The sequence below is a fragment of the Ambystoma mexicanum genome, chromosome 3q, assembly GCF_040938575.1.
Source record: "Ambystoma mexicanum isolate Mex_15411 chromosome 3q, UKY_AmexF1_1, whole genome shotgun sequence".
Taxonomy (NCBI): Eukaryota; Metazoa; Chordata; class Amphibia; order Caudata; family Ambystomatidae; genus Ambystoma; species Ambystoma mexicanum.
This window is the reverse complement of record NC_090926.1, coordinates 262,510,736-262,654,914: the sequence shown is the minus strand read 5'-3', so window position 1 is coordinate 262,654,914 and position 144,179 is coordinate 262,510,736. Positions and strand designations below refer to the sequence as shown.

The following is a 144,179-nucleotide window of genomic DNA, read 5'->3' as shown; positions in this document are numbered from 1 at the left end:
CCAGTATATAGAGAGTAGCTAACAAATGGTCCTGTGTCTAGAAGTATCCTATATAAAACTGATGCGAAGTGCATAGAGAGTAGCTAATAAATGGTCCTGTGTCTAGAATTATCCTGTAAAACACTGGTGCGCAGAGTATAGAGAGTATCTTATAAATGGTTCTGTGTCTAGAGGAATACTGTATAACATTGGTGCGCAGTGTATAGAGAGTAGCTAATAAATAGTCCCCCGTCTAGATGTACACTGCATAACACTGGTGCGCAGTATATAGAGTGTAGCTAATAAATGGTTCCTCTTTCTAGATGTATCCTGCATAACACTGGCATCCAGTATATAGAGAGTAGCCAATAAATGGTCCTGTGTGTAGATGGATCCTGTATAACACTTGTGCGCAGTGTATAGAGAATAGCTAATAAACGGTCCCCCGTCTAGCTGTATCCTGCATAACACTGGTGCGCAGTGTATAGAGAGTAGCTAATAAATGGTCCCACATCTAGATGTATCCCATTAACGATGTATCCCATAAGCCACTGGTGTTCAGTAGATAGAGAGTAGCTAATAAATGGTCCCGTGTCTAGATGTATCCTGTATAACACTGGTGCACAGTGTATAGCGAGTTGCTAATAAATAGTCCCCGTCTAGATGTATACTGCATAACACTGGCGTCCAGTATATAGAGAGTAGCTCATAAATGGTCCTGTGTCTAAATGGATCCTGTATAACACTGGTGTGCAGTGTATAGAGAGTAGAAAATAAATGGTCCCCCGTCTAGATGTATGATGCATAACACTGGCGTGCAGTATATAGAGAATATCTAATAAATGGTCCTGTGTCTAGAAGTATCCTGTATAACACTGGTGCACAGTGTATAGAGAGTAGCTGTCATGATGCCTACCCCGGAGCACCAGGCCAGGCCCAGCACCGCCGGGAGCAGGCATCACGCCCCCAGGTAAAAGCCCAGCGGCCCTTTATAGGGGCTCTTTGGACTCTGTCCTGGCGCCGTTGGCGCCAGGCTCATGTTGGGCATCAGTCCTGGCGCCAGAGGTGCCAGGCTCATAAGGGGAAGTGTTTGGTGCACTTACCTGAAGCAGACCATGCTGCACACTCACCTGATGCAGACCATGCTGCATGAAGAACCAAGCCAAATGAGGATTAGGAGGGACTATTTTTCTGAAGGAACTATTTTGTTACTTGGGTGGGGCTGTGGAAGAATACTCACCTGGAACTTCTTCCAAAGCTATTTAAGCCACGCCCAGACAGCCACACGTGCTTCGCGTTGTTCTGCATCCCAGCAGCTGAACGCTCACCGTGTCTGCTCCTGCACCTGGACTCCAGCCACGCCATTACCTGGAACACCTGTAAGGGAATAAGAGAAGAGAAAGGTGAAAACCAAGAACTTATTCAACCTTCTTACCTGCATCCGGAATCTTCACGCCAGCATTCCTGAAGGAAGACTTCCATTTAAAAGCACCGCATTGCTCGCTGCAGCGCCGCGCTTCACTCAGCTGTTCCCGAGACGCCGCCTGGCTCCATCGCGGCTCTCAGCACCGGTCGCCACATCTCTGCACCTAGGGGAGAGAAGAAGAGACAAAAGGTGAGCAAGGGAACACAAGAGGAAAGCCGAATTTTCAGCCATATTACTTACCGGCTTTTCTTGGTGAACCATTCCACATCTCGGGTCGGCGCTGCATCTTTGGCAGGTACCGCACCCCGGCCCCTATGGGGAAAGGACAAAAGACATTACTGGGGAATTATAAAGACATTTAGAGGGGTCGCCCTCATCACTAACTCACCTGATTTTACCACCAGCAATTTAACCCCTCAACGCATCGCCTTTGTTCTGCACCTGAAATAAAGGACAGAAAAAACAACATAAAAGGAGGCTCACACTTGAACTTTTGCATCTTCATACTTACGGCGTATCGCTCACAAAAGTCAAGTGGATGCGCCAGCGCCATTCTGAAAACCAGTGAAGTAACTGGACGAACGCGCCCCCCTGCACCAGAAGCAGGATGGAGAGTTCATCCTTCCAAACCATAAGGTGAGCTTAAACCGGGGGTTTTGGAGGAATCAGAGAAGAACGAAGGGCGAAAGGGGGGAGCAAGCACACTATTCAGCAGACAGTTAATCCCCTTTCTCATCTGCAGAAGGATATTCCTACGGGCCAGACAAGCAAGTTTTGGGGGTCCTTTTCAATCGGTGGTCCAAATTCTGCGCATCACGCTTGAAGAGGCCACAGCAACCCAGACCAGACCAGCGCCTCCGTGGGAGCCAGGTGAACGCTACAGAACGCGAAGCCTTCCTACAAATTCCCACCCAGGCGCTATGGAAACTTCCGAGACTGACCAGTTGACCCAACTACTGGGGGAATTACGGGCCGAAGTACACGCCGCTCGTCAAGAGACTAATGCTCTCAGGAGGGAAGTGATTGTAACAAAGGAAAGAGCTGATGATCTGGCTAGACAGCTTTTGCAAGGTCAAGCTGGACAAACTCCTTTACCCGGTTCCGGAGGGAACCCCGCTCCTGTGCTTTCCAGTAACCCGGTGCAGATTAATCTACCTGGAAACATGCCGCTGGCCCCACCCAAACGCTTTGCTGGGGACCCCAAACGATTCGCCGTATTCATGAATCAGTGTCGTTTGCATTTCCTGTGCAGACCTGGGGCCTTCCCTAATGACCAGACCAAGGTAGCCTTTGTATTGTCATATCTCAGCGGCAGTGCTGCCGATTGGTCAGTTCCACTGGTAACTCAAGATGACCCGATTCTTCGTGATTTTCAAGGATTTCAAGCAAGCATGGAAAGGTTATTTGCTTGTCACTCCCAGGGGCAGGCTCTAGATGATGAACTTCTATCTCTGCGACAGGGCAATCAAGACCTCCTTTCCTACATTGCAACCTTTAATAGACTAATTGTGGAAACTGGGTGGCCACAGGATAAAAGAATCACGTTATTTTATCGAGGTCTACGCGGAGAACTTAAAGATGTCCTGGCCCAAGTTGTAAATCCGCCCCAAGAATGCTCAGAATATATAGACTTAGTGGTCCAATTGGATCACAGACTGCAAAACAGAAAAGCAGATCGGTCCAGGTTTGAGACCCGGGTGTTAGTCAAGACCCACGCTAACCTCAAGGGGGCTGAAGCCTCTGAGCCAATGCAAATCAGAGGAGCTAAAGGACCTTTAACACAAAAGGAACGAGAAAGAAGACGGCAGATGCACTTATGTCTTTATTGTGGATCCTCTGGACATTTTCTACGCGATTGCCCGGCAAGGCCGCCCAGGAAGGTGGTAGGAGCTGCTGATAAAATCCATGAAACCTCTGTATCGGGAAACGACCCCGCCCGACAAGCGTAGGGGTCCGCTTGCCGAGCTTGAAAACGAACTCTCAGACCTCGCATTTCACTGTGCCAATGGTCCTCGTAGATCCGGAACAGCCTAAGCGGTTGCATGCAATAAAGGCATACATCGATAGTGGGGCTATAGGAAACTACGTGGACTGTGAATTGGTCTCCAGGATTAACCTTCCCCGGCGTCCTAAAACCAGCACAGATGTCATCAGCACAGTTGATGGAACCGAAATTGCCTCGGGACCGGTAACACATTCCACAGCTGAGGTGACACTTATAGGTCCGGACGGCCATCAGGGGGCAGTTGTGTTTGATGTAATCAAGGCTCCACAGTTTCAGGTTATTCTCGGAATCCCTTGGTTAGAGACACATAATCCTCGAATTGATTGGCGAGCGAAGAGAATAACCTTTCCGGAGTGTGCACGAACCTGCTACCCAGAAAATCTGAAGATCAGTCTAGCATCAGTAACCTCTGTCTCCATGCAACTACCTCCGGAATACCAAGACTTTCAGGACGTCTTCCAAAAGGAACAGGCAAACATGTTACCTCCTCACAGATCGTACGATTGCCAAATCGATCTGGTGCCCGGTGCACAACCCCCTTGTAGCAGGATTTATGCCCTTACTGAGCCGGAGAATCTGCATTTGAGACAATATTTAGATCAATACCTTGCCAATGGTTTCATTCGCCCGTCAAAGTCTCCGGCATCCTCGGCTTTATTCTTCGTGCCAAAAAAAGAAGGCGACCTTAGAACTTGTATCGATTACCGCGCATTGAACCAGATAACTTTTAAAAACCGTTTCCCTCTGCCTTTGATCCCTGAACTCCTTGACCAGGTGAAGGACGCTTGCATATACACCAAGTTAGATCTCCGGGGGGCTTATCATCTGGTACGAGTAAAAGAAGGCGACGAATGGAAAACGGCCTTCCGTACAAAATATGGACTATTCGAATACCAGGTGATGCCTTTCGGGTTGTGCAACGCGCCTGCTGCCTTCCAATTCTTCATGAACGATGTCCTTCGGGAACTCATCGATGTCTGTGTTGTCGTGTATATCGATGACATTCTGGTGTACTCCTCTTCGGAATCTGATCACAGAAAACATGTCAGGGCCGTCCTTGAGAAATTGCGCCAGCACAAACTGTTTGCAAAGCTGGAAAAATGCGTTTTGCATACCACCGAGGTTGAGTTTCTTGGATTCATCCTGACAACTAAAGGGGTCCGAATGGACTCACCGAAAGTGGATGCCATCCTCAAATGGCCATCACCTAGTTCGGTGAAAGGTGTCCAAAGCATGCTTGGTTTTGCCACTTTTTATCGCAGGTTTATCCCGGAATTTTCACGGGTGGTGCAACCCATCACTGCACTCTTGCAGAAGAATAAACATTTTGAATGGACCGAGGAAGCTGAACAGGCCTTTCAGGAATTAAAAGCTAAATTTACGTCCGCACCTATTTTGAAACCCCCGCGTTCTGATCTCCCATATATAGTCGAAACCGACGCATCCAGCTTAGCCATGGGAGCTGTCCTGTCTTAGAGAGACCCCGAAACCAACCAACTGCACCCCGTAGCATTTTGGTCCAGAAAGTTCTCGCCGCCGGAGATAAATTATGCAATCACCGATAAGGAATTATTAGCCATTAAGTCCGCCTTTAAGGCTTGGCGGCATTATCTTCTTGGCGCCAGGCATACCATCACCGTGATCACTGATCACCGAAATTTACAATATTTAAAAACTGCCAAGGCTCAGTCTTCACGACAGCTCCGATGGGCTTTATTCTTTGCTGAGTTCGATTTTGTAATCACCTACCGTCCCGGCTGTAAGAATGGCAAAGCAGACGCGCTATCTCGAATTGGAATGGGAGAAATGGACACAAACTCAGAACCTGTGCCGATAATTCCCGAACAAAGAATCTTGGGGATAACCACTTTACAAACCCTTGAAGACATTCAAGCACGGGTAAAACTATTCCTGGACTCTTCAGCCTTGCAGGATTGGATCAAAAGGGGGTCTGCCTTTCCAATAACAATGGCTTACCTTACTTCCAAGGACGTTTATTTTTGCCAGAAAAGGAATTGCAAGAACTGGTTATTTCCCGTCATCACGATACTCTGATGGAAGTATCCTGGCATTGCCAAAACAGAGGAAAAAATTAAACAACAATTCTGGTGGCCGTCCTGGTGAAAGGATATTATATCTTTCGTGATGTCCTGTGGAGTTTGCGCCCAAAACAAAGGTAAAAAAACAAAACCCGCCGGTCTTCTTCAACCCTTAGACATTCCATCAGCACCTTGGCACACCTTGTCACTAGATTTTATCACGGACCTGCCCTCTTGTAATGGATACAATACTATTCTGGTTGTGGTGGATTTATTTTCCAAGATGGCCCATTTTATTCCGTTGAAAGGATTACCTTCAGCTTTTGTTCTTGCCAAGGAATTCCTCGAAAATATCATCCGTCTGCATGGATTCCCGTCCATACTAATCTCCGATCGGGGAAGCCAGTTTATTTCTCATTTTTGGAAAAAGTGTTGTCAACTGGCACAAATCGACGTAAGACTCTCAACCAGCCACCACCCACAGACCGATGGTCAGACGGAGAGAATGAATCAGACCCTTGAACAATATCTACGATGTATGTTGCACCAATCGGAGGGTAATTGGAAGGATATTTTATGGGTGGCTGAAAATGCATACAATAACTCGATACACTCTGGAACTGGTCAGAGCCCCTTTTATACCCTATATGGACATCACCTGCGTACTTCAGACTTGGACTCACCTTTGAGCCTCGAAATGCCCGCATTGGACCATTTGCATTCTACGATTACTCAAGCCTTCCAGGATGCTACTGCACACTTACAATATGCGAAAGGGAAATACAAAAAGAATGCGGATCTACATCGAAAGGAGGTGCCTCCATACCAAATAGGGGATCAAGTATGGTTGGCTACCAAACACTTATCGCTCAAGGGACCTCGGACTTTTAATCCAAGGTATTTAGGCCCTTACTCGATCAAAGCTATAATTAACCCAGTGGCAGTCAAGCTAGATCTACCAGCTAACATGCGGATTCACCCCGTTTTTCATGTGTCGCTTTTGAAACCAGTGCAACCAGGAACCAGATTAATAGAGCCACCAGAACCAATCCAGATAGATGGGGAGCCTGAATTCGAGGTGAAGAACATTTTGGATTCTAAGATCTCAAAATCAAAACTTTTCTATCTAATTGATTGGAAAGGGTACGGGCCTCAGGAAAGATCTTGGGAACCCAGCGACCACGTACATGCACCTCGGCTAGTAAAAAGTTTCCATTGGAATTTCCCGAACAAATCGAAACCTCCTGGGGAAACGACCTTCGGAGGGGCCTTGGGGGGGAGTGCTGTCATGATGCCTACCCCCAGAGCACCAGGCCAGGCCCAGCACCCACGGGAGCAGGCATCACGCCCCCGGGTAAAAGCCCAGCGGCCTTTTATAGGGGCTCTTTGGACTCTGTCCTGGCGCCGTTGGCGCCAGGCTCATGTTGGGCATCAGTCCTGGCGCCATAGGTGCCAGGCTCATAAGGGGAAGTGTTTGGTGCACTTACCTGAAGCAGACCATGCTGCACACTCACCTGATGCAGACCATGCTGCATGAAGAACCAAGCCAAATGAGGCTTAGGAGGGACTATTTTTCTGAAGGAACTATTTTGTTACTTGGGTGGGGCTGTGGAAGAATACTCACCTGGAACTTCTTCCAAAGCTATTTAAGCCATGCCCGGACAGCCACACGTGCTTCGCGTTGTTCTGCATCCCAGCAGCTGAACGCTCACCGTGTCTGCTCCTGCGCCTGGACTCCAGCCACGCCCGCCTCGAACCTGGAACACCTGTAAGGGAATAAGAGAAGAGAAAGGTGAAAACCAAGAACTTATTCAACCTTCTTACCTGCATCCGGAATCTTCACGCCAGCATTCCTGAAGGAAGACTTCCATTTAAAAGCACCGCGTTGCTCGCTGCAGCGCCGCGCTTCACTCAGCTGTTCCCGAGACGCCGCCCGGCTCCATCGCGGCTCTCAGCACCGGTCGCCACATCTCTGCACCTAGGGGAGAGAAGAAGAGACAAAAGGTGAGCAAGGGAACACAAGAGGAAAGCCGAATTTTCAGCCATATTACTTACCGGCTTTTCTTGGTGAACCATTCCACATCTCGGGTCGGTGTCGCATCTTTGGCAGGTACCGCACCCCGGCCCCTATGGGGAAAGGACAAAAGACATTACTGGGGAATTATAAAGACATTTAGAGGGGTCGCCCTCATCACTAACTCACCTGATTTTACCACCGGCAATTTAACCCCTCAACGCATCGCCTTTGTTCTGCACCTGAAATAAAGGACAGAAAAAACAACATAAAAGGAGGGTCACACTTGAACTATTGCATCTTCATACTTACGGCGTATCGCTCAGAAAAGTCAAGTGGATGTGCCAGCGCCATTCTGAAAACCAGTGAAGTAACTGGACGAACGCGCGCCCCTGCACCAGAAGCAGGATGGAGAGTTCATCCTTCCAAACCATAAGGTGAGCTTAAACCGGGGGCTTTGGAGGAATCAGAGAAGAACGAAGGAGGAAAGGGGGGAGCAAGCACACTATTCAGCAGACAGTTAATCCCCTTTCTCATCTGCAGAAGGATATTCCTACGGGCCAGACAAGCAAGATTTGGGGGTCCTGTTCAATCGGTTGTCCGAATTCTGCGCATCAGGCTTGAAGAGGCCACAGCAACCCAGACCAGACCAGTGCCTCCGTGGGAGCCAGGTGAGTGTTACAGTAGCTAATAAATGGTCCCACAGTAAGATGTGTCCTGTGTACTGCTGGCGTCCAGTACATAGAGAGTAGCTCATAAATGGTCCTGCGTCTAGATGGATCCTGTATAACACTGGTGTGCAGTGCATAGAGAGTAGCTAATAAATGGTCCCCCGTCTAGATGTATCCTGCATAACACTGGTGTCCAGTATATAGAGAGTAGCTATTAAATGGTCCTTTGTCTAGAAGTATCCTGTATAACACTGGTGCACAGGTGTAGAGAGTAGCTAATAAATGATCCCACATCTAGATGTGTCCCGTGTACCACTGGCATCCAGTATATAGAGAGTAGCTCATAAATGACCCTGTGTCTAGATGGATCCTGTATAACAATAATGTGCAGTGTATAAAGAGTAGCTAATAAATGGTTCCCCGTCTAGATGTATCCTGTATTAAACTGGTGCTCAGTGTATAGAGAGTAGATAATAAATTGTCCTGTGTCTAGAAGTATCCTGTATTAAACTGGTGCTCAGTGTATAGAGAGTAGCTAATAAATGGTCCTGTGTCTAGATGTATCCTGTATAACACTGGTGTGCCGTGTATAGAGAGTAGCTAATGAATGGTCCCCTGTCTAGATGTATCCTGCATAAGACTGGTGTCCATTATATAAAGAGTAGCTACTAAATGGTCCTGTGTCTAGATGTATCCTGCATAACACTGGCATCCAGTATATAGAGAGTAGCTATTAAATGGTCCTTGTCTAGAAGTATCCTGTATAACACTGGTGTACAGGTGTAGAGAGTAGCTAATAAATGGTCCCACATCTAGATGTGTCCCGTGTACCACTGGCGTCCAGTATATAAAGAGTAGCTCATAAATGACTCTGTGTCTAGATGGATCCTGTATAACATTGATGTGCAGTGTATAGAGAGTAACTAATAAATGGTCCCCCATCTAGATGTATCCTGCGTAACACTGGCGTCCAGTATATAGAGAGTAGCTAATAAATGGTCCTGTGTCTAGAATTACCCTGTAAAACACTGGTGCACGGAGTATAGAGAGTAGCTAATAAATGGTCCTGTGTCTAGATGTATCCTGTATAACACTGGTGTGCCGTGTATAGAGAGTAGCTAATAAACCGTCCCCTGTCTAGATGTATACTGCATAACACTGGGGAGCAGTATGTAGAATGTAGCTAATAAATGGTCCCGTCTAGAGGTATCCTGCATAACACTGGCATCCAGTATATAGAGAGTAGCTAATACATGGTCCGGTGTCTAGAAGTATCCTGTATAACACTGGTGTGCATTGTATAGAGAGTAGCTAATAAATGGTCCCCTGTCTAGATGTATATCTACATAACACTGGTGTGCAGTATATAGAGTGTAGCTAATAAATGGACCCTGCCTAGATGTATCCTGCATAACACTGGTGTGCAGTATATAGAGAGTAGCTAAGAAATGGTCATGTGTCTAGAAGTATCCTGTATAACACTGGGGCACAGTGTATAGTGAGTAGCTAATAAATAGTCCCACATCTAGATGTGTCCCGCATAACACTGGCGTGCAGCATATAGAGAGTAGCTAATAAATGGTCATGTGTCTAGAAGTATCCTGTATACCACTGGTGCGCACTGTATAGAGAGTAGCTAATAAATGGTCTCACATCTACACGTATCCCATTAACGATGTATACCATATACCACTGTTGTTCAGTAGATAGAGAGTAGCTAATAAATGGTCCTGTGTCTAGATGTATCCTGTATAACACTGGCGTCCAGTATATAGAGCGTAGCTAATAAATGGACCTGTGTCTAGAAGTATCCTGTATTAAACTGGTGCACAGTGTATAGAGAGTAGCCAATAAATGGTCCTGTGTCTAGAATAACCCTGTAAAACACTGGTGCGCAGAGTATAGAGAGTAGCTAATACATGGTCCGGTGTCTAGAAGTATCCTGTATAACACTGGTGTGCATTGTATAGAGAGTAGCTAATAAATGGTCCCCTGTCTAGATGTATCCTGCATAACACTGGCATCCATTATATAAAAGTAGCTAATAAATGGTTCTGTGTATAGATGGATCCTGTATAACACTGGTGTGCTTTGTACAGAGAGCAGCTAACAAATGGTCCCCTGTCTAGATATATCCTGCATAAGACTGGTGTTCATTATATAAAGAGTAGCTAATAAATGGTCCTGTGTCTAGATGGATCCTGTATAACACTGGTGCGCAGTGTATAGAGAGTAGCTAATAAATGATCCCACATCTAGATGTGTCCTGTGTACTGCTGGCGTCCAGTATATAGAGAGCAGCTCATAAATGGTCCTGTGTCTAGATGGATCCTGTATAACACTGGTGTGCAGTGCATAGAGAGTAGCTAATAAATGGTCCCCCGTCTAGATGTATCCTGCATAACACTGGCATCCAGTATTTAGAGAGTAGCTATTAAATGGTCTTTTGTCTAGAAGTATCCTGTATAACACTGGTGCACAGGTGTAGAGAGTAGCTAATAAATGGTCCCACATCTAGATGTGTCCTGTGTACCACTGGCATCCAGTATATAGAGAGTAGCTCATAAATGACTCTGTGTCTAGATGGATCCTGTATAACATTGATGTGCAGTGTATAGAGAGTAGCTAATAAATGGTCCCCCGTCTAGATGTATCCTGCGTAACACTGGCATCCAGTATATATAGAGTAGCTAATAAATGGTCCTGTGTCTAGAAGTATCCTGTATTAAACTGGCGTCCAGTATATAGAGAGTAGCTCATAAATGGTCCTGTGTCTAGATGTATCCTGTTTAACACTGGTGCGCAGTGCATAGAGAGTAGCTACTAAACGGTCCCCTGTCTAGATGTATATCTACATAACACTGGTGTGCAGCATATAGAGAGTAGCTAATAAATGGTCATGTGTCTAGAAGTATCCTGTATACCACTGGTGCGCAGTGTATAGAGAGTAGCTAATAACTGGTCCCCCATCTACACGTATCCCATTAACGATGTATACAATATACCACTGTTGTTCAGTAGCTAGAGAGTAGCTAATAAATGTTCCTGTGTCTAGATGTATCCTGTATAACAGTGGTGCGCAGTGTATAGAGTGTAGCTAATAAATGGTCCCTGTCTAGATTTATCCTGCATAACACTGGCATCCAGTATATAGAGAGTAGCTAATAAATGGTCATGTGTCTAGAAGTATCCTGTATACCACTGGTGTGCAGTGTATAGAGAGTAGCTAATAACTGGTCCCCCATCTACACGTATCCCATTAACGATGTATACAATATACCACTGTTGTTCAGTAGCTAGAGAGTAGCTAATAAATGTTCCTGTGTCTAGAAGTATCCTGTATAACACTGGGGCACAGTGTATAGAGAGTAGCTAATAAATGGTCCCACATCTAGATGTGTCCCGCATAACACTGGCGTGCAGCACATAGAGAGTAGCTAATAAATGGCCATGTGTCTAGAAGTATCCTGTATACCACTGGTGCGCAGTGTATAGAGAGTAGCTAATAAATGGTCCCACATCTACACGTATCCCATTAACGATGTATGCCATATACCACTGTTGTTCAGTATATAGAGAGTAGCTAATAAATGGTCCTGTGTCTAGAAGTATCCTGTATAACACTGATGCACAGTGCATAGAGAGTAGCTAATAAATGGTCAAACATCTAGATGTGTCTCGTGTACCAATGGCATCCAGTATATAGAGAGTAGCCAATAAATGGTTCTGTGTCTAGAAGTATCCTGTATAACACTGGTGCACAGTGTATAGAGAGTAGCTAATATATGGTCCTGTTTCTAGAGGTATCCCGTGTACCATTGGTGTCCAGTTTATAGAGATAAGCTAATAAATGGTCCTGGTCTAGATGTATTGCATGTACCACTGGCCTCCAGTATATAGAGAGAAGCTAATAAATGGTCCTGTGTCTAAAAGTATCCTGTATAACACTGGTGTGCAGTATGTGGAGAGTAGCTAATAAATGGTCCTCTGTCTAGATGTATCCCGTTCACCACTGCCGTTCAGTATATAGAGAGTAGCTAATAAATGGTCCTCTGTCTAGATGTATCCCGTTCACCACTGCCGTTCAGTATATAGAGAGTAGCTAATAAATGGTCCTCTGTCTAGATGTATCTCGTGTACCACTGGCGTCCAGTATATAGAGAGTAGCTAATAAATGGTCCGGTGTCTAGAAGTATCCTGTATAACACTGGTGTGCAGTATGTGGACAGTAGCTAATAAATGATCCTGCATCTAGATGTGACCCATATAACACCAGTGTGCAGTATGTAGAGAGTAGCTAATAAATGGTCCGACATCTAGATGTGTCCCGTGTACCACTGGTGTCCATTATGTAGAGAGTAGCTAATAAATGATCCTGTGTCTAGATGTATCACGTGTACCACTGGCGTCCAGTATATAGAGAGTAGCTAATAAATGGTCCGGTGTCTAGAAGTATCCTGTATAACACTGGTGTGCAGTATGTGGACAGTAGCTAATAAATGATCCTGAATCTAGATGTGATCCATATAACACCAGTGTGCAGTATATAGAGAGTAGCTAATAAATGGTCCGACATCTAGATTTGTCCCATGTACCACTGACATCCACTATATAGAGAGTAGCTAATAAATGGTCCTGTGTCTAGATGTATCCCGTTCACCACTGCCGTCCAGGATATAGAGAGTAGCTAATAGATGGTCCTCTGTCTAGATGTATCACGTGTACCACTGGCGTCCAGTATATAGAGAGTAGCTAATAAATGGTCCGGTGTCTAGAAGTATCCTGTATAACACTGGTGTACAGTATGTGGAGAGTAGCTAATAAATGATCCTGTGTCTAGGTGTGACCCATATAACACCAGTGTGCAGTATATCGAGAGTAGCTAATAAATGGTCCTGTGTCTAGAAGTATCCTGTATAACTCTGGTGCGCAGTGTATAGAGAGTAGCTAATAAATGGTCCCACATATAAATGTGTCCCGTGTACCACTAGCGTCCAGTATATCAAGAGTAGCTAATAAATTGTCCTGTGTCTAGAAGTATCCTGTATAACACTGGTGCACATTGTATAGAGAGTAGCTAATAAATGGTCCCACATCTAGATGTATCACATTTACGATGTATCCCATATACCACTTTATTTTATTTTATTTTATTTTATTACATTTGTTATACGCCCAGACCCAGGGGTATCACGGCGTAGTTACAGACAATGGGAGAATGCAATCTTAGAAAGTACACAGAGGTACACAGGAATAGCAGTCAATAATATACAATAATATGCAAGGCAGTCAATAATATACAATAATATGCAAAGCAGTCAGATATGTACGGTTAATTGGAGCGGATTAGTGCTCTAGTTCAGTTAGAACTTATTGAAGAGCCAAGTCTTCAGAAAGCTTTTGAATTTAGGGAAGGAGGTTTCGTTCATAATGTGGGTAGGTAGCGCATTCCAGTGTCTAGGTGCCAGTGTTTTGAAGCTACTACCCCCTGCTTTCTCTCTTTTGTATCTGGGGGTTTCAAGGTATGCGTTTTTGTTGGACCTGAGAAATCTAGTCTGGGGCTTTACCGTGACTGTATTGTTGAGGTATTTGGGAGCTTTGTTAGCCCTCCATTTGTGGGTGATGCTCAGGGTTTTAAATAGAATTCTGGCTTGGATGGAGAGCCAGTGGTGGTCTCTTCTGGTGTTAGAGATATGTTCAGATTTTTTAATGCCTAAGGCTGCTCTGAGGGCTTTGTTCTGCATGAGTTGGAGTTTGGCTAAGTTGGCTTTGGAAGTGCCCAGGAAGAGGATATTACAATAGTCTAGCTAAGACAGTATGAGTGCTCTGGCTAGAGTAACACAATATTTGGCTGAGAGGAATTTACGGCTGAGGGAGAGGAGTTTGGAGGTGTAGGAAGTGGACGAGGCTAATGTGTTTACTTGTTTAGACATGGATAGTGTAGCTTCTAAGTAGACGCCAAGGGTCTTGACTTGTTTAAGAACAGGGATTGTGGTTCCATTGATGGTGAATGATTTAAAGGCGGGCTCAAGGGTGTTGATTTTGCTGGAGGAGCCTAGTATGAGGAGCTCCGTTTTATCGTAGTTGAGACAAAGGCTGTTATTAGCCATCCAGTTTTGGATGAGTGAGTAGATTTGGTAAACCAGGAGGGAGTCTTGTTCATGATTGCCTGAGAGAGGAATGAGTATTTGGGTGTCATCGGCGAAGTTAGTATAGATGACACCCATGGCATCCAATGCTGCAAATAATAGCTTAGTAGAGGCATTATACAGAGTGGGGGATAGGCAAGAGCCTTGCGGCACACCTGCTGGGACAGGCACTGGGTCTGCTGATCCTTTGCTGATGGACACTCTGGAAGTCCTATCAGCCAAGAATGACTTGATCCAGTTGGTAGCGCTCTGAGCTAGGTTGAAGTTGTTTGCTAGAGTGTTGCAGAGTTTGTCGTTGTCAACCAGATCGAAGGCCGCTGAGAGGTCCAGGAGCATCAGCAGACAGAGTTTACCTGCTTCTTTAGTGGCATCCATTTGGATCTTCAGATCAAGGAGGGCTGTCTCTGTACTATGGTTGGGACGGAATCCTGACTGGCGGTCTCCTAATAGTTGATGTTGTTCCGTTGTAATAGGTCGGTAATAAGTGGGTATTGAAGGGTCCAGGGATGGTTTTTTTAGGAGTGGTGTCACCCAAGCTTTTTTGATACTGTTGGGGACTGTGTTTGTGAGGAAGGAGGCATTGATGAATTCGGTAATTATGGGTGTGAGGGTGGGGGCACAGAGTTTCACTAGATGGGAGGGGAATTGGTCTTCTTTACAGTTGGAGGCTTTGAGTTTCATTATGGTGTCAAATACTTCTTTGTTAGACACTGGTGTAAATTGAAATGGGGGGCCAATAGTGGCATTTGATGTAGTCGTTGATATGGTGGGTGGAGTTTTGTCAGCTAGGAGCTTTTTTTTATTATCGATTTTATTTTGCAGTAGGAGAATTTTAGATGAGAGTGCATTTTGTATAGTGGTGCACCAGTCTTTGCTAGCGTTAGAAGGTGCTGAAGTTTGACAGGGGTTTTCGAGCTCTCTAAGGATGGTAAACAGTTTTTTGCTGTCGGAGGACGCATTAGTAATGCGGAGGTTGAAGGCATTGGCTTTTTGAGTGATTATTGCTGATTTATATGTTTTGTTGGCTTCAGCAAAGGCTAGTGCCGATTCTGGGGTATTGTTTTTCTTATGGAGGTGTTCAAGTGATCTTTTTGTGTGTTTTAAGGCTACAAGTTCCTCATTAAACCAAAAACAGGAACGTTTGTCAGGTCTACGGGTTTTGGTGGTGATGGGAGCAAGTAAGTCAATAGTTTGGGTAAGGCATTGTTGGTATTGTTCTGCTAGATATGAGGGGTTGTTGGTGCCTAGAACCGTAAGGGCAAGGGCAGCACTCAGGACTGGAGTGAGTTTGTCGGAGGAGAGTTTTTTGATATTTCTAGTTTCGAATGTTTCTGGTTTTTTAGGGGTGATGTGCTCTGTACTGGCATTATCTGTAGTGAAGTTAATTACATAGTGGTCTGACCAATTGACTGGGAGGATGGAGTCAATGGTGATTAGAGAGTTGAGCGTGAGAAGCCATTCTAGGGTTCTTCCTTTTGAGTGGGTGGGTTTATCTATCAGTTGTACGAAGTGCATTTCTGACATGGCTGTATAGAATGTAGATGCTTCTGAGTCCAGGGGGTCATTGTATCCTAGGTTAAAGTCACCGAGGACTATGCATTTAGTTTTAGGCTTGATGAGGGGCGTTAGGAGTAGCGGTATGTCCAAGTCAGGGTGTGTATTTTTGTTGGGTGATCTGTATACCACTAGTAAGTTGGTAGTGGTTTTGGGGTTGGAGGTGTACTTCACTAGAAGGAGTCCATAACCTTGTATCTGTTCTATTGGGCTAGCTCTAATTTGCAGAGTGGTTTTGGCTATTATGGCAACTCCACCTCCTTGGGTATTTGTCCTGTCTGTTCTAATGATACTGAATCCTGGGGGAATGGCAAGGGCTAGAGATGGTGCTGCGGCTGGATGAAGCCAGGTTTCAGTGACACCAGCATGTCAAGATGTTGGTCCTCAATAAGGTCGTGGATATCTATAGCATGGGCACCTAATGAGCGGGCATTGATGAGTGCACTTTTGAGGGTGGAGGTGGGGGCAGGGGATGGTATGTTATCTGAAATGGTGGAAGAATCTGTGGTTTTGTTATTGGTTAGGTGTTTGAGTGGTGCGTTGTGGAGGCTTTTGTGTTGGAGATTAATGGGCGTGGTGTTTAGTTTGGTCGGTGTATTGGGTGTGGTGGTGAGTAGGGTGGCTAGTAGGGACATTTTAGTTCTAGACATGAGTCTATTGAGTCTTTCAATACCCAGGATGGGTGTGGTCGTATCATGAATGCTGATAGGTATGGTGTGATTGTATATGGACGGGTTGGGACTGAGACACGGGAAGTCTGAGGTTGCTCCATTTTTGATGGTGGTGGGTGTAATGTGGGACTGAGGAGATGGTATGGGGAAAGGGGGTGGGGGGAGGAAATAGGTGGGGCAGGGATTGGGGAAGTGGCGTGGACAGCCTGGTCTAACTAGTCCTTCGCCAACCTTGATGAAATGACCTCTTGTGCATGGTGTAGCATTAGGGACTAAACAATAAGGGAACATGATAGTGGTAAGGAGCGCCAGCATTATATTGGTAGGGGCTGAGTAGTCAGAGATATAGTTCGATGAACTATTTAGGCACATGGGCTGGATACAATAGTCCAGTGCAGGCAGACAACGCCTGTGTCGCTAGCAGGGTGCACAGGCAATGGGTCATCTAAATTCGATTTCAGCAATCAAGGCACAAGAGCGCAGGTCGCTATCAAGGTGCATAGGCAGTGGGACACCTAAATTCGATTTTAGCAATCAGGCACAAAAAGCATAGGTCACTAGCAGGGTGCATAGGCAGTGGGACACCTAAATTCGATTTTAGCAATCAGGCACAAAAAGCATAGGTCACTAGCAGGGTGCATAGGCAGTGGGACACCTAAATTCGATTTTAGCAGCCAGGCACAAAAAGCATAGGTCACTAGCAGGGTGCATAGGCAGTGGGACACCTAAATTCGATTTTAGCAATCAGGCACAAAAAGCATAGGTCACTAGCAGGGTGCATAGGCAGTGGGACACCCAAATTCGATTTTAGCAATCAGGCACAAAAAGCATAGGTCACTAGCAGGGTGCATAGGCAGTGGGACACCTAAATTCGATTTTAGCAATCAGGGCTACAGGTGATAGGTAAGCAGTAGAGAGGCAGTGGACATGCTACTTAGGCGGTTTAGATCCAGTAGCTGAGAGGCAGCCTAATGTTGATTTATCTTGTAATAACAGCATTAATTAGTCTGTTTAAAAGGCAAGCTTAATATTTTAAGAGCATTTGTGAGTCTGCTATGTATGGCAAAGTCATGGCTACAGGTACTTGGGTTACCTTGTATGTGGCAGGTAGGGGGTTTGGCTGACGGCAGACACAGGCACAAACAGGAACCAAACAGGTGCTGGCCTTGTAACAGTGGGCCTTGGTGCATGTGGGCCGGCTTCGCCTGCCGGTGATCAGGGATTGGTTAAGGCGCTAGGCCAGCCAATCCGGTTGCAGGCAGGTCCTTGGTAGGGAGTCAGGCCGAAGCCAGGGCGGCCATCTTGGAATAATCGGCTCCTCGTGGGCTGTAATGGTGGGGAGGGAGCTGGAAGGCACAGATGGTGCACTGATGCTGCATTCAGTGCATCACACAAATAAAGCAACTTCTTCAAAATTATGAAGAGAGCTCGCGTTGAAGGCGCAGATTTTCGAAAATGCGGGGGGGGTGCGCAGGGAGCCCAGCAAAGATGCCTGGGCTTACCTGGGGCACTCCAAAGCTTGCTGTGATGAGGAACTGCTCCAGCACTGGTGTGTTGTATGCAGAGAGTGGCTAATAAATGGTCCTGTGTCTAGATGTATCCTGTATAACACTGGTGCACAGTGTATAGCGAGTTGCTAATAAATAGTCCCCGTCTAGATGTATACTGCATAACACTGGCGTCCAGTATATAGAGAGTAGCTCATAAATGGTCCTGTGTCTAAATGGATCCTGTATAACACTGGTGTGCAGTGTATAGAGAGTAGAAAATAAATGGTCCCCCGTCTAGATGTATGATGCATAACACTGGCGTGCAGTATATAGAGAATATCTAATAAATGGTCCTGTGTCTAGAAGTATCCTGTATAACACTGGTGCACAGTGTATAGAGAGTAGCTGTCATGATGCCTACCCCGGAGCACCAGGCCAGGCCCAGCACCGCCGGGAGCAGGCATCACGCCCCCAGGTAAAAGCCCAGCGGCCCTTTATAGGGGCTCTTTGGACTCTGTCCTGGCGCCGTTGGCGCCAGGCTCATGTTGGGCATCAGTCCTGGCGCCAGAGGTGCCAGGCTCATAAGGGGAAGTGTTTGGTGCACTTACCTGAAGCAGACCATGCTGCACACTCACCTGATGCAGACCATGCTGCATGAAGAACCAAGCCAAATGAGGCTTAGGAGGGACTATTTTTCAGAAGGAACTATTTTGTTACTTGGGTGGGGCTGTGGAAGAATACTCACCTGGAACTTCTTCCAAAGCTATTTAAGCCACGCCCAGACAGCCACACGTGCTTCGCGTTGTTCTGCATCCCAGCAGCTGAACGCTCACCGTGTCTGCTCCTGCACCTGGACTCCAGCCACGCCATTACCTGGAACACCTGTAAGGGAATAAGAGAAGAGAAAGGTGAAAACCAAGAACTTATTCAACCTTCTTACCTGCATCCGGAATCTTCACGCCAGCATTCCTGAAGGAAGACTTCCATTTAAAAGCACCGCATTGCTCGCTGCAGCGCCGCGCTTCACTCAGCTGTTCCCGAGACGCCGCCCGGCTCCATCGCGGCTCTCAGCACCGGTCGCCACATCTCTGCACCTAGGGGAGAGAAGAAGAGACAAAAGGTGAGCAAGGGAACACAAGAGGAAAGCCGAATTTTCAGCCATATTACTTACCGGCTTTTCTTGGTGAACCATTCCACATCTCGGGTCGGCGTCGCATCTTTGGCAGGTACGGCACCCCGGCCCCTATGGGGAAAGGACAAAAGACATTACTGGGGAATTATAAAGACATTTAGAGGGGTCGCCCTCATCACTAACTCACCTGATTTTACCACCGGCAATTTAACCCCTCAACGCATCGCCTTTGTTCTGCACCTGAAATAAAGGACAGAAAAAACAACATAAAAGGAGGGTCACACTTGAACTATTGCATCTTCATACTTACGGCGTATCGCTCAGAAAAGTCAAGTGGATGCGCCAGCGCCATTCTGAAAACCAGTGAAGTAACTGGACGAACGCGCGCCCCTGCACCAGAAGCAGGATGGAGAGTTCATCCTTCCAAACCATAAGGTGAGCTTAAACCGGGGGCTTTGGAGGAATCAGAGAAGAACGAAGGAGGAAAGGGGGGAGCAAGCACACTATTCAGCAGACAGTTAATCCCCTTTCTCATCTGCAGAAGGATATTCCTACGGGCCAGACAAGCAAGATTTGGGGGTCCTGTTCAATCGGTTGTCCGAATTCTGCGCATCAGGCTTGAAGAGGCCACAGCAACCCAGACCAGACCAGTGCCTCCGTGGGAGCCAGGTGAGCGTTACAGTAGCTAATAAATGGTCCCACATTAAGATGTGTCCTGTGTACTGCTGGCGTCCAGTACATAGAGAGTAGCTCATAAATGGTCCTGCGTCTAGATGGATCCTGTATAACACTGGTGTGCAGTGCATAGAGAGTAGCTAATAAATGGTCCCCCGTCTAGATGTATCCTGCATAACACTGGTGCACAGGTGTAGAGAGTAGCTAATAAATGATCCCACATCTAGATGTGTCCCGTGTACCACTGGCATCCAGTATATAGAGAGTAGCTCATAAATGACCCTGTGTCTAGATGGATCCTGTATAACAATAATGTGCAGTGTATAAAGAGTAGCTAATAAATGGTTCCCCGTCTAGATGTATCCTGTATTAAACTGGTGCTCAGTGTATAGAGAGTAGATAATAAATTGTCCTGTGTCTAGAAGTATCCTGTATTAAACTGGTGCTCAGTGTATAGAGAGTAGCTAATAAATGGTCCTGTGTCTAGAATTACCCTGTAAAACACTGGTGCGCAGAGTATAGAGAGTAGCTAATAAATGGTCCTGTGTCTAGATGTATCCTGTATAACACTGGTGTGCCGTGTATAGAGAGTAGCTAATGAATGGTCCCCTGTCTAGATGTATCCTGCATAAGACTGGTGTCCATTATATAAAGAGTAGCTACTAAATGGTCCTGTGTCTAGATGTATCCTGCATAACACTGGCATCCAGTATATAGAGAGTAGCTATTAAATGGTCCTTGTCTAGAAGTATCCTGTATAACACTGGTGTACAGGTGTAGAGAGTAGCTAATAAATGGTCCCACATCTAGATGTGTCCCGTGTACCACTGGCGTCCAGTATATAAAGAGTAGCTCATAAATGACTCTGTGTCTAGATGGATCCTGTATAACATTGATGTGCAGTGTATAGAGAGTAACTAATAAATGGTCCCCCATCTAGATGTATCCTGCGTAACACTGGCGTCCAGTATATAGAGAGTAGCTAATAAATGGTCCTGTGTCTAGAATTACCCTGTAAAACACTGGTGCACGGAGTATAGAGAGTAGCTAATAAATGGTCCTGTGTCTAGATGTATCCTGTATAACACTGGTGTGCCGTGTATAGAGAGTAGCTAATAAACTGTCCCCTGTCTAGATGTATACTGCATAACACTGGGGAGCAGTATATAGAATGTAGCTAATAAATTGTCCCGTCTAGAGGTATCCTGCATAACACTGGCATCCAGTATATAGAGAGTAGCTAATACATGGTCCGGTGTCTAGAAGTATCCTGTATAACACTGGTGTGCATTGTATAGAGAGTAGCTAATAAATGGTCCCCTGTCTAGATGTATATCTACATAACACTGGTGTGCAGTATATAGAGTGTAGCTAATAAATGGACCCTGCCTAGATGTATCCTGCATAACACTGGTGTGCAGTATATAGAGAGTAGCTAAGAAATGGTCATGTGTCTAGAAGTAAACTGTATAACACTGGGGCACAGTGTATAGTGAGTAGCTAATAAATAGTCCCACATCTAGATGTGTCCCGCATAACACTGGCGTGCAGCATATAGAGAGTAGCTAATAAATGGTCATGTGTCTAGAAGTATCCTGTATACCACTGGTGCGCACTGTATAGAGAGTAACTAATAAATGGTCTCACATCTACACGTATCCCATTAACGATGTATACCATATACCACTGTTGTTCAGTAGATAGAGAGTAGCTAATAAATGGTCCTGTGTCTAGATGTATCCTGTATAACACTGGCGTCCAGTATATAGAGCGTAGCTAATAAATGGACCTGTGTCTAGAAGTATCCTGTATTAAACTGGTGCACAGTGTATAGAGAGTAGCCAATAAATGGTCCTGTGTCTAGAATAACCCTGTAAAACACTGGTGCGCAGAGTATAGAGAGTAGCTAATACATGGTCCGGTGTCTAGAAGTATCCTGTATAACACTGGTGTGCATTGTATAGAGAGTAGCTAATAAATGGTCCCCTGTCTAGATGTATCCTGCATAACACTGGCATCCATTATATAAAAGTAGCTAATAAATGGTTCTGTGTATAGATGGATCCTGTATAACACTGGTGTGCTTTGTACAGAGAGCAGCTAACAAATGGTCCCCTGTCTAGATATATCCTGCATAAGACTGGTGTTCATTATATAAAGAGTAGCTAATAAATGGTCCTGTGTCTAGATGGATCCTGTATAACACTGGTGCGCAGTGTATAGAGAGTAGCTAATAAATGATCCCACATCTAGATGTGTCCTGTGTACTGCTGGCGTCCAGTATATAGAGAGCAGCTCATAAATGGTCCTGTGTCTAGATGGATCCTGTATAACACTGGTGTGCAGTGCATAGAGAGTAGCTAATAAATGGTCCCCCGTCTAGATGTATCCTGCATAACACTGGCATCCAGTATTTAGAGAGTAGCTATTAAATGGTCTTTTGTCTAGAAGTATCCTGTATAACACTGGTGCACAGGTGTAGAGAGTAGCTAATAAATGGTCCCACATCTAGATGTGTCCTGTGTACCACTGGCATCCAGTATATAGAGAGTAGCTCATAAATGACTCTGTGTCTAGATGGATCCTGTATAACATTGATGTGCAGTGTATAGAGAGTAGCTAATAAATGGTCCCCCGTCTAGATGTATCCTGCGTAACACTGGCATCCAGTATATAGAGAGTAGCTAATAAATGGTCCTGTGTCTAGAAGTATCCTGTATTAAACTGGCGTCCAGTATATAGAGAGTAGCTCATAAATGGTCCTGTGTCTAGATGTATCCTGTTTAACACTGGTGCGCAGTGCATAGAGAGTAGCTACTAAACGGTCCCCTGTCTAGATGTATATCTACATAACACTGGTGTGCAGCATATAGAGAGTAGCTAATAAATGGTCATGTGTCTAGAAGTATCCTGTATACCACTGGTGCGCAGTGTATAGAGAGTAGCTAATAACTGGTCCCCCATCTACACGTATCCCATTAACGATGTATACAATATACCACTGTTGTTCAGTAGCTAGAGAGTAGCTAATAAATGTTCCTGTGTCTAGATGTATCCTGTATAACAGTGGTGCACAGTGTATAGAGTGTAGCTAATAAATGGTCCCTGTCTAGATTTGTCCTGCATAACACTGGCATCCAGTATATAGAGAGTAGCTAATAAATGGTCATGTGTCTAGAAGTATCCTGTATAACACTGGGGCACAGTGTATAGAGAGTAGCTAATAAATGGTCCCACATCTAGATGTGTCCCGCATAACACTGGCGTGCAGCATATAGAGAGTAGCTAATAAATGGTCATGTGTCTAGAAGTATCCTGTATACCACTGGTGTGCAGTGTATAGAGAGTAGCTAATAACTGGTCCCCCATCTACACGTATCCCATTAACGATGTATACAATATACCACTGTTGTTCAGTAGCTAGAGAGTAGCTAATAAATGTTCCTGTGTCTAGAAGTATCCTGTATAACACTGGGGCACAGTGTATAGAGAGTAGCTAATAAATGGTCCCACATCTAGATGTGTCCCGCATAACACTGGCGTGCAGCATATAGAGAGTAGCTAATAAATGGCCATGTGTCTAGAAGTATCCTGTATACCACTGGTACGCAGTGTATAGAGAGTAGCTAATAAATGGTCCCACATCTACACGTATCCCATTAACGATGTATGCCATATACCACTGTTGTTCAGTATATAGAGAGTAGCTAATAAATGGTCCTGTGTCTAGAAGTATCCTGTATAACACTGGTGCACAGTGCATAGAGAGTAGCTAATAAATGGTCAAACATCTAGATGTGTCTCGTGTACCAATGGCATCCAGTATATAGAGAGTAGCCAATAAATGGTTCTGTGTCTAGAAGTATCCTGTATAACACTGGTGCACAGTGTATAGAGAGTAGCTAATATATGGTCCTGTTTCTAGAGGTATCCCGTGTACCATTGGTGTCCAGTTTATAGAGATAAGCTAATAAATGGTCCTGGTCTAGATGTATTGCATGTACCACTGGCCTCCAGTATATAGAGAGAAGCTAATAAATGGTCCTGTGTCTAAAAGTATCCTGTATAACACTGGTGTGCAGTATGTGGAGAGTAGCTAATAAATGGTCCTCTGTCTAGATGTATCCCGTTCACCACTGCCGTTCAGTATATAGAGAGTAGCTAATAAATGGTCCTCTGTTTAGATGTATCCCGTTCACCACTGCCGTTCAGTATATAGAGAGTAGCTAATAAATGGTCCTCTGTCTAGATGTATCGCGTGTACCACTGGCGTCCAGTATATAGAGAGTAGCTAATAAATGGTCCGGTGTCTAGAAGTATCCTGTATAACACTGGTGTGCAGTATGTGGACAGTAGCTAATAAATGATCCTGCATCTAGATGTGACCCATATAACACCAGTGTGCAGTATATAGAGAGTAGCTAATAAATGGTCCGACATCTAGATGTGTCCCGTGTACCACTGGTGTCCATTATGTAGAGAGTAGCTAATAAATGATCCTGTGTCTAGATGTATCACGTGTACCACTGGCGTCCAGTATATAGAGAGTAGCTAATAAATGGTCCGGTGTCTAGAAGTATCCTGTATAACACTGGTGTGCAGTATGTGGACAGTAGCTAATAAATGATCCTGAATCTAGATGTGATCCATATAACACCAGTGTGCAGTATATAGAGAGTAGCTAATAAATGGTCCGACATCTAGATTTGTCCCATGTACCACTGACATCCACTATATAGAGAGTAGCTAATAAATGGTCCTGTGTCTAGATGTATCCCGTTCACCACTGCCGTCCAGGATATAGAGAGTAGCTAATAGATGGTCCTCTGTCTAGATGTATCACGTGTACCACTGGCGTCCAGTATATAGAGAGTAGCTAATAAATGGTCCGGTGTCTAGAAGTATCCTGTATAACACTGGTGTACAGTATGTGGAGAGTAGCTAATAAATGATCCTGTGTCTAGGTGTGACCCATATAACACCAGTGTGCAGTATATCGAGAGTAGCTAATAAATGGTCCTGTGTCTAGAAGTATCCTGTATAACTCTGGTGCGCAGTGTATAGAGAGTAGCTAATAAATGGTCCCACATATAAATGTGTCCCGTGTACCACTAGCGTCCAGTATATCAAGAGTAGCTAATAAATTGTCCTGTGTCTAGAAGTATCCTGTATAACACTGGTGCACATTGTATAGAGAGTAGCTAATAAATGGTCCCACATCTAGATGTATCACATTTACGATGTATCCCATATACCACTTTATTTTATTTTATTTTATTTTATTACATTTGTTATACGCCCAGACCCAGGGGTATCACGGCGTAGTTACAGACAATGGGAGAATGCAATCTTAGAAAGTACACAGAGGTACACAGGAATAGCAGTCAATAATATACAATAATATGCAAGGCAGTCAATAATATACAATAATATGCAAAGCAGTCAGATATGTACAGTTAATTGGAGCGGATTAGTGCTCTAGTTCAGTTAGAACTTATTGAAGAGCCAAGTCTTCAGAAAGCTTTTGAATTTAGGGAAGGAGGTTTCGTTCATAATGTGGGTAGGTAGCGCATTCCAGTGTCTAGGTGCCAGTGTTTTGAAGCTACTACCCCGTGCTTTCTCTCTTTTGTATCTGGGGGTTTCAAGGTATGCGTTTTTGTTGGACCTGAGAAATCTAGTCTGGGGCTTTACCGTGACTGTATTGTTGAGGTATTTGGGAGCTTTGTTAGCCCTCCATTTGTGGGTGATGCTCATGGTTTTAAATAGAATTCTGGCTTGGATGGAGAGCCAGTGGTGGTCTCTTCTGGTGTTAGAGATATGTTCAGATTTTTTGATGCCTAAGGCTGCTCTGAGGGCTTTGTTCTGCATGAGTTGGAGTTTGGCTAAGTCGGCTTTGGAAGTGCCCAGGAAGAGGATATTACAATAGTCTAGCTAAGACAGTATGAGTGCTCTGGCTAGAGTAACACAATATTTGGCTGAGAGGAATTTACGGCTGAGGGAGAGGAGTTTGGAGGTGTAGGAAGTGGACGAGGCTAATGTGTTTACTTGTTTAGACATGGATAGTGTAGCTTCTAAGTAGACGCCAAGGGTCTTGACTTGTTTAAGAACAGGGATTGTGGTTCCATTGATGGTGAATGATTTAAAGGCGGGCTCAAGGGTGTTGATTTTGCTGGAGGAGCCTAGTATGAGGAGCTCCGTTTTATCGTAGTTGAGACAAAGGCTGTTATTAGCCATCCAGTTTTGGATGAGTGAGTAGATTTGGTAAACCAGGAGGGAGTCTTGTTCATGATTGCCTGAGAGAGGAATGAGTATTTGGGTGTCATCGGCGAAGTTAGTATAGATGACACCCATGGCATCCAATGCTGCAAATAATAGCTTAGTAGAGGCATTATACAGAGTGGGGGATAGGCAAGAGCCTTGCGGCACACCTGCTGGGACAGGCACTGGGTCTGCTGATCCTTTGCCGATGGACACTCTGGAAGTCCTATCAGCCAAGAATGACTTGATCCAGTTGGTAGCGCTCTGAGCTAGGTTGAAGTTGTTTGCTAGAGTGTTGCAGAGTTTGTCGTTGTCAACCAGATCGAAGGCCGCTGAGAGGTCCAGGAGCATCAGCAGACAGAGTTTACCTGCTTCTTTAGTGGCATCCATTTGGATCTTCAGATCAAGGAGGGCTGTCTCTGTACTATGGTTGGGACGGAATCCTGACTGGCGGTCTCCTAATAGTTGATGTTGTTCCGTTGTAATAGGTCGGTAATAAGTGGGTATTGAAGGGTCCAGGGATGGTTTTTTTAGGAGTGGTGTCACCCAAGCTTTTTTGATACTGTTGGGGACTGTGTCTGTGAGGAAGGAGGCATTGATGAATTCGGTAATTATGGGTGTGAGGGTGGGGGCACAGAGTTTCACTAGATGGGAGGGGAATTGGTCTTCTTTACAGTTGGAGGCTTTGAGTTTCATTATGGTGTCAAATACTTCTTTGTTAGACACTGGTGTAAATTGAAATGGGGGGCCAATAGTGGCATTTGATGTAGTCGTTGATATGGTGGGTGGAGTTTTGTCAGCTAGGAGCGTTTTTTTTATTATCGATTTTATTTTGCAGTAGGAGAATTTTAGATGAGAGTGCATTTTGTATAGTGGTGCACCAGTCTTTGCTAGCGTTAGAAGGTGCTGAAGTTTGACAGGGGTTTTCGAGCTCTCTAAGGATGGTAAACAGTTTTTTGCTGTCGGAGGACGCATTAGTAATGCGGAGGTTGAAGGCATTGGCTTTTTGAGTGATTATTGCTGATTTATATGTTTTGTTGGCTTCAGCAAAGGCTCGTGCCGATTCTGGGGTATTGTTTTTCTTATGGAGGTGTTCAAGTGATCTTTTTGTGTGTTTTAAGGCTACAAGTTCCTCATTAAACCAAAAACAGGAACGTTTGTCAGGTCTACGGGTTTTGGTGGTGATGGGAGCAAGTAAGTCAATAGTTTGGGTAAGGCATTGTTGGTATTGTTCTGCTAGATATGAGGGGTTGTTGGTGCCTAGAACCGTAAGGGCAAGGGCAGCACTCAGGACTGGAGTGAGTTTGTCGGAGGAGAGTTTTTTGATATTTCTAGTTTCGAATGTTTCTGGTTTTTTAGGGGTGATGTGCTCTGTACTGGCATTATCTGTAGTGAAGTTAATTACATAGTGGTCTGACCAATTGACTGGGAGGATGGAGTCAATGGTGATTAGAGAGTTGAGCGTGAGAAGCCATTCTAGGGTTCTTCCTTTTGAGTGGGTGGGTTTATCTATCAGTTGTACGAAGTGCATTTCTGACATGGCTGTATAGAATGTAGATGCTTCTGAGTCCAGGGGGTCATTGTATCCTAGGTTAAAGTCACCGAGGACTATGCATTTAGTTTTAGGCTTGATGAGGGGTGTTAGGAGTAGCGGTATGTCCAAGTCAGGGTGTGTATTTTTGTTGGGTGATCTGTATACCACTAGTAAGTTGGTAGTGGTTTTGGGGTTGGAGGTGTACTTCACTAGAAGGAGTCCATAACCTTGTATCTGTTCTATTGGGCTAGCTCTAATTTGCAGAGTGGTTTTGGCTATTATGGCAACTCCACCTCCTTGGGTATTTGTCCTGTCTGTTCTAATGATACTGAATCCTGGGGGAATGGCAAGGGCTAGAGATGGTGCTGCGGCTGGATGAAGCCAGGTTTCAGTGACACCAGCATGTCAAGATGTTGGTCCTCAATAAGGTTGTGGATATCTATAGCATGGGCACCTAATGAGCGGGCATTGATGAGTGCACTTTTGAGGGTGGAGGTGGGGGCAGGGGATGGTATGTTATCTGAAATGGTGGAAGAATCTGTGGTTTTGTTATTGGTTAGGTGTTTGAGTGGTGCGTTGTGGAGGCTTTTGTGTTGGAGATTAATGGGCGTGGTGTTTAGTTTGGTCGGTGTATTGGGTGTGGTGGTGAGTAGGGTGGCTAGTAGGGACATTTTAGTTCTAGACATGAGTCTATTGAGTCTTTCAATACCCAGGATGGGTGTGGTCGTATCATGAATGCTGATAGGTATGGTGTGATTGTATATGGACGGGTTGGGACTGAGACACGGGAAGTCTGAGGTTGCTCCATTTTTGATGGTGGTGGGTGTAATGTGGGACTGAGGAGATGGTATGGGGAAAGGGGGGTGGGGGGAGGAAATAGGTGGGGCAGGTGATGGGGAAGTGGCGTGGACAGCCTGGTCTAACTAGTCCTTCGCCAACCTTGATGAAATGACCTCTTGTGCATGGTGTAGCATTAGGGACTAAACAATAAGGGAACATGATAGTGGTAAGGAGCGCCAGCATTATATTGGTAGGGGCTGAGTAGTCAGAGATATAGTTCGATGAACTATTTAGGCACATGGGCTGGATACAATAGTCCAGTGCAGGCAGACAACGCCTGTGTCGCTAGCAGGGTGCACAGGCAATGGGTCATCTCAATTCGATTTCAGCAATCAAGGCACAAGAGCGCAGGTCGCTATCAAGGTGCATAGGCAGTGGGACACCTAAATTCGATTTTAGCAGTCAGGCACAAAAAGCATAGGTCACTAGCAGGGTGCATAGGCAGTGGGACACCTAAATTCGATTTTAGCAGTCAGGCACAAAAAGCATAGGTCACTAGCAGGGTGCATAGGCAGTGGGACACCCAAATTCGATTTTAGCAATCAGGCACAAAAAGCATAGGTCACTAGCAGGGTGCATAGGCAGTGGGACACCCAAATTCGATTTTAGCAATCAGGCACAAAAAGCATAGGTCACTAGCAGGGTGCATAGGCAGTGGGACACCCAAATTCGATTTTAGCAGCCAGGCACAAAAAGCATAGGTCACTAGCAGGGTGCATAGGCAGTGGGACACCTAAATTCGATTTTAGCAGTCAGGCACAAAAAGCATAGGTCACTAGCAGGGTGCATAGGCAGTGGGACACCTAAATTCGATTTTAGCAGTCAGGCACAAAAAGCATAGGTCACTAGCAGGGTGCATAGGCAGTGGGACACCTAAATTCGATTTTAGCAGCCAGGCACAAAAAGCATAGGTCACTAGCAGGGTGCATAGGCAGTGGGACACCTAAATTCGATTTTAGCAATCAGGCACAAAAAGCATAGGTCACTAGCAGGGTGCATAGGCAGTGGGACACCTAAATTCGATTTTAGCAGTCAGGCACAAAAAGCATAGGTCACTAGCAGGGTGCATAGGCAGTGGGACACCTAAATTCGATTTTAGCAGTCAGGCACAAAAAGCATAGGTCACTAGCAGGGTGCATAGGCAGTGGGACACCCAAATTCGATTTTAGCAGTCAGGCACAAAAAGCATAGGTCACTAGCAGGGTGCATAGGCAGTGGGACACCCAAATTCGATTTTAGCAATCAGGCACAAAAAGCATAGGTCACTAGCAGGGTGCATAGGCAGTGGGACACCTAAATTCGATTTTAGCAATCAGGCACAAAAAGCATAGGTCACTAGCAGGGTGCATAGGCAGTGGGACACCTAAATTCGATTTTAGCAGTCAGGCACAAAAAGCATAGGTCACTAGCAGGGTGCATAGGCAGTGGGACACCTAAATTCGATTTTAGCAGTCAGGCACAAAAAGCATAGGTCACTAGCAGGGTGCATAGGCAGTGGGACACCCAAATTCGATTTTAGCAGTCAGGCACAAAAAGCATAGGTCACTAGCAGGGTGCATAGGCAGTGGGACACCCAAATTCGATTTTAGCAATCAGGCACAAAAAGCATAGGTCACTAGCAGGGTGCATAGGCAGTGGGACACCTAAATTCGATTTTAGCAGTCAGGCACAAAAAGCATAGGTCACTAGCAGGGTGCATAGGCAGTGGGACACCCAAATTCGATTTTAGCAGTCAGGCACAAAAAGCATAGGTCACTAGCAGGGTGCATAGGCAGTGGGACACCTAAATTCGATTTTAGCAGTCAGGCACAAAAAGCATAGGTCACTAGCAGGGTGCATAGGCAGTGGGACACCTAAATTCGATTTTAGCAGTCAGGCACAAAAAGCATAGGTCACTAGCAGGGTGCATAGGCAGTGGGACACCTAAATTCGATTTTAGCAGTCAGGCACAAAAAGCATAGGTCACTAGCAGGGTGCATAGGCAGTGGGACACCCAAATTCGATTTTAGCAGTCAGGCACAAAAAGCATAGGTCACTAGCAGGGTGCATAGGCAGTGGGACACCCAAATTCGATTTTAGCAATCAGGCACAAAAAGCATAGGTCACTAGCAGGGTGCATAGGCAGTGGGACACCCAAATTCGATTTTAGCAATCAGGCACAAAAAGCATAGGTCACTAGCAGGGTGCATAGGCAGTGGGACACCCAAATTCGATTTTAGCAATCAGGCACAAAAAGCATAGGTCACTAGCAGGGTGCATAGGCAGTGGGACACCTAAATTCGATTTTAGCAGTCAGGCACAAAAAGCATAGGTCACTAGCAGGGTGCATAGGCAGTGGGACACCTAAATTCGATTTTAGCAGTCAGGCACAAAAAGCATAGGTCACTAGCAGGGTGCATAGGCAGTGGGACACCTAAATTCGATTTTAGCAGTCAGGCACAAAAAGCATAGGTCACTAGCAGGGTGCATAGGCAGTGGGACACCCAAATTCGATTTTAGCAGTCAGGCACAAAAAGCATAGGTCACTAGCAGGGTGCATAGGCAGTGGGACACCCAAATTCGATTTTAGCAATCAGGCACAAAAAGCATAGGTCACTAGCAGGGTGCATAGGCAGTGGGACACCCAAATTCGATTTTAGCAATCAGGCACAAAAAGCATAGGTCACTAGCAGGGTGCATAGGCAGTGGGACACCCAAATTCGATTTTAGCAATCAGGCACAAAAAGCATAGGTCACTAGCAGGGTGCATAGGCAGTGGGACACCTAAATTCGATTTTAGCAGTCAGGCACAAAAAGCATAGGTCACTAGCAGGGTGCATAGGCAGTGGGACACCTAAATTCGATTTTAGCAGTCAGGCACAAAAAGCATAGGTCACTAGCAGGGTGCATAGGCAGTGGGACACCTAAATTCGATTTTAGCAATCAGGCACAAAAAGCATAGGTCACTAGCAGGGTGCATAGGCAGTGGGACACCTAAATTCGATTTTAGCAATCAGGGCTACAGGTGATAGGTAAGCAGTAGAGAGGCAGTGGACATGCTACTTAGGCGGTTTAGATCCAGTAGCTGAGAGGCAGCCTAATGTTGATTTATCTTGTAATAACAGCATTAATTAGTCTGTTTAAAAGGCAAGCTTAATATTTTAAGAGCATTTGTGAGTCTGCTATGTATGGCAAAGTCATGGCTACAGGTACTTGGGTTACCTTGTATGTGGCAGGTAGGGGGTTTGGCTGACGGCAGACACAGGCACAAACAGGAACCAAACAGGTGCTGGCCTTGTAACAGTGGGCCTTGGTGCATGTGGGCCGGCTTCGCCTGCCGGTGATCAGGGATTGGTTAAGGCGCTAGGCCAGCCAATCCGGTTGCAGGCAGGTCCTTGGTAGGGAGTCAGGCAGTCAGGCCGAAGCCAGGGCGGCCATCTTGGAATAATCGGCTCCTCGTGGGCTGTAATGGTGGGGAGGGAGCTGGCAGGCACAGATGGTGCACTGATGCTGCATTCAGTGCATCACACAAATAAAGCAACTTCTTCAAAATTATGAAGAGAGCTCGCGTTGAAGGCGCAGATTTTCGAAAATGCGGGGGGGGTGCGCAGGGAACCCAGCAAAGATGCCTGGGTTTACCTGGGGCACTCCAAAGCTTGCTGGGATGAGGAACTGCTCCAGCACTGGTGTGTTGTTTGCAGAGAGTGGCTAATAAATGGTCCTGTGTCTAGAAGTATCCTGTATACCACCGGTGTTCAGTATATAGAGTGTAGCTAATAAATGGTCCTGTGTCTATATGTAATTTGATAACACTAGTGTGCAGTATATACAGAGTAGCTAATCAATAGTCCCATATCTCGATGTGTCCTGGATACCACCTGTGTGCAGTATATACAGTGTAGTTAATAAATGATACCCCATCTAGATGTATCTTGTATTACACTTGTGTGCAGTATATGGAGAGTAGGCAATAAACGGTCACGTGCCTAGATGCATCCCGTATACCACTAATGCACAGTGTACAAAGAGTAGCTAACAAATGGTCCCTCGTCTATATGTAACCTGTATACCACTGTGTGCAGTATATAGAGAGTAGCTAATCAATAGTCCACCGTCTAGATGTGTCCCAGATACCACCGGTTAGCAATATATAGGGTGTAGCTAATACATGGTCCCCCGTCTAGATGTGTCCCGAATACCACTGGTGTGCAGTATTTAGAGAGTAGCTAATCAATAGTCCACCGTCAAGATGTGTCCCGGATACTATTGGTTAGCAGTATATAGAGTGTAGCTAATACATGGTCCCCATGTAGATGTGTCCCGAATACCACTCTGTGCAGTATATAGAGAGTAGCTAATTAATAGTCCACCGTCTAGATGTGTCCCGGATACCATCGTTTAGCAGTATATAGAGTGTAGCTAATACATGGTTCCCTGTCTAGCTGTGTCCCGAATACCACTGGTGTGCAGTATTTAGAGAGTAGCTAATCAATAGTCCACCGTCAAGATGTGTCCCGGATACTATTGGTTAGCAGTATATAGAGTGTAGCTAATACATGGTCCCCATGTAGATGTGTCCCGAATACCACTTGTGTGCAGTATATACAGTGTAGTTAATAAATGATACCCCATCTAGATGTATCTTGTATAACACTGGTGTGCAGTATATGGAGAGTAGGCAATAAACGGTCACGTGCCTAGATGCATCCTGTATACCACAGCTGTGCAGTGTATAGAGAGTATCTAACAAATGGTCCCACGTCTATATGTAACCTGTATACCACTGTGTGCAGTATATAGAGAGGAGCTAATCAATAGTCCACCATCTAGATGTGTCCCGGATATCACCAGTTAGCAGTATATAGAGTGTAGCTAATAAATGGTCCTCCATCTAGATGTGTCCCGAATACCACTGTGTGCAGTATATAGAGAGTAGCTAATCAATAGTCCACCGTCTAGATGTGTCCCGGATACCATCGTTTAGCAGTATATAGAGTGTAGCTCATAAATGGTCCCCCATCTAGATGTGTCCCGAATACCACTGTGTGCAGTATATAGAGAGTAGCTAATTAATAGTCCACCGTCTAGATGTGTCCCGGATACCATCGTTTAGCAGTATATAGAGTGTGGCTAATACATAGTCCCACATCTAAATGTGTCCCGTGTACCACTAGCGTCCAGTATATCGCGAGTAGCTAATAAATTGTCCTGTTTCTAGAAGTATCCTGTATAACACTGTTGCGCAGTGTATAGAGAGTAGCTAATAAATGGTCCCACATCTAGATGTATCCCATTTACGATGTTTCCCATATACCACTGGTGTGTCGTATACAGAGTGTGGATAATAAATGCTCCTGTTTCTAGAGGTATCTTGTATACCACCAGTGTTCAGTATATAGAGTGTAGCTAATAAATGGTCCTGTGCCTAGATGTATCTTGTATAACACTAGTGTGCAGTATATATAGAGTAGCTAATCAATAGTCCCATATCTCGATGTGTACTGGATACCACCTTTGTGCAGTATATACGTTGTAGCTAATAAATAGTACCCCATCTAGATGTATCTTGTATTACACTTGTGTGCAGTATATGGGGAGTAGGCAATAAACAGTCACATGCCTAGATGCATCCCATATACCACTGATGCGCAGTGTATAAAGAGTAGCTAACAAATGGTCCCACGTCTATATGTAACCTGTATACCACTGTGTGCAGTATATAGAGAGGAGCTAATCAATAGTCCACCGTCTAGATGTGTCCCGGATAACACCAGTTAGCAGTATATAGAGTGTAGCTAATAAATGGTCCCCCGTCTAAATGTGTCCCGAATACCACTGGTATGCAATATATAGAGAGTAGCTAATCAATAGTCCACCATCTAGATATGTCCTGCATACGACCGTTAAGCAGGATATAGAGTGTAGCTAATACATGGTCCCCCGTCTAGATGTGTCCCAAATACCACTGGTGTGCAGTATATAGAGAGTAGCTAATCAATAGTACACCGTCTAGATGTGTCCCGGACACTACCGGTTAGCAGTATATAGAGTGTAGCTAATACATGGTCCCCATCTAGATGTGTCCCAAATACCACTGGTGTGCAGTATATAGAGAGTAGCTAATCAATAGTCCACTGTCTAGATATGTCCCGGATACCACCGGTTAGCAGTATATAGAGTGTAGCTAATAAATGGTACCCTGTCTAGATGTATTTTGTATAACACTGGTGTGCAGTATATGGAGAGTAGGCAATAAACAGTCACGTGCCTAGATGCATCCCGTATACCACTGATGCGCAGTGTACAAAGAGTAGCTAACAAATGGTCCCTCATCTGTATGTAACCTGTATACCACTGTGTGCAGTATATAGAGAGTAGCTAATCAATAGTCCACCGTCAAGATGTGTCCCGGATACTATTGGTTAGCAGTATATAGAGTGTAGCTAATACATGGTCCCCATGTAGATGTGTCCCGAATACCACTTGTGTGCAGTATATACAGTGTAGTTAATAAATGATACCCCATCTAGATGTATCTTGTATAACACTGGTGTGCAGTATATGGAGAGTAGGTAATAAACGGTCACGTGCCTAGATGCATCCTGTATACCACAGCTGTGCAGTGTATAGAGAGTATCTAACAAATGGTCCCACGTCTATATGTAACCTGTATACCACTGTGTGCAGTATATAGAGAGGAGCTAATCAATAGTCCACCATCTAGATGTGTCCCGGATATCACCAGTTAGCAGTACATAGAGTGTAGCTAATAAATGGTCCTCCATCTAGATGTGTCCCGAATACCACTGTGTGCAGTATATAGAGAGTAGCTAATCAATAGTCCACCGTCTAGATGTGTCCCGGATACCATCGTTTAGCAGTATATAGAGTGTAGCTCATAAATGGTCCCCCATCTAGATGTGTCCCGAATACCACTGGTATGCAGTATATAGAGAGTAGCTAATCAATAGTCCACCGTCTAGATGTGTCCGAGATACCCCCGGTTAGCAGTATATAGAGTGTAGCTAATACATGGTCCCCCGTCTAGATGTGTCCCGAATCCCACTCGTGTGCAGTATATAGAGAGTAGCTAATCAATAGTCCACCGTCTATATATGTCCCGGATACCACCATTAAGCAAGATATAGAGTGTAGCTAATACATGGTCCCCCGTCTAGATGTGTCCCAAATACCACTGGTGTGCAGTATATAGAGAGTAGCTAATCAATAGTACACCATCTAGATGTGTCCTGGACACCACCGGTTAGCAGTATATAGAGTGTAGCTAATACATAGTCCCCCATCTAGATGTCTCCCGAATACCACTGGTGTGCAGTATAAAGAGAGTAGCTAATCAATAGTCCACTGTCTAGATGTGTCCCGGATACCAGTGCTAAGCAGTATATAGAGTGTGGCTAATACATGGTCCCACATCTAAATGTGTCCCGTGTTCCACTAGCGTCCAGTGTATCGCGAGTAGCTAATAAATTGTCCTGTTTCTAGAAGTATCCTGTATAACACTGTTGCGCAGTGTATAGAGAGTAGCTAATAAATGGTCCCACATCTAGATGTATCCCATTTATGATGTATCCCATATACCACTGGTGTGTCGTATACAGAGTGTGGATAATAAATGGTCCTGTTTCTAGAGGTATCCTGTATACCACCGGTGTTCAGTATATAGAGTGTAGCTATTAAATGGTCCTGTGCCTAGATGTATCTTGTATAACACTAGTGTGCAGTATATATAGAGTAGCTAATCAATAGTCCCATATCTCGATGTGTACTGGATACCACCTTTGTGCAGTATATACGTTGTAGCTAGTAAATGGTACCCCATCTAGATGTATCTTGTATTACACTTGTGTGCAGTATATGGGGAGTAGGCAATAAACGGTCACATGCCTAGATGCATCCCGTATACCACTGATGCGCAGTGTATAAAGAGTAGCTAACAAATGGTCCCACGTCTATATGTAACCTGTGTACCACTGTGTGCAGTATATAGAGAGGAGCTAATCAATAGTCCACCGTCTAGATGTGTCCCGGATAACACCAGTTATTTGTATATAGAGTGTAGCTAATAAATGGTCCCCCATCAAGATGTGTCCCGAATACCACTGGTATGTAGTATATAGAGAGTAGCTAATCAATAGTCCACCGTCTAGATGTGTCTGAGATACCACCGGTTAGCAGTATATAGAATGTAGCTAATACATGGTCCCCCGTCTAGATGTGTCCCGCATACCACTCGTGTGCAGTATATAGAGAGTAGCTAATCAATAGTCCACCATCTATATATATCCCAGATACCACCATTAAGCAAGATATAGAGTGTAGCTAATACATGGTTCCCTGTCTAGCTGTGTCCCGAATACCACTGCTGTGCAGTATATAGAGAGCAGCTAATCAATAGTCCACCGTCACGATGTGTCCCGGATACCACCAGTTAGCAGTATATAGAGTGTAGCTAATACATGGTCCCCATCTAGATGTGTCCCGAATACCACTGGTGTGCAGTATATAGGGAGTAGCTAATCAATAGTCCTCCTTCTAGATGTGTCCCGGATAGCACCGGTTAGCAGTATATGGAGTGTAGCTAATATATGGTCCCCCGTCTAGATGTGTCCCAAATACCACTGGTGTGCAGGATATAGAGAGCAGCTAATCAATAGTCCACCATCTAGATGTGTCCCGGATACCAGTGGTAAGCAGTATATAGAGTGTGGCTAATACATGGTCCCACATCTAAATGTGTCCCGTGTACCACTACCGTCCAGTATATCGCGAGTAGCTAATAAATTGTCCTGTGTCTAGAAGTATCCTGTATAACACGGTTGCCCAGTGTATAGAGAGTAGCTAATAAATGGTCCCACATCTAGATGTGTCCCAATTACGATGTATCCCATATACCACTGGTGTGTCGTATACAGAGTGTGGCTAATAAATGGTCTTGTTTCTAGAGGTATCCTGTATACCACCGGTGTTCAGTACATAGAGTGTAGCTAATAAATGGTCCTGGGCCTAGATGTATCTTGTATAACACTAGTGTGCAGTATATATAGAGTAGCTAATCAATAGTCCCATATCTCGATGTGCCCTGGATACCACCTTTGTGCAGTATATACGTTGTAGCTAGTAAATGGTACCCCATCTAGATGTATCTTGTATTACACTTGTGTGCAGTATATGGAGAGTAGAGAGTAGCTAATAAATGGTCCCACATCTAGATGTATCCCATTTATGATGTATCCCATATACCACTGGTGTGTCGTATACAGAGTGTGGATAATAAATGGTCCTGTTTCTAGAGGTATCCTGTATACCACCGGTGTTCAGTATATAGAGTGTAGCTAATAAATGGTCCTGTGCCTAGATGTATCTTGTATAACACTAGTGTGCAGTATATATAGAGTAGCTAATCAATAGTCCCATATCTCGATGTGTACTGGATACCACCTTTGTGCAGTATATACGTTGTAGCTAATAAATGGTACCCCATCTAGATGTATCTTGTATTACACTTGTGTGCAGTATATGGGGAGTAGGCAATAAACGGTCACATGCCTAGATGCATCCCGTATACCACTGATGCGCAGTGTATAAAGAGTAGCTAACAAATGGTCCCACGTCTATATGTAACCTGTGTACCACTGTGTGCAGTATATAGAGAGGAGCTAATCAATAGTCCACCGTCTAGATGTGTCCCGGATAACACCAGTTATTTGTATATAGAGTGTAGCTAATAAATGGTCCCCCATCAAGATGTGTCCCGAATACCACTGGTATGTAGTATATAGAGAGTAGCTAATCAATAGTCCACCGTCTAGATGTGTCTGAGATACCACCGGTTAGCAGTATATTGAATGTAGCTAATACATGGTCCCCCGTCTAGATGTGTCCCGCATACCACTCGTGTGCAGTATATAGAGAGTAGCTAATCAATAGTCCACCATCTATATATATCCCAGATACCACCATTAAGCAAGATATAGAGTGTAGCTAATACATGGTTCCCTGTCTAGCTGTGTCCCGAATACCACTGCTGTGCAGTATATAGAGAGCAGCTAATCAATAGTCCACGTCACGATGTGTCCCGGATACCACCAGTTAGCTGTATATAGAGTGTAGCTAATACATGGTCCCCATCTAGATGTGTCCCGAATACCACTGGTGTGCAGTATATAGGGAGTAGCTAATCAATAGTCCTCCTTCTAGATGTGTCCCGGATAGCACCGGTTAGCAGTATATGGAGTGTAGCTAATATATGGTCCCCCGTCTAGATGTGTCCCAAATACCACTGGTGTGCAGTATATAGAGAGCAGCTAATCAATAGTCCACCATCTAGATGTGTCCCGGATACCAGTGGTAAGCAGTATATAGAGTGTGGCTAATACATGGTCCCACATCTAAATGTGTCCCGTGTACCACTACCGTCCAGTATATCGCGAGTAGCTAATAAATTGTCCTGTGTCTAGAAGTATCCTGTATAACACGGTTGCCCAGTGTATAGAGAGTAGCTAATAAATGGTCCCACATCTAGATGTGTCCCAATTACGATGTATCCCATATACCACTGGTGTGTCGTATACAGAGTGTGGCTAATAAATGGTCTTGTTTCTAGAGGTATCCTGTATACCACCGGTGTTCAGTATATAGAGTGTAGCTAATAAATGGTCCTGGGCCTAGATGTATCTTGTATAACACTAGTGTGCAGTATATATAGAGTAGCTAATCAATAGTCCCATATCTCGATGTGCCCTGGATACCACCTTTGTGCAGTATATACGTTGTAGCTAGTAAATGGTACCCCATCTAGATGTATCTTGTATTACACTTGTGTGCAGTATATGGAGAGTAGGCAATAAACGGTCATATGCCTAGATGCATCCCGTATACCACCGATGCGCAGTGTATAAAGAGTAGCTAACAAATGGTCCCACGTCTATATGTAACCTGTATGCCACTGTGTGCAGTATATAGAGAGGAGCTAATCAATAGTCCACCGTCTAGATGTGTCCCGGATATCACCAGTTAGCAGTATATAGAGTGCAGCTAATAAATGGTCCCCCATCAAGATGTGTCCCGAATACCACTGGTATGCAGTATATAAAGAGTAGCTAATCAATAGTCCACCGTCTAGATGTGTCCGAGATACCCCCGGTTAGCAGTATATAGAGTGTAGCTAATACATGGTCCCCCGTCTAGATGTGTCCCGAATACCACTCGTGTGCAGTATATAGAGAGTAGCTAATCAATAGTACACCGTCTAGATGTGTCCTGGACACCACCGGTTAGCAGTATATAGAGTGTAGCTAATACATGGTCCCCATCTAGATGTGTCTGTCCCGAATACCACTGGTGTGCAGTATATATTTAGAGTAGCTAATCAATATTTCTCCGTCTAGATGTGTTCCGGATACCACCGGTTAGCAGTATATGGAGTGTAGCTAATACATGGTCCCCTGTCTAGATGTGTCCCAAATACCACTGGTGTGCAGTATATAGAGAGCAGCTAATCAATAGTCCACCATCTAGATGTTTCCCGGATACCAGTGGTAAGCAGTGTATAGAGTGTGGCTAATACATGGTCCCACATCTAAATGTGTCCCGTGTACCACTACCGTCCAGTATATCGCGAGTAGCTAATAAATTGTCATGTGTCTAGAAGTATCCTGTATAACACTGGAGCGCAGTGTATAGAGAGTAGCTAATAAAGGGTCCCACATCTAGATGTATACCATATACAATGTATCCCATATACCACTGGTGTGTTGCATACAGAGTGTGGCTAATAAATGGTCCTGTGTCGAGAGGTATCCTGTATACCACTGGTATTCAGTATATAGTGTGTAGCTAATAAATGGTCCTGTGTCTTGATGTATCTTGTATAACACTAGTGTGCAGTTTATATAGAGTAGCTAATCAATAGTCCCATGTCTCGATGTGTCCTGGATACCACCTGTGTGCAGTATATACAGTGTAGCTAATAAATGGTACCCTGTCTAGATGTATTTTGTATAACACTGGTGTGCAGTATATGGAGAGTAGACAATAAACAGTCATGTGCCTAGATGAATCCCGTATACCACCGATGCACAGTGTGCAAAGAGTAGCTAACAAATGGTCCCATGTCTATATGTAACCTGTATACCACTGTGTGAAGTATATAGAGAGTAGCTAATAAAAGGTCCCCCATCTAGATGTGTCCCGAATACCACTGGAATGCAGTATATAGAGTGTAGCTAATAAAAGGTCCCCCTTCTAGATGTGTCCCGAATACCACTGGAATGCAGTATATAGAGAGTAGTTAATCAAAAGTCCACCGTCTAGATGTGTCCCAGATACCACCGGTTAGCAGTATATAGAGTGTAGCTAATACATAGTCCCCCATCTAGATGTCTCCCGAATACCACTGGTGTGCAGTATAAAGAGAGTAGCTAATCAATAGTCCACTGTCTAGATGTGTCCCGGATATCAGTGGTAAGCAGTATATAGAGTGTGGCGAATACATGGTCCCACATCTAAATGTGTCCCGTGTACCACTAGCGTCCAGTATATCGCGAGCAGCTAATAAATTGTCCTGTGTCCAGAAGTATCCTGTATAACACTGGTGCGCAGTGTATAGAGAGTAGCTAATAAATGGTCCCGCATCTAGATGTATCCCATTTACGATGATCCCATATACCACTGGTGTGTCGTATACAGAGTGTGGCTAATAAATGGTCCTGTGTCTAGAGGTATCCTGTATACCACCGGTGTTCAGTATATAGAGTGTAGCTAATAAATGGTCCTGTGCCTAGATGTATCTTGTATAACACTAGTGTGCAGTATATATAAGAGTAGCTAATCAATAGTCCCATATCTCGATGTGTCCTGGATACCACCTTTGTGCAATATATACAGTGTAGCTAATAAATGGTACCCCATCTAGATGTATCTTGTATTACACTTGTGTGCAGTATATGGAGAGTAGGCAATGAACAGTCACATGCCTAGATGCATCCTGTATACCACCGATGCGCAGTGTATAAAGAGTATCTAACAAATGGTCCCACGTCTAGATGTGTCCCAAATACCACTGGTATGCAGTATATAGAGAGTAGCTAATCAATGGTACACCGTCTAGATGTGTCCGAGATACCACCGGTTAGCAGTATATAGAGTGTAGCTAATACATGGTCCCCCGTCTAGATGTGTCCCGAATACCACTCGTGTGCAGTATATAGAGAGTAGTTAATCAATAGTCCACTGTCAAGATGTGTCCCGGATATCACCAGTTAGCAGTATATAGAGTGTAGCTAATACATTTTCCCCCCGTCTAGATCTGTCCCGAATACCACTGGTATGCAGTATATAGAGAGTAGCTAATCAATAGTCCACCGTCTATATATGTCCTGGATACCACCGTTAAGCAAGATATAGAGTGTAGCTAATACATGGTTCCCTGTCTAGCTGTGTCCCGAATACCACTGGTGTGCAGTATATAGAGAGTAGCTAATCAATAGTCCACCGTCAAGATGTGTCCCGGATACTACCGGTTAGCAGTATATAGAGTGTAGCTAATACATGGTCCCCCGTCTAGATGTGTCCCAAATACCACTGGTGTGCAGTACATAGAGAGTAGCTAATCAATAGTACACCGTCTAGATGTGTCCCGGACACCACCGGTTAGCAGTATATAGAGTGTAGCTAATACATGGTCCCCATCTAGATGTGTCCTGAATACCACTGGTGTGCAGTATATAGAGAGTAGCTAATCAATAGTCCACCGTCTAGATGTGTCCGAGATACCACCGGTTAGCAGTATATAGAGTGTAGCTAATACATGGTCCCCGTCTAGATATGTCCCAAATACCACTGGTGTGCAGTATATAGAGAGCAGCTAATCAATAGTCCACCATCTAGATGTGTCCCAGATACCAGTGGTAAGCAGCATATAGAGTGTGGCTAATACATGGTCCCACATCTAAATGTGTCCCGTATACCACTACCGTCCAGTATATTGCGAGTAGCTAATAAATTGTCCTGTGTCTAGACGTATCCTGTATACCACCGATGTTCAGTATATAGAGTGCAGCTAATAAATGGTCTTGTGCCTAGATGTATCTTGTATAACACTAGTGTGCAGTATATATATAGTAGCTAATCAATAGTCCCATATCTCGATGTGTCCTGGATACCACCTTTGTGCAGTATATACAGTGTAGCTAATAAATGGTACCCCATCTAGATGTATCTTGTATTACACTTGTGTGCAGTATATGGAGAGTAGGCAATAAATGGTCACATGCCTAGATGCATCCCGTATACCACTGATGCGCAGTGTATAAAGAGTAGCTAACAAATGGTCCCACGTCTATATTTAACCTGTATACCACTGTGTGCAGTATATGGAGAGGAACTAATCAATAGTCCACCGTCTAGATGTGTCCGAGATACCACCGTTTAGCAGTATATGGAGTGTAGCTAAACAATAGTCCACTGTCTGGATGTGTCCCAGATACCGCCGGTTAGCAGTATATAGAGTGTAGCTAATACATAGTCCCCCATCTAGATGTGTCCCGAATACCACTGGTGTGCAGTATAAAGAGAGTAGCTAATCAATAGTCCACTGTCTAGATGTGTCCCTGGTACCACCGGTAAGCAGTATATAGAGTGTAGCTAATACATGGTCCCCCATCTAGATGTGTCCCGAATACCACTGGTGTGCAGTATGTAGAAAGTAGCTAATCAATAGTCCACCGTCAAGATGTGTCCCGGATACCACTGGTTAGCAGTATATAGAGTGTAGCTAATACATGGTCCCCCATCTAGATGTGTCCCGAATACCACTGGTGTGCAGTATATAGAGAGTAACTAATCAATAGTCCACCGTCTAGATGTGTCCCGGATACCACCGGTTAGCAGTATATAGAGTGTAGCTAATACAGTGTCCCCGTCTAGATGTGTCCCAAATACCACTGGTGTGCAGTATATAGAGAGCAGCTAATCAATAGTCCACCATCTAGATGTTTCCCGGATACCAGTGGTAAGCAGTATATAGAGTGTGGCTAATACATGGTCCCACATCTAAATGTGTCCCGTGTACCACTATCGTCCAGTAAATCGCGAGTAGCTAATAAATTGTCATGTGTCTAGAAGTATCCTGTATAACACTGGTGCGCAGTGTATAGAGAGTAGCTAATAAAGGGTCCCACATCTAGATGTATCCCATTTACAATGTATCCCATATACCACTGGTGTGTTGCATACAGAGTGTGGCTAATAAATGGTCCTGTGTCTAGAAGTATCCTGTATACCACTGGTATTCAGTATATAGAGTGTAGCTAATAAATGGTCCTGCGTCTAGATGTATCTTGTATAACACTAGTGTGCAGTTTATATAGAGTAGCTAATCAATAGCCCCATGTCTCGATGTGTCCTGGATACCACCTGTGTGCAGTATATACAGTGTAGCTAATAAATGGTACCCTGTCTAGATGTATTTTGTATAACACTGGTGTGCAGTATATGGAGAGTAGGCAATAAACAGTCATGTGCCTAGATGCATCCCATATACCACCGATGCACAGTGTACAAAGAGTAGCTAACAAATGGTCCCATGTCTATATGTAACCTGTATAGCACTGTGTGCAGTATATAGAGAGTAGCTAATAAAAGGTCCCCCGTCTAGATGTGTCCCGAATACCACTGGAATGCAGTATATAGAGTGTAGCTAATAAAAGGTCCCCCTTCTAGATGTGTCCCGAATACCACTGGAATGCAGTATATAGAGAGTAGTTAATCAATAGTCCACCGTCTAGATGTGTCCCAGATACCACCGGTTAGCAGTCTATAGAGTGTAGCTAGTACATAGTCCCCATCTAGATGTCTCCTGAATACCACTGGTGTGCAGTATAAAGAGAGTAGCTAATCAATAGTCCACTGTCTAGATGTGTCCCGGATACCAGTGGTAAGCAGTATATAGAGTGTGGCTAATACATGGTCCCACATCTAAATGTGTCCCGTGTACCACTAGCGTCCAGTATATCGCGAGTAGCTAATAAATTGTCCTGTGTCTAGAAGTATCCTGTATAACACGGTCGCGCAGTGTATAGAGAGTAGCTAATAAATGGTCCCACATCTAGATGTATCCCATTTACGATGTATTCCATATACCACTGATGTGTCGTATACAGAGTGTGGCTAATAAATGGTCCTGTTTCTAGAGGTATCCTGTATACCACCGGTGTTCAGTATATAGAGTGTAGCTAATAAATGGTCCTGTGCCTAGATGTATCTTGTATAACACTAGTGTGCAGTATATATAGAGTAGCTAATCAATATGCCCATATCTCGATGTTTCCTGGATACCACCTTTGTGCAGTATATACGTTGTAGCTAATAAATGGTACCCCATCTAGATGTATCTTGTATTACACTTGTGTGCAGTATATGGAGAGTAGGCAATAAACGGTCACATGCCTAGATGCATCCTGTATACCACCGATGCGCAGTGTACAAAGCGTAGCTAACAAATGGTCCCACGTCTATATGTAACCTGTATACCACTGTGTGCAGTATGTAGAGAGGAGCTAATCAATAGTCCACCGTCTAGATGTGTCCGAGATACCACCGTTTAGCAGTATATAGAGTGTAGCTAATCAATAGTCCACCGTCTAAATGTGTCCCGGACACCACCGGTTAGCAGTATATAGAGTGTAGCTAATACATGGTCCCCATCTAGATGTGTCCCAAATACCACTGGTGTGCAGTATATAGAGAGTAGCTAATCAATAGTCCACTGTCTAGATATGTCCCGGATACCACCGGTTAGCAGTATATAGAGTGTAGCTAATAAATGGTACCCTGTCTAGATGTATTTTGTATAACACTGGTGTGCAGTATATGGAGAGTAGGCAATAAACAGTCACGTGCCTAGATGCATCCCGTATACCACTGATGTGCAGTGTACAAAGAGTAGCTAACAAATGGTCCCTCATCTGTATGTAACCTGTATACCACTGTGTGCAGTATATAGAGTGTAGCTAATCAATAGTCCACCGTCTAGATGTGTCCCGGATACCACCGGTTAGCAGTATATAGAGTGTAGCTAATAAAAGGTCCCCTGTCTAGATATGTCCCGAATACCACTGGAATTCATTATATAGAGAGTAGCTAATCAATAGTCCACCATCTAGATGTGTCCCAGATACCACCGGTTAGCAGTATATAGAGTGTAGCTAATACATAGTCCTCGATCTAGATGTGTCCCGAATACCACTGGTGTGCAGTATATAGAGGGTAGATAATCAATAGTCCACTGTCTTGATGTGTCCCGGGTACCACCGGTAAGCAGTATTATACAGAGTGTAGCTAATACATGGTCCCCATGTAGATGTGTCCCGAATACCACTTGTGTGCAGTATATACAGTGTAGTTAATAAATGATACCCCATCTAGATGTATCTTGTATAACACTGGTGTGCAGTATATGGAGAGTAGGTAATAAACGGTCACGTGCCTAGATGCATCCTGTATACCACAGCTGTGCAGTGTATAGAGAGTATCTAACAAATGGTCCCACGTCTATATGTAACCTGTATACCACTGTGTGCAGTATATAGAGAGGAGCTAATCAATAGTCCACCATCTAGATGTGTCCCGGATATCACCAGTTAGCAGTACATAGAGTGTAGCTAATAAATGGTCCTCCATCTAGATGTGTCCCGAATACCACTGTGTGCAGTATATAGAGAGTAGCTAATCAATAGTCCACCGTCTAGATGTGTCCCGGATACCATCGTTTAGCAGTATATAGAGTGTAGCTCATAAATGGTCCCCCATCTAGATGTGTCCCGAATACCACTGGTATGCAGTATATAGAGAGTAGCTAATCAATAGTCCACCGTCTAGATGTGTCCGAGATACCCCCGGTTAGCAGTATATAGAGTGTAGCTAATACATGGTCCCCCGTCTAGATGTGTCCCGAATCCCACTCGTGTGCAGTATATAGAGAGTAGCTAATCAATAGTCCACCGTCTATATATGTCCCGGATACCAGTAGTAAGCAGTATATAGAGTGTGGCTAATACATGGTCCCATATCTAAATGTGTCCCGTGTACCACTACCGTCCAGTATATCACGAGTAGCTAATAAATTGTCCTGTGTCTAGAAGTATCCTGTATAACACTGGTGCGCAGTGTATAGAGAGTAGCTAATAAATGGTCCCACATCTAGATGTATCCCATTTACGATGTATCCCATATACCACTGGTGTGTTGCATACAGAGTGTGGCTAATAAATGGTCCTGTGTCTAGAAGTATCCTGTATACCACTGGTATTCAGTATATAGAGTGTAGCTAATAAATGGTCCTGTGTCTAGATGTATCTTGTATAACACTAGTGTGCAGTTTATATAGAGTAGCTAATCAATAGTCCCATATCTCGATGTGTCCTGGATACCACCTTTGTGCAGTATATACAGTGTAGCTAATAAATGGTACCCCATCTAGATGTATCTTGTATTACACTTGTGTGCAGTATATGGAGAGTAGGCAATAAACGGTCACATGCCTAGATGCATCCCGTATACCACCGATGCACAGTGTATAAAGCGTAGTTAACAAATGGTCCCACGTCTATATTTAACCTGTATACCACTGTGTGCAGTATATAGAGAGGAGCTAATCAATAGTCCACCGTCTAGATGTGTCCCGGATATCACCAGTTAGCAGTATATAGAGTGTAGCTAATAAATGGTCCCCCGTCTAGATGTGTCCCGAATACCACTGGTATGCAGTATATAGAGAGTAGCTAATCAATATTCCACCGTCTAGATGTGTCCGAGATACCACCGGTTAGCAGTATATAGAGTGTAGCTAATACATGCTCCCTGTCTAGATATGTCCCAAATACCACTGGTGTGCAGTATATAGAGAGCAGCTAATCAATAGTCCACCATCTAGATGTGTCCCGGATACCAGTGGTAAGCAGCATATAGAGTGTGGCTAATACATGGTCCCACATCTAAATGTGTCCCGTGTACCACTACCGTCCAGTATATTGCGAGTAGCTAATAAATTGTCCTGTGTCTAGACGTATCCTGTATACCACCGTTGTTCAGTATATAGAGTGTAGCTAAAAAATGGTCCTGTGCCTGTATGTATCTTGTATAACACTAGTGTGCAGTATATATAGAGTAGCTAATCAATAGTCCCATATCTCGATGTGTCCTGGATACCACCTTTGTGCAGTATATACAGTGTAGCTAATAAATGGTACCCCATCTAGATGTATCTTGTATTACACTTGTGTGCAGTAAATGGAGAGTAGGCAATAAACGGTCACATGCCTAGATGCATCCCGTATACCACTGATGCGCAGTGTATAAAGAGTAGCTAACAAATGGTCCCACGTCTATATTTAACCTGTATACCACTGTGTGCAGTATATAGAGAGGAACTAATCAATAGTCCACCGTCTAGATGTGTCCGACATACCACCGTTTAGCAGTATATAGAGTGTAGCTAATCAAAAGTCCACCGTCTAAATGTGTCCCAGATACCGCCGGTTAGCAGTATATAGAGTGTAGCTAATACATAGTCCCCCATCTAGATGTGTCCCGAATACCACTGGTGTGCAGTATAAAGAGAGTAGCTAATCAATAGTCCACTGTCTAGATGTGTCCCTGGTACCACCGGTAAGCAGTGTATAGAGTGTAGCTAATACATGGTCCCCCATCTAGATGTGTCCCGAATACCACTGGTGTGCAGTATGTAGAAAGTAGCTAATCAATAGTCCACCGTCAAGATGTGTCCCGGATACCACTGGTTAGCAGTATATAGAGTGTAGCTAATACATGGTTCCCCATGTAGATGTGTCCCGAATACCACTTGTGTGCAGTATATAGAGAGTAGCTAATCAATAGTCCACCGTCTAGATGTGTCCCGGATACCAGTAGTAAGCAGTATATAGAGTGTGGCTAATACATGGTCCCATATCTAAATGTGTCCCGTGTACCACTACCGTCCAGTATATCACGAGTAGCTAATAAATTGTCCTGTGTCTAGAAGTATCCTGTATAACACTGGTGCGCAGTGTATAGAGAGTAGCTAATAAATGGTCCCACATCTAGATGTATCCCATTTACGATGTATCCCATATACCACTGGTGTGTTGCATACAGAGTGTGGCTAATAAATGGTCCTGTGTCTAGAAGTATCCTGTATACCACTGGTATTCAGTATGTAGAGTGTAGCTAATAAATGGTCCTGTGTCTAGATGTATCTTGTATAACACTAGTGTGCAGTTTATATAGAGTAGCTAATCAATAGTCCCATATCTCGATGTGTCCTGGATACCACCTTTGTGCAGTATATACAGTGTAGCTAATAAATGGTACCCCATCTAGATGTATCTTGTATTACACTTGTGTGCAGTATATGGAGAGTAGGCAATAAACGGTCACATGCCTAGATGCATCCCGTATACCACCGATGCGCAGTGTATAAAGCGTAGTTAACAAATGGTCCCACATCTATATTTAACCTGTATACCACTGTGTGCAGTATATAGAGAGGAGCTAATCAATAGTCCACCGTCTAGATGTGTCCCGGATATCACCAGTTAGCAGTATATAGAGTGTAGCTAATAAATGGTCCCCCGTCTAGATGTGTCCCGAATACCACTGGTATGCAGTATATAGAGAGTAGCTAATCAATAGTCCACCGTCTATATATGTCCCGGATACCACCGTTAAGCAAGATATAGAGTGTAGCTAATACATGGTTCCCTGTCTAGCTGTGTCCCGAATACCACTGGTGTGCAGTATATAGAGAGTAGCTAATCAATAGTCCACCGTCAAGATGTGTCCCGGATACCACCGGTTAGCCGTATATAGAGTGTAGCTAATACATGGTCCCCATCTAGATGTGTCCCGAATACCACTGGTGCGCAGTATATAGAGAGTAGCTAATCAATAGTCCACCGTCTAGATGTGTCTCGGATACCACCGGTTAGCAGTATATAGAGTGTAGCTAATACATGGTCCCCCGTCTAGATGTGTCCTGAATACCACTGGTGTGCAGTATGTAGAGACTAGGTAATCAATAGTCCACTGTCTAGATGTGTCCCGGATACCACCGGTTAGCAGTATATAGAGTGTAGCTAATACATGGTCCCCCGTCTAGATGTGTCCTGAATACCACTGGTGTGCAGTATATAGAGACTAGGTAATCAATAGTCCACTGTCTAGATTTGTCCCGGATACCACCGGTTAGAAGTATATAGAGTGTAGTTAATAAATGGTCCCCCGTCTAGATGTGTCTCGAATAACACTGGTGTGCCGTATAACACTGGTGCGCAGTGTATAGAGAGAAGCTAACACATGTTCCCACTTGTGTTTCTCTATCACCGCAGTGGAAGGTATGCATGCCTATATGTGCCAATCACAGCTTTGCCCAATATACTACTCATCCACTGTAAAAGACCTTGGGGGCGAATCCATGGAGATGAACTGTGTGGTCACTTGCCCCACCTTGCACCTTCAACCCCACAAGGCCATGGTATCCTAGCTGATGTCCCCCCGCCAGGCGACTATATTCCAAACACAAATGTACACTTCCCTGCGCCCTTCATCCTTCCGGCTCTGCCCATGCTAGGTTCACAGAAGCCCATCTGCCGCCTGCCACACCTGACGAGAAGCGCCCACCCTTCGCTGCCAGACACGGCTGCCAATCCCTAAACTCACCCAATGTAATTCCTCTGCATTGCCTGCATTGCCCCTGCACTTCCAGCAAACATTTGCAGCCTTTTGCATCGCTAAATACCAATGTTAAGCTTGCTGTAGACAGTGATAGAAGTGTACCAAAAAAGTCGTGGAACTGTGTCTCCGGCGGGGGACAGAGTAGGAAGGAAGAGAGCAGCGTGCAACACATTTGGAAGGGTTGCAGCCAGACTGGTTGACAGCCAACTGAGTTGAAATAGATTTCAGTTTAGCTGTAACTGATATCCAGTGGTAAAGTGGAGAAGTGTGCTTTAACTTCACACAGAACAGTTCCCGGAATGGCGAAAATGGTTGCAAACTGTAGTGGATTTGTTACCAGTAAAAAATTAAAGTAGTGGAACACTGCTCCGACCGCTCCCTTCAACCATTGGCTGTTGATGCCTGGGCACGTTCTCTGATACCCGCCTATCTACTCTTCACTTCCGGTAGCCATGCCTTAATCGTTCTTGCCCCCCAACTTGAGCACCACCCCACGCCCCTTCAGATTCTGAACATTCCTAGCCATTCTGGCTTCCAAACATCATTGAGGGTCTAGCTCTTCCAAAACACTACTGTCTTCCAGTGTTTGTTTCACCTACGGGCACACAGCACAAAGAGACTGCTTCCCTGTGAACATCATACGCTATAGAAGCTTACATACAGTAATAGTAACTCGCTGTTCCTGGCGCGTCATACCCTGATCTAGTTCACTGCCTTCCTCTCTGTGTGTCTCTCTCACTCTATGTGCGCTCTCTTTCACCCTCAGTGAGGTCTTTTTTTGTCTCTGTCAGTCTCTTATTCTATGTCTCTGTCTCCTTCTATGCGGATGAAAGTAACTCAGTCAGATGCACAATTGCTAGAGCAACTGCAGCTGTTGCTGACAGTTGCATGACCACAGGAAAAAGCACAGATGTATTGACAGTGAGGGGGTTGTCTGATTCTTTTTTGCAAAAGCAGCTATAGAAAACGAAAAAGAAAATTATGTAATTGCACTAACATTGTAAACTAGCTCTCTGAAATATTTCTAATTATCGCTTCCAGAATGTATTGGAGTCATCATAAGAATGCTACATTTGTCTTACTAAGCAAAGCACATGATCAAAACCTAGGATAAGCATATGAACAAATGTTCTGCTAGGATATCATTCCAAGAAGGATGGTCTGTGTACTCCTATTCATCTTTTCAAAGTACACCTAAGAGAATGAGAACTGGACAAATAGCACCTATGAGTGTTCTAGCCTGCTTTGCATAAAACGTAAGAATGACCACAGATCTTCATATTTGACAAGCATATCTGTGATAAAAGGGCTACATGCATGAATCACTTAGTACATAATGTACACTGAGCTTGATGCTCATTTAATTTAGCACAACACTCACACAAACATTAGGTATAATTACGTATATTTAAAGCAATATATAAAAAACACATTATCATTATTATTAATAATATGGCTGTGAGACCAGTCATTGCATCGTTGTCCATAAGCTGTTTAATATCTAGGATAACAATATTATTATTAATCGCCAACACAGTATCAAACTGAGGAGGATTCAATTCTAGTATGACAGTCTGCTAATCATCTTTTCAGACGGATTTTGAGCCTGACCTGTCAAGGGCTACGGCGTTTTCCTGGCGGTCATAATTTAAAGCCATTTTAGAAATAAAAATATACCGTTTCTGAACTGAGCCCAGTACAAGCACATTGCCCTGGTAGATGTCGTTTGCTGAAGCCGCAAATACAAGCAGTTAAAGAAACATTTACAGTTTCTGAAATGTTTCCAAAGCAAGCACTTTTGCCATTGAGGATCCAAACAGCAAAGGGCAGCCATTTTGAAAAAAAGCACACCCAGACTCCCAAATTTCTGTCCAAGTAAAGACAGTGAAACACCATTCAGGATCTTTATCCCGGCATTAGAAAACCAATGGCAAAAATGCCAGGCACATCATTCCTGTAAAGCCCCCCACCCCCCACCACCACACCCCACACCCATACCCTGCAGATCCAACTTCTTATAGCGTATTTATGTACATAAAAACGGAGTCACACAAGTGGCGGTTGTCATGTCATATTTATTATAACTCGTGAGCACCTTGCTTTGTCCCGCTCTTCGGATACGGTTTCTCTGTATAACTTTCCATGATCCCACCGGAACTCCTCCCATGGGGCAGGAAATGCCCCTCACACATGGGCACCCCGTTTCCTAGAGATGGCTCTAGAGATAAGGGGGACACCTGCCATTGAACAGTTCAAAGCAGTGTTTCTTCACGCCTTCACTCGACTGACAGATCGTTTCCTGTAGATCCCTGGACTGAGGTTATGCATGTGTAAAAAAATGAACAAAATGAAATTGCTTTTTTTGTATCGCGAGTCATTCTGGAGACCAGCTTCTAAGACAAGTGCGTTGCCCCTGAGCTGTCCTCCCATCCCTATACTAATATACATACATATATTGCGTAGATTGAGCGGTATGACCCTCTCATAACTTTCTCGAAAAAATGTACATTGGAGCATTTAATTCTACCATCTGCCTGCAGGTGGCACTACAACCTTAAAAAATTCATTTAACCCCTAAACTAATAACCTCCCTGTTGGTCTAAAAGCCTGACCCACGAGCACACTTGTGCTCTTTACAATACTAACCAACCAATATGGAATATTATCTATAACTAGGTTGAAGAGACCGCTAAGCCGCATTCTGGCTAGCAGCACTTCAAACCCAGGGTGCTGCAGCGAGCACCATTTAAAGTCCTGAGGCACAGACCAGACATGGGGACAGGTCAGGCTGATGGGGCAAGCCCTCAGGCCCCGCAACCCCCACCTCCCGGCTGGCATTCCACCATCTAAGGAAAAGGCACTATTGTGGCTTAATCTCACAAACAGGTGGCCTTTATATGCCCTATATGCTATAATGAGCAATGAAAACACAAACGATCATGTTGCAATTTAATATGACCGGCATTCACATCGCTGTCGTCCACCACCCTCACCATTGCCCTTTCCACTGTAAAATCGCTCACCATAAACCCACACCCATGTTGTTAAAAATGCCAGTGCAGACGTTTGGAAGCATTTCCTCGAAATCTGTGACCTCTCCACATAGTAACTTCTCTGTAGCTTCCTCAAAAGACAGCAACATGCTCTAGGAGCGGCGAGAGATATCCAGTTGGGATATTAATCAAAGACTTTAGTAGCTTGGGTTTAGAGGAGGTCCTGGGATTTTGAACAGTGAATATTGGTGTCAGCAGTGGGATGGACGTCCTACTAGCTGTGATGGAATGGATGTTCCATTAGTGGTTGCAATGGTGGGATGGATGTCCCATGAGTGGTGCTGCAGTGGGGCGGATTTCCCATTTCACCTGCTCTGCCTTATTTTGTAGATAGATATGGAATCAGCACGTGGCATTCTAGCACTGCATCCAGCGTTCAGCCTTGCTGAGTGGGTAACCCCTGTCCGCCCGCAGCTGCCGGTTCACCCGCCAGTACTTGTCACCCTTGAAGAAGTACACTTTGCTGTTCTTCCATGTCAGGGCGGCATCCAGGTTCGAGGGGACGCCGGTGAAGAGGCTGGAGATTTTCTTGGGGTATGTAGAAAAGTCGCTCCAGGCCAGCTCGTCCCACTGCCAATACCCGTCCCCCTGGAAGAAGGAGAATGTATTTAATAAAGCCACATATGCAAACATGGAGCTTTAAGCCCCGGTCCCTATTCACAACCTCTTGCAGTCTTCCTAGGTGAAACATTCTGGGAATATAACTTCACCTTCCCACTTGCCTCTCTGAGAAATGCAAGGACTGATCCAGTGCCCCCTCTATGAGGGAGTCCTCTTTGGCTGATTTTTCGTGAGGATACCTTCCCGGGTCTAGAACAACCAGCTTTTCCTTGCACCCCCTTTTGATCGTTACCGTAGATTTCACCAAATACCATTTCACCTAATGAGATTTTACCAAATTTATTTCACCGAAAATGGTAGGGGAAATGGTATATGTGCAATGCATAATAGGTGGGGTGTGGGGTAAGAGTATAAGTTAGGGTAGGGAGGGGTGAGGGGGCTCTGCGGGGGTCTCCCCACGCATTACATAACAAAAACTAGAAACAGTAAAAAGTAAAAAAAAAATCCAGTGAAATGGATTTGGTGAAATCTCCATTAAGTAAAATATTTTTGAAGAAATCACATACATCCCTTTTGCAAGGCCCTAACCCCCTCTGTAACAGACTTTGTTTCACTTCCGAGGCACTGCCTTTCCTCTCCCTTGGAGAGATTGTTACTCCTTTAAGTCCCTGTTCCCCAGTTCATCAAAACTTCTTTCCTGAATTGCCAGCCACACCATTCCCACTATGAAATGCCCTTCTCTCCTCATTGTGATGCCATGCTACCTGTGAGCTTCTATCTGGGGCTACAGCCAAAAGGTCCAGCGATATAGCCCTCAACCACCTCCTCCCCCACACCCCTAGCAATGCCTCTGTATTTAAGTGCTTATACTCTGGCTTCTGAGTGCAGGATTAAAAGAGCAGAATGCTCACCAATAGCCAGCACTATATGGGCTGCCGAAGCCTGCAATGCTGCAATGTCATATCCCTTTACACATGCTTGCCATTACCTTAAACAAGAAGATCTTCTGGTTCACCTCCCAGTAGAGGGCGGCATCAATGTTTGGGGGAACACGGGCCAGCAGCTTGGGGTACCCGTAGTTCAGTTTGAAATCAGTGTACCTCCAGACCTTGTCACCTGACGGAGAAATGTAGAGTTGAAGGTCAGCAACAGGAAGTAACAAAATAAGCATGCTCTGGGTCGTGAACTGGGGGGAGGGGTAAAAGAAGAAGAATGGACAGTGCTCTCACAAGACAGAGTAGAAGAGCGAGTTGAGAAATAAGGATGCAACCAACAAGGGTCAAACCAAACACACACGCACACTATCACTATGCAGGAAAGGAAAGTATAGGATGCTAAGGCTTGTGGCAAAATGGTGCAGTAATGCCCAGGACGGCATAGTATGTGACAGTATAGCAGAAATGGGCCCAAACAAGGCAGACAATTGTATATGCCTGAAAGCTCAGCCATCTTCCTGGCCCCATCTTTATCCCGACAGAACCTCTGCAGTACTGCTCTGATATCAGGAACTGCCCTACCCACCCATCTTCTGACATCTCGGCCATCTTCCCATCATGTCTTGGAATGATCTTCGCAGCCACACACAATGCCCCTAAGGATATGATATGATGTGGCATTTATATAGCGCCTGTAAACAAGTGTTTCTAGGTGTGACAAGACAAGGAGGGGGGGAACAAAGGGAGGACAAAATAACAATCTTGCTAGGCCATGTGTCATTCAAGTCACAAGAGTGCAGGGACAAGGGAAGGGGAGAAGTGCCGGCGGCAGGGGAAGTGGGAACTGCAGTTAACTCACCAGTGCAACCAGCAGGTGGTTCATAAGTGCAAATAGAAGGGACTGTGGTGGTCCAGATACAGACCCTTAAGTGCTGGGAAGCCTGGAGGCAGTGCAAGGGCAACTGGACATGCAAGAGACTGGGCCTGAGTTCAGAGAGTGACCAGGTGACCAGTGTGTGGGGCAGTCAGGTTCATCAGCAGGGCAGTGGAAGAGGGAAAGCAGAAGCGAAAAGGAAGGTCTGGAGTTGCTTCCAGAACCGGAGGTGATTCTGCTCAAGTTTGAGAGAGGCAGGGTGGCTGTTCCAGAGGGAGGCCCCAGCCGAAGAGACAGACCTGACCCCAACTCTCTGCTTGGAGAAGCATCTGACCACATGGTGGTGGATGTGCAGAGCCCGAAAAGGAAAATGTTTTGGAAGAGAACGTTGGAGCTAGAGCAGTCCCAGGCCCCAGAAATCCGTGTGGATGATGCAGATGGTCTTGAAGTTGATCCTTGCAGCTACAGGGAGCCAGTGAAGAGATTTTAGAGCTGGAGAGATACAATCCCTGAGCTTGAGGTCAAGGACAAGTCTTGCGGTCCTGTTCTGGATCAGTTGTAAAGGTCGAAGAGTAGAGACAGGAAGATTTCGAAAGAGGCTGTTGCAATAGTCAAGCCTAGAGAGGACCAGAGCTCTGGAGACAGTGAGCTTCTGGGGGAAAGTGAGAAAGGGAAGAATACCTCTGAGGAGGTGCAACTGATAGTTTGACTTCTTAGAGACATCAGAGATGTGAGGAGCGAAGGAGAGGGTGGAGTCGAAGATGACACCGAGGTTCTTAGCCTCACAGGAAGGAGCAGGAAGAGCGCCCAGAGTGGGCAGCCAGAGAGAGAGAGGAAAGGTGGGAGCGGGTGTCCCAACGAGGAGGATCAAAGTCTTACTGGCATTAAGGCAGAGATCATTGGCAGCACACCATTCATGAATTGCAGCCAGTCTGGTATGAGAGAAGAAGCAGAGGTGGTTGAGGGGAGCTTGAAAGAGAGCTGAGGGTCATCTGCATAACCTTTACAATTGGAGCAGAAAGTAGCGATGCAGCGGGCAGGAGGTGCCAGGTAGCGGTTGAAGAGCCAGGGTGATAGGTTAGACCCCTGGGGAACACCACGAGTAGAGAGAGAGATAGAAGAAATGAAAAACCCCAGTTGGACCTGAGAGAGTCGGTCGATCAGAAAGGAGGTCAACCAGGCCAGGGCCTGATCAGTAAGGCCAAGGTTGTCGCGGCGACGATTGAGCAGGATTGCATGGATGACCGTGTCAAAAGCAGAAGATAGATTGAGAAGAATGAGGACAGTAGGGAGATTAGAGTCAACATTGAAGAGCAAGTCTTCAAATGTGTTCAGGAGAGCAGTTTCCGTGCTTCTGGCAGCTCTAAACCCGGACTGGTGGTCATGCAGGCAACCAACAGATTCAGCATGTAGATTAATCTGGGAGATGGCCAGCTTTTCAAAGAGTTTGCCCAGGAAAGGAGTGATGGACATCGGGCGATAGTTAGCAAGAGAGGAAGGATCGGCCAAGGGCTTCTTTCAAAGGAGTGCACAAGAGAGTGCTTAACGGGGAGGAGAAAGTTCCAGTGGCAAAGGAGTGATTGCAGAAATCGGCCAAGGCTGGAGCAAGGGTGTTGATGTGTTCCTTGATTGTTCTGAACGAGCAGGGGAGAACTTGCTTTGACAAGACTTTCATAGATAGGACTTGTCTAGAAACATTGTCAGGGCTGAACAGTGGGAAAGAGGAGAAAGGAGGAGGAGAGACGGCCTCAGACGGGCCAGGAGTGGTAGAGGAGGAGGAAGAGGAGCTAGAGGAAGAGGGGCTGGACACGATGTCCTGAGTTTTGATAGTGAAATGAGATGCCAAGGCCGTGCAGAGGGCCTGGGAGGGAGCAGAAGAGGTAGAGACTGCAGCAGGATTGGCCAGCTCCTTGCAGATTTTGAAAAGTTTGGCCGAGTTGTTAGATGCTGCAGAGATGCAGGCTTGGATGTAGAGAGAAAAGAGAGTCTGTGCTGCCTTTGGAGCAGGCGGCAGGCCAGTTTGTCAGTGGGGGAATGGGGGCCCGATGCCCTCCACTTCCTCTCCACCGCCCTACACTTATGTTTAAGGGCGGCAAGCTCAGAATCATACCATGAGTTGCACTTGGATTTGGGCTTCAGGCGGATCATCATGACAGGGCAAGGCCATCCAGAGTGCTAGAGATAGAGTGATGAAGGATAGAGAGGGCTGTGTCACGGTGTGAGCAGCCAAAGGTGCAGGAGGAGGACAGAAAGTGGTGGCGAAAGCCTCAACTGACACAAGCTTTATGGGTCAGATGACCGAGAAGGTAGGTGGCAGTGCTGGAGTTGGCTTGACCTGTGGGGAAGAGAAAGAGAGGTGGGTAGACAGGAGAATGTGATCACTCCAAGAGAAAGGAGTGGTTACAGGGTTAGAGAAAGGGATGTCTGAGGAGATCAAAACATCCAGGGTGTGCACTGCAGAGTGAGTCAGGCCAGAGGGAAGAATAGAGAGAGAGAGAGAATCGCAGATGTTGCGAAAGAGTCCTGAAGAAGGGCTGGTAGCATCCAGGTGGATGTTCAAGTCTCTGTGGAGGAAAACTTGAGAGGTACAGGCAAGGAGGAGAAGTCAGCTCACTCAGAGAGGAAGAGTGCGTCCTGGCCAGGTGGCCTGTAGATAGTGGCCACAGTGAGAGAGAAGCCAGGAGAGATAGAGAGCCTGCATACCAGACATTCAAAGGAGGAGTAGTGCTGTGTTGGAATGATAGAAGCAGGGATCCACTCTGGGAAAATCAAGGCTACACCCCCACTGGGACAGTTTTGTTTCTGGGTTCGGAGAGGATCTTGTAGCCATCCGGAAGGAGAGTGTCGAAACTCGTGGCAGAGCTAGCCGTGAAACAAATCTCTGTGAGACTGAGCACATCCAAATCAAGCTCTTCCAGGAGGCGGCAGATGTCAGAGGAGTGTTTGACAGCTGAACAAGAGTTGAGAATAGCGATGTGGAGGAGGCTGCCACATAGAAGGACTTTTGGGGAGGGGTACAGGCCAGAGATATACCCTGCGGAAGTGTTGGAGGTGCCCGAGAATGGGCAGAGGAGGAAGGAAGAGAAGGCAGCGTAGTCAGAGAGGAAGAAGAGAGAGCCAGAGGGGTGGCAGAGGAGGGAGGCAACAGGGTGGCCCGAGAAGCAGAAGGAGGAGGGGTTCTAAAGAGGTGGCAGAGGAAGAAGGTGGCAGAGGAGCCAGAACAGGGTAAGAAGGGATAGCAGGAAAGGAAAGGAAGTTTATACTACGTGGGAAGTGTCTACCAAAGAGGAGGAGATTGGCCTGAGGGCCCTGGACCAAGACGGTGCCATTTAAGTGGACATTTACGATGGTCTTAGTGGAGTGGAAGGGGGCCAGAAGGGCTTCACACTGGGTGCCACCATTAATGGGAGAAGAGAAAAAAGAAGAGAGATCAGAGACCATATGGGGGTTCATAGGCCTGGAGAGGGAATGACAAAGACTATATCGGTAAGGGTCTGTCTGGAGGAAGCAATGACCAGGATGTCCCTTTTGAGCTTCTACCTGCCAGACTTAGTGAGAGGTGAGACAGAGAGCACCATCGGGGGTGCAAGGAGGAACGAGGGGGTAGGGGAAGGGGAGCGCAGGCAGGGGAGGGGAGGTCACACAGGGGGGCAGACAGGAGGGAGGTACAGGGGGGACACGAAAGGGCGAGGGGCACAACAAAGAACCAGAACAACAGACCTACAAATCAGATGCAGTACAGAACAATCCGAAAGAAAAGAGCATAACAGGGAACCTAGATGCAGAGAAGGCAGATGTAGTACAGAACCAAGGCAAAGCACAAATCACAACAGGGAACCTGGAAGTAAAGAAAGCAGAGGCAATACAGGACCGAAAGCAAAACACAGAGGTCCGCATGTGTTGTCCTTCACAATGTGCCCGGCAATAGCTTGTAAGCACTACCCTACACCCACCCCTCTGCCATCTGCTCTACCCCTTCCCTGATATCTTGACAGCTCTCCCAACGGCGACGGTATCTCTGCCAACCAAATGTATCCCATTCTCTTCCTAACAGGGGCATAGGCTTTTGGTTTTCCCGGCAGGGATGGGGAATGGAGGGGATGCCGGCGGCAAACAAATAAAGTCCCATTCTCTTAAAAAGATTGAATATTTGGTCCCAAGGAGAAGGTCGCCTAGACAGGATTTGTTACGGATGTTGGGGACAACTCCCTGTATTCTCCTGCTCTTATGCTGAAAGACAAATTCCTGACAAAGAACTATAAAATCTACCTAGCGTTTGTCGATTTAGCCAAAGCATTCGACAGCATCAATAGGCAGCGTTGTTGGTCTAAATTGGCAGCCTGGGAGTGGCAGATTGATCAGCTGAAAGCTCTTCATACGGATACCACCTTGAGAGTGTGACTAAGTGTCGGGGGCTTACTGACAGAAGAAATACCCACATATCGGCGCGTCTAATAAGGCTGCCCTTTAGCCCCCACTCTTTTCAACCTCTATCTATCTCATGTGGAGCCCTATATGGAAAAAAACAATGCTTTCCTCCAAAAATCGATGGAGTCACTGTCGGTCATTTACTATATGCTGATGGCCTAGTTTTTCTAGATCGTACTGCAATAGGGCTTCAGAAGCAGTTGACAAGTTGGAAGAATACGCTCTAGAAAATGAACTGCAAATCAACATGGGAAAAACGAAGATCTTGATCCTCTAAAAATGCCAACGCAGGAACAAAGCGCTCTTTAAATGGCACCTGGGAACATCAGTAGTAGAGCAGGTAGACTCTTTTAATTACTTTAAAGGTAAAAGCAGAAATGCATGCAAAAAAAGCGTTAATACTGAAAAGAACATTTTTGTCTATACTCAATGCTCCCAATCCTTGACTTTTATAGACTATAGGTTGTGGCCTCCTTAACGTATGGCTCGGACGCTCTGTTGTTCTTCCCTAAAAAGCACTGGTTGATCCCAGAAGACATCTTCTGGAAAATGGTTCGCTGTGTTCCTGAAAGCCCCTCCCACCCAAGTCATCTGAAGGGGGTTAGGGCTAGCTTCATTGAAAGCAATGGCTGACTGGAAGTCCTTGGCTTTCTTTGGGAAACGCGTCAAGAGTCCCCTGCTCGGATTTTGGCTGCAATAAAACAGGAGATTGAAGGTGGAAAGATAACGGTGGGGGACCACTTGTAGAGACCTTTTGGACCTCCTCAGTGCCTCGGTGGCTGACTTGTTAAGTAACCCAAGTAAAGTCAAGTGAAAATTGTGGGAGTCTGATTGAATCCTCACCCACACTGAGGCAAACAAATATAAATTGTTCCACAATTTATCTAATGAAACACAAGCATTGGGGAATACTCTAGAATATCTTGAGAAATGTCCAAATCCTCACTACAGATCGCAGTTCATGAGGATCAGACTTAACCTACACAAAGCTAAGGAAGTGTAATTAGTAAGAATATCCAATCACCCCAAGGATATAACATGCAGATTCTGTAAAGAAAAGGGATCATTGGAAAACTTACAACACATCTCTTTGTTTTGTACTGCCTTAACCTTAATCAGGACAGAGTGTATTAAACTCTTTTTGGAGAACACGCTGACTTTATCAGCAGAAGAATGGTGGTCAATATTGTTGAGGGGGCGGGAGACTTCCTTTACTATTGCAGCAGTCACATTTTTAAACAATGTATTGAATATGTTTGATTAAGTGTGAAAGGCTGCTGTTTATGTTATTTTATGGTATCTAATGTTGGGATATTTACTTGTTTGTTGGATTTTGTGTTGGAATTGTGTTTATGCTAAAAGTTTGTAATAAACTATAATGCAATAATACAAAAATAAAAAATAAAATAGGGACTTTAATGAAATTGGCCTTTCCCGGGGGTCCCCGACTCCCCGGGCCCTGGAGTACCCGCTACTCAGTGCCCCTGCTTACTAATATGTGGCAGCCCTTCCCACTGTCCCCATATATCGTGCAAATCCACCCCACCTGATATCTCACCCACAGCTCTCACCGATATCCGGCCAGACATCTGCCCTCGACCCCTGGCATTTTGGCAGCCCCCCACTCATCCGCACCTGAGCGGGTATCTCGACAGACAACAGGCTTCAACGCTCACCTTTGAAGAAGTAGGTTCTCTTGGTTCGGGAGGAGTGCACAGCAGCGTCCAGGCTCCCAGGGAGTCCTTTCCACAGGCTCTGTATTTTCATCACAGGGTTGACCCCATAGTCAGTTATAATCCACACGTAGTCCCCCTTAAAGGCATAGGTCTTCCCGTAAGGGCCTGAGGAGAAGCGAGGAAAAATGCCACTGGTTAAAACAGAGAAGAAGACAATCAAGAAGCCTGGGGGAGAGGCCCAATCTTAACATACCCACCCCAAGGCAGTGGTATCTCCAGGGTCTAGGATGATAGGCCATCATGAAGCCTGAGGGAGGGTCCCAATCCCAACACACCCAATCCCAGGCCAGTGGTATCTCCAGGGTCTAGGGTGATAGGCCACCATGAAGCCTGAGGGAGGGTCCCAATCCCAACACGCCCAATCCCAGGCCAGTGGTATCTCCAGGGTCTAGGGTGATAGGCCACCATGAAGCCTGAGGGAGGGTCCCAATCCCAACACGCCCATCCCAAGGCAGCGGTATCTCCAGGGTCTAGGATGATAGGCCATCATGAAGCCTGAGGGAGGGTCCCAATCCCAACACGCCCAATCCCAGGCCAGTGGTATCTCCAGGGTCTAGGGTGATAGGCCACCATGAAGCCTGAGGGAGGGTCCCAATCCCAACACGCCCATCCCAAGGCAGCGTTATCTCCAGGGTCTAGGATGATAGGCCATCATGAAGCCTGAGGGAGGGTCCCAATCCCAACACGCCCAATCCCAGGCCAGTGGTATCTCCAGGGTCTAGGGTGATAGGCCACCATGAAGCCTGAGGGAGGGTCCCAATCCCAACACACCCATCCCAAGGCAGCGGTATCTCCAGGGTCTAGGATGATAGGCCATCATGAAGCCTGAGGGAGGGTCCCAATCCCAACACGCCCAATCCCAGGCCAGTGGTATCTCCAGGGTCTAGGGTGATAGGCCACCATGAAGCCCGAGGGAGAGTCCCATTCCCAAAACGCTCATCGCAGGGCAGTGGTGTCTCCAGGGTCTAGGATGATAGGCCATCATGAAGCCTGAGGGAGGGTCCCAATCCCAACATGCCCACCCCAAGGCAGCGGTACCCCCAGGGTCTAGGATGATAGGCCATCATGAAGCCCGAGGGAGAGTCCCATTCCCAAAACGCTCATCGCAGGGCAGCAGTACCTCCAGGGTGTAGGGTCATAGGCCATCTTCAAGGCTGGTGGACAGTCAAAATCCCAACATGTGCAGCCTAGGGCAGCGGTACCTCCAGAGTCTGGGACAGTGGTGCACAACATGCGGCCCACGGGCCAAATGCGTCCCTTCAGTACATGACTTATGGCACGCCAAGTCACAGGAGTTTAATGATGAATTCTTGGATGCCATAAAGTCAGTCAACAAGTCACTGGTAATACCATTAACCGTCCAGGTATCACGTGCTACAGTAAAAAAGTACCCCTTAAAACTTTTTTTTAAAAAGTCAAATACGTACACTGACACCGCTACCAACCAGTCATCCCCAAGGTTAGGGGGGCCCACTAGGTTCCAGCCGTGCCCCCTATTTCTTGTTTTACATGACAGTAACAGCAGCAGTTTTGTGGCATAGACAAGTGCGTCATTGATATTTTGGAGAGCCTGTGCAGTCTGCAGCAATGCTAAGCAATAACAGATGTTTACAAATGGTTACAAAAGCTACAAAAAACGCTGTACAACGTCAGCAGCTCAGAGGCGCAATGGTTTACCTTATTTAACTCAAGGGGTCTCCCAGCCCAGAGCGGACCCCGAGGCCCCTGATTTCACTGCTAGAATACACAACCTATCCACTTGCAAAGTGTACACGGAAGTTAAAAACAACTTGTATATATAATAAAACAAGAATGTTTTTTAATCACTACAAAAGTATTGTAATCTTTTTTAAAACATGCTCAGTATGACACCAGAGATTTTTTTTAAGATTGCAAACTGCAAGCAGGGCCCCAAAGATTTGCCACCGAGAGGCTCCAGGGTCTCTTAATCCGGCACTGCTACAATCCCAGTCCAATCCACAATTCCAGTGCATAAAAGATGCCAGCGCCACACCATGTGTGCAAGCACTACAGAAATACAACACGTGTGCAAGCATATCAACCCCACAACACGTGCACACAACGTAATTCTACGTAGTTTCGTATTACAAACCCACAACATAACATACATTTACAAACAAAGCACATCCAGAACACACCAAACTCAAAACGCGTACAATCATGAAAGCAAACCGTGGGAGCACACGCACAACAAACCCACAACAAATATTGAAGCATGCCAAAACCACAAAACGTCTGCAATACAGACCGAACCCACATCGTGTGCGAAAGCACACCAAGCCCATGAGGCACGTGCAAGCACTCTAAACCCACAACACATGTGTGCAATCATGCACACCAACAGAACGTGTGTACAAGAAAACCCACAGCTTATGTATAAGCACACCCAATCCACAACACGCGTGCTCAAGTATACATGCACACTACAAACATTAAAAAATTCACAAGATATGTATAAGCACGTGGACAGCACAATGTTTGTATGAGAACGCCAAATCCACAACATGTGTACACACGCATGCCAAACCCACAGCACAAACGTAGTAGCATGCCATAACCACAATTCAAGTGCAAGTACAACAAACCAATAGCATTCATGTACAAGCATGGCGAATCAACAACACAAGCATGCCACAACCACAACAATGGTAAACATTTCACAAAACCACAACAAAGGCGTCCAGGGAAAAAAAACACATACCTTATGTGTTCTAGCATGAGAAAAACACAAAAATTGTATACACACCCATGGAACTCAGAGAGCATGTGTACACGCAAAGAGAATGTGAACATGCGTGCCAAATGTGCAACACATGCAGAAGTGTGTTTGTCATCTTCCTCAGACTTTGAACTAATGGAAAATGTTGAGTAAACAATGACTATGACTCTTACATCTGTGCCCAACCGCGACCCTAAAATCTCAGACACCGTATGAATGTTTTGTGTTTCACTGTCGCAACAGTTTCCTCTCACATAACTCTGCTAATCCTGGGCTGTAACTGCTACTGAGTGTCTGTGCTCTGGACTGGTGTCTGTGCTCTGGCCTGGTGTCTGTACTCTGGACTGATGTCTGTGCTATGGACTGGTGTCTGTGCTCTGGACTGATGTCTGTGCTATGGACTGGTGTCTGTCCTCTGGACTGGTGTCTGTGCAATGGATTGGTGTCTGTGCTCTGGACTGGTGTCTGTGCTCTGGCCTGGTGTCTGTACTCTGGACTGATGTCTGTGCTATGGACTGGTGTCTGTGCTCTGGACTGATGTCTGTGCTCTGGCCTGGTGTCTGTACTCTGGACTGATGTCTGTGCTATGGACTGGTGTCTGTGCTCTGGCCTGGTGTCTGTACTCTGGACTGATGTCTGTGCTATGGACTTGTGTCTGTGCTCTGGACTGATGTCTGTGCTATGGACTGGTGTCTGTCCTCTGGACTGGTGTCTGTGCAATGGATTGGTGTCTGTGCTCTGGACTGGTGTCTGTGCTCTGGCCTGGTGTCTGTACGCTGGACTGATGTCTGTGCTATGGACTGGTGTCTGTGCTCTGGACTGATGTCTGTATGCTCGCTTTAGGATCTTAACCAATTGCATTCTGAAACTGGCCACTGGGGTACACTATTTTGCATGGGTCCACTATTCTGCTCTCGCCAGGACACCAACCAATGTCATACTGTGACCAGTGGTCGAAGTGTACGAAAAGAAGTAGTGGAACTATGTTCCCTGCTGGCCTGCCCCTGATCCCCACAAACTCCATTGCCACAACCCCTCCCACACACAATACACCCCCCTGCTGTTTAAGGGAACGTTCAGTGCAGTGCACTGAAAGTGAAGGTTTCAACTTCTTCCTACACTTTTATTTTAAAACAAAACCATTCCGGAACAGTTACTTTTTATAATAAAAGTATAGGAACTCTACAATGCAATTTAAAAAAGTATAGGAGCACCACTCCCGACCGCTCCCGCTCACTTCGACCACTGACTGTGACTGACCACGAGGCATAACTCGGTGGTCCCCAACAGGTGGCTAAGGAGATACCGGCAGATTACTGGCGGCGAGGGATTGGATCGCCAACTGCCTTAACCGCATAGCAGTAACAGGAATGCCTGCAACAATGAGTGCCCGCAGTGATCGCGAGCAGGGTTCAAGTCGGGGTTACACAGAGCTGGACCGCATCTCCCCACTTTTTTCAGAGGGCACTATGATATGCTAATTTCTGCTGATGCCCCATTCAATTGGTATGTTAATGAGTCCCCCCACTTTTTTCTATGGCTTATCCTCTGATCACGAGGCATGTTTGGATGGGACTTCCATATCCTGTGTATATATGTTGTTAAGCAGTGCCATGTTCTGACCCGCAGTGAGGCATAGAAATTAGGCACACCCAGGGGCTCATTTTCCATGAGCTGTACCATGAAGAAAGATGCGCAAAAGGCTTAAGTAAGCCATTTACACATTGCCTTTACAGTACAGCTCATTTTCATTCATTTCTATGGTGGAGAGGCGGGGCGGAACGACACTTGCGTTTTCGCCACCTCCCTTCCTCTCCGCCATACAAATGGCCAGCATTTGCTCCGGCATCCATTTTCGTGCCAGAGCAAATACTGGAGAACCCTATGGGGTCTGCCAGGTTTATACACTAGCATAAAGCAGGCAAACTCCACCGGGATCCATTGTACACACTGCCTGCCATGCGCGCGTTCCATTTTCTGCACTTAAGTCACACTTCGGAAAGTATACATTTATTTGCAGTTGTTTGAGTTGATTGGGCCTCATTACGACCCAGGCGGTAAGTTACCGCCTGGGTCGTACCTTTACCACCATGGCGTAAACTACGTTTACGCCATGGTGGTTGGCGGACTTACCGCCCCATTCCGAGGTGAGTGGGGCGGTAAGTCCCCATTAACCCATTTACCCTTCCCCATTCCCATTTTTGCCCCATAGGGCATAATGGGAGTGGGGAAGGCGTTAATTACGCCACCGTAAATTATGGTGGCGTAATTAACAACAAGGTCCCTTAGCGCCATGGATTTTAACACCTGCTAAAAGCAGGTGTTAAAACCTCCATGGCGCTAAGGGACCTCGGAATCAGGCGGTAAGGGTCGGCGCTGTTTACGCCGCCATAAACCCCTTACCGCCTGGGTCCTAATGAGGCCCATTGTGAATTAAGGAAGATCCCAAAGTTTTTTTTACCCAGTCCGATTTCAGAACATTAGTCACTGAGTACTTCAAAAAGGATGAGCCTGTCCAAGTGCAACATTTCAAGCTCTGAGGTATGGCGCGGTGGTCATGCCGCAGGATCACGAAACCCATTCCCTGACCCCTTTGCTGTGTAAAGGGATGCATGGGTGGCTTTGCTTTCGTTGTAGCTCAGGATAGCTTCCCTTGATCAGAAGCAAATCTCATTGCTCAAAAGTTACAAAGTGACTGTACTCCTGGTTGGCACCTCATAACAACCCAACAAATAAATAAATAAATAAATAAATAAACAAACAAACAAAATGCTGGAGGCCTTCCCCCTTCTGGGCCTCAGCTGGTGACATACTGTGAATGGACACCGGATGTCACTGTTTGACCAGTGTCTGCTCCCCCCAGGGTCAGTGCAGGCTGGGGTGGCCATCACTCTCAGCTCCTTCCGTTCCGGCAAACAGCAGCAGAGGCCAGCTATGGACTGCAGCATCATTCCCAGGACGCTCTACACCCGAGCCTCTTACCCAGTATGATGGCATCCAGGTCGTCCTTGCAGGGGTCGGGCTTGGCACTTGTAGGAAGGGGAATAGGTGGTGTGGTCTTCGGGGGAGCAGTGCTGGTCTCCTCTCCCTCGCGTGGGGGCGTCCTCTTGCCTTAAAATATATAAAAGGTGAACATTATTCTACAGCAGGCCCTGAGGACACTAGATTACAGTAGAGTAAGAACACAGTTATAGTATTGATGGTCAAGTAGAAATCAATGGGTTCGCTTTCAATTTAGTTCAATTCATTTAAGCTTTATTTCGACAATGAGTCATAAAATCCTAATTAGCCTTCGGCATTAGCTAGCTATCCAGGGGTGTTGCTAGGTCTGGAAAAGATCCGGGGCTACGGTAACATCGGGACTGTCGGGACACGGGGCTCGCTAGCCTTTTGGTTGTAGACCCCTCACACCCATTCTCCCCAGCTTCTGTCTACCTTCAGCACTTGCCTCAGCACACCCTCCACGCCGGACACTTGCACTTTCCTCCCAACGCGGCTCCTGGCCGCATAGTACTTACCATACCTGGCGCTTCATCCGTGGCTCACCCTCGAGCACGGACACCCCATCACTTACCCCTCTTCCTTGCTGCACTTGCATGTTCTAAATACTCACAAGGCATAGTAGGATAGGTCGTCCCTTCCCCCACTGTATTTTTTGTATATTTTAAATTGTACTGCAATGCCATGTTCCCTCCCTGTTGCCCTGTGTGGGCGCTTTGAAACAGAATTGATCTGCTGTATAAGCACCTAACAAGCAAACAATAAATAAATACATGGTTACGCTGATGTTTGCATAGACTTCTAAGAGACATTGGGAACACCCTTTTATGTTATTTGCTAAGACCCTCCAAACCCCCACTTAAAGCTAGTGAATGGATCTTCACTATTCATCAGCCTCTTTAAACTTAAATGGCCTCATTACGACCCGTGCGGAATGGGTTAACGGGTTCCGCTAATGGATGCGGACCCGTTAACACCATTCCGCATGATTATGAGGTCCCCTCGCGGGACCCGGTAAGGACGCCTGGTAAAACCAGGCGTCCTTACCGGGTCCCGCGAGGGGACCACGAAGCTAACAACGGGCCGTTCGTAACGTAATAGGCCCGTTGTTAGCTCCCTCTCCCATTCCCATTGAGCCCTATGTGGGCTCAAATGGGAATGGGGAAGGTCCGGGTCTGGGTTCTCAGAGGGAGGAATTACCGGGCCCTCCGAACTCAGAATGGCCCGGTAATTCCCCATTCAGGGAATCCGGTAAATGAGCCCGGTTTGGCGACAGCCATTGAGCTAATAGCTCCATGGCTACCGCCAAACTCGTAATGAGGCCCAAAGGATTTTACTTCTGTTTATTACACAATATTCCATTCAAAATCGAGGGATTGGAGCTCCACGAGAAGAATCCTGGCCTTCATCTTCACCTCAGTCTAATGATGATGCTGCATCCTGTTTTTTCAGCTGTTGGTTCAAAACATTCTATATCATGCCTTTCTTGACCAAATCCTCCAAACCATAAGTTGTCCCTGTGGTTGTATGTTCCTGGCTGAACCACTAGAACTCATTATTTTCCGGAAGTTGGCTAGCTGATAAATCTGCTTCATTCTTTTAGCACCCTTTTCTGTCTTCGAACAGGGCTGACTGCTTGTCACATAAAGGTGAGACAGTTCCCCCTTATGGGTAACAGGGTGCCCACCTGTCACCATTTATGGGTGAGCCAAGCCAGCCCAGTCAACCACACTAAGTGCTACCTCAGAAGCAGCAAGCAGCTGAGGGAGCGGTCCCAGGCTAGTTCTAACTGTCAAAGGGAAACATGCTTTCCCTGTGACCGTTTTTAGTATCCCAGTGCGCATGCTCAGCGGGCCATGCAAACCCAGGGGGTGTTGTTTTCCCCCACCTTGAATGGCCCACTGGGAATGTAGGCTGGAGTACTGCAGGGCTGGGTAGGTGCATAGGGGGGCCTGCTGCACCTTCCCACACATTCAGAGGCCTAGGAGCAGCCTGATGGAGGCGATACGGCTCGACCACCAATATGATGGAATTGTGAAGCTCTCCCTGCTTCCTGCAACATGATGAGCAGGAGCCAGAGAGGCCCATTGTGGACGCCTGAGGCAGCACGAGGTTTATCAGAGTTTGGACAGGGCTGCAGATAATAAAATAACTGTCTGTATGCATATGTATCTGCATGGGATTTTTTTCTGCAAATGCGCCTGTGAATGATGGAGTGTATTTTGTTTGGGTGTGCAGGCGAATTACAGTTTGAATGCTATATGGCTCAGTTGCTGAATGTGTGTGCTTGCGAGTGTGATGGGGAGTGGGCCATTCATTTGAGGGGTAGAGGGCAGGTGGTGACATTTGGCCCCGGGCAGCCAGCTAGGATGTTTCTTACTATGGAATTGCATTTTTTACTAGTATCAAGAGTAAAGCCAGCATGATGAGTATTTATTTGTAGCCATACTGGCCTACATTGGTGCAGCAAGTCTAGACATATTTTTTACTGTGACATTGCATGTTTTACTGGGCATTAAGGGTGAAATAAATATGGTGAGTGTTCTTATGTGGTCATGCTGGCCTATGTTGTTGCAGCCAGTCTGGACAGTTTTGAATATTTCCAGATTGGCTGCACCAGTGTATGTCAGTATAGACATGTAAGAATTCTTTCTTACTGTGGCATGGCTTTTTTTTTTACTCGCATCAAGAGTAAAACCAAAATGATGAGTATTCTTATACGGGTCCATGCTGGCCTATATTGGTGTAGCAAGTCCGGCACATTTTCCTGCAGTGGCATCAAGGGTTTCCTCCACACAAAAGCATTACCACACGCGACATTACTACATGAAATACTATGGCATATCCCCATGGAATCCTATGGAACTATTGAAAGGGGGAACAACTGAAGGGTCTGCATGACTCAAAACCATGCAAACACTTCAGATTATCGCATGCAGTAATGGTAAACAGGTTTGGCGTATTACTCAAGGTAATAATCATAATTACCCCCCCCCCCCCTCAGTCTTTCCATTGGAAATTACAATAGGCGAGGATGCCTCTTGCACAACAAGCCCTGTTTGCAACCAGCCTGTGCATCAATATTTGTTTAATGACCTGCCTGCTACAGGACTCTATCCAAATGACATCACATATAGCCCATAATGCACCAGTGTCAGGAGTGGACTTGCCTATAGGGAACTCTGGATATTTCCGGGTAGGCCTCTGCACCCTGGGCCTCTACTATGTGGTAACCTATTTTATTTCCAAATGTTCTCATAGGAAAAGGGTTGGGCTTGCAGAAAATGTATAATATGGGGCCACTTTGAACATTATTGCCAGGGCCTCTTTTGGTTCCCAGTCCACCCGTGGCCAGTGCTGTCGTCCTCAAGAGCAAATACCCTTCCTACCTCTTAGTTTATAGATTTGTAACACTGAAAAGAGAAAACTGGCTGGTTGTATTTTTAAAATGGATGCCACTCTTCGGGTAAGATGACGCGACGTGGAGTACAGCACGGTACCTTGAGCACAGGACTCACCATACAGGGCCTGGATCCCACTGACGTCGTCGAAGTGGAGTTGAAAGTGGGGCTTGTAGCCGCTATAGACAGGAGCCATCAGAGCGCTGCTGAAGCGGGAGTGGCCGAGCCCGAGGGCGTGGCCCAGCTCATGGGCTGCGATGATGCGCAGGTTCACACCAAGATAGGTCCCCTCGGTCCAGTACTCGTCCTCATCAAAGTGCACCGTCCCCTCCTCGGGAATATCCGCGTGGGCCAAGACCTTACCTAGGGAACCAGCGAAGAAAGCAGATGTGAGGAAGAGGGCCAAGACCAGCGCTGAACCAGGAGGACTGTGCTAATGTGCGCCCCTGAGAAACCTCCGGGAAGGCTGTAGGTCTATCATCATACAGTATAGCAGGGATGTGGTAATGCGGGGGTGTCACAAATTATATAGTGCTTTGTTCCAATGCTAATGATGTGAGGCTGTCATGCTACAGTAAGGTAACATCATGTTCAATGTGTTAGGTTCACAAAGTATTGTACCGTATTTATGTGATAATGCTGTCAATGTGACCCAGGTTGGTGCGTACTCGCCAGCACAATATTATGGGTTTGACACAGAGGGCCTGATTCATGGAATTTTTTGCACAGTTCAACGTGACTTTGCAGTCCTGAAAAGTGACTTTGCACTGCCGACACGAACCCTGATTCATGGAACTGTGCAAAGTGTATTTTTGCAGTGCAAAGTCCGTGCAAAGTCAGTGCATAGTCATTTTTGCAGCAGAAAATGACTTTGCACGGACTTTGCACTGCAAAAATAGACTTTGCACAGTGCCATGAATCAGGGTTTGTGTTGGCAGTGAAAAGTCACTTTTCAGCAGTGCAAAGTCACCTTGAACCGTGCTAAAAAAAATCCATGAATCGGGCCCATAGTGTGCAGTACTCTCATGTAATGGATGAGGGTTTGGCACAATATGTTAAAATGTTCCCATGGCAGTGCTATGTGTTTGGTACAGTACAGTTCCATATTTTTGTGGTAATACTGCGGGTTTGGAAGAGCATGGTACCGTACTTGTAAGGCAATGCTGTGGGTTTGGCACTGTAAACCGCAATGAACCTGTGGAAATGCTACCCATGTGGGACCACATTACAGAAACCTTGCACCAGTGAAACTGAAACATTTCACAATATTAGCCCTAGACCGAAGTTTGCCCTATTTTAATAAACACTTGGACATATTAGAAAGCCATTACACCATGACAAGTGCAGTTTGCATCATAAAAGCACCAGGGCAGAAATTGCCCTCATGCAAAAAGATACATTTTGTATGCATTTTTGCACGAGGGGAAAGTTTGCACTAGTGCCAATACCATTCCATATTGGCACTAGGGCAAACTTTTCTCTGGTGCAAAAATGCAGTGAAAATGTATCGTTTTTGCTTTATGACAATTGTTGCCCTGGTGCTTATACCATGCCAGACGGCACTATATATAATCAACATTAACTGTAATGGTAATTAAGCAATTATAGCTAATACTATTGTTTGTTGTTTTTTTATTGACAGTTCAAAGATTCAACGCTAATGTAGGTAAAAGAAGGGAAGAATAATCTGAACCCTTGAATAGTGAAGTGACTACAATTCTTTCTCCTGATGAATGTTCCTCACTTAAAGATAGCGAACAGAAACATGTTGAGCCATACCCTATATACAATAATGTATTAGGGCTAAAAAGAAAACAGGTTGCATAAATAACTACCACAAGAAGAATTTGAGATTCTCTCTTATCTCTCAACCAACTCTATGTTATAGAGCTTCAATAATAGCAAAAAGCAATGTCACAGACTATTTTTTATAATAGTTTTTATATGTATTAATGATTGAATTCATGTGATACTATGTTTGTATTTTTTATATAATGTGCATAATAAAAATTGATGTATTTTTCTAGATAATTGTAGACTCTGTGAACTGTCAAAATATCCAAATACCTTCACAATTGTGTGATATTACCCATACCCTGAAAAAGATAGGGATTTCACTATTGAGTTAGTGTTAAGCGGGATCTCTCCCCCCCCCCAAAATTTATAGAAACGTCACTTGTCAGCATGCAAAGGTTTGCTAATATATCTCAGTGTTTTTCAAAATAGGGCAAACTTTGTCCTGGTGATAATACCATGCAAATTTGCACTTGCACCAGTGCAAAGTTACTATAATCTGGACCCTGGTACGCAACAGTGAATTACCGGGTCCATCGAAGGGACGTGAGCAGCCTGCACCCCGTCGATGGAAGGATATGCGTATATCGGCGAGCCCACGTTTGACCTCTCGAAAGGTCAGTGGTGTGACGTCACTCCAGTACTTGAAGGCTGATTGGATAGCAATGCGAGCCGAGCTGGTTGTCATGTCTGGGGTGTAATTATGAATCCGGTATGTTAAATTCTTCTTTCGCCAACGACCTATGAATAAAAAGACATACATTTCCGTTTGTATCTTTGTACAAAAGAGCTTTATTTGTATTGTAAGGGAACTGATGCGGGCTCCGGTGAATATGTGTTTGAAAGGTTTTCAAACGTTTTTTTTTTTTCATGGCAGAAACAGACTGTACAATAACCCCACTGGCAGAACTCAGTTCATGCCATGCCGTGACTGACCACTAGAAACCACCATCTCCCTCTTCTCCATCCCCAGGGCTGCTGCGACTGCCGCATGGAGCACTTCCGGGGCAAGCAGCCTGTGGCTGTTACTGAATTGGTAAACCAAGCACATGCTACCATTTCCAATACAGCACAGCACTCTGCTATGGTGCCATCGTCCCAAACCAGTGGGCCGTTAAGCATGGGTGAAAACTTTTGATTTTTCGCTAAGGGGCAGAACCAAACTTTGATTTGCACTATGGGGGCAGAAATTCCCAAACCGAGTGAACAGGGGAAGCCATGTCCAACCCCAGGTCAAAACAACACTTTTTACGTACATTTAGCAGCAGGAGTTGGGAAAAAGCCATAGCATTTGCTGGCAGGCCGAAACATATAGCAACTCAGCAACAGCCGCCTAACCTGATGAGCTATCTTTCCAACATTCTGCTTTAGAATTCCTCCCACCCCAACCCTGCCCCAGCCCTCTACTCTGCACACAGCTTTGCCATGAACCCACCCACCTCCCAATCAGGGTTGAGGTGACACTGAAGAGGCTGCTCACTTTGAAGAGAGCATCACGTGCTAATTTGGCAAGATACACGCTAATGCGTCACCAAGCCTGAGCCCAGCACGCGAGGAGCCGGACCGGAAGCCCTGTCACTCGGAGGAACAATGAACGCGGCTTTTCCCCCATTTGCTAAAAGGATGGCAGGACCATGCCCCCTCACCTAGATGGAGGTACTTAAAGGTCTTTTGGTTGAAGGGGTCGTCCATGCCACAGCGAGGCTGCCTCATCTGCTCCAACGTTTCTTCGTCCACCAGCCCCGTCACAGCCAGCCCGGATGCTGCTTGGAAAGATCTGGAAGAGAAAGGAAGATAGGAAGTCAGCAGAGGACTGCGCTGACAACCCAGAACCTTCTTTCCCTGGCCTGATTTCCTTGTCAGTTCTGCTCCATTCTTTGTCGTTCTCTCAGGGAAAACGGAATCTTTGAGATAAGTACATTCTCGGCAAGCTGCACAAGCTATGACGTAGCCAGCACTTTCCCGTACATAACTGCAGCATACCACAGAACACCTCCATAAATAAATAAATCACCAGCCAATACATATATAGAAGAAACCCATGTCGTGTTCTAAACAAGGCCTTTACATTAAACATGTTTGCTATGGAGCGCATTGCAAGGGCGTTGTCACTGCACACCCAACGCTGGTCAATGGGCCGGCTCGTGCCGGGCCTGGGATCCGGCATCAGATGTCTCCCCGGATCTCCGACCCGGCCTGCCTCAGCCCTGACCAGGCTTTGCCGAGCGCCCAACTTTGCCAAGGGAAGCTGGGGGCTCAGTGATGTAATCTGCCCTGTGCGCCTTTCCCCAGCCGTCATTTGCACGTTTGCAGAACCTATCTGCCTAGCCCGCTTTCTCTCTGGCCTGAAAGGGACACCACTGAATCAATGGGCAATGACTGTCACTGGGGTGGGGGCCATCACTGTTAAGAGCAGGCGTTCTACATGCTGGACACCAGCAGAATTTTGGGTGCACCACTGCCATGGAAATGATTTAAAGTGGAATTGGTGTACAGTGTGGAGTTTGAAAAGAAGCAGCATGAAAGAAATTGCACCATTAAAAACATTATTTGAGCGCAGTTCAACTGCCAGCTCTGCCCCCTCGGAACTCTGCCCCTTCCTCCAAACTCCACCCCCACCACAGTCCTTGCGGGACCCCCTTTTACATGTGTCAATTTCCTCCACTGCGCACGCCATGACTGTTTCGGGGTGCTGAACGCTAGCAAATACTAAGGCCATTCAGCAGAGACTGCCCAGATTGTTCAGGTGTGTCGCCCGCCGAGCGTTTGCGGCACGCCCTATCAGCCAATCAGAGCTCAGGCACAGCTGGGCACACTGGACCATGTCTCCTGCCGCATTCATGGCGCTGCCCCGGCATACCTCGAACACAACCCGAGCTTCTCCAATCTCACTCGGACTTCTAGGGTCAGCGCCGTCTGAAAGGCGATATCTTCCGCTTTGACGCTCTCCCATGGGAGGCTGTCTCTTTCTTGTGTAGGCCTCAGGCTTTGGAACTGCTTGGCGCACCGCCTTGCACAGCACTTCGCCTCGCTCAGTACACCACTGCAACATTTTCCAGACGTCAAGGCACCCTTTGACCATTCCAAAGTAGAATGACCATCATGGCTGTGGGATTGTATAGATAATGTACTTTCGTCGGTGACATTTCATTTAAGCTTTATCTCTTTCCCTCTCCCTCTCTCTCCCTCTCTCCCCCTCTCTAACTCCCTCTATCCCCCTCTCTCCTATCCCCCTCTCTCTCTTCCCCTCTCTCTCTCCCTCTTTCTCACCCCCTCTCCCTCCCTCTCGCTCTCTCTTCCCGCTCTCTCTTCCCCTCTCCCTCTCCCCCTCTCTCTCTCTCTCTCCTCCCTCTCTCTCTCTTCCCCTCCCTCTCTCTCTTTCTCTCTCTCTATTCCTCTCTCTCTCCCTCTCGCCCTCTCTCCCTCTCTCTTTGCCTCTTTCTCTCTCCCCCTCTCTCTCTCTCTCCCCCTCTCTCTCTTCCCCTCTCTCTCTCCCTCTTTCTCTCCCCCTCTCTCCCTCCCTCTCGCTCTCTCTTCCCGCTCTCCCTTTCCCTCTCCCTCTCCCCCTCTCTCTCTCTCTCTCCCCTTTCTCTCTCTCTTCCCCTCCCTCTCTCTCTTTCTCGCTCTCTCTTCCTCTCTCTCTCCCTCTAGCTCTCTCTCCCTCTCTCTTTCCCTCTTTCCCTTTCCCCCTCTCTCTCTCTTTCTCACTCTCTCTCTCTTCCTCCCTCTTTCTCCCCCTCCCTTTCTCTCTCCCTCCCCCACTCTTCCCCTCTCTCTCCCTCTCTCTCTCTCTCCCTCCCCTCTCCCTCCCTCCCTCTCTCTCTCTGCATAGGCCTTCATCCTCTAAAATGACCCCATCCCACTAATCACCCTAATACCCCAGTTTAACAGGTCCTTTTCTAAGGAAGTTGGGGCGTTTCTTGGTACATCTTGTAACCCCCGCTTTCCCTGTGAATCTTGCAATACAAGAAACCTTTGTCTGAAGAAAGTGAAAACAAAGTTGTCCCTTGTTTAACATAAAACATTGGGTGTGTCCTCATAAAGAAGCAATTCAGTGCTCCAGCAAGTAAACTTTGCACCAGTGCAAAAAAAGAGCACACCTATCTTGCACCAGTATTGCTGTTTGCATAATAGAGAAATAACTGTTTGCTGATGACGTAATGTAGCCTTAATGACTAATGAAGGGTGTATTGTGGGATAATGACCCACCCCAAGGTTATGGCTCAGGGTGGAGCTGAGAGACTTACATTGGGACGGGTTCCATATCCCTGGCATTAATGACCGCTTCTGAGGTCTTAAGGCTACGTTCGGAGTTGTGGTACCAAAGTAAACATGTTAGTTTGATAGTGAGTTAAGTAAATAGACAAAATGTGCTATTGAATTGAATGTTGATTTATGTTGTCATTTTTCATCAACAATCTTGTTTTTACATGTAATGTTCTCTGTTGTTTCCTTGTCTGCATCTGTAGTCACAATGCTTTAAATGCAGTCAATACCAGTGGTTATTCACTACATTCTGAGCATTCTGATTGGCTGATAGGAGGTCAATAATGACTTCCCTGTGCTGATGAAGCATTAGAGTCTGCACCAGAAGTCTCTCTTGTGTGGTAGGTTGCCATTGCCCGAGTTACTGTCCCCAAGCTGAAGAAGAGAGCCTCTAACAAGGGCGGAGGTCACCTATCGCCCTAGAGAGCCCTCTGGTGCAGGCTCTGGTGCAGGTATATCTTGTACAAAGGGTAAAAAGGGAAGCCTCACATAGGGCTCTCTGTGACAAAGGGCCTCATTACGAGTGGGCCGGTATTCTGGCAGTAAATCCACCCGAATACCGCCCAACAGAATCACTGTTACCGCCACTTGGACTGGTGGAATTACTGCTGGATTACAAGTGGCGATGTCAGAGCTAATACTTGATTGGACTCTATGGGGCATTTTAAGCAGAATTACATGATGCCGTAGGTAAATCCCGCACTCGAGGGCCATACTCGAAGTATGGCAGTGCAGGAAAAGTGGTGGGAATTCTGTTGCCGCCAATCTTTTCCCACACAGCCATACTTGGAATGAGCCCCAACGTTTGTCCATGAGCCCTTGTCCAGTGCGCGGTGTGTACACATCACCATGGGATGTTTGGAATGCTGCCATTTACAAGTGGTTAGAACCTGCATTCCGAGCTTGTTGATTGACTAGATAGCCGGAAACAATGAGAAGAACACAGGAAAAGCAGGGCATGCAGGCTTCTACTGACAGGGTTTGCTCTGGTGCAATGCTTTCACAGTATGGCCTGGGGTGCAAAGACTCTTGAGAGATCATGGGGTCACCATGGCCATGTTCTTGTGACACCACCCATCGGCGTTCCTTCACCTACCTCAGGGCTTCCTCAATGTCCGCGCTCTGGAACTCGTAGGATAGGCTTTCCAAGGGCTTCTGCAGGTACCCGAACTGCAGCAGGTACCGCTGTGGAGGAAGGAAAACAGAGCCTCAGTCACAGATAGGCAGTGGGGGCTCAGGAGAGACAGATGACCAGTTTAGGCCACAAACCCCAAAACAGTGACAAAACATCAGATGCACCTATGGTTTTGGCTATGGGGAGGACTGACATGTTTAACCCCATTAAATCAGACCAATAACCCCCCCTCCCTTAAAAGAAGAGATTACCAGAAATACTGTTGCAGCGCACCCTCGCCGATTCGCAGATATATTCAAATGTTCCAATCAGGACCTGACCATTGGTCCAATTGGTCCAGACCTTGATCAATAGAATCTTTAGAGCCAAAATACATACTTTACTGCACATGAATTACTAGCTCGAAAATATTTATATCAACAAAAAGAACCACACCATGTTTTAAAATGAAACTATATGTGCACTCCCCTAGTAATTAAATGATTACCATCAAACCCAGGATCCTGCCCCACTTTCCGGGAATGGAGCTCAGCTGGCTAGGATGGAAGCAAGCACTTGCACCCAGTGTTATGCACACAGCCCTCCACACATGAGTAAAACCCAGACACACATTTGGTGCCTGGGACTTTATGGAGTGCTGTATGTCTGACATTCCACCCGCATCTTTGACTTTTGATAGTATCTCATATCTCCAAGCCGCAACAGCTTATGTGTATATGTCCAACGTTCATCAAGATGGCTTCACAGCTTTCCTTATACACCTGCGCTCACTTGAATAGCCAACCTTCAGACTCAGAACTTTGCTAACTAAGGAGCTGTGTCTCTGCATATCCAATATTAATGTTTATGTATTTACCTGGACAAATTTCACCACCATGACTTTGCAGAATGATATAGGATTAGCGAGTTTCCTTCGTGTGTACTCAACACAGATCACACTGATCACACAGCTCACAACATTTGAGATATCTAAGCAGCCATATTTGTATGTGTCCATTTTTTTCTAATATTGCCTGGACCTTTTGTATTTGTATGCAGGTGTGTGGGGGTTGCAGGTGGCACCGTGTAATTGCAGGATTTGGTATCGCTTACCACACATTATATGTTATGTTACCAGTAGGAGGTGAAGGTACGCATACATATGTAATGTTGTGCTCACACTTGGAGTTTGTACTAATCACCATATGTGTTAAAAGAATGTACCCTTTTGTTAAAAGAAGAGGCCTTCTCTTTATACAGCGGCGTTTAAGACCTGCTGACCTGGCAAGAACTTGTTTTTAACAGAAGAATTGTGTTTGGTCACTGTATGTCGAAGCATGCTGAGCCTGCTAAAACTATCTGCAGATTACGGGTGGGGAAGGAATGAGTAAGCACAGCCTCGTGCACAGAGATAAGGACACAGAGGGGCACGAGAGAGAGCGAATAACAGATAACAGGAAACCACAATAGCAGATGTTGAACTGTTGACCGTTGATGCAAAGTCATGACTGGGAGGAACCGCCTTGTGGTGGACATAATCTATGTGCAGCAATGTATGACAATGTAAAACAGATGGGTATAAAAGGACCACGATGTGCAGGGGAAAGGGCGGCACTTTGACGACTTGCTTTGCGAGACGGTTGAACTTGTGGCCCATTCGCGAATGCTTGTGTGTTAATAAAGCAATGTTTACTCAACTCTTTTCTGTTTGAGTTTTTATAGGGTCCCTTTTGTACTGATTATGGTGACGGCGAGAAATCGCACCCACAATTTTGGTGTCAGAAGTGGGATGCGAAGGAGCGACAGTCCGTCACTGGGTGAGGAACGCCGCGGCGGAACCGGAGAAGGAATTGATCACGGGGCCCCAACAACTGAATCCGCACCTTTGATTGCAACCAACGCGTCATCCTTGTTTTTCCGGCTCCGTTGGCGGTGGAACAGCAGGCTGTCGCCCTTCGGGTCCGGAACACTCTGGCGGGACCCTTAAAATAAGTGGTATGGACGGATGCATGATGGAATAAGGAAATAATGATTCAGGGTTTGTGAAGAGGACGGTGGTAAGTCCGTCTATGAAGAAGTAATATTGAAATGATGATATGATATGTTAGATACGCCAGGAGGATGTATTATTATTGTTAGCCAATAGGTGCATATTTGGGAAAGGTGAGTGTTTTAGGCAATTGCGGTATACCGCCAAGATGGGTCAAACAGCTTCCCACAAGGGAGGTATAGGCAAGAGACACTATGCCCCCCTTGAAGGAACCCCTGCATTTGATATGTTGATTAAACATGGATTGAACTCGACATTGTTTTTAAGGGAGTGGTCTGAATATACAAAAGATTAGATTGAACATGATTGGCCAGATACCGGGTCCTTTGACATAGACCGCATATCCAAAATAGAAATAGAGTTAGTAAAAAGACGGGTTAGACCCGCACAGTTTGAGGCTATACGACTATGGAGGGTAGAAGCAATGCGCAGGCGCAATGCTCAGAATAAACAAAAAGCAAAGGAGCAGAAGAGAACGGTAAATCAAAAATTACATGATCTAGAGATAAAAGAGAAGGGTGAGAGGCTAGATCAGTTGGATAGACATATGATGATTAAGAACAGTGGGGGTATGTATCCTGCCGTGCCGGTGCCTCGATATGAAGATGTGATAGGGCTAGAAGCAGAACAAACAACGACTGAATTATTGTTTCCAGGAGCTACAGCTCCACCGGCAGACAGTGAGGGTGAAAGGGTGGAATTCCCAATGAAGTATGGAGACCCAGATAGGTTGATAGACCATAGGAGAACGACTACTGTAGAAAAGGATAGAGATGGAGACTTGCAAATCCTTATGACCCGGCTGTATGGCACACCCCTCAATGACAGCCTACGGGACCAATTGGGGCGTTTGACACCTTTGGAATTTAGGACAGTGGCCACTAAACTATATACCTTTCATGAGGGTAACTGTAAATTGAGAGGACAGAGTACTGCGGATCTGCCCTCAGCATATCAGGACGCTGTCGCGTTACTACCAGTGACTGCGTCCAGTGTTCAGTTATGGGGATGTATGTCCGACATAATAGCGGAAGTCATAAGGGGCGGTGTTGAATGGGAGAAGGAAAAGAGGGCATGGGAAAGAGAGGTGAGGGAAAGAGAGGCTAAACTCAAAGATGCAGACCAGGCGGGCCAAAACGTAGCTAATCGTATGATAGCATCCATACACTCGCAGTCCATGTCCACCCTGGTGAGTCTGATGGAGGGCCTTGGCTGGCCTATACAAGTAAACGTAATTAAATATCTTCTTATTAGGGTGGATGATATAGAAGAGGAAAAGGAGCCTAGATATGTGTCCCAGTGGAATAGGATTAGGACGGAATTGGATAAGAAACTGCTATCTAATATAAGAGTGGATGATTCAGGGGTGGAAGAATGGAGGATGGCTAAGGTGGAGAAACTATTAAAAGATTATAAAAAAATAAAAGAGAAAGCTCTTAGTCATCAATCCTCTGTTTCGCCACCAGCGCAGGCCCCTGTGAGTGAACAAACAAATACGGAAAAGTTACTATTAATGCCAATGAGAGAGTGCCAACCCACCATAGAGGCAGCCACTGGTAACATGATGCGCACCTATGTGTATGTCCCTTTATCCCGAATTGAATTAATGCATATCACCAAGTCCATCCCCGACCCCCGTATAGACCCGGCAGGATTCTACAAAGAAGTAGGAAAGTTATTCAGACCAGGGTTATTTACCGTAGAGGATGTAGATAACATATTGTTAGCCATTGTCCCAGAAGAAATATGGACCCCCTTTCGTGCCAAAGACAATGAAACAATAAAATGGAAAGATGTAATGGATGCGAGCAAAAATAGAAAACTGCATGAGGAATATCCTGAACCCCTAAGGGGGCATGGCATGGCAGTCCTGAGGGCTCTAGAAAAGGTGTTACCCCCATTTGATGTGAATGTGGAGAAACTGTCCGCTGTGATACAGGGTGCAAGTGAGGAAGTAGCACAGTACTTTCTGCGTTATGAAGCAGCATTCAAAGCGCACAGTGGGCTAGAGATAGGGTCTGAAACGGGCCAACAGTACTTTGCCACAAACTTTGTAGAGGGGCTCCACGGGCCAATTCAGGAGAACATTAGGAGGGCAGAAAGTACATGGATGACTAGAAACCCCCGGGATCTCCTCGAAATGGCTAGGTATTACGAAAGAGGGGAAAGAGTGAAGGGACAACAAAAGGCACGACAAGAGAAGGATTTAAAAACCAAAGTGTTGATGCAACAGTTGCATCAAGGGCCCCAAGGCAGGTATAACTACAATTATAACGGCCCGTCACAGGGCTATAGTAGCAACATGATAGGGGGCCAAGGGACAGGAAGAGGTACAGTGCAAGGAGGTGCGCTATATGGGAGGAGGGATGGGCTACCCCAAGATGTATGTGCCTTCTGCAAGAGACCCGGACACTGGAAATCCCAGTGTCCCCAGAGTGGTGGGAGAGGAAGGGGCGTACGGCCCCCTTCACAGACAACATTTGCCCCAGGAAATAGGACTGGTGGGTACGGCAACCAAGACAATAGAATGTTTAAACCCCCTCAACCCAATGCATTTGACGGACAAGCAAGAGGGGATGTTCCCTGGCCGGCCCCGCCTCCCCCCAATCTACTGTATCAGCCACGACAAACGACACAAGTGCAAGGTGTATGCCAGGGTGAAGAATGTGGAGAAGGGGTATACTATAACGATGATTTTCAGGATAACACAAGCGATATGTCCTGAGGATGCCGGAATGAGATAGCGGGAGTGGTGCAGGTTCCTATAGACCAAAGGGGGCCTTATGCCTCTATTAGGATCGGCCCCCACCGAAACTTGAGATGTCTGGTAGACACGGGAGCTGGAAACAGTTCCGTGAATATCAGAGCCGTCCCCGCTGTCCCATTATCGGATAAAAGCAAGGTATCAGTTGGATTTGGGGGAAATCCAATAAAGACTCCTGTAAGTGAAATAGTAGAAGCGGAACTTCATGGGGTAAAATGGGAGAATGGGTGGCTATTGACCAATCACTGCCCAGAAAACTTGTTAGGTATTGATGCATTAAAAACGCTAGGGGCCACAATATATTGCTCCCCCCAGGGAGTGAGAATGACCATAAGCAAACCTATGAGTATGATAGGAGTAATGCAAACCCTGCCCCCGGAACTCCAAGACATCCCGAATGAACTATGGGCCACTCATGGGAATGATGTAGGAGTGTTGGATGTTTCCCCAGTAGTAATCAAACTAAAGCCTGGTGCCAGGTTGCCCAGGATAAAACAATATCGCATATCACACGAGGGAGAGCAGGCACTATATCAAATAGTACAGGACATGATACGATTAGGGGTGGTAGAGCCAACAAATGATAGCCCTTGTAACTCTCCGATCCTTCCAGTACACAAGAAAGGTGATGAAGCGGTACCCTATCGTTTCATTATTGATTTGAGGGAGATAAACAAAATAGTAGAACCCAGATATCCAGTTGTCCCTAATATTTCAAGTGTACTCACTTTATTTCCCAAAACAGCGAAATGGTTTACGGTAATTGATTTGAAAAATGCCTTCTTCAGCATTCCTATTGCCGAAGAAAGCAGGTACCTGTTTAGTTTCACTCTTCGAGATAGACAGTATCGATTTACTAGAGCCCCGCAGGGATATACAGAAAGTCCCGCCATATTCAGCCAAGCACTAAAAACACAGATGGATAACCTAGCCCTACCCGATAACACTGCTCTGATACAATATGTTGATGATTTGCTATTATGTGCAGCCACCGAAGAGGAATGCCATTATGTGACCAGATTGGTGCTAATGCACTTAGCAGAGAATAAGCACAAGGTAGCCCTAGCCAAAATGCAGTATGTAAAACAAAAGGTCCATTATTTAGGCTTTGAGCTGTCCGAAGAGGGGCGAACCCTGTCTACTGATCGCATTGCTTTGATACAGTCCATAAAAGGTCCAGACACGGCAAAGGGTCTCCGAAGGATAATTGGTGTTTTATCCTACTGTAGGCACTGGATTCCTGAATTCTCTGTATTGATCCAGCCCATGCTAAAAGCCTTAAAAGAAGTACAAGAAAACGGCCCATTAGAATGGACACCTGAGATGGAAAAAGCCCTGACAGCTATGAAAGATGTTCTATGCCACGCACCGGCCTTAGGCACACCTGATTATACTAAGAGATTTTGCCTTTTTGTTGATGAACAGGAAGGTTGCGCTGTGTCAGTCTTGACACAGGAACAAGGGGGTAAACAGAGACCATGTGCATATTTTTCTAGCACTCTGGACTCAGTAGCTCGAGGCCTACCCCCATGCATGAGAGCAGTAGCTGCAGCAGCGACAGCCCTAAAACAAAGTGCAGGTATCATCCTAGGGAGTGAAGTAACAGTAAAGGTTCCACATACGGTAGATGTTCTTCTGAATAGAGTGCATACACAGCATTTGACTACAGCTAGACTCACACAGTATGAGATGATCCTGTTTGCCAGTAATGTAAAAATTGAACGGTGTAACACTTTTAATCCAGCGACACTGCTTCCTTTGCCCACCTCACCTGATGACATTAGGCATGATTGTGTGATCCAAATGGAAGAACACACTAAGGGTAGAGCAGACCTGCAAGACACCCCGCTGGTTGATAATGAGGGTATATTATTCTGTGATGGTTCCTGTTTCAAACTGCCAAATGGGGAGACAACAGCAGGGTATGCAGTAACTACAGGGGAACGGTTGATTGAGAGTGGGAAAGTGTGTGAAAAATCGGCCCAGGCAGCATAAATAATTGCGCTAACGAGAGCATTAGTGTTAAGCAGCGGTATGAAAGTGACAATTTATACTGATTCAGCCTACGCTCATGGGGTGGTTTCCAGTTTTGGTAAACTCTGGGGAAAGCGTGGGTCTTTAACCTCCCAAGGTGATACTATTAAACATGCCCGATTGATTGCTGAATTATTGCAAGCCCTTACGCTGCCCAAAATGGTGGCCATAGTGAAGTGCTCAGCGCATAAAAAAACACTGGATTATGTCACGCAGGGAAATTCTTTGGCTGACCAGATGGCTAAACTAGCTGCCACAAGGGACACTCGGTGGGAAGCCCGACAGCTCATAGTGGGGAGGGATGTGACTATGGAAGGGACGAAGGAGCGCGTAAAGGAAATCCAAGCAGATGCAACCATTGAAGAAAGACTATCTTGGCACAAGGGTGATCAATATGAGGAGACGGTAGATGGGCTATGGGCACATACCAAAACGAACACCTGGGTACTACCTGACGCATACTTACCTGTGATAGTGAGCGTGGCTCATGGTCCAACCCACGGTAACGCAAGAACTATGGAAGAAGTTTTAAGTACTGTGTGGTACAACAAAAGATTGGGAATGTATTGTCGCCAATGGGCAAAACAATGTGAAATATGTGTTTTATATAATGTGGGGAAAGGTGTACCGGCCCCTGCGGGCCACAGTAAGTTACCCACCTGCCCTTTTGTGGTGGTGTATATGGACTTTATACAGCTGGAGCCTGTAAATAAACATTCCTACTGTTTGGTGATGAAATGTGGGTTCTCAGGATGGGTGGAAGCATATCCCCTGCGGGACAATAGTGCCACCTCCACAGCACAATGCATATTGAAACACTGGGTGCCCTTGTATACGGTCCCCAGATATCTATGGTCTGACAATGGGACTCATTTTACTGGTGAAGTAGTACACAAAGTTTGCAAGGCCCTTGGTATTGATCAACGTTTCCACGCAGTTTTTCATCCTCAATCAGCTGGGATTATAGAGGGCACAAATAAGGTACTGAAGAACAAACTGGCAAAGGCTTGTGCTGAAATGGGACTGAAATGGCCGGATGCATTGCCTATTGCATTATTGAGTATGCGTACTATGCCTAAGCGTACACATGGTTTATCTCCTTTCGAAATTGTTATGGGGCGCCCACCAAGTATTGGGACCCCCATATCACCTAAGAGATTGTCTGAGCAAGCATGGCCTGCATTACAACAGTACTGTATTGGGTTAACTAATAGACTGATTTCTATTAATGCACAGGTGAACTCAGTAGCTCCATCTCCTCTGATAGGAGAAGGTCACGACGTGCAGCCCGGTGACTGGGTTGTTATAAAAGCCTTCGATCGCACCAGCGGACTGCAACCCAGATGGAGGGGCCCGTTTCAGGTGCTCCTCGCAACACAAACTGCGGTAAAAGTTGATGGCAAACCGCACTGGTACCACGTGAATCACGTCAAGAAGACGCTTCCATTACTGATTCCTCCGGAAAAGGGAACCAACCAACCCCAGGTTGCAACAGTACTGCCAGACGCCATTAGTAGGTGTGCCCATCGTCTCCGATCCCGTGACGTGTATGTGCCAAGCAACGTGTAAGGACACTGTTTTGAACTTTGATCATTAGGGAGATGAACATTTGGACTCTCTTGTTGGTTTTAGCAGAATTGTGCCTTACTGAAGACGACGGGCTTGTAGCCTGAAGGGCCTTCGGCGTTCCCCTCCTGGGACAGGCACTACGAGACGTGGGACAGATCGGATGAAGGTTTTCAGTGAGACCTACCACTATTAGAGTAATAAGGACACTGGTGCTTTAAATAGGGGATATTGCTATATCGCTAGGTTGCAACTGATATACGCTGTATACTGAGCCATATACTGAACTATGTCTACACCCGTGTATGCTGGTTTAGTCCCTGAACGGATAAGTGTATGCTCCTCAAACACAGAAGGTAAGAGGAAAATACCAGTTTGTACCACAAGAGGCAAAATTTTGTTTTCTGTATGCACGATAGTAGTACTAATAGCATTTGCCATAATATTCTGGTATCTGGAACATCCATCTAGATATGAATTAAAGAACCTGTTGCCCGAGTCAAATGAAACAGGGAGAACAGATTGGGTCAAGAGCAGGAATCGAGATGCCTATGACCAACACGACCCGGAAGACTATGCTAAAAATGAATACGTGAAGATAATAAACACAACATATGGGGTAGTGAATAAAACTGATTGCTGGGTCTGCACCCACATGCCCCGACATAGCAGTGAAGGCATCCCAGTGTACGCATCGCCAGTTACTGAGGATGCCGGGTGTACATTAATTTACATGAGAATAGTGTCAGCACAGCAATACATGATACCGAATACCGCTTGTTATGTTAGAGGAGAGAACAAAACCCTTCTAAAGGAAAAGATACGCTATAAAATCAAAACTGAGGGAATCGGGCTTGCACCTGCTATGGTACAGATAGTAAGAGAACCTCCTCCCCCTATCACCATCACACAAGAGTTTAGGCCAAAGAATATATGTTTTAAGAGGAGCGCAAGAGGTAATCAAAGAATGATCTCGGGGTGCAGTCAAATGGTGAATCTAAATAACTACACGAAGGGATTGTTACAGATTGAAGGACATGCCTACGTCTGTAACAAGAGGGCTTATTTGTGGTTAGCCAAAGATTTTGTTGGGGTATGTTACATAGCCAGAATAATGCCGGCTGTGATGGTATATGCCCCGTCTACTCTGCATAAAGAAATACACAGCAGAAATAAACGAGCAGTAAACCCAAAAATTCCTACGTATCAACCTACAGGATGGGAAACGTTTATAGATCTGATGGGGGTCCTGGTTCCTCCAGCGGGCATCTTTATGAACAGTCAAGAAATCCTAAAGCTAAACAGGGCCCTTGAGTTCGTAATCGAAGAATCTGCAGACCTAATGGAAAACATCACTTATGAAATGAAAGCAATTCGGCTAGTGGCTCTCCAAAATAGGTATGTCTTAGACATACTCACTGCAGAAAGGGGCGGAGTCTGTTTTTTGGTGGGATCCCAATGCTGTGTTTACATACCAGAAGGGAGTACAGGAATCCTGGATGGAGTAAACAAACTGCATAAAGTGGCGGATAGCATCCACCAGGAGGAAGGGTCAGGAGATAGCTGGTGGATGAAGCTCCTGAAAGAAATTGGATGGCAACTTCTTACGCCTATACTGGTTCTAGCGGCAATAGTTGTAGGAATTTGTCTCTGCATCCAATGCTTCCCGGTATGTGTGTCGTGCTGTGTTTCCATGTGTTCTTCCAGCATAACGTGCCTAAATCCAATGGATAAAAGCCATGTACAACAGGAATTTTTTGACATGGGAGGCCTGGAGAAGATTATGGTACATACAGTATGTGATGATGTTGCTTTCCTGCCATCTGCTTATGCTAGGACTGTTTAGATTGATGCTCAAGTGTAAGCAAAGGGTGGATTGAAGGTACGCATACATATGTAATGTTGTGCTCACACTTGGAGTTTGTACTAATCACCATATGTGTTAAAAGAATGTACCCTTTTGTTAAAAGAAGAGGCCTTCTCTTTATACAGCGGCGTTTAAGACCTGCTGACCTGGCAAGAACTTGTTTTTAACAGAAGAATTGTGTTTGGTCACTGTATGTCGAAGCATGCTGAGCCTGCTAAAACTATCTGCAGATTACGGGTGGGGAAGGAATGAGTAAGCACAGCCTCGTGCACAGAGATAAGGACACAGAGGGGCACGAGAGAGAGCGAATAACAGATAACAGGAAACCACAATAGCAGATGTTGAACTGTTGACCGTTGATGCAAAGTCATGACTGGGAGGAACCGCCTTGTGGTGGACATAATCTATGTGCAGCAATGTATGACAATGTAAAACAGATGGGTATAAAAGGACCACGATGTGCAGGGGAAAGGGCGGCACTTTGACGACTTGCTTTGCGAGACGGTTGAACTTGTGGCCCATTCGCGAATGCTTGTGTGTTAATAAAGCAATGTTTACTCAACTCTTTTCTGTTTGAGTTTTTATAGGGTCCCTTTTGTACTGATTATGGTGACGGCGAGAAATCGCACCCACAGAGGGTCTCCAGGCGCTCACGTGGCTCTGTAAGAAAGCAGGTCGGGTAAGTTAGTTAGGGAAAAGGGAGTAGGACTGAGGTTGTGCTTTTCTGTTGGTGCTTGCAGAACCAGGAGAAACTGACGCCTGTGAGGGTCTGCTTTCTAGGTGTGTACGGATTGTGTGCACTGGGGCTGTTTTGTCAATAGGGGTAATGTCCAGTGGCTGAGATGTTTGCTTGCGGCAGTTCAATTTTAGTGGGTTTTTGGCTTGTGTGTTTGCGAGAGGTGACATGATCCATTGGATCCTGTGATACATTTGTGGGTATGCTGGAGAGCAGCATGAAGTGGGTAAGATTAGTGGTTGGTATGATGTGTTCAATTTTTATTTTCAGGGTTCGTGCTGTTGTTGGATGGTCTCGTGTTCGTAGTGATAATGCTGGGAGTTCCTGGTTTATGTTAATCACTGTGAGTTAAATATCCAGGTTTTCCTGTCTTTTCTGAAGGTGATGTGGTCTTCTGTCGTTCTTATCTCCTTCGTGATTGTTTTCCCTTGATTGGCAATTGGACATGAGAATGCAGTTCCTCTGATTTCCTTTTTTCGCACAGTTTCATTCCGATCTGGAGGTCATCGCTTGATCTTAGGTCTCTTCCTAGTTTCTAGAGGTTGATCTTGACTTGGAGGAAATTGGCTCCTTGTCTGTGCAGTGATTTGTGGGCGGTGCAAAGGGCTTTCAATTGTATGCGTTTTTTCACTGGGTGCCAGTGTAGGCTTCTCAGGGCTGGTGTGATGTGGTCTCTTCTGTTTAGTCTCACGAGAATCCTTGCTGCAGTGTTTTGTATGTCTTGGCGTTTTTTAGTGAGGCGTTCTGCCAGCCCAAGGTACAGGCCGTTAGTTTAGTCAATTCTTGATTGCAAGGGTTTTGTGTGCTTGCCCTCAGGGGGGTGAGATCATTATTTTTGTTTTGGTCAGGTTAAGCTCGAGGTTGTTGATTGCCATCCAGCTGTATATGTCAGTGAGGCCGTTTTTCAGGGTGTTGTTTGGGTCTTAAGCTCTGGTTATCTTGACGATGGGTTGGGTGTCATCTGCATAGTTGTAGGTGGTCAGCCCATGGTTTTTAATGATTTTCATTAAGTGGGACTTGTAGATGTTGAATGGGAGTGGGGAGAGGCTAGAGCCTTGCGGTACACCACAGCAGATGGTTTTAGTGTTAGAGGTAAATGGCGGTAGGTAAGTTCATTCCATTTGGTTGGTGAAGAAGGATTTTAGCCATTGTAAAGCAGAGCTTTTTCCCCCGCATTTCTCCAGTCTCTCGACTAGTCTTGTGTGTCTGATTGTGTCGAACGTGGCACATATGTCCAGTATTATGATGGCAGATTGTATGTTGTTGTCTGCATTTATTTGTAGGTTGTCCCATATGGATCGAAGTGCTAATTCAGTTCCTCTCATGGGTCTAAAGCTGACTTGCAAGTGCCCGAGTATTCCATTCATTTCTACGTGGTTGCATAGAATTTTGCATGCATGGTTCTCCATCAGTTTAGTTGGGTTGGGTAGGTTAGATATAGGTCTGTAGCTGGTGAGATGTAACTGAGGAATTCATTTATAGATGTCTGGGAGGCATGGGTTGCTTTGGGATCCAGTGAGGTTGGTGCTGTTTGTTAGTGTGGATAAGTATTTTTCAATTATGGGTTCAAATTGATTGAAATGTGTTATGGTCAGTGGTTTTCCAGTTGTTGGTAGTTCCGTACTTGTGGTTGATTTTATTGTTGTGTGGCTTGCTTCAATGGTCTGTTGCATTGTTTCCGTTTTTTTTCTTAGGTAGTTGTTGATGTCACATAGTGCTTGAGATGGTATGATGCCGTTGTAGCAGGATGTAGGGTTTGATGATTTTGAACAGTTGTTTTGAGGGTTGGTTGCCCAACATTCATAATAAGCATTTAAAACTATAAAAGGGCACCAAGTGTGCGTCCAATTTATATATTCAAGGAGTGTCTGCATTGGAAATGGATGAAGGCAGATTTTGTGTGCTTGCCTTTTGGCATCACGAATTTAAGAAGCAGGGGTTCTGTCCATCCACGCTTGTATAGAGGGTCCCCCAATAGCTGGGGCTCAATCCCACCACTCCCACACTTTCAGCATGAAAGAGCTAAAACAGAAGCAGCCCTTACAGAAAACATGCTGCATGGAAACTGCAAGTGTTGGGCCACAGGCCTCGTGAGAGGACTGTTTCTTACAATTGTATTCTGTACTAAGAATCTGGACAACTGTCTTGAGCTTGTTCTGCTTGCTAGGAAAATAAAAAAAGAAGGTTAAGAAAAATCACATCCCTCCTGGCTTCTAAAGGAGTGTGTTTCATCTGAGAAAACTACAATAAATACAGAACGCAGCAGCAAGACTACTCCTCAGACTCACTAAAAGAGAACACATCACACTAGCACTGACAACACTACATTGGCTACCAGTCAAAAAAGGAATCTTCCCCAAAACACTCTGCATAACACACAGAGCAATCCACTGCCACGGAGCGGAATTCATACAGGGAAAACTCTCCATCTACAAACCAACCTGAATACTAAGGTACAGCAACGACATTTGCCTTGAACTGACACAATACGCAAATCACACATTCAGGGGATCAGCATCGTCCTGCATAGAAGTTAGACATTGGAACTCGTCCCAAAGGAAATACCAACAACAGAAGATCACTTAAAATGCAGGAAACTGTTGAAAACATGGCTCTTTAACTCGCCAAGCTAAACAGGGAAAACCAGCAAAGAAAACAGCCAACACAACACAATTAGAAACTCTAAAACTGGATCACCCAGAAAAATAAAACCCCCTGACATCAATCACCATAGAATAATATTAACCCAAAGGATCAACCCAACCCACAGAAAAAGACTCAACAACTGCCGACTAACTGCCTAATACTCTGCATGCCCACCCGCCAACACTGAAGAAACCAGACGCAAACCTGTGCCACAAAAAACAAAAACACTGCAAACCACAAGCAATCGACTGACTCTCCACAACACCGAAGACACCCATAAATTACCCATATAAGTCCAAAAACCCCACAACGTTGATCAACTAAAAACAAACCAGCACACAGTGACAGATTTTTCCTGAACTGAAGCTACCAATAGCACATCAAAGCTCTCTTGCGCTTTTCCCTCTCAATCCCACTAACTAACCCCTTCCAAGCCCCTTCCTTTTCAGATCCGCCAGAGCACCAAGAGACCAGGCAGCGGTGTGTATTGGCAATCACCATAACATAACATCTCTTCCACTCCTGTCTATGATCCGCTAGAAAATAGTGCCTACACATCATTTACTCACTTCTAGAGTCACTAAATGAACAGCCATGTTCTACTGCCGCCCTGTTTTGTGGTTCAGTTTTCGGACCCATAACTGTGGCTCCTCCTTACTCCCAAAATGCATCACCTGTCACTTTGACAGACAGGGCAGCTGCTGCACCTAAACTTAACCCAGCCCCCAAACTTCCCCATAGAATAACAATGAACACAGTCGGGTGAAACACCTTCACAGAAGATGTCCACAAACCTTCCAGATCAGAGCAGGGATGCTGTTGGGCATCAGGGTCACTTCCTCAAGGATCACCTTACTGCGACATCCAATACTGTGGCTCAATTGTCCCGCTGTGCCTTAAAACACTTACCTTCTCCCAACGCCTCCTTCCTGAAAGTGCACTGGTTCTGTGCATGTTGTCGCCATGCCCAGGGCCCCCTCGTCTCTAAGCCTCTCCTTTCCTTACTTCTGTTGCTTATACCGGAAGCGGATGCATTCTGTTCCCACTGCAAAGGGAACCGGACTTTCACCACCCGCGCTCTCTGTTTTCTTTAGGTGCCAGGACACAGCAGGCCTCATTATGCCCACATGCACTGAGGACATCCCAATGACCCCCATTTTTCCCTCTTATAGGCCATGGCAAACTTTACCATGGTACCTTGACCGCGGTATGGTGACACTCTTCCGCTTCTGGCTTTCCAAAAGAGGAACTGGGAAGGCGCTTTCATTGTAGGACACTTCTTTCGCTCGCCTGCTGGCTGCATCTCCTCCAATGATACTAGGCAGAGAAGTCTTGGGGAGTCTGGCGTAGCACCCACAGCAGCTAGTCCTGCTGAAGCCCTCACTGGCTGGTGCATGTGGTCGTGGACACTGGACCCCAGCCATGAATCATCTTGGTGAAAGGCGCTGTGAGTATCCTGCCTGTGGGTTCTTTGAAAGTCAAGCCTTAAAAGGGAGATGTGAGAGGCGGGTCTGCCTGAATCAGCCTTGCCCGGACTGCCCACACTAAGGTGCCTTAACCGAAATCACATGCAAGTGCAGCAAGAATGAGGATGTCTTTTGAGCACCAGTGGCTGGGAGAAGCCCTGGGCACCTCTACAGAAGAGCTTACTCCCTTGTGGTAGGACTTCGCTGGGTCAGGTCGCTCAGGTAGTACCCCCAGGATATAGCCCTGTGATGAAGTTCTGCTACGACCCTCCCACCCCAACTCACCTGCACTGCGGCAGAGCCAAGGCCGAAAACACCCAGGGGGTGATGAGGGTGATCAAGACTCAGTGAAGCTCCGACAACATACACTTTGGGACAAAGAAACCCTTTCGCATGATGTAGATATTAAAATAATAACTACTGCGAAAGAGTTCAAGACGGGAGACAGCTGTGAGTATCAGGCGGCAGGCAATTTGGCAACAGAGGCTGCAGGCTGGCCTACACAGCAGCTCAGGGTTAGGAATCGTTGTCTCAGTGATAGTTGGTGGGTTTAAAGCACTGGTCGAGGCGTCTCAGGCAAAGTTACCGATTGCAGTGTAACAACAGTCAGCAGTGAAATCGGTTGCAGCTCGAGGGACTCAAATGGCTCGAAAATGTCCTTTAAGGTTGACGTTGGTAGATGCTTGTCGATGCACACCTCCTTGCTTCTTCACTGGGCTTGTGTCATCCTTTAAGGCAGATGGCCCAAAGGTGAGGCGAGTGTTGTAGGCAGCTGCCTTGACCTTTTTTGCTTCAGAGACTCTCTGGCACTTCCCACCTAGGAAGCTTGCTGCAGAGCCTATCAGGACATGCTGCGTACTGCTGGGTACCTGCTCTGAAGCTGCTGGAGGGTCTTCTGGATTCAATATCTCCCTCTGTTCCCTGGGAGATGTTTAGGGGAGGGATCTTGCTTCCCTCTTTGGAAATCCCGGCCTTCCTTTAGTAGTGGAAGCTGTAAGGCAGACTGTACCTTCAGTCAAGGTCCAAAGCTGAGTTGTTCTTGTTACTTCTTATGAACTCTTCAGATGATTTGCCCAAAGGAGGGGCTCAGCCCTCTTTTCAAGCCAAACGGGCTTCATTGATTGGTGTAGGCTAAGACTACCTTAATGAACCAATCCTGGGTCCTCACCAACAATCTCATGTATGCATGAGGTCATAACCAGAGTGCTTTGCAACAGAAAAGGTAAAGGGGTGAAATATGTAATACTAACTCACACCCATCTTCCTGTCTGTTGTGGATCGAAAGGGCTCTTTAGTTAATGGAGCTCTCTGTAGTTCCTGATTGAAGCAGCAGGTCTCCCTTGAAGCTGTGGTGGCAACAGACTTCCTGGCGCCATCAATCTACATACATGTACCTTCAGAATGGGGTCCCCCTGCGGGGATGACTACTGTAATACATGCAGTCCAGACATTGTATGCCACTATCCACTGATACTAAAGGTGGAAGCTGGTGTCAGGTTGACACAGTGCATATCAAAGGTTTTTGGGGTTTCCTGTCTCCTTTGGTAACCTCTGAGACCAGGCCCCATGTGGTCCTGTTTGAAGTATACTCTATTAGTATGTTAATTGCGGCCACCATCTCCAGTACTAAACAAAAGGACATGGCGGATTCGTGGAGCCTTTGTTAGTTAATTATGCTGGCCATGTCAGGAATAAGGTTTAGCCCTCACCCTTCTGAGATGACATGGTGTAATCCTGGCTGTCATATCCCAACGAAACATGACAGGGAGACTGCGCCTGTAGGCTGTATCCACCCAGAGTACACAGGTCTATGTGTATGTTGTGCAGTGAGCATAGGATAATGTGTGCAGATTAGCCCCCCACATTTTCCAGAGGTGAATCTATCATCATTCAATTTCATTTAAAATTTCAAAAAAGCCCAGGCGAGCACACACCCAGCGCGCGGGTGGTCGGATTCCTCACACGCACACACATGCAATAGTTCTCACTGTGTGCAATGCAGGAGAATTGTGCCATCCCTGTTGATGTGTGTGTGTGTGGGATAGAAAGGATGAGCTTGCAGTGGTGAGAACCTCTCCTCCTATTCCTCCCTTGCTACCCCTTCGGTCTCCCTTGCTACCCCCTTTTTTATTTTTACAAATTGAAGATGATCCTGGACTGTGACCAATGCCATGTTGTCCTTTGTTTCTAGAGTGGCCGGCTTTTTTGTTCAGACTTCTTAATAAAACAGGGGTTCGACAAGTGTAACACTTTGAGTGGTGACCCTAAATAAGAAAGAATAGGAATAACAAATAGTTTGTCTTTCTGGAATTCTAAACAATAATTGCTAGACTCATTAAAGGTTTATTTCAGGTACACTTCAGGGGGTGAGTCACTGATTTAGTCTGTTTTTAAACACCTCAAATTCACAATGAAGACAAAATACTCCAAAAAGCATTTCAAGTAGAATAAGCATCCATTTTGGACTATGTTAGAATAAGCATCCATTTCGGACTATGTATTTTGCTTTTCGCAAGTTGCAGTTATAGCATGTTTTTTTCCTGCCGATACATATGGTGATTCATTCTTGTATGAAATGTTTATCACGTTACAGCGATATTTTGACCATATTTTTCATAGTGTACTTAGGAACAATGCCATGTGACCCCACTTCCTGTTTTGTCAAGGGGTAAAAGGTTGTGTTCCATTGCTTCCCGTAATGTCACTTTGGGGTGGGGTCAAATGACCTCACTTCTGTGATGTTATCAGAGGTCAAGGGTCATGTGATGTCACTTTCGCTACCCCTGGCCTTTTGGTGAAATGAAGTCATGGGTCATGTGATGTCACTTCCGCTACCCCTGGCCTTTTGGTGAAATGAGGTCAAGGGACATGTGATGTCACTTTCGCTACCCCTGGCCTTTTGGTGAAATTACGTCCCTGCCCAAGCTCCAATAATGTTCAGGAAAGAACTGAAACCCCTACTGTTTCCAGAGTTCCTCCTGCAGCGCCACAGACCTTAAGGCCCCTTAACCTAGGCATGCCCCCAACATCCTAGGAGACTGCCACTGTATGTTGCTGCTCCGACACACCTGTTACGTACCTTTGACCATCGCTCTGCTGCTTCCTAGCTAGGTACCCGCTATATAAATACCACACATGCTGACACATTCACAGTCCATCCTGGAACCTTCCCCCAGCCTGAGCTTCTGTCCTGGGCTCAGAGTGCTTCAATGCTGGGGTATCAGCCTGTGGGCATCCTGCCCCTCACCTCATTGGATACCTGGAATGCCACACTGGGCACAATAAAGCCAAGAAGTCTAAGGGACAGGAGAGCTATCTTTTCTCCCTCCTTACCTTATGTGGTGGCTGAATGCACGGCACCTGACCTCTGGGCCCTCTTTTCTGTTGCACCAGCTACCCAGGTTGGCACAGCAGGGCACAGAACAAAAGAGAAGTTGTTTCTAGTTCAGAAGAAAGAGCTTTTTCTCCCATCTTGAACCTATGCGCTTCCCAACTCTCACCTGCTCTCATCAGGTACCATGACTGATATGCCAGGGCATAAATGGGATTGTAGGGCTCCTCCTCTGCTGGAACTGGGGCAGTGCCAGCTCTCCAGGACTCAGAGGCACAAGAACGCTTCAGAACGAGATAAAACCAGAGGTCGAAGTTCACGGAATCTATTGGGAGCAGAGTAGTGCAGGGCGAAATTGGTAGATTCTGGTCTACCAGCCGCGGAAACAAAATCTCTCAGTCTTCGCTTTGCCCATCTATGTCGTTCCGCCACACCCGTGGATTCACCTGAAATGCTTGCGCTCGTCTGGCGGTGAAATATTCACTGTTGTGTGCCTAGCCACAGCCGAAACCACGCCGAAACCCACCGAAGCACACGCACGCATCGAATTTCCTGTACCTCATGTTTTTTTTTGTGATTCTCTTTCGCACGCATGCTCACATTATGGCTAACCTGAAACCTGTTTCACTGTACATTCACAAATCCTGAATGACATCCCAGCCTGCAGGAACTCTATATGGCTTCATCTTAACTATTGGAAGCTGGAGCAGGCTATACTGACACTCAGACATGATCTCTTTCAGCCACCATCTAACGCTGATTTTTTGGAAAATGTGTCAAGTTGTTCTCTGAGGTTAAATTCTTAGATGTTACCGTTGATAAAAGTCTAGGCCATTTACACAGGATCTTATTTTACCATTAGACAGCTACATGGGATTTACCCCTTCATGCCATTGGATAAGGGTGGATTTATAGTAGGGCTACTGTAATGCACTCCTGTGGGCCACTTCAGGACCACAGACTATTCATGCCTTGAACTGCATCACACCGCAGCAGATAAGAGATTTTCAGTGTTGGAATCCAGGCTTTGTAATAAATCAGCAATGTCTATACATTACAGCAGATATTCTTCTAGTGGCGGGACCCTGTTGATCAGCTGGTGTTCAGGTAGGTGTCAAGTATGGGTTCCAGAAGAGTTCAGGTCATCGTGTGGAGGCGGTTGATTTCACAAAGGCCATGTATATCTGTTCCAACTGATTGAACAACTAAGAAAAATTAACGAAAAGCAAAACAAATACAAAGGACCGCCTTTTGCTTGCTTCACCCATTTGGCTGACAACCCGGCCCATCAACAGCCACTTGAAATGTGTTGTACCTTGCTCCGTGCTACCTACACTGTCCTCACCGACACACGTTGTCACACTTCCACCACTGGGTTAAAGCGCTGGCTAATATCTCATCCTGTGTCCCGCAGGGAGGGTCCAGATAGCGACCAGGGCAAACAGCAGGCGGGCCAGCAGCCAGGAGACAGGAAAGGAGGACAGGTTCTGCTGCTCCACAGCGCTGTTCACAGACAGAGGCATGACTTTGTGCAGCAAGTACTCCTAGAGGCCAAGTGCATCCCTTCTGGATCAGGGCTGTCTATTGGGCAAACTGGGTGAAAAGTCTTCCTCGTTCCATGCCTAGCAATGTGTCCAATCTTCTGGCCAATCACGGCAATAGGCATGCAGGACTAATGCCCATATTTGCCTAGGAAACTGGAGGTCAACATTATGTTTGTAGGATGGATGACGAGTCAGCATCCTGGTTCTCCAGTTATCTAGTTCTATTTATGTAGGTGCTTTATATAGCACTACATGTCACCCTGTGACTTCTTCTAAGTGCTTGTTCACTTTGTGGATGTTGCCAGATGGAAGTTCGGATCTCTTTTTGATTGGCTGCAGATGTTGTTGGATCAGCCAATGAGTTACTGAGTCTGGAGTTTGAAGGAAAGTGACAACAAGAGAGGTTTCCGATTGGTGGGGCACAATCCTTGAGCAGAGAGGGTGGTCCAGGTCCAGTCTGCGATGGGGTAAAAGCTATTCTTCGGATCCCCTGTCTGAAATAAGTAGGAATATGAAGGCAGGCATCAATGTTTGTTGTAATTAAAAATCCTCACCTGCTGAGACATTTGGAGAATCTTCTTGCTGAAACACTTTTGTAGAGTGTCAAGTAATCAACCCCTGAGATGGGATCCAACCGCGATCCCCTTTGCCACCTTGAAATGCAGCGCTGTGGACATTTTCGTATAGTTGCACAAGTCCCCATGGTAATCCATGGACATATCCGTGCACTGTGATTGGTGGAGAAGGATGCCTGCCTCATGTGAAGGATGTTGCTGTGAAAAATGTTCACGTGAACCCTTTTAACTATAGTTTCTTATAGCATTATTGCCATTTGAAAGCTATTTGGTAATTAGCAATCTACTGTGGCCTACCCTTGCAATTGAAGAGCACCTAAATCCCTGTGTCACCCAGGAAGTCTGACTGATGAAATGCCATCTCCTACTTAACAAAATCATGGTTGTCGAGCACCAAACACTCATTCAATACTTGCTATCCGCCATGAATCTCAAAGGTTTCAAGAAGCAATCTCTCCCTATTATCAAATCTCTGGGACTTTAACATCATCAGTAACCTGGCCTTGATGTCTCACAGTGCCAAGAAGGCCCAAGAGGCCTGATTGTAGCTAACACTCCTGCATAAAATAAAATCTTTCCTTCCAGCCTCTGACTTCAATGCCAGCATCTAGTCATTCCTCGCACCGGAATGGAGATCTCGTGCTACTAAAAGCAGTACAACACCCTGCCGCCACACTAATCACAGGGCATCAGGAAATCCCATCACACCCCTCCCCTTCCCGCAAAGCTTCACTGGCTGCCAGTCCCAGCCCGGACAGTTGTTACAGCAGCCTGTATTATATCGAAGGCTATATCCACTCAAGCGCCTAATTACCTAGCGGGAAAGCTAACCATCTAAATTCCAGAAGCCGCAACATCACACGCTTGGATAATAACAAATGAAGGAAAGCCAAGAACAGGATACAGACCTCTGTTTCACATGGATGCTGTGGAAGAAACTCCCCACACCAATATCCATACAACTCCAACACCGATATCCACACAACTACAACACCGATATCCATACAACTCCAGCACCGAGATCCATACAACTCCAGCACTGATATCCATACAACTGCAGCACCGATATCCATACAACTCCAACACCGATATCCATACAACTACAACACCGAGATCCATACAACTACAACACCGAGATCCATACAACTCCAGCACTGAGATCCATACAACTCCAGCACCGAGATCCATACAACTACAGCACCGAGATCCATACAACTACAGCACCGAGATCCATGCAACTCCAGCACTGATATCCATACAACTCCAGCACCGAGATCCATACAACTCCAGCACCGATTTCCATACAACTACAGCACCTATATCCATACAACTCCAGCACCGAGATCCATACAACTTCAGCACCGATATCCATACAACTCCAGCACCGAGATCCATACAACTCCAGCACCGATATCCATACAACTCCAACACCGATATCCATACAACTACAACACTGATATCCATACAACTCAAACACTATCAATGTTCATGAGGAAACTCATGACCCTAGAGTTCAGAGAGATGCTCTTGGAACACATGAGACTAAGCGCCTAAACCGATGTATGTCTCCCTGGGCACTGCTAATTCCTAGTTAGGTACATGTGTTTGCAAAGATCACCTAGACACACAATAAATTCTCTAAGATCCGAGCTTCATTACTCCCTCAGAGGCTGGCCAGGAAATGAGTGAAGTCTTCTTCAACAGGACCAGTCGAAGCAATAACAACCACTTTTCATGCAACTGAGCCAGGCCCTTCCCGAAAGGTACGCCAGTGCAAAATGAGCACTTTCTCTCCTCTGACTGAATAAGATGCATAACAAAGCTAGTTCCAACTTGAAAAGCCGCCATCAACTGACATGATAGAAGTCTGCTAACATTTCATCGAATTATTAAAGGCCACTTTAAATCGGATATTACTTTTATCACTGTGACTCGTTGTAAATAGATGTTTTTTTAGCAACATGTCACCATTTGAAAGATGCAAAAGGGACATTTGGAGGGAAATAATGTTGAATGTGTAACTTTTGCAAGCATGACAGGCAGCATGTACAATGGATCCCTATGGGGTCCGTCTGCCTTATGCTGGTTCCTAAAGCCGGCAGACCCTGAGGGATCTCGAGCATTTGCACCGACATGAACAGCCATGACGATGCAATTGCTGAGGCATTTCTATGGTTGCGATGGAGGAAGGCGGTGGAAACGCGAGTTGCATTTCGCCCCTCCTCTCCGCAGTTCTATGCTGTCACATCGACAGTTATTTTTTCGATTAGTTTTTTTGCCAAACTCATTGAATTTTTTGTATATATATTTGGGCCCCCCAAACTCCCCTTCTATTATTTACTCCCTATTCCCCCTGCACCCCGATATATTTTTCGATTTGTTTTTTTCGTTGAAATATTTCGGGGAAAAACAAATCGAAAAATATACTAGTGATGTAACAACGTCGTACCCTTTCTGCCATACAAATGATTGAAAATGAGCCGTTGCGTAAACAGAAGGCGTTAAAGCCTTCCGCAAGGCTTTTACGATTTCCATTAACGTTACGCCGCCAATGAATATGAGCTCCCAAAAGTTCATTCACGTTAACCAAAAAAGCTAAAAATATGCATGAAAATACATATTAGAAACTAATATGCAGACAACATGGGATTTCTTTTTTGGCCCGTTTGGGCTTTTCGAAAGCTGGGAATTATCAAGTGAGGCCGTAGCGTCCTATCGGTGGTGCCAAAACTGTCCGTGGTGATAAGGGCCCGATGGAAGCCAGAGTTCCCTTCAAGGTCTGAACATGAGAGAACGGAAATGCTATGCACGCGGCAGGAAACGGAACACGTGAGAACGGAAATGCCACGCGCGCGCGGCACTGGAAACGAGTCCAAATCTGTCTGGCACGCCTCGAGAGCAAAAGCAGGCGGCATTCAAGAGAACGAATTCAAGGCAGAAACGGGAAGAAATGCGACTGATCCACTTAAAGGAGCAGTTGGGGGAGGGCGGGTATGCGTGTGCCAATTACAATCAGAGCCGAAGACAGACGCCGCAGAAAAGAACACACCATTACAGCCGTGCCCACCATGGCAAGCTTCCCTTGCTCGGGAAAAGGCAGAGCGGAAGTGCAGCACATGCGCTTCCCCAACACACCACATTATGTAGGACATCAGTATCTATGTAAATACTGTCCCTAACCATTAAAGGCCTTCATGTAAAAGCTGACATTGGCCCTTAAATGGCCTGTCTTAGTTATGTCCTGTCCCCTGGTCTACTTCCCCAGACCCTGTGCCTCTTGACTTCCCAAAATACATGATTTACTTAATTCATACGGAGCTGCTGTAAGCTGTAAAGTCAGCCTATGTAGGGACTGCTTCCACCCTGTGGCATGTATCCCTCCATACACCTTTTCTGACAGAATGAACACTAACTAACTGGAGTGATCCCAACCCATAAACACGAGCTCATGGCATCAGCACTGCGAGCCTCCCTCACAAACATAGAACAGGTACGGGACTGGTGCAGGAACGATGCACATTTCTCTCACGCGCTTAGAACTGGTAGAGCGTAGACGGCAGCAGTGCACACTTTCCTCAGAAACTCACAAATGTACATCGCAGATATCGGCAGTGCAACGTTCCCTCACACAGAGAACATTTAAGGTCACAGGGCTTGCTTCCTTACGCACAGTCGTGGAACAATGACTCCTCATAAAGAAGTCAGGGACGTCATTTGGGGGTTGTCAGGGGTAGCAGCTGCCCCCCCTTGTTCCCTCTGGATCTCCCCCTGCTATCCCTCGACCTGTCCTTGCGACCCCATGGCCACTGGACAAAGAGGCAGTGCCAAGAGCAGATATCTGTGTTGCACCTGAAAAAGGCAGGAAAAACTATGAAGCCGCCATGACTACCAGGTTGGCAGTCTATTGATGAAGAATGCCCAAATGATTGGGTTCAGAGGCGGGCTGTCTCTGCAGCTCTTACCCAGTACTGTAGCAGCAGGAAGGGTATAGGGGCTGGATCTAGCTAGCTGGGAATGGGTAAGAGCAGCCTGCAGTACTCAGTGACAGCACAGCATAAACACACATCTCATCAGTGTTTCTCATTTGCACATCCTGCGAGCCGCTCGGCCTGTGATGAGGGATGTGTGCCCCAGTGGCTTCTGCCACCAATCCTGCCTGGGCACTGTGTGACCTCTGCCACAGGCACACTCCAGATAGACGCAAAGTGGGATAATTCATTTACATGACGTTGCCCTCGACATTTAAAGTAAACCATCCCTTGCTTCCTCAAGCAAACAAAATATATATTAGGAAGGATAGCTCAGGGGCAACGCGCTTGCTTTCGCAACAAGAGGATGCAGTGCAACATGGGTTCAGCTCCTGTCCTTGCGCGTAGAAGCTGGAGATGGCTGGCATTAAGCAAGATACAAAGGACTGTGATGACATGGAGGCGCTTCTGCAACACATCCTTACCCTCTATCTCCAGTGGTTGAAGTGTATGAAAAGAAGTAGTGAAACGATGATCCATGCTGGCCTGCACCCGCTCCCCACAAACCCCATCACCACGCCCCCTCCCACACACAATACAAACCCCTAAACACTTGCGCCTGCTGTTTAGGGGCACCTTCAGTGTAATGCACTGAAAGTGCAAGTTTCAACTTCTTCCTACACTTTTATTTTAAAACTAAACCATTCCAGAACAGCTTTTAAAAAAAATAAAAGTATAGGAACTGTGAAACTTAATTTTAAAAAGTAGAAAAGTAGGGCACATCTCCCGACCGCTCCTGCTGACTTCGACCACTGTCTATCTCTCATCTAACAAAAAAAATGTGTTACCAAATAAGCAAAACAGAAAGGTTATGGCTATAAGGTTTCAAATCATTCATAACCATTGGCAATGCTTTGGGCAACCCCCCAGACCATTGTTTTTCTGGTTGGACTTGTGTTGTTCAGTTGCTGTTTCCAGTCTGTGGCCAGACACTTGGCAGGTACTGGATGTCTGTGCTTTGGGGTTTAGGCCTCTTCGAGATGCTCTGCCTGTTTACAGTTTAGCCAGAGTGATGTATATTAGTCCAAGTTGTTGTGTTGGACGTCTGCTTACATTCACAGTAATTTGGTAGCAGGGCCTATACACATTGGCATTAATGCCACATATGGTGATACATTCTTGTATTAAATGTATATAATATTACAGTGATATCATAACCATATTTTTCTTGGTGTACTGATGAACCCTGGTCACCCTATGTGATGCCACTTCTGTGTTGTCAAGCGGTTAAAGGTTTTGTGCCATCACGTCTTGTGATGTCACTTGGGGGTGGGGTCAAATGCCATCACTTCCTGTGGTGTCATCAGAGGTCAAGGGTTGTGTGACGCTACTTCCGCTACTTCTGACATTTTGATGAAATGACATCCCTGGAAGAAGTACCAGACAAACAGCCACAGTGCGACTGGTAGAGCATGAGCAGATGAACTGCAAGTTCTCCTCACACACAAAACAGATACAACACAATTGGGAACAGTTATGCTGGTTGTTTTTATAGTGTGCATGCCACAAAGTGGTGTACACAGGGTGAGACAAGAAGGTCAAGGCCAACCCTCATTGTCCCAGGATCGACCTGCCATCCTGGCAACAGTTGAGTTGTCTACAGGCATGTTCCTGATAGCTAGTGAGTGTTCATATTTCCTTGTTTGATGCACAAAAGCCTGGCATCTTTCTCTGTTAAAATGAAAATGTTATGCATGACAAAAAGTGGCATGCCTGTGTCAATCAACAACTACAAAATGTTACCTTATCACACAAATGTGTGTGTGTGTGTGTGTGTGTGTGTGTGTACATCTTGAAAATAGCACAATGTATTGAGCAGGGCCTCAAATTATTATCTGCCATGTCTGAAATAATCAGTCAGACTTGGCTTTTACTGATGGATCATATTGCATTCTGGTATTTGTAGTTCTTTATTGATCACCTGTACAAGAATGGAAAATGATATTCGCTAACATGCCAGGACGACAGAGCCATGCACAACATTGTTGGAGCCAGTCACTACTGCTTCCCAACTTGACACCGGCTTGCATCTAAAGCACCCACCCTCCTGATATGAAGAGGCCCTCTTTGCTGATTAGGGCTGAAAGGATCCAAGTGACCTTTCAGCCCTAATTCTCTACCTTTTAAAAGACATCTTCATAAACCTGACATGTTGTTGCTGAATTATTTGTCTGAGCACCCCTATCTTTCAACCAAGAGTCTTCACTTTAAAGTCTGATTACTCTGTGTGTTCCCTTACAGGCAGTCCTGTGGGGGCTCAATGGGAATGGGAATGGGGAATGGTTTTTACAATGGGGACTTACCGGTCCCGCCAAAGTCGGACTGGACTGGTAAGACCCCATTGGACGAGGGCGGACACGGTCCCGTTATTGGTGCTAGTCATGGCGCTAATAGCGCCATGACTAGCACCAACCACGTAATGAGGCTCTATATCTCTTCATGGAACCCCAGCCTGGCGATTTACATTAAAGCAATGAGCATTTTGGGTACATACGAATGCCCACAATTTTAAAATTGAAACATATCTGAAAGTGATTCAGCAAGAAAAAATTTGGAGCGATTAATGTTAGCTGGACTCAGATCTTTTAATTGGCCAGAATACTCACCCTAACAAACACGTCTGTGACTTGCAAGACGCATATCCCAATATTGACAGCTTCTGGAGAGCATTTGAGGCTTGTGCTGTTTCTGCATTCAGTCTCCCATGCCTGGTCTTCTGGCGGGAGCGTGAGGGCTCCGGCTTGGGAACAGATCTGGGAGTTAGTTCCCTGTGCTTCCGGAAGGATCCGCTCGCTCGGTGTCGTTCTGGCCCATCTCATACCCCGCTAACAAGGGTGGGCAGATTGGGTGCATTTTTGTTAGTTCAATTAAACATCCTATTTTTCTCGGAACTTGGTTGGACATTATTTTGGTACCACCGTATTATTACTAAAGTTTGTGTTGCATCTGTGCCTGCTCACACCCTCCCTGAAGAGTGCTGCCTGCCCTCAGACCAGTTCCCAACCGAGCCGAAGGAGCCATGCCTTCCAGGCTGTGCCTGCTTCACCATCGCTGCTGGTTTGGTAGCATTGTGGGGGCTTCAGCCACTCCCCACCCCTGCACCCCTGCAGAGATAGTCATTTAGTGACCGGGGGCGCTGTTTGAGGCCATAGAAACGTCAGTTAGAGGGGAGCACGGGTGTGTGGCGGTCTGGTGTTGTTGTGAGGGGCTCTGTAAAGGTGTGTTATGTGGCCCTTTGCTGGCTACTTGCAGCACACACACTAGGAACGGAATCGGCTCCAGGTGCAGCCTTCAGAAGGCAGTGGTGGGCATCTGCTGGGCGAGGCTGGGAGAAAAGTCTTGGATAGCAGATGCAGAGACATAAAAAGCTGGGAATATTTGAAAAGGGAGAGATCACAAATAACGTTTTTGACAAGAGAAGGGAGACAGAAAGAGGGAGTTGCTAGTGTGCCGAGAGACACCGAGTGGCTGTGTTCTCCAAACTTCGTCCCAATGAGCCACACCGACTTCCCTTCTTCTTGCCCCCACACTGACCAACATCCTCTTGCCCCCACACTGACCAACATCCTCTTGCCCCCACACTGACCTCCATCCTCTTGCCCAGACACTCACCTCCATCTTCTTGCCCCCACACTGACCAACATCCTCTTGCCCAGACACTGACCTACATTATTTTGCCCCACACTGACCAACATCCTTTTGCCCCCACACTGACCAACATCCTCTTGCCCCCACACTGACCTCCATCCTCTTGCCCCCACAGTGACCAACATCCTTTTGCCCCCACACTGACCAACATCCTCTTGCCCCCACACTGACCTCCATACTCTTGCCCCACACTGACCAACATCCCCTTGCCCCCACACTGACCTCCATTCCTCTTCCCCCACACTGACCTCCATCCTCTTGCCCCCACACTGACCTCCATCCTCTTGCCCCCACACTGACCTCCATCCTCTTGCCCCCACTGACCTCCATCCTCTTGCCCCCACACTGACCTCCATCCTCTTGCCCCCACACTGACCTCCATCCTCTTGCCCCACACTGACCAACACCCCCTTACCCCCACACTGACCTCCATTCCTCTTCCCCCACACTGACCAACATCCTCTTGCCCCCACTGACCTCCATCCTCTTGCCCCCACACTGACCTCCATCCTCTTGCCCCCACACTGACCTCCATCCTCTTGCCCCCACTGACCTCCATCCTCTTGCCCCCACACTGACCAACATCCTCTTGCCCCCACTGACCTCCATCCTCTTGCCCCCACACTGACCTCCATCCTCTTGCCCCCACACTGACCTCCATCCTCTTGCCCCCACACTGACCTCCATCCTCTTGCCCCACACTGACCAACATCCTCTTGCCCCCACTGACCTCCATCTTCTTGCCCCCACTGACCTCCATCCTCTTGCCCCCACTGACCTCCATCCTCTTGCCCCACACTGACCAACATCTCACGCATTTCCTTTTCACCCAAATACCAAAGGCTCTCTGTAGACAGCCCCTATGCTCTCCATTTTGAAAAGAATAAGTGTGCGCTGTGCAGAACAAGCACCTTCGAGGTACAGGGTGCACGCTCTGACAGGCACATCACACGCAGCAATGGCGCAAGCCCCCATCACTCGCCCTTCACAGGTATAGGACAGGTATCAGAAGGCCTTTTATCTTTGGATTTTATATATACTTGTGAGCAATAAATATACCTTATTATGGACTGTGCCATTGTATTTTGTATGTGTTTTATGGATTATTTGACCCGAATAAACATATTGACTAACTGACTGTATCAGAAGTGCAAGCTTCACTCACAAACGGAACAACCATGCGGTGAAAAGGTTCCCGACAATTATCCTGCGCAGAGAACAGGTGCTTCACTAACAGCATTGTGACAAGCTTCTTTCACACAAAACAGTTCCACACACGCGGCAGCCGTGCACGCTTCCTTCACACACCGATCCGGGACTGCACAGCCTCCACCATCAATGTATGAGTCCCCCATAAACAGAACAGGGGATGCAGTACAAGCCTCCGCCGCTAACACAGACTAGGCGCAGCACAGACAACAGGAGCGCAAGCTTCCCCTTTTTACACACCGAAAAAGTTCAGCAGGCGCATAAGCACAAGCATTTCCAGTACAGGTGGACGCAGTCCGAAAACGGACATAACAGGCACTGCACGACCAGCGCAAGCTTCCTCCGTGCAGCACAGGCAGAAGCAGTGCAAGCGCCCTTCGCATGCTGAAACGGCACAGCAGGGACAGCAACTGTTCCAGCACTCCTCGTGTAGCACAGGCAGCCACAGTACAAGCGTCATGTACACAGAAGGAAGCGACACAGCAAGGCCAGCAGTAGTGCTCGCCACCCTCATACAACACAGGAAGAAGCTTTGCAAGCTTTCCTCGGACGCAGAACAGACACAGCATGGCCAGTAGCCATGCAAGCCACTCTCATACAGCATGAGCACGAGCAGTGTAAGCTTCTCTCCAACCCAGAAAAGGTCTAGCATGGGCAGCAGCAGTGCAAGCTTCTCTCTCACCCAGAAAAGGTCTAGCATGGGCAGCAGCAGTGCAAGCTTCTCTCCAACCCAGGAAAGGTCTAGCATGGGCAGCAGCAGTGCAAGCTTCTCTCCAACCCAGGAAAGGTCTAGAATGGGCAGCAGCAGTGCAAGCTTCTCTCTCACCCAGAAAAGGTCTAGCATGGGCAGCAGCAGTGCAAGCTTCTCTCCAACCCAGAAAAGGTCTATGATGGGCAGCAGGAGTGCACGCTTCTCTCTCACCCAGAAAAGGTCTAGCATGGGCAGCAGCAGTGCAAGCTTCTCTCCAACCCAGAAACGGTCTAGCATGGGCAGCAGCTGTGCAAGCTTCTCTCCAACACAGAAAATGTCTAGCATGGGCAGCAGCAGTGCAAGCTTCTCTCCAACCCAGGAAAGGTCTAGCATGGGCAGCAGCAGTGCAAGCTTCTCTCTCACCCAGAAAAGGTCTAGCATGGGCAGCAGCAGTGCAAGCTTCTCTCTCACCCAGAAAAGGTCTAGCATGGGCAGCAGCAGTGCAAGCTTCTCTCCAACCCAGGAAAGGTCTAGCATGGGCAGCAGCAGTGCAAGCTTCTCTCCAACCCAGGAAAGGTCTAGCATGGGCAGCAGCAGTGCAAGCTTCTCTCCAACCCAGAAAAGGTCTATCATGGGCAGCAGGAGTGCACGCTTCTCTCTCACCCAGGAAAGGTCTAGCATGGGCAGCAGCAGTGCAAGCTTCTCTCCAACCCAGAAAAGGTCTAGCATGGGCAGCAGCAGTGCAACTTCTCTCCAACACAGAAAATGTCTAGCATGGGCAGCAGCAGTTCAAGCTTCTCTCCAACCCAGGAAAGGTCTAGCATGGGCAGCAGCAGTGCAAGCTTCTCTCTCACCCAAAAAAGGTCTAGCATGGGCAGCAGCAGTGCAAGCTTCTCTCTCACCCAGAAAAGGTCTAGCATGGGCAGCAGCAGTGCAAGCTTCTCTCCAACCCAGGAAAGGTCTAGCATGGGCAGCAGCAGTGCAAGCTTCTCTCCAACCCAGGAAAGGTCTAGCATGGGCAGCAGCAGTGCAAGCTTCTCTCCAACCCAGGAAAGGTCTAGCATGGGCAGCAGCAGTGCAAGCTTCTCTCTCACCCAGAAAAGGTCTAGCATGGGCAGCAGCAGTGCAAGCTTCTCTCCAACCCAGAAAAGGTCTATGATGGGCAGCAGGAGTGCACGCTTCTCTCTCACCCAGAAAAGGTCTAGCATGGGCAGCAGCAGTGCAAGCTTCTCTCCAACCCAGAAACGGTCTAGCATGGGCAGCAGCTGTGCAAGCTTCTCTCCAACACAGAAAATGTCTAGCATGGGCAGCAGCAGTGCAAGCTTCTCTCCAACCCAGGAAAGGTCTAGCATGGGCAGCAGCAGTGCAAGCTTCTCTCTCACCCAGAAAAGGTCTAGCATGGGCAGCAGCAGTGCAAGCTTCTCTCTCACCCAGAAAAGGTCTAGCATGGGCAGCAGCAGTGCAAGCTTCTCTCCAACCCAGGAAAGGTCTAGCATGGGCAGCAGCAGTGCAAGCTTCTCTCCAACCCAGGAAAGGTCTAGAATGGGCAGCAGCAGTGCAAGCTTCTCTCTCACCCAGAAAAGGTCTAGCATGGGCAGCAGCAGTGCAAGCTTCTCTCCAACCCAGAAAAGGTCTATGATGGGCAGCAGGAGTGCACGCTTCTCTCTCACCCAGAAAAGGTCTAGCATGGGCAGCAGCAGTGCAAGCTTCTCTCCAACCCAGAAACGGTCTAGCATGGGCAGCAGCTGTGCAAGCTTCTCTCCAACACAGAAAATGTCTAGCATGGGCAGCAGCAGTGCAAGCTTCTCTCCAACCCAGGAAAGGTCTAGCATGGGCAGCAGCAGTGCAAGCTTCTCTCCAACCCAGAAAAGGTCTATCATGGGCAGCAGGAGTGCACGCTTCTCTCTCACCCAGGAAAGGTCTAGCATGGGCAGCAGCAGTGCAAGCTTCTCTCCAACCCAGAAAAGGTCTAGCATCATGGGCAGCAGCAGTGCAAGCTTCTCTCCAACACAGAAAATGTCTAGCATGGGCAGCAGCAGTTCAAGCTTCTCTCCAACCCAGGAAAGGTCTAGCATGGGCAGCAGCAGTGCAAGCTTCTCTCTCACCCAAAAAAGGTCTAGCATGGGCAGCAGCAGTGCAAGCTTCTCTCTCACCCAGAAAAGGTCTAGCATGGGCAGCAGCAGTGCAAGCTTCTCTCCAACCCAGGAAAGGTCTAGCATGGGCAGCAGCAGTGCAAGCTTCTCTCCAACCCAGGAAAGGTCTAGCATGGGCAGCAGCAGTGCAAGCTTCTCTCCAACCCAGGAAAGGTCTAGCATGGGCAGCAGCAGTGCAAGCTTCTCTCTCACCCAGAAAAGGTCTAGCATGGGCAGCAGCAGTGCAAGCTTCTCTCCAACCCAGAAAAGGTCTATGATGGGCAGCAGGAGTGCACGCTTCTCTCTCACCCAGAAAAGGTCTAGCATGGGCAGCACAAGTGCAAGCTTCTCTCCAACCCAGAAACGGTCTAGCATGGGCAGCAGCTGTGCAAGCTTCTCTCCAACACAGAAAATGTCTAGCATGGGCAGCAGCAGTGCAAGCTTCTCTCCAACCCAGGAAAGGTCTAGCATGGGCAGCAGCAGTGCAAGCTTCTCTCTCACCCAGAAAAGGTCTAGCATGGGCAGCAGCAGTGCAAGCTTCTCTCTCACCCAGAAAAGGTCTAGCATGGGCAGCAGCAGTGCAAGCTTCTCTCCAACCCAGGAAAGGTCTAGCATGGGCAGCAGCAGTGCAAGCTTCTCTCCAACCCAGGAAAGGTCTAGAATGGGCAGCAGCAGTGCAAGCTTCTCTCTCACCCAGAAAAGGTCTAGCATGGGCAGCAGCAGTGCAAGCTTCTCTCCAACCCAGAAAAGGTCTATGATGGGCAGCAGGAGTGCACGCTTCTCTCTCACCCAGAAAAGGTCTAGCATGGGCAGCAGCAGTGCAAGCTTCTCTCCAACCCAGAAACGGTCTAGCATGGGCAGCAGCTGTGCAAGCTTCTCTCCAACACAGAAAATGTCTAGCATGGGCAGCAGCAGTGCAAGCTTCTCTCCAACCCAGGAAAGGTCTAGCATGGGCAGCAGCAGTGCAAGCTTCTCTCTCACCCAGAAAAGGTCTAGCATGGGCAGCAGCAGTGCAAGCTTCTCTCTCACCCAGAAAAGGTCTAGCATGGGCAGCAGCAGTGCAAGCTTCTCTCCAACCCAGGAAAGGTCTAGCATGGGCAGCAGCAGTGCAAGCTTCTCTCCAACCCAGGAAAGGTCTAGCATGGGCAGCAGCAGTGCAAGCTTCTCTCTCACCTAGAAAAGGTCTAGCATGGGCAGCAGCAGTGCAAGCTTCTCTCCAACCCAGAAAAGGTCTATCATGGGCAGCAGGAGTGCACACTTCTCTCTCACCCAGAAAAGGTCTAGCATGGGCAGCAGCAGTGCAAGCTTCTCTCCAACCCAGAAACGGAGCAGTGCAAGCTTCTCTCCAACACAGAAAATGTCTAGCATGGACAGCAGCACTGCAAGCTTCTCTCCAACCTAGAAAAGGTCTAGCATGGGCAGCAGCAATGCAAGCTTCTCTCCAACCCAGAAAAGGTCTATCATGGGCAGCAGGAGTGCAAGCTTCTCTCCAACCCAGAAAAGGTCTAGCATGGGCAGCAGCAGTGCAAGCTTCTCTCCAACCCAGAAAAGGTCTAGCATGGGCAGCAGCAGTGCAAGCTTCTCTCCAACACAGAAAATGTCTAGCATGGGCAGCAGCAGTGCAAGCTTCTCTTCAACCCAGGAAAGGTCTAGCATGGGCAGCAGCAGTGCAAGCTTCTCTCCAACCCAGGAAAGGTCTAGCATGGGCAGCAGCAGTGCAAGCTTCTCTCCAACCCAGAAAAGGTCTAGCATGGGCAGCAGCAGTGCAAGCTTCTCTCCAACACAGAAAATGTCTAGCATGGGCAGCAGCAGTGCAAGCTTCTCTCCAACCCAGGAAAGGTCTAGCATGGGCAGCAGCAGTGCAAGCTTCTCTCTCACCCAGAAAAGGTCTAGCATGTGCAGCAGCAGTGCAAGCTTCTCTCTCACCCAGAAAAGGTCTAGCATGGGCAGCAGCAGTGCAAGCTTCTCTCCAACCCAGGAAAGGTCTAGCATGGGCAGCAGCAGTGCAAGCTTCTCTCCAACCCAGGAAAGGTCTAGCATGGGCAAAAGCAGTGCAAGCTTCTCTCTCACCCAGAAAAGGTCTAGCATGGGCAGCAGCAGTGCAAGCTTCCGCCCAGAGCATAGGGAGACGCCTTGCCAGCTTCCCTTGCATGCAGAACAGGCGCAGCACAGGCAGCAGCAGTGCAAACGTCACTCCTATCGCACAGGCAGCAGGGAAAGCTTCTACCACACAAAGAAGATCACGTGACTGTATTTAGCCTGCCCCAAGACGCATCTGCAGCAGATGCAGGAAGGGGGCGATGCTGTGCGTCCCATTGAAAGGCGATCCAAACATCATGTTGGCAACGGAGGGAGGGTTGGGGGGTGTTGCATGTACAAATGTGCAGTAGGTCGGTTGTCCTGGCAACATTTAAGCATGGCCAATTTGGTGCCTGTCGGAAAGGGTGAGTAGGAAGAGTGAGTGATTTGACCAAGATCACACTGTCTATCAGATCGGATCAGACCTCATGCCTTTTAGGCTTAGTGGTCACAAGTGAAGCCAGTAGCCCACGTGACCAGGGCTCAGTGTTGAAGCACGGGTGTGGGAAGCATAAGCACACTACCGTGTTAAGAAGCCCACATTCAGGGTGTTTCCTCATTATACACCCGCAGGGGGTGAGATAGTTGGTTCCTAAATTAACATAATTAGCACAGCAGCATGTCTATATCACAGAAGTATTGCTCTTTCAAAGGCGACATATACAATCTGCAAACTGCCATAAACAGGGCCAGGGCATTTCAACTGCATTACCTAAAATGGTACCCCACACCGTAGGTATGGCGGTGCACCAGTAACATGACAAAATAAGATTAGTAGCTCTTCTTAAATGGTAATTATGTGCGTCACCCCCTTGCTGGCTGCCTTTCTTTGTTCTGCGGTGCAGTGGTGAATCAGCATTCCCCTGGATAATATGCACACACGCTCCCCAGGCGCAGGGCACACGTTGAGGCTGCGTTCGTGTGCATATTCACCGAGGAAGTTGCCTTCTTAGATGTATATGGGCACAAGAGACCTGTTATCTAGCAACAGATGCTGGGAACTGTGAGAAACAAAACAGCTATGTTTTCGAAGTGTGCTCCCATCACTTCAATCGATTCGCTGCTCAGAGAAGGGCCCTGGGGATACACAACCAAACCAATTGAAAGTGCTTCTGCCCCAAGAAACGTATATGCCCAGTTTACAATGCCATTTGAAAACCTTAATAGCACACAGCAGTGCATGCTTGCTGGCCAACGCCCAGGGATGTATACAGCTGAAGCCTGGATGTAAGAGGGCCACGCCATTTGGAAAGGGTCCCCTAGTCATCTGTAGCCAGCCCCGGCTATAACCCAGCAGACACGGGCCTCATTTCATCAGTCTTGCAAGGATGAAATGCCGAGTCAGCACATGCCTGTACCTCTGATGGGGCTAAGCTGCCAATACGGCAGGTGACTCACCGTAGCTTCTTGGTCCTCTGGCAGCAGGTCTCCGGGCAGCTGTGCCAGGTGTGCAGCCGCCAGGACAGTGGACAGCAGCAGCAGCAGGCGGGTCATCGTCCTCATCGCCGACACCCCACTTCCAGGTCCAGGTAGCCAAGAGAGTAGGTCCCGTCCCAACTCCCGGTTACCGCGAGTGTGCAGGAGCCCTAGGGGAGGCCGCCGGTACCTTGCGAGGGTTTCAGTAACCTGGAGAGACCCGCTTCCCCCGCAGAGATCCCGGAGTCTTGGGCGCTGTGGGACTCGCCGTGCCTGCCTCGGTGTGCTCCCTTTCCACTTCCCCCGAGTTTATAGAGAGCCCGCGGCCAGGCGTGACTCACCCCACTCAAACACCCACACAGGCCGTGCAGCCAGCAGCACCACACAGCAGCCCCCGAGGAACGGGATCGGAATGCGCCCCCACCCCTCCCTTAACCCTTTCCCGACCGACCCAGGGACTTCAACCCGACTTCCAAAAGCTCACTATCCAATGACAGCGGGACAGGAAATGCCTACACCGATGTATACTTTTTGCGGTCATTCGACTACGGATAGGGTGACACTGTTCAGGAGTTTGTGCTGATTTGCATATCATTCCCATGCGCAAGTCTAAGTCCCAGGGTGGGCCTGTGCTGAGTCTGGTGAAATGGTTTTTCACGGACAGAGAAGCAACTTCAATTACAAGCAATACATGCTAATGAGTCCCATCCCATTGACATTGGCATTACAGGTGGATAATTAACAGCCCAAAGGCATCGAGGCGCTGTTAAGAATGTGGGACAATGGGAAAATGTGGTTCTGTGCTTGATACAGGGTCCGCTTTTTTATGTCATTACAGTGGTGTGGGCAATCTTGGGATGCCTTATCGTAATTGACTTTCAGTCCGACTCTAGAGGATTATGAATGCATCTACGCATTAAAAGGAATACCAAACACAGGGAACGGGTATTGTTGATCCAACATGTTTTTTTGATGGTGTATTAATGCACATTCTAGTTAGATTGTCTTTCGATTTATGGTGCATTTGGAGACTACTGCGATTACTGAACTTAGTGAATCTTTTAAAGAAATGTATGGTGACTCCCCCTTCCCTTTCCGTTGTCCTAGCTTGTGGAGTGGTTGTTATGTTGTGGAGACCAGCTGACCCACCCGTGAATCATTTTCGAAGTTGTGGCTGCCTTATCCCCTGAAGAATGTCCCAATGCTTATGTGTGAGGAACGAAACATGTTGGGCAGTTTATATAACCATTAATTCTGGTCTAGTATAGAAGTGTATTCGGGCCTACTAGTGGATTTGATGATTTTTTGTGCATTATTGTAAATGTATTTCTATGTATAGGAAATTTTGAAATACATGTCTTTATGTGTAGTGGGTTTTATGTGATGTTACATTTTTGTAACCTCTTTTTTACTATATGAATTTTATAATAAAATACGTTTGTTTAACAATGGATTTTCTCTACCATATTGACTAGTAGGGATTGGGATCAGGAACATCATTTAGGGGTTGCCAGGGTTCGCAACTGCGACCCCTGCGGTCTCCCTGGCTAGCCCTGTGGTCTCCCTTGCTACCCCTAAGAAAAAATGTAAAAGAAATAGTACATTTTTTTTATTGCGGGTCCTGGGCTGTGGCCAGCAGCATGTGGGTCTTTGTTTCTGGAATGGATGGTGTTCTAGTAGCATTCAGAGTAATTTGGTAATATGGGCCTACACACGCTAATATAAATGATACATATGGTGATCCATTCTTGTAGTATGCAATGTATATCACTTTACAGTGATACCGTAGCCATATTTTTCATAGTGTACTTAGAAACAAGGCTATGTGATGCCACTTCCTGTTTTGTCAAAGGGTGAAAGGTCGTGTTCCATCACTTCCTGTGATGTCACTTTGGGGTGGGGTCAGATGATATCACTTCCTGTGATGTCATCAGAGGTCAAGAGACGTGTGTTGTCACTTCGCTACCCCTGGCATTTTGGTGAAATGATGTTCCTGGTTGGGATGGGAGTCATTAGCATGCATTGCTTGTAATTGAAGTTGCTTCTCTTTCTTTGTTATATACTCATTATATTGTTACCCAACAGTAGAGAGGAAGGTTCTGCAGCTTTTTTGGCCACGTCTAAATCTGGGCTTTTGACCTGTTTATACATGGAATTGTTTTTCCACAATGGAAATAGTTCTCTTTAGTGAGGTAGGTGGTGAAACGTTGAGAGGTATATTCGGCAGTAGCTGGAAACCTCGGCTCTGCCCTAACCCCCTTGCCGTGTCCTGAACCTGGCAGAACTGCTTTTACATCCGGTGGCGCGGACCAGGGTTGCGGACGCAGTTTGGCCTGCCGGATCCGGACCGCAGCGTATTAGGAGGTGAAGTTAATTTGCACATCAACTCTCAATAGAGCACTCACATTCAAGGCGGATCTGTTAATCAGGCGTGCCAAAAAAGCTCTTCCTTGGTAAGGACAAACTCTTGTGCAATTGCTTCCAATGCTGTGGCACACACTGGTGATAAAGCTTACCACCTTTGTGTGTACCAGGAAACGGTGCCTGATTTGGTCACATGGACTCACGTGTTTGGCCAAGGAGCCAAGCAAGCGAACAGGGCGGATTTTCAGAAAATGTTCCGTCGGGTGCAACCAATCAGGCAGGGATTTCATTTCAACAAAATGCCAGGGGTAGCGGAAGTGCCATCACACAATCCTTGACCCCCTGATGACATCACATGAAGTGATGTCATTTGACGCCACCCTGAAGTGATATCGCGGGAAGCGATGGAACACAACCTTTGACCTATTGAACAGGAAGTGCAATCACAAAGCATTGCACACTGCGAAAAATATGGTTGCGATATCACTATAATGTGATGTACATTTCATACAAGAATGGATCGCCATATGTATCGTTAGGATCAGTGTGTATAGGCCCATATTACCAAATTACTGTGAATGCAAGCAGACGTCCAAGACCAAATGATAATGATGTGTTGTTATATAGCACTTACGCTTAAGCGCTTTATATAGAAAAAATAAACACCCAATATCACCCAACCTGTGTTGGTACTCATTTATCGACTTCAGAAGGATGAAAGGCTGAGTTGAGGCCTTTAAGAACAGACTAAATCAGTGACTCACCCCCTGAAGCGTGCCTGAAATAAACCTTTAATGAGTCTAGCAATTATTGTACAGAATTCCAGAAAGACACATGTTTTGGCATTCCTATTCTTTCTTATTTAGGGGCAGTGCTGAAAGTGTTAGACTTGTGGCCCTCATGTTCTTATTTTTCTTTTTTTTTTTAAGGGCCTGAACAAGAAACTCCAGAAGTAAAGAGCCACATGGTGCAGGGCACAGCCCTGGAGCTTGCCATACAAAAAAAGGAAAAAAAAGGAAACTGTGAAACTGCCTCTACACTTTTATTTTCCACTCAGCTCATTTTCGTCCAGTTCTGAGGCACAAGGAGGGCAGAGTCCTTGGTTTTATGCCTACTTGAGATATATATGCAGGCATAAGCAGAATGGATTGCAGTGGAAAACACCCAGCGCAGGAAATGGGCCTGAACAAGACCGAGGGGCGCACCGGCAAGCGCTGCCAAGTTTTCTGAAAGCGGACTGTTCATTGAAGTGCAGGTTGCTTGGATGACTGAGCTTCAGAACAGGATTCTCTATGGAAGCCGAGTTATCACATGCACGAGCAACCCACGTTTCAACAAACAGACACTTTCAGTAGACTCGCACTGGAAACTGAATACTGAAACAGCTAACACCTCACATACTTGTTGCAGCTGTCCAAACTGGCACACATGTCTTACAATGTACGGAATTTTTTTTTCTTATGGTGAGTAGTGTGACCAATGAAAACCGCAGAGCCCAATTTCCATTATTTCGTCAAAAGGGTTTTTTACTAACGATAAGACATGTTTCAAATTTAAAACTGGGGACATTCTTATGCTCCCATAATGCTCCTTGTTGTTATGCAAATCACATTGTTTTGTTCTGGGGACAGTTGTAGAATATAGTGTATGTAGACATTTATCTATATTTGCGTGCATTTATTTGTGATTCAAAATGTACTATTTTGTATCATCATATAATTCTGCTTAATATTCCCTGGTTTTGACGTTTAAACCTGCTTGGACAGTAACCATGTCCCCTTTGCCACCACCAGCTCTTCTTTTCTTCTGCAGGTGGGTGCACTGTAGTATATGGTGTGAGTGTTGTACAGTGTATTGTAGTATATGGTGTGAGTGTTGTACAGTGTATTGTAGTATTTGGTGTGAGTGTTTTACGGCGCACTGTAGTATTTGGTGTGAGTGTTTTACGGCGCACTGTAGTATATGGTGTGAGTGTTGTATGGCGCACTGTAGTATTTGGTGTGAGTGTTTTACGGCGCACTGTAGTATATGGTGTGAGGGTTGTATGGCACACTGTAGTATTTGGTGTGAGTGTTTTACGGCGCATTGTAGTATATGGTGTGAGTGTTGTATGGCGCACTGTAGTATATGGTGTGAGTGTTGTAAGGTGTACTGCAGTATATGGTGTGAGTGTTGTACAGTGTACTGTAGTATTTGTTGTGAGGGTTGTATGGCATACTGTAGTATTTGGTGTGAGTGTTGTACAGTGTACTGTAGTATATGGTGTGAGTGTTGTACAGTGTACTGTAGTATATGGTGTGAGTGTTGTACGGTGTACTGTAGTATTTGGTGTGAGTGTTGTACAGCGTACTGTAGTATTTGGTGTGAGTGTTGTGTGAGTGATGTACGGTGTACTGTAGTATTTGGTGTGAGTGTTTTACGGCATACTGTAGTATTTGGTGTGAGTGTTGTACAGTGTACTGTAGTATTTGGTGTGAGTCTTGTACGGCGCACTCTAGTATTTGGTGTGAGTGTTGTACAGCGTACTGTAGTATTTGGTGTGAGTGTTGTACAGCATACTGTAGTATTTGGTGTGAGTGTTGTACAGCGTACCATAGTATTTGGTGTAAGTGTTGTGCGGCGCACTGTAGTATTTGGTGTGAGTGTTGTAAGGTGTACTGTGGTATTTGGTTTGAGTGTTGTACAGCGTACTGTAATATTTGGCGTGAGTGTTGTACAGCATACTGTAGTATTAGGTGTGAGTGTTGTGTGAGTGTTGTAGGGTGTACTGTAGTATTTGGTGTGAGTGTCGTATGGTGTACTGTAGTCTTTGGAGTGAGTGTTGTACAACTCTGTTGCGCTGCCTGGAGCACAGAACTACATCCCATAATGGTTAATGCCAGAAAAGCGGTGAAATGGACTTCTCCCACTATGCCACCTCGAGGAGCCCTTGAAAGACTCCCCCGAGCTGGCGTGGCGGGGGGCTAATGGCGCCTGGCCCATCCTGCCCTAAGGGTGGCTCTGATAGACAAGGTGGGATTGGAGGCATTGCCCTACTCTACGAAACCCACCTGATCCCAGATGGAGCAGCTAAACCTTGCCTAGACAGGGTGAGATGCGAGCCACTGCCCTACTCCAGGAAACCCACCTTATCCCAGATGAAGCAGCAAGACCTTGCATAGACGGGGTGGAATTCGAGGCTTTCCCCTCTCCTGGAAACCCACCTGATCCCAGATGAAGCAGCGAAACCTTGCCTAGACAGGGTGAGATGCCAGGCATTGCCCTACTCTACGAAACCCACCTGATCCAGAAGAAGCAGGGAAACCTTGCATAGACAAGGTGGGATGCGAGGCATTGCCCTACTGTACGAAACCCACCTGATACCAGATGGAGCAGCTAAACCTATCCTAGACAGGGTGAGATGCCAGGAATTGCCCTACTCTACGAAACCCACCTGATCCAGAAGAAGCAGGGAAACCTTGCATAGACAAGGTGGGATGCGAGGCATTGCCCTACTGTACGAAACCCACCTGATGCCAGATGGAGCAGCTAAACCTTGCCTAGACAGGGTGGGATGCGAGGTATTACCCCTCTCCTGGAAACCCACCAGATGCCAGGTGAAGCAGCGAAACCTTTCATAGACAGGGTGGGATGCGAGGCATTGCACTGCTCCCCGAAATCCTGTGGTTCACAAATGTAGCAGCAAAACCTTGCCTAAACAAGGTGGGATTCAAGGCATTGCCCTGGACCTTTCCTAGACAGGGTGGCATGTGAGGAATTGCCCTACTCGAGGAAACCCACCTGATCCCAGTTGAAGCAGCTAAACCTTGCATAGGCCGGTGGGATTCGAGGCATTTTCCTACTCGAGGAAACCCACCTGATCCCAGTTGAAGCAGCTAAACCTTGCATAGGCCGGTGGGATTTGAGGCATTTTCCTACTCCAGGAAACCCACCTGATTCCAGTTGAAGCAGCTAAACCTTGCATAGGCCGGTGGGATTCGAGGCATTTTCCTACTCCAGGAAACCCCCTGGTCCCAGATGAAGCAGCAAAACCTTTCCTGGACAGGGTGGGATGCGAGGCATTGCCCTACTCCAGGAAACCCACCTGATCCCAGATGAAGCAGCAAAACCGTGCCTAGAGATGGTGGGATGCAAGGTATTGCCGCACTCCAGGAAACCTCTGGTCCCATATGATGCAGTGAAACCTTGTGTGGTGACTTGGTCCTGGTGTTATGGGCCTGGTCTGATGTCATTTTGTGGAATGTTGTGTGGCTGGAGTGTTCAGGTCCTGGGGGTTCTGAGATGGACGGTTGGTCTAGGCAGTTGGAGGAAGGTCTGGCTAAAGGGTGTGAGAGAACCAGTGTTTGCTGTACTTACCATCAAACTGAGAGTTGTGTCCTATGTAACTATCGCATGTGCTTAGTGGACCGGGGCAATAAAGCAGCACCATTGTTGCACTTACCTGTGGCGGAAGACATCACTACACCTTGCCTATACAGGGTGGGATGCACATTAAACAGTGGCCTGGTGTGGGGCTGAAGCAGCTAAACCTTGCATAGAGCGGGTGGGGTGCACATTTACCAGTTACCTTATGGGGGATTGAAGCAGCTAAACCTTGCATAGAGCGGGTGGGGTGCACATTCACCAGTTACCTGATGGGGGATTGAAGCAGTGAAGCCTTGCATAGACCGGGTGGGATGAACATTCAGCATTTGCCTGATGCAGAACTGAAGCAGCAAAGCCTTGCATAGACCCGGTGGGATGCACATTCAGGAGTTGCCTGATGCAGAACTGAAGCAGCAAAGCCTTGCATAGAGCCGGTGGGCAGCACATTCAGCAGTTGCCTGATGCAGAACTGGCACAGCAAACCCTTGCATAGACCGGGTGGGATGCACATTCAGCATTTGCCTGATGCAGAACTGAAGCAGCAAAGCCTTGCATAGACCCAGTGGGATGCACATTCAACAGTTCTTGATGCAGAAAGGAAGCTGTGAAACTTGAGCCCATTGAGCCCTCTGGGGGCTCAAATGGGAATGGGGATGTACCGGGTCTGGGTCCCGCGAATGGGAATTACCGGGCCCGCAGAGGTCAGAATGGCCCGTTAATTCCCATTTTTCGGGACCCAGACCCGAGTTTGGGGTAGCCATGCCGGTAAAAACGGCATGGCTACCTCCAGACCCGTAATGAGGCCCATTGTGTGGTTGTTAACAAATTTGGATCTCTCTTTCACTGCTAGATCAATCCCCTTGGGTCACGTTACCCGGGCATTAAAGCTGCACGCTTCTCATTGATTATCGGCCATGGTTTGGCGAGTTGGGATGGCAAATAAAACAGCCATGTTTTTAGTTCTTTCCTGAAAGTCAGGTGCTCCTTTATTATGTCCTTTGGGAGGAAGTTCCAGAGTTTCGTTGAGATGTTTCAAAAGGCTGATCCACCATATTTCATTTTTTTTTAAATATTGTTTGGGTTCAAGACGTATGTCATTGCTAGTCCTCAGTACCTTTTTTTGGTGTGTACATCAAGAGTTTTTCTGGCAGGAATTCTGCTCCTTCGCCATGAATTGCTCTGTGAACAATGCAAAGTGTTTTGAAATAAATCATTTTCTTTACTGGTGGCCAGTGTGGGGATCTTAGTGCTGGTGTGGTGTGCTCTCTGTTGCTTATAAGGAGTCTTGCTGTTGCATTCTGGATCCATTGTCGTTTTTTGGTTAGGGAGTAAGGCATTGTAAGGAACATACTGTTGGCGTAGTCTATTTTTGACATGAGACAGATGGTGGCAAGTGTTCTGTATGGAAAGGGTAATATCCGCTTGATAGTACAAAGGTGGAAGAAGCATTTCTTTACTACTCTGTTAACTTGAAGTTCCAGTTTTAGGTCAATGTCCATCAAAATTCTGAGATGAACAACTTTGGATGCTTCATGGCTGGTTTCCATTTCATTAGGTCATAGAATATGTGGTTGTGTGGAAAGGTTGCCGGGCGTGATCATGATTTCAGTTTTTGTCTGCATCGAGTCTAAGGCTGCTGTTGCTCATCCATGCATTGATTTGCGAGTTGCAGTTGAGAACAATTTGCTATTTGGTCCATGTCTCTGCTAGTATCGATTTTGTAGATAATTTGAGCATCACCCGCATAGCTGTAGCATATGAGTCTGTGTCCCTTGATGAGTTTCATGAGTGCAGTCATGTAAACGTTGAGAGTAGTAGTGAGAGGGATGAGCCTTGTGGGACCCCACAGATGAGTGTGCGTGATGTTGCGCTGAGAGGTAATAGCAAGGGGTCTCCGGTTCTTTATGTCAGGAAGGATTTCAGCCACTGTAGTGCAGATGCTTATCCCTGCTTCTTGTATCCTTTTAATGAGGGCTGTATGGGTGACTTTGTCCAGATCTGCTCAAAGGTTTACTAGTATCAGGACGGAAGTGATGTGGAGTCTGAGTTCTAGGTTATCCCAGCTGGAGAGTGAATTGATTAAGTTCCTCTCATAGGGTTGAAACCGACTTGTGCCTGGTCCAGTATTTGGTTGCTTTCCACTTGTCAGGATTTGTCATTATACGCAGATTCCTAGCAGTTTGGCCAGGTAAGGGATGTTTGATATAGGCTGGTAGTTGGTGGGGTTGTCTGTGTTTCCTGAGGGATCTTTGAGAAGTGGTTTAACATAGGTAGCTTTGAAACTCCTAGGTACTGTTTCTGTTTCCAGCTAATGGCTTATGAGCTTGTGGGACAATTTTGCAGGTGTCTCTTTGCTGAGGATGTTCTTATAGGTCTCTGCTGGGCAAGGGTCTACTGGCAAGCCAGCTTTGCTGCTTTCTTTCAATAGTTTAATCAAGTCTTCTGTTCACAGCGGTGTGAAGTAGTTCAGTATTGTGGTTGTCTCTGGGTTTGGGTTGTTGGTGGTATTGTTGCTCATGTCCTTGGGCATAGCGTTGGTGACTTCTTGGAAGTTTATGACTTTGATTTGGAAGAGGAAGTCCAGCAACATGATTAGTGATAGAAGGGAAACCTACAGCAAGATCTGTAGGCAATGAAAAGATATGGAACACAAGGCCCGCGGCAAAGAGTCTGCTTCATGGTGGATTCATCTGGAGAAGAAGAGAGGGCTAAACTGGCTGAGTGGGGAAGGATCTGAGGTATGGCATCAACCAATCACGCAACAGGATGAGAATACTGTACCGAATGAGAACTCGGTGACCTGGATACGAGAAGCCAGTCCACAACGAGAGGAGACAAAGTAGGGAAAGGGTGCAAGGACACCCTGGTTGTGGGCGGGGTATGACAGGAACAAGCCACAAACCCAAGTTGGATGTCTGAGGGTCAGTTGAGACAGGGACAGGATTGCAAGAAGGGACAGAGAGATTTCTCTGCAGTGAAGGAATTAAGATGCATAACAGGCTTGTGGAACGACACCCAAAGCAACTTAGTGACTCCGGAATCCAGTAAGGCATTCGAAAGCTCTTCGTAGAATGCTACATGCTTGAAACATGAATCTTGAAAGCCACAGTGATCTGAACCAACACTGGGAACGTCCAGAGCAAACAAAACTACCATTTGTTGAAAATGTTGCATAATAGAAAAGAAATTCTTGCAGCCCAGAACGAATTGAACTGTCAATTGTCTAACACAATGCATGCTGGGAAAGAGAGTGTGAAAGCCCGAAGGGAACTGAATTTCAACTTGACTAACACGTTGCATGCTGGGATTGGGAGCCTTAACTACTGGAGCAAATTGAGCTGGTATTTATCTAACTTGATACATGAGAAGAAAGTGAGTCCTGAACCTACATTGAGCAAAACTGTCGTTTGTCTAGAACACTGTTTAATGGGAAAAAGGGACTTAATTCTAAGGGGAAATTGAACTGTCATTTCTTGGAATGACAAATTCCTGCGAAAATGAGCCTACATGTGTGCATAAAAACCGAGACACGTTGTAAAGCCGACAAGTGCAGGCGCGAGACAAAAGCACGAGGCAACACAGACACCCGAGATAGGTTTGCAAAACAAAGTTGCGTTTAAGCTTTCACCTGAATAGTCTACTTTTAAAAATGAGAACAGGATAAAGTCGCATTGCACATCAGCGGTTGTGCTGTCAAAGTAGCGAGAGAAGGGGGCTCAATTAATCATTCTACAAGCCCTTTCTTTGCCATTTCCTTCGACAACAATGCCACCTCACCTGAAAATGTGAAGACAAGAAAGAACTACACAAAACACATCACAGCTTCACAGGTGATCGCCGTCGCTTAGACGCTTGACAATGGGAATCAACGGGACTTGACAGTTTTACTACAACATTTTACAAAACTTTCAGGGACACAATTCTCCTGAAATATTTGGCGCCGGTAGCCGGTGCGCCATCTCTTTACGGTGCCTACTCTGCAGAAGCAGTGGGTTTTCCACCTGCCTATTGGGATTGTTTATTTCCACCCAAAATGTATCGTGGCTGTAAGTGTAGGCCTCCGAATTGCGCATTTATTCGCTGCTACCCCAGTGCGCGACCCCAAAGCGCCTCGGGTATGCGCCTCTGGCCTAGTTATGTTCCACAGTCTCTCCTCCCGGAAGCGGGACGTGGCTCGTGCTTCTGCTGTAAATATTATAAATGCGTAGCCTATCTTCAGTCACGTCATTCGATGAGTGGGTTCTGTGGCCTCCATTTCAGAAGTGACACCAACCATTTAGGAACAGAATAGAAAACTACAGGGCCTTTCACGTGCCGGCCTGCGCGCTTCTATTTTTATATTTTCATATTCCATATCCATCCTCTGCTCAATGGGGTCTTTGTTGGAAAATTGCATCTGTGGGGGTCCAGGACAGTGCACCCGCACAATCACCCACTCCCCCCCCCCACCATGATTCAGGGCAGCAGTTTGGAGCGAATCTTCTGTAGAACAGTGGACTGGATGTTCTGACATGGTGCCTGTGAGCTATTTCCAACACAAGGGTGGCATTTTATGACAAAATGGCCCCCACATTAAAACAGTGATAATGTTAGAAATGAGGCATAGCAAAAACGTGCTCACTGCAAACTGGGACTGTGGCTAATGTGGGTTTCTTGGTTGTGTACATCCTTTAAAAAAAGGTGCCCTTTGAGTCTGCAGGCGCTTCGGTGGGGATGCCTTGAGGGGATGTGGCCCTGGCTTCTCATGAATGTTGTGCTGTTTCGGCCACGTGTTATATTTTGTTTAGGCCTTGTTCAGGTCTCAACCAATGCAATTCGCATTCAGCAGCTCCTGATTACCAGGGGAAACGTGATATCTTTTCTTTCAGGTGCGGCAACCAGAGAGCTTAAGTTTGGATAGGAGGCTGGTGGGTGGCACGCAAATATCGCCCTTCTTTCAGCATGGGCATGCCCGAAAGCAGATTTAAGTTTCAGATTTTCACAGTAAAGCCTGTGCCTCCTGTTTGCTGGAGGGGAGGCAGGGGCGCCATATCCATTCTGACCAACTGGCACTAAAAGTCTTGATGCATTCTGCTTCAGGCCCTGTTTCTATGTAACACACAGAGCGTTCATATTAGAACAATCCCTTCCTCTTTGCTTCTGCTTTCTCTCTTCCTCTCCCCTGCTAATTCCTGGCTGAAACTGCACTGGTTACATGGCCACCCTTCTGCTCACAGGCCCGGCCCTGCCAGTTGCTCACCTGCACTGCCTCCCTGGCAACCCTGCACTTGGAGACTGTTTCTGTGTCCCTACAGTCCCCCTTCCTGCACTTATGCCTGAACTTACCTTGCACTTGCCACTAGCTGGCCGTTATTTATTCTTATCCTTCTATCCTATGTACTGCACTTTCCCTTCTCCCTGCACCCTCGCACTTTTCCCTTCCCCCTTCCCATGCACTTGCACAATATGAATGACACCTGGCCTAGTAGGATCGTTATCTTTCTTCCCCAGTTCCCCCTACCTTGCCTCGTCGCGCCTTGAAACACTTGTGTATAGGCGTGTTATAAATGCCATATCATATATCATATCATATCATAACAATGCAATCATTTCCGGGCGTGGAAAGCAGATTGCTTCAGCAATTGTTTTGGTGGCATGGGAATGTTGGTTGGTGTACTCAAGAGTTAGGCCCCTGCGGCAGGAGTCCATGATATTGGCATAATTGCATAGTACATAAAAAAGGTCTCATCTAATTATTGATAGGGCCTCGGGATATTACTATGTCACGCACGTTGCCATCAGTGCCACAATATATGACCATGAAACATGTTATGTATGACCTGTGCGTGCTGCAGGATAATGTTGGCGCATGCATGATTTATCAGCTTGCCACACGTATTGCCAGCCTTGACACGATCATATGATCATTGGCACAGGAAATCGAAACGATACTCTGTACATCTCATCCATCCTCACACTGTGATGATCACCACAGGGGAATGCCATTCTTCCCTTATTGACAACAGTCCCCCAGGATATCGCCAATACACACACATTGCCATCACTGCTACAGAAGGATGGCATAATTTATGCATTGCCAGCATTGACGTTGAATAATTCTATGCCACACATATTACACTCAATCCCACATTATGTTGTCAAGCAGACATTTTGTCATCGGAAACATATATTGTGCATCATTGTTGTAGTACTTTGCCACAGGATATTGCCATGCCACATATATTGCCATCAGTGACTCATGATAGTACATTGCCATTCACATTGCCACTAGCTGCACCACTGGATATTACCATGCCACACATTGCCATCAGTGACTCATGATAGTACATTGCCATTCACATTGCCACTATCTGCACCACTGGATATTACCATGCCACACATTGCCATCAGTGACTCATGATAGTACATTGCCATTCACATTGCCACTATCTGCACCACTGGATAGTACCATGCCACTCATTGCCATCAGTGACTCATGATAGTACATTGCCATTCACATTGCCACTATCTGCACCACTGGATAGTACCATGCCACACATTGCCATCGGTGACTCATGATAGTACATTGCCATTCACATTGCCACTATCTGCACCACTGGATAGTACCATGCCACACATTGCCATCGGTGACTCATGATAGTACATTGCCATTCACATTGCCACTATCTGCACCACTGGATATTGCCATGCCACATATATTGCCATCAGGGACTCATGATAGTACATTGCCATTCACATTGCCACTATCTGCACCACTGGATATTGCCATGCCACACATTGCCATCAGTGACTCATGATAGTACATTGCCATTCACATTGCCACTATCTGCACCACTGGATATTACCATGCCACACATTGCCATCAGTGACTCATGATAGTACATTGCCATTCACATTGCCACTATCTGCACCACTGGATAGTACCATGCCACACATTGCCATCAGTGACTCATGATAGTACATTGCCATTCACATTGCCACTATCTGCACCACTGGATATTACCATGCCACATATATTGCCATCAGTGACTCATGATAGTACATTGACATTCACATTGCCACTATCTGCACCACTGGATATTACCATGCCACATATATTGCCATCAGTGACTCATGATAGTACATTGCCATTCACATTGCCACTATCTGCACCACTGGATATTACCATGCCACACATTGCCATCAGTGACTCATGATAGTACATTGCCATTCACATTGCCACTATCTGCACCACTGGATATTACCATGCCACACATTGCCATCAGTGACTCATGATAGTACATTGCCATTCACATTGCCACTATCTGCACCACTGGATATTACCATGCCACACATTGCCATCAGTGACTCATGATAGTACATTGCCATTCACATTGCCACTATCTGCACCACTGGATAGTACCATGCCACACATTGCCATCCATGGAAAGTGATATTGCCAAAACAGGCACACTACCATCAGAATCAATGAAGGTTGCCGTGATGCGTCTAAGGCAGAGCTCTTCAAACAGTGGGGCTGGCCCCCCTTAGGGGGCCCAAAGGATGTCTACGAAGTTCTTCACAAAGGGGCTACAGTGCGTGCTTTTAATAGAAAATATAAGCAGATATGGCTTCTGGGGGAGTGGGCCTGCCAACAATATATGTCCTCAAGGGGGGCTCAGCATAGAAAGGTTTGCATGTCGGTGGCCCAAGGTGAACACTTGCACATATTGCCATCAGCCCACATCATCTTCTTGCTGCACACACCCTGCTAGCGACAGCATTACACCAGTGTTATACTATATTAACATGCCCCCCATATTGCCATACATGCTTCATGAGATCACCGTGCCATCCACTATGCCACTATCTGCTCCAGTGGACATTACCGTGCCACACACATTTCACTAAGGGAAAACTACAGTACAAGAAACCATATTAAAAGGATACAAATGTACCTAAATATGCAGGGTTGATAGCAAACCCGGCAACCTCTAACAGGGAACATGGTCAGTAGCTCTCCCAGCTTTCAAGGCACAGCACCCTTGCTTTTTGTTCGCCTGGGCTTTACTGTCCTTCAATGGCCATTTCTTTTAACCTCTCTCTGCTCAGCTTTCAACTCATGCTCTGATATTTTATTTGAAATGATTAGACATTTCCGAAATAAATCCAAGCACGGTCTAATTTAAACTTGTATGGCCCTATATTGCCATTGTAGGTAAAGTTAGCATGCAAGCAAGTGTGTCATATGGCGCTGCTGCTGCTGCTGCTGAAGGAAATGCTACATGGTGCCTGGCAACATGGAGCTCACTGTACAATAGGGCAATGCATGAAGGAAGGCATCTGGCGATGTGGACCTCACTGTGCAGAAGCAGCGGGACAGCTCTGGCTGCCTCACTGAGCAATAGGGCAATGCACGAAGGAAGGCATCTGGCAATGTGGACCTCACTGTGCAGAAGCAGCGGGAAAGCTCAGGCTGCCTCACTGAGCAATAGGTCAATGCATGAAGGAAGGCATCTGGCGATGTGGCCCTCACTGTGCAGAAGCAGCGGGAAAGCTCAGGCTGCCTCACTGAGCAATAGGGCAATGCATGAAGGAAGGCATCTGGCGATGTGGACCTCACTGTGCAGAAGCAGCGGGACAGCTCTGGCTGCCTCACTGAGCAATAGGGCAATGCATGAAGGAAGGCATCTGGCGATGTGGCCCTCACTGTGCAGAAGCAGCGGAAAAGCTCAGGCTGCCTCACTGAGCAATAGGGCAATGCATGAAGGAAGGCATCTGGCGATGTGGATCTCACTGTAAAGAAGCAGCGGGAAAGCTCAGGCTGCCTCACTGAGCAATAGGGCAATGCATGAAGGAAGGCATCTGGCGATGTGGACCTCACTGTGCAGAAGCAGCGAGAAAGCTCAGGCTGCCTCACTGAGCAATAGGGCAATGCATGAAGGAAGGCATCTGGCGATGTGGACCTCACTGTGCAGAAGCAGCGGGAAAGCTCAGGCTGCCTCACTGAGCAATAGGGCAATGCATGAAGGAAGGCATCTGGCGATGTGGACCTCACTGTGCAGAAGCAGCGGGAAAGCTCAGGCTGCCTCACTGAGCAATAGGGCAATGCACGAAGGAAGGCATCTGGCAATGTGGACCTCACTGTGCAGAAGCAGCGGGAAAGCTCAGGCTGCCTCACTGAGCAATAGAGCAATGCATGAAGGAAGGCACCTGGCGATGTGGACCTCACTGTGCAGAAGCAGCGGGAAAGCTCAGGCTGCCTCACTGAGCAATAGGGCAATGCATGAAGGAAGGCATCTGGCGATGTGGACCACACTGTGCAGAAGCAGCGGGACAGCTCAGGCTGCCTCACTGAGCAATAGGGCAATGCATGAAGGAAGGCATCTGGCGATGTGGACCTCACTGTGCAGAAGCAGCGAGAAAGCTCAGGCTGCCGCACTGAGCAATAGGGCAATGCATGAAGGAAGGCATCTGGCGATGTGGACCTCACTGTGCAGAAGCAGCGGGAAAGCTCAGGCTGCCTCACTGAGCAATAGGGCAATGCATGAAGGAAGGCATCTGGCAATGTGGATCTCACTGTAAAGAAGCAGCGAGAAAGCTCAGGCTGCCTCACTGAGCAATGGGGCAATGCATGAAGGAAGGCATCTGGCGATGTGGACCTCACTGTGCAGAAGCAGCGAGAAAGCTCAGGCTGCCTCACTGAGCAATAGGGCAATGCATGAAGGAAGGCATCTGGCGATGTGGACTTCACTGTGCAGAAGCAGCGGGACAGCTCTGGCTGCCTCACTGAGCAATAGGGCAATGCATGAAGGAAGGCACCTGGCGATGTGGACCTCACTGTGCAGAAGCAGCGGGAAAGCTCAGGCTGCCTCACTGAGCAATAGGGCAATGCATGAAGGAAGGCATCTGGCGATGTGGACCTCACTGTGCAGAAGCAGCGGGAAAGCTCAGGCTGCCTCACTGAGCAATAGGGCAATGCATGAAGGAAGGCATCTGGCGATGTGGACCTCACTGTAAAGAAGCAGCGGGAAAGCTCAGGCTGCCTCACTGAGCAATAGGGCAATGCATGAAGTAAGGCATCTGGCGATGTGGACCTCACTGTGCAGAAGCAGCGAGAAAGCTCAGGCTGCCTCACTGAGCAATAGGGCAATGCATGAAGGAAGGCATCTGGCGATGTGGACCTCACTGTGCAGAAGCAGCGGGAAAGCTCAGGCTGCCTCACTGAGCAATAGGGCAATGCATGAAGGAAGGCATCTGGCGATGTGGATCTCACTGTAAAGAAGCAGCGGGAAAGCTCAGGCTGCCTCACTGAGCAATAGGGCAATGCATGAAGGAAGGCATCTGGCGATGTGGACCTCACTGTGCAGAAGCAGCGAGAAAGCTCAGGCTGCCTCACTGAGCAATAGGGCAATGCATGAAGGAAGGCATCTGGCGATGTGGACCTCACTGTGCAGAAGCAGCGGGAAAGCTCAGGCTGCCTCACTGAGCAATAGGGCAATGCATGTAGGAAGGCATCTGGCGATGTGGACCTCACTGTGCAGAAGCAGCGGGACAGCTCAGGCTGCCTCACTGAGCAATAGGGCAAAGCATGAAGGAAGGCATCTGGCGATGTGGACCTCACTGTAAAGAAGCAGCGGGAAAGCTCAGGCTGCCTCACTGAGCAATAGGGCAATGCATGAAGTAAGGCATCTGGCGATGTGGACCTCACTGTGCAGAAGCAGCGAGAAAGCTCAGGCTGCCTCACTGAACAATAGGGCAATGCATGAAGGAAGGCATCTGGCGATGTGGATCTCACTGTAAAGAAGCAGCGGGAAAGCTCAGGCTGCCTCACTGAGCAATAGGGCAATGCATGAAGGAAGGCATCTGGCGATGTGGACCTCACTGTGCAGAAGCAGCGAGAAAGCTCAGGCTGCCTCACTGAGCAATAGGGCAATGCATGAAGGAAGGCATCTGGCGATGTGGACCTCACTGTGCAGAAGCAGCGGGAAAGCTCAGGCTGCCTCACTGAGCAATAGGGCAATGCATGTAGGAAGGCATCTGGCGATGTGGACCTCACTGTGCAGAAGCAGCGGGACAGCTCAGGCTGCCTCACTGAGCAATAGGGCAAAGCATGTAGGAAGGCATCTGGCGATGTGGACCTCACTGTGCAGAAGCAGCGGGAAAGCTCAGGCTGCCTCACTGAGCAGTAGGGTAATACCTGGATGTAGCTGCTTCGAATGTGTACCTCACTGTGCAGAAGGAGTGTGTAAAGAGGAACTAGATTGCATAAGTAATCTGACAAAAATACTCCTTAGAAGAGTAGACACCATACAGGAATAAACACATATTTATTAACTCCTTCACAGCTGGGAGAATGCAATTCAGGCAGTCGTGCAAGCTGACTAGTTGAACGGTTCTCAACCCCGTTTTCCGCTGGTGCAACATTTATAAGTATAATTGTTCTTTTATAACGTGGTTAATACCGGAGACCAGTTTCTAAGGGCAAGCTCAGAATTCAAACCTGTGTTAATATGCGTTGTCTTGCTTCCAAGACAAATGTGTTGCCCCTGAGCTATCCTCCCAGCCTTACATAAACCACAGGATTAACATAAAACACATTAGTTACATTTTGGGGCAGGTCAAAAAAGGGATTGTAGGAACATTATCAGGCCCTATATTATTCCATAGTTTAATACAATTCGATTGGGTAACACTTTTTCTGGAATGCAATCCTTTACCACCCCTTTTGTGATGTCATAATCTCCCCCAACAGCTCTAAGCTACATCATTAAGCTGACCAGCAGAAAAATGCTTTTCTTTGATAGGCTGGCGCAGTCCAACATACAAATAGATACACAGCTATGAACTAATTGGACCCTATGTGTTGTTTGAAGATACCGCGAGCCCAGCATAATAGTGCCATGGTTGGCCAGCTCTCTGAATGGTTCCCTTCATTCTTCTCCCCCTACACTCACCTATCTTTGCACGGCTGGTGCCAGCTCTGCTTAGAAAAAACTTGCAGGACACCGTTGCTGGAAAGTCATTCCTGCTGGTTTATTCTCAATTGCTATTGCATTCGCTGCCAGAGCCTCTGAAACTTATTGTGTGGAATTGCAGTTGGTGTCTGGCTGGTACTCGTCCCATGAGAAACCTTTCCCTTGGCAACAATTAATTCATTACTCTGTCTGCCTCGACCTTGGTGAGCTGATCGCCACTGTTTCATTGTGTCAGCAGAAATTCAATGTTACTGTGTGCTGTGGCCTCTTAACTAAAATATAATAATGGCTTCTATCAAGTATGCCTTAAGGCTGCTCCCTAACATGTGGCACGCTAGGTGTAACGTACGTGCATCATGACATCATCCTACATGTCACTCTTATGTTACTGCATCATTTTTATGGCTGGTACACGTGCCCCCCTCTTGTGGACACTACATTTACCTCTCTTCATTCCCCCTTCCGATCACAAAAGTGATTGCCACTTCCATCTTGTTTCCTGTGTCCCTTCTTTCACAATCTCTATCCATAATACCCCATGCATGCTGCCCTCCTCCAACGCAGTGCTCTTTCCAAGATAGGAGGTGACATGGATACTGCTCCTAGAAGACCAATAGCGTCTCCAACCATGTGGTGTTATAGTGGTTCGTTGTGTATGTATCTTTCTTGCCAGAAGTCTGACCTCATTAGCTCTTTTTTTTAAAGTGTCATTTTCTACTTCCCCTTCGCCCTTACAGAATTAAAACCTCAACTGACATCTGTAGTGAGTGACTATTGCCAGCACGAGAATCGGAACTTCCTTTCAATGACATTAGATCCCTATGTGGGGCCCCAATGAAGAACAATTTGAAATCAATTCCTGGTAAACACTTTGCTAGTTTAGTGGTTAACCTGAAATGAAATGCCGGTTACTTCACCCCAAACCCTTTTTATCCCTCTCCTTTTCTTTTTTGCCAGCTGACCAGAACCGGCAGCCACCTTGCTGAAACTCTGTTGTAATTTCTTCACTTCTGTCATCCGACTGCTCATTCTCATTGACGTCAATTTCAGGGACCTTCTGTCAGTCCACTTCTCCTTCTTCACTCGGCTGCCTTGTGCCAAGTTCAGCAGGTTCAGGGACCTCTTGGCACTTGTGCAGGCCCTACTTCGAAAAGCTGTATCTTCAAGAGCAGGATAGTCAGTCAAGGGGACAATGTCAGAGTGGGGCACACAAGGGTGGGAAAGTATTGGGGAACATTGTTCGCCCGAGTTTGGTGACAGTTGGGCATAACCACAGTCTGCCCTAGTTCAATCATGGTTGGGCAACTGTTTTGGGCCCCACAGGCTCTATGATACTGTGATGAGGGCCGCTGTCCCTGCTTGCAGGATCGGGTGCGTTGTCACTGCGCATGCTCTCTTGTCCTTTTTGACAGTACCTTTCCATCTAAAACATGAAGAAAATTGGGTGAGTTTCTTGAAGTGTAAGTGTACCCTACTATCATGCCCCCAGGCCGATGCCTGGACAGCATTACTTTCATATTATTCTTATTTGTGAGCACGGCTACCTCCTCAACAAAACCTACTAGCCCATCTCTGATAACACCATATGCCCTGTGGCCACGAGCTGCTCTTCTGGACAGCTCTCTTACTTATTTTAGTATCACGTTTTTCATCTGCACTATGCTTGGGTGTTCCTGCGACATGTGGGACGAGAGAGCACACACAACTTGTGTCTCCTTTTGTCCTCTCTCTCCTCACCTCCCTCACGTTCACTCACTCAGCACGGCGTTGACCTCGAATGTCATCTTCAAAGAATTTGGGAAGTGGGAAATCTTGGGCTGGCTTGTGGAGCAATAGGGTAAGGCTTGGAGGTATGCACATGGTAATGTGGACCTCACTGTGCCGAAGAAGTCAGAAAGGTCGGGCTGGCTCATGGAGCAAAAGGCCAGTGCCTGGAGGTAGGAGCCCTGCAATGTCGACCACACTGTGCAGAAGCAGTGGAAAATCTCGGACGGGCCCATGGAGCAATGTGGGGGCCTTTGGTTGGCCCATTGAGCAATTGGGAAAAGCCTGAAGGAAGGCAACTGGCAACCTGGGAATGTGGATGATACTATACAGAAACAGTGGGGAGGCTTGAACAGGTCCATGGAGCCATAGGGCAGTGTCTGAAGAAAGTTGTCTTGCAATGTAAATCTCACTGTGCAGAAGCAGTAGGAAAGTTCAGGCTGGCCCGTGGAGCAATAGGACAGTTCCTGGAGATAGGTGCCTCCCAATGTGGACCTCACTGTGCAGAAGCAGTGGGAAATCTTGGGCTGGCTTGTGGAGCAATAGGGCAATGCCTGGAGGTGGCGCATTGTAATGTGGACCTGACTGGGCAGAAGCCCTAGGAAAGCTTGGTCTGGCCCATGGAGCAATAGGGCAATGTCTGGAGGTAGGAGCCCCCGCAATGTGGACCTCACTGTGCAGAAGCACTAGAAAAGCTTAGGCTGGATCATTGAGCAATAAGGTAATGCCTGAGGGAAGGCGACTGGCAATGTAGACAACACTGTTCAGAAGCAGTGGGAAAGCTCTGACTGGTATATGGAGCAACAGGGCAATGTCTGGTGGTAGGAGCCCTGCAATGTGGACCTCACTGTGCAGAAGCACTAGAAAAGCTTAGGCTGGATCATTGAGCAATAAGGTAATGCCTGAGGGAAGGCGACTGGCAATGTAGACAACACTGTTCAGAAGCAGTGGGTAATCTCGGACTGGCCCATGGAGCAATGGGGCAATGCCTGAAGAAGAGCTCCTAGCTATGTGGAACTTACTGTCCAGAAGCAGTGGGAAAGCTTGGACAGGCCCATGGAGCAATTGGGAAAAGCCTGGAGGAAGGTAACTGGCAACCTGGGAATGTGGAGCACTCTATACAGAAACAGCAAGGAAGCTCGGGCTGGTCCGTGGAGAAATAGTGAAATGCCTGGAGATAGGCACATGGTAATGTGGACCTCACTGGGAAAGCTCGGGCTGGCTCACGCAGCAATAGGGTAATGCCTGAGGGAAGGAACCTGGCACTGTATAATAAGGGAACGCCTGATGGAAAAGGCCTCTGGCAATGTATATGACACTGCTCAGAAGCCGTGGGCAATCCCAGGCTGGCCAATGGAGCAATAGGGGCAATGCCTGAAGGAGGGCACCTAGCTATGTGGACATCACTGTCCAGAAGCAGTTGGAATGCTTAAATTGACCCATGGAGCAATTGGGGAAAGCCTGAACGAAGGCAACTGGCAATGTGGAGCACCCTATACAGAAACAGTTGGGAAGCTCGATCTGGCCCGTGGAGCAATTTGGGAAACGCCTGACGGAATATGACTGACAATGTGGACCTCACCGTAAAATAGACGAATCCCTGAAGGAAGGCATCTGCCAATTTAGACTACACTGTTCAGAAACAGTGGGAGTGTTCTGGCTGGCACAGGGAGCAATAGGGCAATGCCTGAAGGAGGATCATGGTAATGTGGACCTCTCTGTGCAGAAGCAGTGGGAAAGCTCGGTCCGGCCGGTGGAGCAATAGGGCAATGCCTGTAGGTAGGCGCATTGTAATGTGCACCTTAATGTACAATAGGGCAATGCCTAATGGAAGGTGCCTGGCAATATGGACCTCACTGTGCAGAAGATGTGGGAGAGCTCGGGCCGGCTCACTGAGCAATAGGTCAGTGCCCGTAGGAAGGCACCTAGCAATGTGGCCCACACTGTAGAGCACGATTGGGAAAGCTTGGGCTGGTCCATTGACTAATAGGGCAGTGCCTGGATGTAGGTGCCCCGTGTACACAAGAAGCAGGAAAGTTTGGATTGGCCCGCAGAGTAGTAACACAGTGCCTGAAGGAAGGCACCTGGCAATGTGGCCCACACTGTAGGTAGAGCAGTATTGGGAAAGCTTGGGCTGGCCCCTTTAGCAATTGGGCAATGCCTGAAGAAAGACACTTGGCAATGAGGACCTCACTGTACAAGAGCAGTGGGAAAACACAGACTGGGCCATGGACCAATAGGGCAGCGCGTGAAGCGCCCGTCTGGTAGGCCTATGTTTGTTAGCTTTCTGGACCAATGTGGGCCACTTTAATCATTCTGGTTCTCTGCTTTTCCGGGACTAGCAAAGATGTCTTAGGGTGCATGGAATGGACCCCTCCTCATCGCCACCACCAATGTGAAACTGCAAATAGACACCGGCTACAGCAGAGCATGGAGGGCAGCTACAGCAGTGCATGGAGGCCGTCTGTAGGACTACCGTTCTTGCCATATCATAACTTGCCAGTCGGTGCCAGTGTGCCTCCTCCTTCCAGTACCATATCCAGTGCCCTGGTCTAACTGCCCACTAGTCTAACTGCTCACTGGGAGTCACTGCACTCCAGAGCCACAGCCACTGTCACACCAAGACTAGTCGCTGGGTGTTCATCCCACACCCTCCAGGACATCGGTTGATGCAATACTGATTCTTGCCATCAGGCATCACTGATGCATAGTTCTCTGTAAATTCCCTACATGACTTCAGTCGATGGCATACTCTGACTGACACACTCTGTGTCACTGCTGAAACATTGTCTGCCTCTACCCCCCATGATTCCCTCCAAACGCAGTGCCCTGATAGGTCTTCTGCGCTAGTCGCTCCCTACTGGATCCTAACTGAAGGGACTCTATCACTTCTTTCCTCTCTGATCGACCCTCCCAGGTCCAACTTGGATCCTTCCTCTACTCTATATCCATCTCTACCTGTGGTGTCCCCCAGGGGTCTACTCTCTCTCTTCCTGGCTGTTCAACCAATACCTGGCACTTCTTGCCCACCACATTGCCACTCTCTGCCCCAACTTTCAGTGCTATGCGGATGACACTCAGCTCATTTTCAGGCTACCCTCAGCCACCTCCTCTCCGTCTCTCAATTCTGACTGTCTGCTATCCAGGAGTGTTGTGCTGCCAATGACCCCTGCCTTAATGCCAGTAAGACTGAGATTCTCCTCATCGACACACCCGCTCCCTCCTTTCCTGTCATTCTCTGGCCGGCCTCTCTTGGCCCTCTTCCAGCTCCCACCTGCGAGGCTGAAAACCTCAGGGTCATCTTCGACTCCACACTCTCCTTCTCTCCTCACATCTCTGATGTCTCTAAGAAGTCACACTACCAGCTGCACCTACTCAGAGGTATTCTTCCCTTCCTCTCCTTCCCCCAGAAGCTCACTGTCTCCAGAGCTCTGGTTCTCTCTAGGCTGGACTATTTCAACAGTCTTTTTCTAAATCTACCGGCTTCCGCTCTCTGCCCTCTGCAACTCATCCAGAACAGGACTGCGAGATTCGTCCTTGGCCTCAAACCCATGGATCGCATCTCTCCAGGACTGAAATCTCTACACTGGCTCCCAGTGGCTGCAAGGATTAATTTTAAAACCCTCTGCCTTGTCACAAGGCCTTCTGGGGCTTGGGGCCTCAATACCTTCAACTCTCTCTTCCTAAATATCTTCCTTCTCGAGCTCTTTGCTCATCCACCTCAAACTCCCTCAGGGTCAGTCGCTTCTTCAAGCAACAAGTTGGTGGTAGATCTCTTTCCTCGTCTGGGGTCTCCCTCTGGAACAGCCTCCATGCCTCCCTGAAACTTGAGGCGAACCATCTCCGGTTCTGAAGCACCACAAAACCTTCCTCTTTGTTTCTACTTTCCCTCCTCCTCTCCCCTGCTGAACTCCTAGTTGAAACTGTACTGGTCTACTGGCCACCCTCTGGTCTCGGGCCCAGGTCCCCCCACACCCCCGTTACACACCTGCATTGCCGCTCTGGCAATCCCCGCACTTGGGGACTGTTTTCTGTATCCCTACAGTCCCCCACCAGCACTTGACACCTGATGTCTGCACTTACCCTTGCACTTGCCACCAGCTGGCCCTACTTCGCGTATTGTTTTATGTATTCTATTACCCCATGTACTGCACTGTCCCCAGCCCCCCACTACGCACTTTTCCTCTTCCCCCTTCCCTTGCGCGATCTGAATGACACCTGGCCTAGTAGGATCGCTGTCTCTGTCTTCCCTTTGTTCCCCCTCCCCTGCTGCGTTGCGCGCGCTTTGAAGCACGTGTGTACAGGCGCATTATAAATGCCATATCATATATCATATGGCCACTGGGCTTCACTGCTGCATGAGAGGCTGCCTTCCGGCCTGTTTTGACTGTGCGGGAGCTTTCTGTGCCTCGCAATCCCGGTTTTTAGTGAGGTGGTGGTGTGCGCAATCCTCACCTGGGCACCTCATGCTCGTGTAATAGGACGGGCCTGCAAGTGACGTGGGGACATGTCGAGGGATGGGTAAATAAATAGACCGCCCTACTACCATCGAACCTACTTAACAACGGCGGTTTTAAGTTTGAATATATTATCCGTATCACACGACAGTCTTTGGTTCTTGTTAGCTCAAAAAACGTGTATCCACATAAAAATTAAAATATTTGGATGGGAGATTCGGGCCAACTAACCTTTAAATCCCGAAAGACACGGGTTAAAACAACTGGAGCGGCAGGCGGACAGTGTGAGAGATAGTGACGTCAAGAGAAGCGCATGCGCGATGAGAAATATAAAAACAGACCCAAATAGAAACACAAGCCCCGCTCGCTGGGGAAGGGGGGCTTCGGGGGCGGGGGCGGGGGCGGGGGGGGGAGGAGAGGTGGGGTCTGCACTGTACATTTCCAAAGAGCGGAGAAGAGCAGCAGACTCCTGGCACTCGGGGATGTCCCGGAAGCCAAGCGGTGCTGTGAACTTGTACACACACGACAGCCCCTTGAACAGGGCCTCGGTCTGCCCGGGCGGCCTCGCCGAGGCTGATGGGGGCAGCGCAGCGAGGCAGGGAGGGGTGACAGGACGTTTAGTCAATTGTCCTCGGAAGATTCACCCCGAGGATGCGCCTGATTCATGGGGGGGGGGGTGAGCACTGTCATGGGCCCACGCAGACGTCATTTTCGGGCGAAGGCACATCACTAAGTGGCAGACGAATAATTAATAAGGAAATGTAAGAATAGAAATGCGCACAAATTGACGTGACGGGACCTTACCGTTTACTTTATTCATGATTGGTGTCACTTACGGGACTGAGGCCGCAGAGACCACTCATCTAGGCTAGGGTCAGAGGAAAAAGATGACGGACCAAGACTTGCTGGGTGACTCACTGCCCCCCCTCTGCTGATCCGCAGTGACAGACCACACACACAGCTCTTCCAAGGCACGTCAGTCCTGACCAGGGACGTCATTTGGGCGTCGCAGCTTGATACCCCTTTGGTCTCCCTTGCTACCCCCCTTATTTTCTTTTTTGTAAAATGTAACCCCCTGGACTGTGGCCAGCGGCATGTGGCTCTTTGCTTCTGGAGTGGCTGGCTTTCTTGTTCAGGCCTCTTAACAAAAAACAGGGGGTTCCACAAGTCTAACACGTTGAGCAGTGACCCTAAATAAGAAAGAATAGGAATAACAAATAATTTGTCTTTCTGGAATTCTGTACAATAAATGCTAAACTCGTTAAAGGTTTATTTCAGGCACACTTCAGGGGGTGGGTCACTGATTTAGTCTGTTCTTAAACACCTCAACTCAGCCTCTCATCCTTCTGATGTCGATAGATGAGTACGAACACAGGTTGGGTGATATTGGGTGTATATTTGTTCTATATAAAGCGCTTAAGCGTAAGTGCTATATATAACACATCATTATCATTTGGCCATGGACGACTGCTTGCATTCACTGTCATTTATGGGCCTATACACACTGATATTAACAATACATAGGGTGATCCACTCTTGTATGAAATATGTATCACATTATAGTGATACTGTAACCATATTTTTCATGGTGTACTTAAGAACAATGCTTTGTGATGCCACTTCCTGTTTTGTCAAGGGTGAAAATTCATGTGCCATCAAATCCTGGGATGCCAATTCGGGTTGGTGTCAAATGACATCACTGTGATGTAATCAGAGGTCAAGGGTCGTGTGATATCACTTCCGCTACCCTAGGCATTTTGGTGAAATGACATCCCTGGTCCTGACCCTTAGAACCCCTTGTACAATAGGACTTGATACAGTTCTTCAAACACAGACCAACACGACCTGAAGAACCTCTGCTACACTGGGCCCACATACACCTCAATGCCCCTCATCTGCAACGCCCTGTATTACATTGGGACATCCCCATGACTGCCGTTAAACATCAGTCCTGTTATTTAGCTCCACCTGATGACTGACAAGAAACATCTGGTCTAGGGATATATTTAAAGGATCCATGGTTGTAGCTCATAATTTAAAGTTTCTTGCAATTTCTTCCCACTGAAATGTTTTAATCTATAATCCAAAAACCAGTAACAGCCAGGATGATGGCAAAGATGCTATTCTCGCCCCAAGAATCTTCTGCAGCCACAGCAGGACCTCGGGCAGCAGCATTATTGATACAGAAGGTAGATTTCTAATTATTTGCTCTTCTAAAATGCAATTGGTGTCAGCGTGGGATTAGTGACCAAACGAGTAACAAGTACCTGTGTATCCAAAGTTGGAGCCACTCCCCACTCAAAAGATCCATCCACCAGTTTTAAAAACAGATGAAAGTTAATTTAAGCAATGTAAATAGGCAATTCTAAAATACACATGGAAAACATTGGTCTGCAGGTTTCGGCCAAGTATTTTAAAAGTGAAAGAGCGAATGCAGAACCTTGGCTGATAGAGTGCAAAAGCGACGTGGCTCCCTAGAAGTGCCTCCTGGCGGAAGAATGAATGGCACAACGCTTGGAAGATAGGTTCTTTCCGCTTTATCTCACCACTACCATTGGGTCACGGCAAAGCGATCAAGCATGCTTTGGACCATCGTTGCAGATTCTGAAAATACGGGCCCGCTCCAGCCTTCAAACCCAGAATCTTGACAGATGGCAGAAGGGACAATTGGAGAAACTTCTTTTTTTCCCCAAAACGGTAGCCCAGAACCCTGGAGAATGGACATGTCCATTTCTTTACATATTCTTGTGTTTCCAGGTTTGTCTGACAGGGAAGCTGTGGTATGATGCAAGCCTATGAGTGCTTTTCCCAGGGTGTCACAATCCTGCTCATTGTGAAAACCTGGTCCAAAACATAGGCCTTTTGGTACCAGAGTTGACAGGATAGCTGTACACTGATTAGGTAAAGTTCTACATGTGTTCTGAAATTCTTTACATATTTGAATTAACTCAGCTGCTCTATGAATAATCCATTGAGTGCGCGCGCAAGGTAGGGCCATTAAGCTCAGAATATCAGGTTTTAAAACGCACTTTTCCTAAAGCACATCCACCCGTCCCTCACACTCACACTTTATATTGGTTGATGAGCGGGTTTTGACGCTTCCTGTCTGCGCTCCCAGAGTTACATCTGCACCGACACCATGAACGAAGGATGAGAGTCTGGGCCCTGGTTCGGCCAGTATGGGGATGGCGGTGCACGGGGTGCTGGCACCAATCCGGCAGGGATCTTGTTCGCTTTCTCAGAAGAGGGCAGGCGTGTGGGAAATGTACCCCGAGAGTCCCCAGAGATCCTGGGCCTGTAATAGGATTCTCGGAGGAGGGCTGGTCTGGGGGCCCTCATATGGTTGTTCGCACAATAAGTCGGGGGCAGCTGCACCGGTGCATATCCCCAGCCATGGGTCGGATCAAGTTCCCCCAGCTCGGTGGGTGAATGGTGTGGATTGTGTATTCTGGCCTTTGCAGGGGGAAACTTTCTCGAGAAGCGGATGCTGATTGCTTGCAGGTTTTTGCTCCTAGACACCAAGGAACTCATTACGAGTTTGGTGGTAGCCCGCCGGTAATACTAGCGTGATACCAGCAAACAGAGTTAGCATTCTCGCCACCTGATGTCCCGGTATTTACAGGAATTACCAGCAATGGTATTACTGGTGCAGGTAATTCCGGCATTTTTGGGGGCCTGATTTACCTCCAGCTCCTGGTTATTGGCTCTTGGCTGGAGGTCATTCAGTCACTCCCTCCGGCAAACTTGTAGTTTCCCGGTACAGGAAAAGTGCTGGTGGCAATATTACCACCACTTTTACCAGCATGTTCCCTGCAGCGGGAAACTTATAATGATGCCCCCTAGAGTCTTAGCAACTATTGCTATGTACAGCGATAGATGGCAAATGTGTATGAATACAATCGCCCTTTGTAGTGTGTCATTCCTCCCTCTGTATGCTTCTGGCATTGTGATTTGCTGAAAGTATGTGTGTTCCTCAGTCGCAAGTGGTTGCCTTTGCTGTCAATTGAATGCAAAGAATCCCACATTCCTGAAGTAACACCATTGGGACTTATATTGCAAGGCGACCACCATAGTCATCTCCTAGTGCCAAGGAGTGTTGAGTACCAGATGCCTGAAGCTTGACAGAAAAAAGTGTTTGCTCTGCTTTACTGTTTCCATCGGTTGCGTGCTGTTGCAGGTTAAGTATTTTAATGATTTGTATTGCTTGTAATAGTGGCATTTCTATTTCTGTCCTTTGGCCACCACAGGGATTTTACTGGGGCCTTCAAGGATTCACTTGACCTGTGACAGCCAGGACCAAATGGCTTTGCCATTAGTTGTTCTGACATCTGTTTGAGTGGATACCTTTCTCACCTTAGGGCTCTATCACGAGTGACCTGCAGGCCAGTCTGGATTAGCATCTGGTTTTGTAGGTGACTTGTGGGGTGCACTGGCAGAGCTGTGTGTGGGTCCCGGTACTGGAATAACATGTGATGCACATTGCTATTGAGGTACACTGGCACACATGTGAGGGCGTGAGCAAGCAATACCAGAGCGGATGAACATGCCTCAGATTCACTCCCACCTTGTCCTGTCGGTGGGCAAGTCGAATCGGCGCCCTGATGTCCCCTTGAGCTCACTTATTGTAGCCCAGGCCAATTTAAAAGCCAATCTCTCCCAGTGTTGATGGGAGGAGAGAGTGTTGCTAATGTTAACAGGCACAATTTGCTACACAGGTACAAACTAAAAGGGATTCAAGATGCAGGCAGGAGTATATCCAGTCAACAACAATAGAATCCAATAAAGGAAAGACATGGGAACACAGACACCACAGTACCTTCCAGCTAACGTGGCAACCCATTACAGGGCCCAAGTCTCACAGAGTGTCATTCTGGGAATAGGGACTGTACAGGAGCATTGGGGTATGATGGGCAGTCAAGTGCTGCCCTTGTTCCACGAACCAATGTGCTTAGTGGACCCATGTTATGTGGAATACTCTCAGCCAGTCATGAGGTAACTGCAAACTGCATTCTGGGTGCATTATTGAACTTACCAACATCCACAGACATGCACACCTGCTCCTGGGAACCAATAAGTGGCATGCTAGCACCAAAGGGGCTACATTTCTAGACAGTGTCTCAGCGATTTGCTCACCGAATTTATAAACACGTTTTTGATAGCCAATCCTGCCTACAAATTGGAAAATACATCCCTGACTGTATTAGGTAAGTGGCCTCCAAAGGATTTCTTACTGGCACGCCTAGAACCAAAGTTGATCTAAATATTTCATTGGCCTTTTTTTAAATAGTAACTGGAATCCCTTTGAAGGTAAACAAACAGGTGCTGCTTTAACTGTTCATGCCCAAGTGCTGTTGGCAGTTTGGTTAAATGTACCAACAATGCTTTAGCTGGTTTAATATAGTGGCATATGGGAGATTTAGTT

The 144,179-nt window shown here is 46.8% G+C and overlaps 1 protein-coding gene across 1 annotated transcript; it reads right to left on the bottom strand.

Annotated features, from left to right (window-relative positions):
- Positions 1 to 52,225: 52,225 nt before the first annotated feature.
- MMP19 (matrix metallopeptidase 19) lies at positions 52,226 to 114,157 on the bottom strand. Its single transcript, XM_069653707.1, has 9 exons — positions 113,833 to 114,157; positions 78,051 to 78,139; positions 74,335 to 74,465; positions 73,217 to 73,429; positions 71,012 to 71,257; positions 67,476 to 67,604; positions 61,694 to 61,858; positions 54,769 to 54,896; positions 52,226 to 53,807 (listed from the first exon to the last, which is right to left on the bottom strand). The coding sequence occupies exons 1-9, from the start codon at positions 113,935 to 113,937 to the stop codon at positions 53,577 to 53,579; spliced, it is 1,437 nt and encodes a 478-aa protein (XP_069509808.1). The 5' UTR covers positions 113,938 to 114,157; the 3' UTR covers positions 52,226 to 53,576.
- Positions 114,158 to 144,179: the final 30,022 nt, after the last annotated feature.

Bases quoted from the DNA above. Each gene is read 5' to 3' on its own strand.
- MMP19 (XM_069653707.1), bottom strand. From the start codon at position 113,937: ATGAGGACGATGACCCGCCTGCTGCTGCTGCTGTCCACTGTCCTGGCG. The intron at 74,466-78,050 runs GTAGGTGAAGGA...TTTCTCTTCCAG, and splicing joins GACATTGAGGAAGCCCTGAG to ATCTTTCCAAGCAGCATCCG. The intron at 71,258-73,216 runs GTAATTCACTGT...CTGGTTCCCTAG, and splicing joins ACGTCCCTTCGATGGACCCG to GTAAGGTCTTGGCCCACGCG.